Genomic DNA, 144,179 nt, shown 5'->3' with positions numbered 1-144,179 from the left:
TCTATCAAAGCTTCTAGATTAAACTATATCCTTGACTAATTTCTTCGAGGTTCATTCTTTAAAAATCCATCTTGAAAAAATCCTTATGATTTCTCTTGAGTTTTAAAATTTCGTAGTTTCCCAAACAGTTTCTAGCCTATAAGATGTTCTAATGATTTACTAAGTGAATACTCTAAGATCATAGTATTTCTGAAGAGACTTATCTTATTTCTATTGAATTTTGATAGAATTTTTTAGAAGAAAAACCTATGGTATCGAAATTGGTAAAGGGTTGTTATCCGTGCCCGTGACTCCATTAGTGACTCCCATGCTCGCAACTCCAATTGTTGCTTCCACGTTAGTAGGACAATTCATGATTTCTACTTTTGAATTCTTTTTCTTTGGGACCATGACGGAAATATGATTCGTAGAAGAAGAAGAATGCGGCAGTAATATCAGTTGGCAAGGGTGTAAGACTCTCGATGATGTAGGCCTCGCAGATGGTTCTTCTTGCCTCGTGGAGAGCAATACTTCTCTCTCTCTCGTAGATGGAATAGGGACAAGAGTAGAGGTATGACTTCTAACTGGATTGATAGAATAGGATAAAGTTCTTCAGTGTTTTCTCTTCTCAGCTTAGAGTAGAAGAGGATGAGAGACCTTCAGTGTGTCCCCTTCCTTGGGTTGAATGGAATGATGTCTCTTCGCGGCTTAGAGTAGAAGAGGATAAGAGACCTTCAGTGTGTCACCTTCCTTGGGTTGAATGGAATGATATCTCTTTGTCTCATGGAATAGAGTCTCCTCCTTCCCGATCGGTGTCTTGTCCTCGTCAAGATTGCTCTTGTCCTTCCCCCCTGGTTATCCCCAAGCCCTCAATTTATAGTTTTGCAGAGGGGGGGTTAAAGAAAGGACGCTTGCTTTTTAGCATTTTTTTATGACATCATCAATGACAAAGAGAGAACACTTTCTTTTAGTGCTTTTGATGACACCATTGATGTCATCAGAGAGGGAGATGTCTCTTTGTCTCACGGAATAGAGTCTCCTCCTTTCCGATTGGCATTTGGTCCTCATCAAAAATGCTCTTGTCCTTCCCCCTGTGGTCATTCCCAAGCCCTCAATTTATAGTTTTGCAGAGGGGGGAGGGTAAAAGAGATTACGCTTGCTTTTTAGCGTTTTTCAATGACATCATCAATGACAAAGAGAGAACGCTTTCTTTCAGTGCTTCTGATAACATCATTGATAATGTCAGAGAGGGAGCTCCATTTTTGTAGTGTGAATATAAAAATTTACGAATATATGGGCAAGCACCGCGTGGCACATCATTGTGCGGCCCTCACTCCAAGGCTTACAACTAATGCGGCAACCAAGGCATAGACCTTGGCATCTTGGCCTTGGAATACTTGGCATTGTTGGCTATATGTGAGAAGCTCCCACTAGCTTGTAGGAAAATCTTCCTAGGAGGTCACCCATCCCAGCAGTGTCCTCACCCACTTCTAGTCCTCTAGGATAGCGTTAGTGCTTGTATCTCTTAGGGTCTCGTGAGCCCATTGGGGAGGTGGCCAAAACTCCTCCCGCTCCACAATCTTGGGAGGTGAATTTGAAACAACCATTGGGTGGGAGGTCAATAGTGATGGTCCATCCTCCACTGCCAAGTGACTATCCACTAGGCTAGTTCTTTTTGTTGTTATATACTACAAACATAGTTTCAATAAGCTAGTCTTGGGAGGGTCTCCCAAGTCTTTCTTCCATGAACTGGCATATAATATCTCATTAATAATTATTATTATCTTCATAATGAGAGTCAATTTCATAATTAGAGTTTTTTTTTAAATGTGCAACATAAATCAATTTTCTTTGGAATGTATATGCACATTAAAATAAACTAAGTAATGGGGACATTATAGTGTGTATACATTCCAAAGAAATTTGATTTATGTTGCACATTTTAAAAAAACTAAGTAATGGAAACATTACAATCTGGCTTTGAAAAATCTCGTAATGAAAAGATCCTATAGGCTATTAAAGTTGTTGTGGTCAATGTTGTCTAGGCTTGTCTCACAATAGCAAGTCGATGGTTACCAATACATTCATCCAATTATGCTCATTCTCAAGGCAAGGAATATACTTAGTTAAGGATCCATATTCGCGCTTTTCTTGTAAGTCACCCTTTAGTATTTCAGACATAGCATTCAACTAGTGAGATTTTCCAAGTGTCCATCTCTACTCAAACAACTTATGTTCTATTACCAAAGAATATTAGGCCATTACCCCAATCCTCTATCACTCGAGCATTTCTCATCCATGGCCTACCTAACAAAACATCGTGTGTCCCCAAGCTTGCAGAACTGTGTGGCTAAGCACACTAACTCTTGCTCCTATGTCCACAATTCCTTTCTGTGTGGCATCACCTAATGCAACAACAGGTAAGACTACTGACATTTGTGTGCCCTCCCAAAAGGCATTTACTTATAGAGATTTAGACAATGGATTCAAGTCTACGCTTGGTATATGCATCTCTGCATCATGGTCCGGCAAGTCGGTTGCTCCATGTCAGTCGAGTCTTTCTACGCACTGCTTTAACACTTGCCATAGCATGGGGTTTTGCCTAAGCAATTCTTCTAATGGCAAGGTTACAGGAGTTGATATCACTATCGTGAGCAAATTGCTAGCCTTTTCCTTTTTCTCTAATGCAAGGCCTTTCTACCAATGCTCTTGGGAAGTTCGTCTGTCCGTGGCATCTAGATTCTGCTTGTGTGGTGCTACATGGTGTTGATGTGCCTCTTAATCTCAAGTGCATAGGGGAGACTGGTTGACTCGTGCTACAGAGCTCATTAATCTCATCCTCCATGATAGGCTTTGCATCCTGCAGGTGCACTTGAGCTTCTTTCACCTACTCTTTGACTTTGTCCACCACTTCTAATTGGTTTTTTGGGTCGGGATATTCTCCAATCTTAGCACTTTCCTTTTTCACTATCTTAGAAGCAGATGTTTTTGCCTCCACATCCATAACATATTTCCCTTCGGTCAATGTGGTAGCACTCTCAGTTTTGAGTTTTATCTTGGCCTCTATCATCTTCCTTCTCCTCTTCTGGCTATTCTTTCCATCATATGTTGCATCTAAGTTGCTAGGTCTAGGCAATGAGATATTGGCCTTCTTTGTTTGAGCTCAGGTTATGAAGTTTAGTGGAATTGGTATGGCTTCATCATAAGGTGTTCTAACACTAAATATTCTAAGTGGTACTTATGGCACAATTGCCATACTAGTGGAGGGCTTCCGTCTAGGGCAATCAATATACAAATGTGTAACCCCATACTCTAGACATCTCAAGTTGGCCTTGTGCTTGTTTGCTTGCTCCTTTTTAGGACAATGAGATGAAATGGGTCCTAGATGTCCACAAGTGCAACATGCAAGTGGCTCTTGGTTCCGGCCCCCTCCTAGACCTCTACCTCTTCCCCTGCCTAAACCCATAATCGGCACCACTAGAATATAGGATTACCCTCCTCATCATAGAAGACATAAGGGTTCACATATGTTTTATCCTCCAGTGGCTCCCCTACAAACTGTATTGAAGCATTGCTCGATGGATGGGTCACTATGGGTCAAGGTGGCCTAGGCATTCCCATGGGTTTTATGTCAATCCTACGGTTTGCATCATATCCAAATCTAATGTAGTTAGCACAAGGCTCTGATCTAGGGTCGGGATATTCGGCTCGAAGATGGTTCCCATCACAATGCACACACTACACTTGAGGTCACACTAGCCTTCTCAATATCTCTTGTAGCTTGGCTAACTCTATCTTTAAGTCAGCTATCTCTTGGATTTGGTCGATTTTTTTCCCTTATTTTGTGTGCTATGGCTTAATCTCTCACGAAGGATCATGATTCTCTCAATGTTCCTAGAGGTGTTGTTCTCTTGCAGTGTGGCTCTTGAGATTCTCTCTCTCAACAAGTCATCCACATGTATCGCCTCTTCAAAGACCCTAGCTAACACATCCCTTTGCAAGTTTGAGTTACTAGCTAAGGCCTTATAGAGTTTTTCATCTTAGATTGCATTGATAAACACAATGGAGATTGCTCTCTCATTGGGTCACTCCGTCACTACAATCCTCTTGTAGACACTTCTCACGTGAGTGACATAGTCTCCAATTTTCTCATTGTCTTTTTGGCTGACATCCATCAACTTGACAATGAGGTTGTCTAAGTGTGCTTTAAAAATTCTCTTAATAAAAAGATCCTTTAGGCTATTGAAGTTGTTGCACTCAGTTTTGTCTAGGTTAGTAAATGAGGTTGTTTATTTACCTCATACACCTACTCAAACTCTACTCAACGAAGCTATAAGGATCATTACCTACTTGATAGTTCTCAACCTACTTTGCAATTATAGATATCTTAGTCTGGCTTCTAGTGTTTGGGGTGATTCCCGAACCATCTAGTAACCAAGTTGCTAGGGCTCCTCCGCTTTGCTCCATGACAGTGTTATCTAGTAGTCCCTTCCTAAGAAGCTCACTCAATGCAAGATCCACTTCTAACACTCTCTCCCTATCCACATTTCCTCCTATTCTATTTATGCCTATGATGGCTAGGACTCCTTGGACCTCATTGAGCTCTATCTCTTGGCGTAGCCTCTGAGCAGGTTGCTCCTAGTTGTAGTTGGCTATGCATTGCAGGGCAACTCTTCCTAGCCTCCTCTCCTCCTTGAGATCGTTTATGATTTCATCTACTACAGATCTCCTATGGTGTGCAATTTTCATTTGACAATCGTATCTCCTTATATGAGTTATTGTACGTTGGCTGAAAAATCTCCTGGGTCAAGGTCTTGGTTGCATGTGTTCATGCTAGCACCTGCCAAGTCAATGGTCTCTTGAACCACTAAGGTGTCAGTGAGGGTGATTAGGTCAACTAAGGATGCATCTCTAATTGTGGTTTGTTCCTTTCTTCACTATATTAGGTGGTTTGAGGCTATTCACTTCTTAGGGTTGGGTTTCTTGGTTTGTTTCCATGGTCCCAAGGGTTTTGCAAGTCCTACTCATGGGTTTGTTTCTTAGCTTGATTCCCCTTTAGTGTGTTCCTTGTTAATTAAATCACTTTGCAAGTTTATGCTTACTCACACACTTGGATTGTGCAATGCAAGGTGAGCTATACACAATGAGGTTTTCAACTTTTCTCATGCACCTAAGTGCCTCTATAATGCAATGTGCAAGGTCTCTTTTGTGGCCTATCCACTAACCCTAGAGCTTTCTCAACCAACTCCAGGTAAGTACAACTACCACACTCTTGGCTACATCCCCTTGTTTAACCATCATTGTACCATTGTTCTTCTTGACATTAAAGGATCTGAGAGATTCTATGCACTTGCTGTGATCTATTTGCTAATTGACTTTCTCAAGATACTTGGCTAGATTGCATTGCTCGAAAATCTGCATGGTTGCATCCTTTGTTGCTACAAGTTCTTCTAAATGTGTATACTTCTATATCGTAACTAGTTAAAAACATTTCTCTTCATGGTTAAGCGATATTTGTTTTATTCTTCCTCGGAAAACAGGACCCCCGCCATTTGGATTCCTATCATAACACAACAGCTCACAATGAGTTCTCTTTGAAGGGAAATTTTTTCTTAAAAAGTAAAGTGATTAGAAGAAAACATTATCAAATAGTGAAATGTATAAGGCAAGGAATGAAATTTTTTCATATCAATCAATCCATATATTCCATGCAAGAACTTCGTGAAGAATTTTTTACTAAATGAAAATTCAATTTATCCTTCTCTTTGGAGTTAATTCATATTTCGATTCACATTCACCTTTCACCTTACTCCCTCCCCTCTTGGAACAATGAGAATCCTTCCTATAATTGGAGAATGAAGGGGTAAGGGCATTTGGTAAGTTCTTGATATGCTCTAGTGTTTCAAGAGCCAATTGTACAAGTTTAGGTTATACTCCAATGCAGCATAGCGATCCATGTCTTGTAGGAAAATGTCCACATGTGTGATATAGGTGAATACGTTGGTCAAGAGATCACCTAAGTTCATTCTACTACTAGAAACATGAAGTTCTTCTTCTATTAAGTTCCTATCTAAGTATGGATGCAACATGACATTGTCTTCTAATGGTTCGTTTCATGTCATGGCCACTACTCTACATGAAGTTGGGGTTACGTAAGCATGGACATATTCCAAAGTCTTGATGATGCATCTTTGCTCTATATTGCTCGTGATTTGACAACCCTCTCATTTGGATGTGGAGAGTGTACCATTTGCATAGGAATTGGATTTGGATTCATCTAGTTTTGTCAGCTCATCAAGCTCATTAGGTGACATTGAAACTCTACTTTTCTTAAAAGACATGATTAACCATTGGTTTAATGCTTGTTCTCGGGAGATTTTAGTGGCAATCAACTCTTCTACAATCATGGGAGTTTTTATGAATATGAATTCAAATTCCTCCTAAGAATAAGACAAAGAGAATACATCATTTACTATTCGTTCATCAAGCATGCCTAGGTCCACGTGTTCACAACTTCTAGTAAATAGCATGAATTTGAGTCCAATCATCTCATATAGGTCACTACGTCATCTCCCATGTTCATGGCCATATGGGATGCCAATTTGAGAATGGATCAACCTTGATAAGAGGGTTTAAGCCCTATGGGTGGTTGTAGTTTGACTCAACTAGACTGCTTAGCTATGGTTGCCTCTACTATGAGGTGTCATTGGGGTGTTTGTTATCTACCACCTGTGATTGAGCTTGCGGATCAAGGCAGTGTAGTTCTCTATTTGTGTAGTGGGTGGTGCATTCAAGGTATTAGGGCAAGGCCTATCGGTAGTGGGTTTTCCTTTTGGACTATATACCCACTGAGTGTTCATGGATTGAGCATCTTTTTGCTCACATTTGGTGTTTACCTCCTGTTGGCCTACGAATACGTGTATGTTTGTTGGGAGGTTGCGGTGGATGGGCAAGTGTACCATTCGTGGATTTAGGAAACCACACCAAGGTGTTGCTATCATAGTAGCCTTGGGCATGCAATAGGGTTTTCAGCACCCATCATGGTTTGGTCCTTTGCCTATTTGTGTACCATAAGCTTTTTCTTCTACGTCTGGTATATGGGACATGAGAGCTATGAGATCTTACAGATGTGCCCTTGGTAGGCTGTGATTTATGTTTGGAAATCCAGTTGGTTATTTGGATTGCAGCTTTGGTTTGGGCTTCTAAGTGTTGTGAGTACTTCGCACTAGGTGTCTGTGTGGGTTCACTATCCCCTCCTTAGGGTTAACATTGGTTTTAACTACTGGTCACGCTATGGACTCTAAACACATCTCTTTCGTTGGAAATTCTAAACAAATGTGCGTCGAGGAGGTCATCTACAATGCCTTGTCCAATTGCTTCTACTATGGTTATGCGAGACATATGATCTACCATGTAATGCTATTTGCCCTTGTATACTAGCACAGAGAAATCAAATTCTAATAGTAGAAGTAACCATCAAGCAATGCATCTTGTTGCATAGGGTTTGTTCACAAGATAAAGCAATGCTTTGGTAATCAATAAAGAAAGTAAAGGGTGTAGCTAGAAGGTAACATCAAAATTTCTTAAAATAGCAAAGACCATAGTTAGCCCTTCCCTCTCTATTATGGAGTAGTTCATTTCCATATCAATGAGTTATCTACTTGCAAGGCTCATTAGGTAATCCAAGTTATGCTCTCCAGGTTGGCACAAAACTACTCCCACGGCAAACTTTAATGCGTCAATGTGCACATGGAAAGTAATGGACCAATCTGGGGCTCATAGGATAGGTGTAGTCGTTAGAGCCTTTTTCAATTCTTCCTATAAGTGCATTAGCACTCCTCAGTCCACTCAAATACAATCAATAATTTGTAATTGAGTGTGTAATTCAACACAAACCATCAATCCCGTATGGCCGAGGAAGCAGTGAACTCCCTTGTAGTTTATTGGTGGTGGTAAATCAACAGTCCACTAACTTTGGAAAAGTCCATAGCAATGCCATTTTTTGAGACCACATGTCCTAGGATACATCTATGCTTTACCCAAAACTAGCATTTTAAGGGGTTCAATGAGAGATAGTATTGTATACATCGTTCAAAGACTATGTAGAGTTTTTCTAAGTGCTCCTCCCAACTAGAATGAACACACAGATCATCAATGAATACTTGCAATCACTTTCTAAGCATGTCCTTGAAAATAACACACACAAGTCATTGAAAGGTAGCAAGCACATTAGTCTGTCCAAATCGCATGACTATGTAGGCAAACACATCCCATTCTATTGCGAATGCCATTTTATGCATGTCATCTGGGTGCAACTACACTCGATTATAGCCAGAGAAGCCATCTAGGAAAGTGTGGGCTTCCTTTCCTACCACTCTCTCAAGCATGTGCTCGGTGTATGGTAATGGATAATTATCTCTCTTTATCATTGCGTTGCCCTCTTTGTAATTTGCACACACTCGAATCTTCCCATTCTTCTTCAAGACAATTACTATGGGTGATACCCAGTTCGTGTGCTCAATCTCATAAATGAATCCAACATTCAACATCTTATTTATTTCCTCCTTCACAGCATGAGCATGCTTTGTGTACACTCTTTTTTTTATTGGTGTTCTATTGGGGGTCATAGGAATGCTGTGAGTCAAATAATTGAATCGATTCCTTTCAGCTCTTCTAAGGACCAAGCAAATACATCTATATATGCTTGTAAGAGATTAATGAGATTGGCTTCCTCTTGCTCCGTTAAGTCATCGGCTATCTACACAGGTCGAGGCTTGTCCCCTTCCCTTACCAAGGTGATTTTCTTAACTTTAACAGGTCCTTTAATGGGTTCACTAACATGTCTTGCTTATTTGGCTCTTACTAACACCACTATGCAGTCGCCCTTTCTATACTTAGTGAAGCATTTGGATAAGTCATGATTTTTTTTTTCATTCAACTTTTGAGGACTTGGACTATTTCCTTCTCTCTTCCTTAAGCCTCTTGTGCTTCAAATGGACCAGGAGGTCCCCTTTGGTGCATTTGGTCTTAGGTGGTTGTGGGATTTTTGGATTACTCTCAGAGCTGACTTCTAACTCAGAGTTGAACTTGCAAACTTCACTAGTAGGAGTTTCCCCTAATGGATGTATCTCTAAGATTGATTCCACTCAAAGTAGTAGTATGGAGCTTGATGGAGCTAATCCAACTCACTCATGGTCCACTTGTCCAAGCTCTCTAACCAGGTATAATCGCAATTTACCTTGATGACTCCTCTTTCCACTCTAAAAGCACTAGCTTATCAAGGCTTAGAGTCCAATCTTATCTACTTAATCACTCGTCCATCTGTGTTATACTCTTTGGTCTCGGCTTCTTCCTCACTTTCCTCACCATTGGAATAGCTATATTCATACTCATCATCCGAACCCTCATACTCAGACTGTTCATCGCTCCCATGGTTCCCGCTCATAGGATGTTTCTCCTCCACAATGAGGGCCTAGTTGTACAATAGATTTAGGTCATGCACCTTAGTCCATTGCCACTTTTGATTTTCTATGATATCCTTTAGAGGTTTAAAGTTTGCAACTGGGTTACCAGCTAGCCCTCTTGTCATGTACTCAACAAATCTATGAAGTTAAAGTTTATCAATGGATACATGGTAGGTGATTAGGCATTGGTCACAGCTAATGGAACTCCTGGCCATCATGCAGAGAGGTATTGATGATGTAGCACCATTCTTGGATAACACAGAAGTTGTGACTCTATTGGGTATACTGGGTGCTTCACAGCTTGTCTATAGTCATCCTCATCATCTGAGAATGGAAAGTCAATGGTTGCCAATACATGCATCCAATCACACTCATCCTCAAGGCAAGGAATATACTTAGTTAAGGGTCCATATTCATACTTTCCTTGTGAGTCACCCTTTAGTATTGTAGAGATAGCATCAAGGTCGACTACCAAGATTTTCCAACTATCTATCTCTATACAAATAGCTTTTGCTCTGTTACCCAATACATGCATCCAATCATGCTCATCCTCAAGGCAAGGAATATACTTAGTTAAGGATCCATATTCATGCTTTACTTGTGAGTCGCCCTTTAGTTAAGGAACCATATTCATCCTCAAGGCAAGGAATATACTTAGTTAAGGATCCATATTCATCCTCAAGGCAAGGAATATACTTAGTTAAGGATCCATATTCATGCTTTACTATCCATCAAGGTCGACTACCGAGGTTTTCCAACTATCCATCTCTATACAAATAGCTTTTGCTCTATTGCCCAATACATGCATCCAATCATGCTCATCCTCAAGGCAAGGAATATACTTAGTTAAGGATCCATATTCATGCTTTACTTGTGAGTCACCCATTAGTATTGCAGAGATAGTGTCAAGGTCGACTAGTGAGGTTTTCCAAGTGTCCATCTCTACAAAAATAGATTATGTTCTATTGCCCAAGTATATCTAGCCATTATCCTAATCCTCTATTACTCGAGTATTTCTCATCCATGGCCTACCTAATAGAATATTTTAGTCTATTCCCTTCATGATAATGAAGTTAACTAAGAATTGGATTCTTGCTATCTTTAAAGGCCAATCTTCTAGCACTTTGAATGGTCCAACTTTCATTCCATTTACTAGTCTAATATTAAACCGTGTAGTTTTCACTAGTAGATTTTTCTAAGCTTGCAAAACTGCATGGTTAAGCACTCTAACTCCTCCTCCTGTGTCCACAAGTCATTTTCGTGTGGCATCACCTAATGCAACAAGATGTAAGATTGTGGGCATTTCTATGCCCTCTGTTAACCCCAACACAAAGAAAGCAAAAGGAAATAAAAAAGACGCAGGGCAAAGGCGGAAAAAAGGTAGCCCGACTGAAGAAAGAAGAGAAGAAAAGGCTAAAAGCGCAAGGGCAACCTTAAAAAGTCCAAGGCAAATGCAAAAGGGGAAATGTGCATTTTAAAATACAAAGGCGCACCGTGAAATCTTGTAAAAGAGTGCCAGCCAGGCGGTGGAAAATCCGGAAAGCTAAAGCAGAAGACAAAGACAAAGGCCAAGGCAAAGAGAAACGGAAGACAAAGGCGCACACAGAAAAGCGCAAGTCAAAATTTTTGTAAAAGAGCACAAGTGCATCATGGTTTAATTCGAGCATCGGGCTCTCACCCATGCAATTTGTAAAGGTAGATGGGCGGTAGGAAGGAAGCTAGGAAGATAGAAGGGCAATGGGAAAAAGGGCCTATAGGCTACGGCCAACCATGTAAAAAAGGGGAAAAGGGGATGACCGCCCAAAAGGGATTTAGGGTTTTGTATATAAAGTTGAAAAGTGAATGAGAAGCTCATTCTTGTGTGTGGCAAAAAGTAGCTCTCCTCTTCCTCTTTTTCTTCTTGTTCTTACTTGCTTGAGCTTGTGCTTGAAAGAGGGAGTGTGAGAGTGTGAGAGAGTGAGTGTGTGAGGGTGAGGGACCGTGGGGTGGAGAAGCTCTCCATCTTCTTCTCTCTTCTTCTCTTCTCTTTTCTTCTCTTCTCTTCTCTTCTCTTCTCTTCTCTTCTCTTGCTCGCGGTGATAGAGCTTAGAGCGTGGAGATTGAGGATGGAGCTTGCTTGAAGCTTGCACTTGGATCATGGAGCTACCGGAGTGCGCAGGAAAGGAGGTAACTCGAACGACATGGAGGTAAGCTCACTATACCCGTAGATACGGATGGCGTGTTGGCTATGTGAGAGGTAGCCATTAGTGCTCGGCTTGGAACGCTTGAAACAATAAGCGGTCCGTGGGTCTTGGCGGTTGAGCAAAATCTCCCACATTTTGGTTCCGTTTGCCGGGACCAATAGATTCAAGCCTTGAGCGCTTGCACACTTGAAATCGAGCATCGAAGTAAGGGTTTTCCCTGAACCGGTGCTTGAGATAGGTAGGAAGTGAGGGGGTTGAAGATGGTATTCGATCTCCTTGACAAGTAGGTTTTTTGCTTTTTTGAGATTTATGTTGTGAGATGGACTAGGGTAGTTATTTGCTTTGTGATTTGGGTGCATTAGGTAGAAAAAAACAAAGAAAAAGAAGAAAAACAAGCATCAGGGTTTCTGCTGTCATAACAAGGCATGAGGGTTTGATTGGTTTGATGATTTGCATTTTAGAGTTTATTGGCTATTCTAGGTATATACAACTCTTTACCTCTATCCATAGCTTTGATCTAGAGGTGTGTATGACAGGCCGTGACCTGAATCGTGTGATTCGGCGATTTATCATTGTGCCGGCAAAAAACGCACCGCACTCGGCGTGTCTGAGTGATGGCAATTCTGGGCCGAGTCCCAGAATCGGCCCTCGGCCCACTACCACTCGAACCACTTGACTCGGCCCACCTGATTCGGCCCTCCGCTCGGCCGACTCGACCCAAAAACTCATTCGGCCCATCCTAGCGATCTAGTCGGCCCATTTGGCCTTTGGCCCACACCCATTTGGCCCTCAGCCCAGCCCACTCGGCCCTCGGATGGTCCGAATCGGGCATTCAGTCCCTGTAATTTGGACTTGTTGGGACGAATTTAGATTTTCTCAAATTTTAACCTGAAGACAGTGAAATTGAACGAGAGACCATATAGAGCCGAAACCATATCATAGATCGATCATTGGGCTAAAACTTAGAGCAAGTAGTTCAAATTTTGGCTATAAAAGGTCTTTCAAATCACGTATGGCATTTACCGTAACAGCCCTGCGGGCTGAGGGGGGCTACCCCCCCAAACCTCCATAGAGGGGGGCTCTGCCCCCTTCGCACCTCCCCCGAGTAGGTTGGAGAGAAAACGTGTGCTGTGACAGGTCCTCCAAATTGGACCCTAGTGTAGCAATGGCTCTACATGAGCATCGATTCTCACTTGCAAAAGAGCAACCAAAATCCTGTACCCGAATAGAGACAACGGACCCTAGAACCTCAATGGGCCCATCTAGCCAACAGGGGCAAAAAGGCCACACTGCAGAAACACATATGTGTTGCATTCGAACTGCATCCAATCAAAGCAGAAAGCAACAACATCAAGCTACAATAGCGAGAATGACTAGATATGACAGTCCTGATGATAGATGCTCCTTGAATAGCACTACACTGACGATCCAAGGCACCAGTGGAGAATCCACATCTGGTCGTGCAGTTGGGGACTCAAGGGTATTTGTCAGAAGGCTTAAATTTACAAGCCAAGACCCGGAAGATGTAGACATAGTACCACCTGCTTATCTTAGGGTCAAACTCACCGTGAAAAGAGAGCATACTATCGATGCTCTGATTGATGAAGGAGCAGATTTTAATGTCTTGACCTATGAAGCATGGACCCTACTAGGCCAACCAGAGCTCACACTGACTAATGCATCTCTTAGCCCTTGCAGGGGACACCCACAAGCACTCATAAGGAAGTGCAAAATCCTTGCGACAATTGAAACTGAAAGCTTGCCTATCCTATTTCATATTCCTCCAAATAGTGCTAATTGTGGGAAGGAAACCCTCCTAGGAAGATCCTTCAAAAGGGCGACCAAGTGTGAGGCCGACTGTAGCACAGAGTATACACCTAACACTACCGGGTGTGAGGATAGTCGCAACCTTTAGCAAGAGTGACCTCATCAAACCTCAAGGGAAAGGCAAGGAAGGTGCTGACATAACAGTCAAGCCCATAACGAGGGCAAGGACTTGTTTGAAGAGTTGATGCAAACACAGATCGAACAACGAGAACTAGTGAGTGAGGCCATGACTGAAACAAGAAGGTCAGGAGACAACGCCAAGGACGGGCTATGGACTTACAAATATCAAAGAAGACCCCAAAAGAAACCCAAACCTTATAGACGAAGGCATCGATGGAGGGTCAGCACAATGCCGTGATGGATATCCAAAGCATTGATATGTGCTCAAGGGTATTACGCAAGAAACTGATGGATCAAGGGCAAAGAAGCGTAGGAGGAGACCTAAACGAAAGACCAAGTCTCGAGTCAAAAACATTGGAGTGATCGAGCCCCTAACAATCAAAGTCAAGAAACCAAACGAGACTAATCGGAGGATAGATCCTCAACCTAGCGTACTTGACAAGTAGATATCAGATATAAGCATTGAGGATACACGAAAGCCACTAGCGCCTAGGGAGCCTTTGATTCCCCAAGAGGACAAGGAGCACCAAAGGCACCACACTGCTTGTGAGATGGCTAAGTGCTCAACAAAACAAATGGCACAATCATCTAATAACCTTGAGTAAATCATTCAGCCGTGCCAAGTCCACCTAAGAGTCCTAGATCTCCTACACTCTCTTTTGCCAAACGGACACAAGAAGCACAACAGCAGTCGTCAAGGGTGGCTGCTCAATCCCAATCTCCATCTCCATCTAAGCTTCCAAATGTCCAAGAGGTGGGACATGACACCATCTGTAGCTCTCGGCCCAAGGATATGCCTATGCAACCTAAGGTAACTAGATCAACTCATGCTCCGATCTACACAGGTGAATGTTCAAATGGAAACAAAAGACACGACCACTTCCAATTTCCCTAGGGACTTCACACCGCAATCCACCAGGAGTAGCTAGCCCATTGGATTAGCCGCTACTACTTTCAATCAGGGATCACAGCAATCACAACCCTTGGCCGTGACAATGCCCCTTGCGGAGCGTGTCCTTAGCAGTTCACCTAAGGAGGAGGTGCCGCAACCAGTGTCCTTGACAACTCCAGCACTTTCAAAGCACCTAAAGCCTAGGCTTGATGATAAATCTCTCAAAGATGTGGCCAAGGAGATGGTGCATCTGACTAATCAACCTAGCAAGGCTGTCCAACAGGTCGGAGCTACGTCCCATGAGGACACGCCAGAGAAGGGGAAAGCTGAGGCCCAACCAAGTACATCAATGGCTGACCTAGTTCGGGGACTTGAGTCATTAAGTTATGCACCTTCACTGACCAAGAAAAAGAGGAGAAAATAGCGCAAACAATAGCAGCTACAGGTGGTCGCGGACCCCAAGAGCATTAAGACCAAGAGCATTGGAGAGCTAGGGAATAAAGCATCAAGTCCATCCACCAATGAACCCATTGATGTCTCTCCTAATAGCGATGAAACCTCAGACACATCCATGTGCTCTGAAAAATCAAAGTAGCCATTGCCATCAACAGTTGCTTTCAACACTCAATCCACCGACAATAGAACTCACATTGACCAATCAAGAGTGGAGAAAATGATGTCACAATAGGGTGAAAATTTTATACCAGTCACATCCAAGGAGAACCATGACACAATAACAAAGCCTCAGGAGAAACATGGAAACCCCGAGAGCATAAGCAATCCAAGCGTTGACCAATCTTGCTCATCTAGTCCTGAGCCCCCAGCTATGCTAAAGCCTACGCAAACTCCTAGAACATTGCATGAGATAGCAACCGAGCAAGCCCTCATTGAACATAGAACTGTCGCAGAATGCTTAACTGAGTTGGATGCTAAGCTCAAGGTGTTCGCACATGTCCATGTCCTTGCAGACATGGGCGCATTCCCTAAGAAGTAGCTTGGAGAATACTTGCCATTTTCCCTATCCTGGGAAGAGCAAGAACATCTTAACGAGCACTATGATAGGCTCATGTATAAACGCATGCGACTCATCTCTAACGAGGAAGCCGATGAACTACGCTTAATTGTAACATTCAATGATGTGCTCTACCAACAAAATCTCTTAGAGATAGAGCAACTAAAGTGACAATTGAAGGGTCAAAGTCAATTTGAGAAACGTTGGTTTGAAAACCGTGTTGCAATGGCCGAACTAGGAGCCCAAATCATGACAGTTTCGGAAGAGTGATTGGCCAAATGGCGCTCAAAGAGACCCCACCTATGTGGCGCCAACTTCCTTTCGAGTGCTAACTGCCATTCGGGGTACGAACTTAGCTGGAACTAGGCAAGAGCACTCTTTGGCTAATAAGGTTCTCATTGTGAGGAGGAGCTACATGTTGCCAGTAGACTCGAACAAGGTTCCATGCTACTCTATGTTGCAAAATATCTATCAGTATTGAGTAAGCTGCCACAAGTACTAGATGCGTGTGCCACACTTCAGTACAATCCAAAGTTCTTCAATTGGCTTTTATCCTCATGAAGTGACATGGATTTGTAAATATGTATATAAATAAACAATGATTTTTGTGTGACCCTGTATAGACAATATCAACACACACAAGCAATGATAGTCAAGGACAAGGAGAAGAGTTGGGTTTGACAAGCTAAGCTCCTCAGGTCCTCCTCTTATCACACATTTAAAAGTCATGTGACCATCCCCACCTCCAAGTGAAGGGCATGCAACCCTCATTACCGCCATAGGAAGCCTTGACCAACAACTCTGATGGTGTAGACGGGGTACCGTCCCTTTCTATACACCTTTCCCCCTTCCCGGTCTATCCTTCCGAGGTTGACCCTTGCTCCACTCCATGAAAACCAGTCCACACAATTTAGCATAAGCCAATATCTACTAATGGCTGGAGGCAAAACGAACATCATCATGGGAGCCATCCCTCTACAACAAACACTGCATGCCTCACCTCTCCCCTCCTCATCATATGCGCTTGATAACCCATTGTATAATCCCTTCCATGCAAATAGTTTTATCCTGCCTCGAGGCCTAATCCTTGGTCCGTATTTTGTAGGTCCCCCTACAATAGCCGCCATGGATCACCCAATGCAATTGGCTTGCAAGGACGCTATCCGCCGTCAAAGGGAGCATGTAGCAAAAGCGCCTCTACCGGAATGTTATGTACCTACCCTTAAAAGGTATGCAAGAAACGAAGCGACACCGGCCTGGACGTAGGCCAAAAGATCCCCAGGCCAGGGGAATAGAAGCTCAAGGGAGCACACAGGGCGTGGCAACACCAATCGTGCAAGCTCCTACAAGACGCTCGAACACCAGGTGCTCAAAAGAGGAGAGGGTAGCTCGAGACAAGCAAGAATTTGACGGATTGCTTAAAAGCATTCTGGAAACAATTGCGGCCAGGGACTACACCATCCAGGTCCCAGCCGACATTTTCCCCTCCAAGCCTCACAGGAGCCCCTCACCAGCACAGCCTCAGTCGCTCGACCACCCAGACTCGCCCCGCCTTGTACAAATAGAGTAGCCCCATGTTGTATAAAAGACTTAATAAATGCTACCTGGCCATGAATTTTTTTCTTTAAATGGTTAAGTATTGACATGTTTCCCAATTGTACAAACTTTTCATATTTACATTTAATATATTTCACGTCTTTAGTAAAAGAAAAAGCTAATCAAGCGCAGGTGATAAGTATCTAAGTCAACACACTGGAATTTAGATAAGTGATGTCTCCTTGCGTTGCACTGGTTTATTATAGTTGCGGCATATACCATGCATGTACTCTCATGAAGTGACAAGTGGATGCAGGATGATACAGGTCTTTCTGCGAAAGTATTCAATGCCCGATCACCGCAAGACCATCGACCCCACAAAGAGCCACGACAAAGCCACGCTGCCGAAAGCAAAAATCACCCTTGCCGACCGCCCACATCACATGGCCCAAAGCATATTCATGGGCTACACTCTCTTTCTGGGTCAAGCTCTATAGTTGGCTCACGGCAGTTGTTACCTCAATTGTACCAACATCGCGTTTCGCAAAGAGGTTTGCAAAATCTCAAGTGTATCTCTTCATTTCAACAACAGTTCCTCTAGCATCAAGGCTGGTGACACAGTCATCTCTGTAATATCCATTCTTCATAGCCTTTGGATCCCAACATTTCTCAATCCAAATGAAAGGCTAACAGCCTCAATGTATGGCATTGATTGTATTCATGTTTTCCACCCAAAAAAAAAAGAGAAAGAAAGAAAGAAACAAAAAGAAAAGAAAAAAAAAAAGAACAAAAAAAAAACCACACACAATCAACACTGCACCTAGGGGTCCTCAAATTAGGTAAGTCCCGTGACCTTGGTCGGCTGGCTCCGTCCCTAATCCCCTAGCCCTTTGTACATCCCCCACAATTTTTCAGGGCACATCAAGGGAAGGTCATACCTAGGGAGCTCACCTCGCCTATGGTTAGACCTATCACCCTGAACCACTTGCACAATTCTTTTGCACTCCATCTCAATGCCATTACAATCAACACTGGTAAGCAAGGCATGAAAGATAATGGAAAAGTACACCATACTTTTCAAGCAGTACAAGTAGCCACTAGCTACCAAAAGCTAAGACATCAAGGAGCTCAATTATGCTACATTGCCTTGACAAGACCATAATGATGTCTCAAGAAATCTTCAATTGTACTCCCCGTCTTCATCGACAAATTTTTCCATCAACTTAGCCCCTTGCTTCACTGACCCATTGCTATACAAGGAACCAAGGCGACAGTCTTCTAACTAAGTAATACCTAAATATGCACGTGTACTCACTTAATATTCACACTATAATCTATACACGGTTTGGGTCCTCAAGTGCAGGACAATACTCCATGCTTGCTTAGAGTTCGACCTGTCTCCCAAACTAATCAAAATATGTCTTGTACACGATAAGAAGACTAGCACTACCCCTTAGGAAGAGACCACATGAGAGGTCTTCCAATTGCAGGTATTAAAGACTCCAACAAAAGCGTCGTCAGCTCTACATCAACACTCAACTCTGAACTCTTATCCTTTACTTCATCATGCAAGACCACCAGAGAATCATCACGAGTAGAATCCACCATGAGCATCCCAAGAACACCAACACCCGTGCCAAGTATGAGTGACCATTCCCAACAAAGAGTAGTCCTATTGCCACCTACAACAATGTAGGCAAACACCCCCCCATTCAATGGCAAATGCCATCTTGTGCTTGTCATCCAAATGGACTTACACTTGGTTATAGCCTGAGAAGCCATCAAAAAATATGTAAGCTTCCTTTCCTACCACTCTCTAGCATATGCTCTGTGTATGGTAGTGGGTAATTGTCTTTAAGAAAACTCAACCAAGGGCAAATACTACTTCCATTGTGTCTTGTGGTCTAAAGCATTGCCGATATTGTCTAGCAAACTTTTTGTGAATAGCTCTCTTACTGTCAGGTAGATTTCTAGGGCTCTCTCCCTATCAGCATTATCTCTTGTTCTATTCCTACGTGAGATGGCTAGGATCCTGTGAACCTCATTGAGCTCTCTCTCCTCACGTAACCTCTGAGCCCTTTGTTCTTGGCTATAACTCGCAATCCACTGCAATGCTATCATTGCCAATCTCCTCTCGTCCTCAAGGTCGCCTATGATATCGGCCTACTGGTCTCCCACGGTGCACTATCCTTGTTTGTTGGTTGTATTGTGTGACAAGTCGTTGGATGTCATCTAGGTACTCAACCATGTTAAGGTCAAGGTCGAGGTCTAGACTATTCTCATTCGAGCTGGTGCCTATCATAGTAATTGCCTCACCTAACCCACTAGTGTGTCTATGAGGTCAAGTAAACCAATTAAAGATGTATCCCTATTCTTGGTGAGCCTTTCCATCACTTAGTAGTGTGATGGTTCTATCCCCTCTATGTCTTTGTTCTTGGCTTTCTAGATCCCTTCTCTGATTCTTGGGATTGTACTCCTACTGGTGGATTTGTTTTTACCTTAATCCCCCTTAGTGTGTTCCTTATTGATCCAATAGTTTACAAATGTGCAACCCTTATACACCAGGAGTGCATCTCAATATGCACTATGTGAAATCACGCTTTCCAACTTTCACATGTGCTTAAATGCCTACATTGTTGAGTGTGACCTTTGATGGAGTCAACTATGTCAATCTATTTTCTGTTCTTGATGCTTTTGGAGGGGTTTTGACTACTTCTAACTGTTGAAATTGTATTCTCGATGGGTCATGACAGGTGGTCCATTGAGCGTCCACAACCAAGTGAGTCAACTTGGGTCTCTACCCAGATAGTGGCCAATGGTTGATTCTTTCAGTCCCCCCACAAACTGCTAGGTTGAGGTTTTTTAATGTAAGTAGTTATGTTTCATCTACTGATCTGAACTTCAATCTAGTTATTGGTTAGTTGGGAATAGGCCCTAACAAGTCCCTGAAGGATCAAAAATCAGTCAAAACAAGGTTTTGGACAACTAGTCCGAGTCCTAGACTCGATCGTCAAAGTCATGGGTTTGGCCATTTGAGTGGACTTCTTAAAGGATTCAGTCATTCGAGTGCTTAGACTCAGACTCGGACGAGGAGTGCCCCGTCCGAGCATCCCAATGGCCGCAATGCTTGATGATCAACAAAGATAGTAAAGGGTGTAGCTAGAAGCCGTGTATTACTACACTGACAATCACCGCCACTGCACACTATAGGTGGCGGGCACCCATCACTGTCACTTTATTCTTTATTCTTTTAGTAACAATTTGAATAAAGGAAGGCCCGGTCACACATTGTGACTGCTGGAGTTTCCATTTCTTGTCTCTCTCTTTCTTGCTCTTGCTCTCCCACCATAGCTCTCCTGTGCAAGCTACGGTCCTTCTCACCTTTCAACTGGTATCAGAGCTCGGCTTCCCGACCCTTGAGCTTGGCTTGTGGCATTCTCAGCTTCCCATCAACTCCCCATTCGCATTGGGTTTCCTTCTCGGCAGCCATATCCGACTCCTTCGAGCTCCCATCACTCCCCGCCTTCCCGAGCACCTTCCCGGCCCCTTTGGGCACCCTCAAGGCATTCACACAGAGGTATTGCTTTACTCTTTACAGGGTTTACCTCGGTTTTCAGCCGTCTTGAAATAGGGCAGCCATTATACTCCTAGCTCTCATTTCATATGTTGGCTGCTCTCCGCTTGCTGGAGCTTGTTTGAGGCCTTCCTTGGCTTTAACCAGACCCCTCTGAAGCTTGGACACCATTTTTTGGAGCCCTAGGACCAGCATTTACAGTTGGCGGAATCACGCAACCCTCCCATATGTGTCTTCATCATTGACAGTCACAATGGCAACTCTCCCCCTCCATTGGCACTTGGAAAGGCTCCATTTCGAGCATATGAACATGCTTTAATGCTTGGTTTTGATGGTTGATGTGTTGGCATAGAATTTGGATTGATTTAACACTATTTTGAGACTGTCATAAGAGTCCATAGGCAGTTTATGACAGTGTTACACTGACATTTGATGCTACAGCTTGTTTGGCATTGTCATTTGATGCCCGGTTGGTCCCGTTTGATGCTCGGATGTTAGGGGAATGTATGCCTATTGTATGGCGACCATTTGGAGCTGATTTTGGTGCTGAAATTCTCACTTTTGAACAATAAATCACTGCTGTACATAGTTGGGCTGAAGTCATTTTACTCATGTATGCTTATGCCTATGCTTTTCGGGCTATGTTTCAGGCATATATGGTGATGTATTGACACTTGGGGATCGACATAGAGCTTGGTTTTGATTCGGGATCATTGGTTGAGCTTGAGCTCGCTTTGCAAAGCATTTGGATGCTCCATCTTGGATGTACTTATGGCATGTATGTTGCCTATATCTGATCGGTCTTGACATGCTTAACCTATGCCATTACTACATGCTAGTTACATTGTTTGGAGCCTATTGCTACCGGAGCTCAGTCTTGGCTTGACCTTGGATTCCCGAAGCTTACTTGAGCTATTTATTGGCTTTCCAAAGTTGTATCTTGGGATGTACTTGATGTCTTATATGCTTATTGATATGGATGCTCTGCCGCCTACATGTCCGAGATGTACCATTGATGCTTGATCTTGGACACTTGTCACTGGTGCTTGTACATGCTTTGTTCGAAATTTGTTGCTTGATATTTACAGCTTTTGTGCCAGTGGGAGAGTCTTTGGATGCTTGACAACCATTGAGCAGGCGGTCTATGCTCTTTGAGCTTTTGAGACTATTTGGGATCTTTTACCCTTGAGGATGATGCATGGTTCATATGTCTTGGTTCCTCTGATGCTTATGAGCTAACTCTTTGTTTTGGGTCCCTCTCTTTGTGAGCTGACACCTACTTATGTCAAGTCTTGGTAGTGGCAGGAATACTTTGCCCCGTTGGACTGGGGGGTGTGGCTACTCACTGAAGATGTTTGTATGACATGTTTGGGTGTTGGATTCATGCTTATCGACTGTCATATGTCTATGCTATGCCTGCATGATGCCGGCTTTGGTCTTGGCAGTATCTGATTGACTTGGGATCCGATTTTGGCACTGTTAGCTCTCATTTACTGAAATATGTTATTTATTACAGCGAGCATATATGTATGGACTAACATGGATTTTTCATGTTGAAATATTTTGAAATGATGTACTTTCACTAGTACTTGGTGGGCAACAGCTTTGGTTATACTTTTCTCACCATTTTCTCTCGATTTTGGTGATTTTTTGGTCATTTTCTGCAATAAACAACAAGCAGATTTGAACTGTCTATAGTCTTCCAACCTACATTATGGCAAGTTCATCCCCACTGATCATGCTATTTTCAACATCACTAAGCTTGATGGTACGAATTACTCTTATTGGAAGAGCCAGATTTGACAGGTGTTGGTGTAGAAATCACAGATCAAACCTTTGAGGTTGAGCGAGCATCCGCTTGCAACTATATCAAATGAGAAATGGCTTGAGCTTGATGAGTTATGCAAGTCCACTATTGTATTCTCTCTCACAGAACAAGTTCATTACAATGTATTTGAGGAAGAACAGAATGCATGGCAGTTGTGGGATAAAATCAAGAATCTCTATGACAAGAAAAGTCCAGGGAGTCAAATGTATTGGGCTGAAGCAGCTTACAGATCTGCGCATGAAGGAGAATGTGACTATATCTGCTCACTTGAGCCAATTCCATGCTATACTCAAGAACTTGACTTCGCAGGACATCACTTTTGCAGAGGATGTCACTCCTCTTTTCTTGCTTGGTACTCTTAATGAGTCATGGGATGTATTCCGCACTACATTATGTGCCTCTACTGCTACCTTGAAATTATCTGATATTGAGAGTGCTCTTCTGCAGGAAGAGGTTAACCGTAGGAATTTGGATGCCTCTCGTGTGTCACATGCTATGACAGTTAGAGGCAGGAATGATGGATATGGAAAGCATGGCAGTGGCATTGGCAATGGTCATCGACGGGATTCTCAGAAATCTCGGTCCAAGTCTCGTGGGAAGTCACATAGCAAATCCCGTGGCAGGAATGCAGATGTTACTTGTCACCATTGTGGGAAAAAGGGCCATATTAGGCCACAATGCCATGAACTGCGCAATGAAAGGCTCAAAGATAAGGGGAAAGACAAAGTGCAAGATAAGTTTTCTGATCACAGCATAGTGTCTGCAAAGTCTAGTGTTAAAATTGAAGAGATCAATGTTATGCAGCCTGAGGATGTTGATGATGATGATTATATCATTGCAGCTTCTTGTAGTGCTTTGCAGATGACAGAGATACACTCTATGTATGCACAGTGTTGGCTCTTGGACTCAGGTGCGTCCTTTCATGTGACACCTTGCCGAGAGTGGTTTCATTCATACCGTACTTTTTCGGGTTTTGTGTGCTTGGGTGATCACAGCTCTCTTGATATTGTGGGCATTGGTGATGTTAGGCTGCAGTTTCCTTTTGGTAGCAATTTTGTTATGTAGGATGTACGTCATGTACCTGCTTTGACACGCAGTCTCATGTCAGCTGGACAGCTTGATGATGCAGGTTATCATGTATCTTTTGGAGACTTTGCATGGCAGACTTGTGATTGCGAGAGGTGCCAATGCTAGCAACCTCTATCCCTTGATTGTATCAACTTCTTCCCTTGATCATGTTTTGTCTGTGGGATAGACTATTTTGTCTGTGGGCTCTATCCCACATGTATCTCTTTGGCATGCCCATTTAGGCCATATATCTTTGAAGGGAATGAAAATGCTTTTTGGTTTGCAGTACTTACCGCCCCTTGATTATGCATGTTTTGATTCATGTGAGCATTGTCTTTATGGCAGGCAGACTAGGTCTACGGATAAGAAGTCTGGTAGGCTACGCATGAGTGAGCCCTTGGCATTAGTACATTCGGATGTCTATGGGCCCATGCCTTTTCAGTCTATGCGTGGTGCCAAGTATTTTGTTACTTTCATAGATGATTTTTCATGAAAAGTTTGTGCTTATCCCATTAAGTTGAAATCCGATGTCTTGGCTGTGTTTCAGAGATGGCTTGCATTGGTTGAGAACCAGTCTGGGTATAGGCTAAAATTCCTAAGGAAAGATAATGGGGGTGAGTATGTCTCACATGCTTTTGAGCAGTTATGTGATGAGAGGGGTATTAAGCGTCAGTTGACCGCCCCTACACCCCCCCCAGAATGGTTTGGCTAAGCGGATGAATAGAACCATCCAGGATCGTGTACGCAATATACTTAACCATGCAAGCCTACCACAGAGCTTTTGGGCTGAGGTAGTTAGTACAGTTGTGCATGTCATAAACAGATTACCTTCTAGTGGTTTGGATTTCTAGGTTGCAGAGGAGGTATGGACTGGAAAACCTCCCTCTTATGCGCATCTCCGTGTCTTTGGATGTGAGGCATTTTGCCATGTGCCCAGGAACAAGAAAAGTAAGCTGGATCCTAAAAGTGTCAAATGCATTTTCCTTGGTTATGGGGATGCATGCGAGATGGCTTACCGTCTCTGGGATCCGCAGGCATGGAAAGTCATCTGCAGTCATGATGTAGTCTTTCATGAAGACAAGATGCATCGGTAGCCTAAGAAAGTTGTTGAGATCCGCAAGGTCATATTTCAGGAGGAGCCAAGAGCTCTCGCACAGCCAGTTGGATAGCCTACAGCTGTGAGACGGTCTACTAGGGACAGATGTCCACCTGATAGATTTCAGCCCTCGATGCATTATGTCTTGGTTATAGATGCAGGAGAGCCTTTCACTTATGATGAGGCTATGCGCAGGGATGACAGACACTCCTGGGAGAGCGCTATGTAGTCTGAGATAGACTCCTTGCATAAGAATGAGACTTCGGATTTGGTTTCCTTACCTACGAGCAAGAAGGCTTTGCCATGCAAGTGGGTGTACAAGCTAAAAAGTACCCTTGGACACCCCAAGCCGGCATAGAAGGCTAGATTGGTAGCAAAGGGTTTTAAGCAGGAGCATGGTGTGGACTTTGATGAGGTCTTTTCTCTTATGGTTAAGATGACCACCTTGCGCTTAGTCTTGGCTTTGGTTGCTCAGCTTGACTTGGATTTATACCAGATGGATATCAAGACAGCTTTCTTACATGGGGACTTGCATGATGAGATTTATATGGAGCAGCCTAAGGGCTTTGCAGAACCTGGCAGGGAGCACCTAGTGTGGAAATTGAAGAAAAGTCTTTATGGCTTGAAACAGGCACCTAGGGAGTTGTATCATAAGTTTGATGCCTTTAAGAAGTCACAGGGCTATAACAGGAGTGCTATGGATCCGTGTCTTTACACAAAGAAAGTCTGTGATGGTTCTTTATTGATTTTGGTACTCTATGTGCATGATATGCTGATAGCAAGGAAAGCTCATGATGAGCTAAATGCTCTTAAGGATCAGCTCAAGAAGAGCTTTGAGATAAAAGATCTGGGACAGGCCGCTCACATACTTGGTATGCGCATTAGATGTGACAGGCATCAGAGACTCCTCTACTTGTCACAGAGGGAGTACATTCATAAAGTCCTTGAGCGCTTCTACATGCAGGACATAAAGCCTATTGGCTGTCCATTTCCTTCTTATGTGAAGGTATCACAGGTTGATTGTCCGCAAGCAGATGAGCAGATGGCCAAGATTCCCTATGCATCCACAATGGGCAGTCTTATGTATGCCATGATAGCCACTCGTCCAGATATTGCCTTTGGAGTTGGTGTTGTGGCATGCTATATGGCTACACCTGGCAAGAAGCATTGGGATGCCATGAAGGGTATCATGAGGTACGTGAAGGGTATCATGAGGTACCTGAAGGGCACTGCAGATATGTGCATATGCTATGGCAGCCAAGATATAGAAGTCGTGGGGTACACTGACTCTGATTATGCAAGACATGCAAATAGTAGGAAGTCCACTTCCCGCTATGTATTCACATATGTTGGAGGTGCTATTTCTTGGATGTCCAGGGTGCAGAAATGCACAGCCCTTTCTACTACAGAGGCCGAGTATGTTGCAATCACTGAGCAAGGAGGCCATTTGGTTGCGTCGTTTGGTTGCTTACCTTGGTATTGATGTTATCCCTACAGTGCATTCGAATTCTATGAGTGCTATTCAATTAGCCAAGAATCCGGTCTTCCATGCGAAGATGAAATACATTGAGGTGAGGTATCACTTCATACGTGGGGTCGTTGAGGACAAGTCTATTGATCTTGTCAAGATCTCGACTGACCAAAATCCTGAAGATCTGCTCACGAAAAGCCTCTCTACAGAGCGCTTTGCCTTCCTCAGGAGGTTGATGGGCGTGGGATGAGATGACATCTTTCCTCATCCTATTGTACATATGTACATGTTGTACTATCTTTTTCTTTTTCTTTTCACTCCTCACTAGGGCAGATTTGCCTTTAAGTGGGAGGTGTTGGGGGTAAAGGCACCTCCGCCTAGCCGCCCGTGTATTACTACACTGACAGTCACCGCCACTGCACACTGCAGGTGGCGAGTGCCCGTCACTGTCACTTTATTCTTTATTCTTTTAGTGATAGTTTGAATAAAGGAAGGCCCAGTCACACATTGTGACTGTTGGAGTTCCCATTTCTTGTCTCTCTCTTTCTTGCTCTTGCTCTCCCGCCATAGCTCTCGCATGCAAGCTTCGATCCTTCTCACCTTTCAGTGGGTAGTCCAACCACCACGAACATGCCCCCTAGCATCTCTATTTTTACCCTAATTAACATGGGTACTAGCATATTTAGAAGTCCATCTATCTCTAAGCTCCTTACCCACTTAACTCGTGCAATGAATCATGAAATATTCTTTGTGTCTAGCAAATCATTCTACAAAAAAGGATCTTACTTATATACCACCCTCATTGATTATTCCTTTGACTATTGAAGGTACCAAGAGAGGGTTGACCCTCAAACTCAATCAAAGGGTATATGATAGATTTGCCACCCTTGAGATATTGGTGTTTCTTTGGTTATGAACTGAAGCTATCATGCACTTAAGGTATAAGAGGAGGAAGTGGGGAACTAGATGAATTGAAGTATGGAGCTCATGAAAAGACAATCAAGGATCTAACCACAAGTACCCCAAGTATTTCTCTTAAATCTTCTCTATTGTATCATCATTATGCTCCTAAAACTCTTGCACATATAAACACGAATGATAAGCTTAAAGGATATGATTACTCTACTTGGAGTGTTGTTATGAAGGTGTGGTTTGTTTTTAAAGTCATTGTGGTATATCATCTTAAGATTAGATCCATGTCCTCAAAGACCTTCATTCAACAAGTTGAAGAAGAATTCGAGGAATTAATCCTTGATTGAGACTCAAATGATATTGCGGTGTGCATGGCTCTTAATTGATGCATCTCAAAGAAAGACTTATTGATGAGATCACCTCCTGTAGGATATTTTGCGAGGTGTTGGTGGAGCCAACAAATTCTATTCAACCATGTCTTCTCCAATTTCTCCAAATGAAGACCATTTGAGACAAACTTTGTGACAACATGCAAGATTTTCTTTCGAAGGCACACCTATTGGGGATGATGCCTTACAAGCTCCCTCTTGAGTTTGATAGTGTGCCAAATTCCTTGAGGGATCAAACTTCACAAAATCTAGCAAGATTTTAAGCATGTGACATTTATGTTCTTGTACTTTGATTCCACCCTCAACTTACAAGAGAGATTGTCATCTCAAGATAGTAACCGACATGTATAATCTTTTGTGGTTGGAGGGAAGAGTGACAAGAAGAGAGATTGTCATCTCAAGATAGTAACCGACATGTACAAGCTTTTGTGGTTGGAGGGAAGAGTGAAAAGCTTTTGTGGTTGGAGGGAAGAGTGACAAGCTTTTGTGGTTGGAGGGAAGAGTGACAAGAAGAAGAAAGGAAAGTTCTACTTCTGAAGGGACATCCTTGGAACTGCATGGAAAAAATGTCAATATGAGCATTTAAGAAATAAACTGATGAGTTGAAGGCTAAGTGCATGTCCAAGATGCAAACCTTTGCAAATGCTCATGTAGCTTTTTAGAAAAACACAAATTATCATTGGAAAGATTTCAAAGTGGACCATCAAATTCTCCAAAATGTAGAGATAAATGTTGATGTAGCTATGGTTATGAAATTGGAATTGCATGATATGAGGAATGCTTTGGTAGCAATATTCATGAAGCATGGGAACTTATTGCTAATAAGAGGACGAGTAGCTGTAATTACTACACCTTAAAATATACTTGAGGATTCTTTCATGTCACATGCTCAAGAGTCTCTCTTGCAAGAGAAAAATATCCTTGCTAATAGAGTTTGAGAGCTTAAGGATGAATGTCATTCATTGACTATGAAGTTGGCGAGTGCTTTGGAAGAAAAAGGCAGGGTGATGATTATGTTATGCAATTGTTGCAATAGAGAGAGTCATCCAAAGATGTTGATAAAGAAGATGCTGTCAAGGAGGTTCTAATGGCTATTGAGAATGGCATTTGAGATGCCAATTAGCTTGAGGCAAAATAGTTACATTTGGCTTTAGTACCTTGTTTGGCCATTGTGCCCTATGCACCATTTCAACTTATGTAGCTGTTGGATTATTTCTTGTTTTTTTTTTTAATTTAGTTATGCATGTCATTATATTCTTTATGATTTTTTTTGTACTTTAACTTTTAGAATTTGTTATGTAACTACAGAAGAGGTTTATGAGTGTCCTAGAGGGGCTCTAGTCACGATTTCTTAGCATGTCTTGTTCAAGGGTGCAAGGCCTCTAGCAAGGCATAACAATGTTCCTTAAGTTAGTATCAACTCATGATAGTTACTTTCATCTTGTGGGTTTGTTTGAACATTACAACCTACATCTTGTTGAATAAGGAAACAAAAAGAAACATGATTCATCTTGTAGAAAAATAGAATAGAATTTTAGGGTGACAACAATAACAAACCTTAATAGGTGCTCTCTTGCATGATTCCATTACATGAGAGAGAATCTAAAGGATACATGCAAGAGGTTACATTTGGACATTCAACCTTTTGGTGAAAGTTAAGGGTTGTTTCACATGAGACCATATATATGCATATGTTCGTCCTATGTGGAGAAGCATCTATGGGCCCTGGCTTCTAGCTCGAGATATAATTTTCTATATCCTCCCATAGGTATGGTTTGGGATTCGAAAATGTATGATTTGGGATTTGGTAAGCCTAGATTGGCCAAAATTGGGTACTCCCTCCTCACAAAATTTTTAAAAAGATGCCTCTAAATAGGCCCTTAATGTTTAGTACTCTACTCCTAAGAAGTCTCTCTCTTGAAAGCCATCTCACAATATTCTTATATATATGTGTTGAAAGTCCTACTATGATATCTCTAGCATGTATCAAGTACTCCGCTATCAAGACATCATGATTGTACAACTTGCATGTGTGAAGTCTACCAATAGCTTCTCATACTATCCTTTGGAAGAAAGTAGATGTTTCCAGGCAAGGTTCTAGTGGATTAGAGAAATGAGGTTGACTTGCCACTATGTAGAGATCAACTATATATTGCGCCTATCTATCAAGATATGTTATGGGTCTGGCTAGACAATGCTCTCTAGAATCTTGTTAATCCTCTCAAACTTCCATACTTAAGAATTTCTAGTAGAAGTATCTCTCCAATTGGGCTAAAAAATCTCTCTTGTTTTGTTGCATGACGTGTCTAAAGAGTATATGTGCATATCTATAAGTAGTGGATCCTAGTGCCACCTCTTTCTGTGGATGAGCTCTAGTCTTACAACACTCATCATTATTACCAGTTGGTATGAGGCATCAACCTAGAGCAAGATCTTTATGTAGGATGTGAGTGTGAAAAATTTACACATGTCACTACATATGAGGCCTCACCAAAATGTTGTGTGAGCAGAGATAGTGAAATATTGAGATGAGTATCACATAACGCTCTAAAGGTCTCCCATTAGTAACTATCCCCTCTTTGGAAAAGTTGTAACTTGGTTGCCACTAAGCCATCCATATAAAGGGGTCTATCCTTGAGTCAACCAAAAGTTCATTGTGAATGATTAAGCACAACCCACTGCAACACCAATGGGGTGTACAGAGACTATGCGATCCTCATTATGTAGGCTCAGCATGAGGGGGGAAAGTGCATAGCTCACTAAATGGATGCCATATCTATGAGTATAGTATGGGAATGCATCTCACAAATGATACATGGCTAGACCATCAAGTATGGCTATTCCATGTGTCATACCCATGTCCATAATGTATCTTCCAAACTCTATATATTCCCCTACATCATGTCAGTTGAGCTCCATCCCCAACTCACCTAGGTCATGTTGTTGTAATATCTCCAATCCAACAAAAGAAAGATATCTAAGGGCAAGTCCTCTTGGTATTAAAGGTTCCCTCCCTTACTTAAGAACTCCCAAACATGCTCATCGAGAATTGCATCTAGTTATCGCCCCTTACTTAAAAACTCCCAAATATATAAGGGAAAGTCCTTTTGGTATTAAAGATTCCCAATAAAATGATATCTCCCTTACTTAAAAACTCCCAAATATGCTCATTGAGAATTGCATCTAGTTATTGCCCTTTAGGTGGGGTATATTAGGACATTGTAATAGGGAAGTAGCATATATTAATGTAGAAAGTGTGCTTCCCACCTCAAACTCTCACCCACATGTGCCTAGCATGCTTATCTTGATGAAGTACTTAGATCATTGGCTAAAAATCCTCCCTAAATGGAAATACCATAGCACTTGATCCTTGGCTATTGTGCTTAGTATGATTTGTATCTATAAGTTGTCACTCATACAATCATGCTATGTGAATCTTGATGTATCTTTTCTCTTTATCTAAACGTCTTCTCCTATGTACCAATTTCAAGTCTCAATGCTCCATTACAATGGTAAATTCCTACTCTAAGGCTAGTCCCATAAGTCTCACCCCATCATTCAATACATTTTCCCATGATCATTACTCCCTCTCCTATAGAAAGCCTAGTCACCCTCTTCTCTTGTTATCTTGATCCATGGCACACTCCATCATGTGAGCTAGCCGAGTTGGTGCTTCGTATCTTCTATTTCTTCTTTTAAAATAGAAGTGTTAGGGTGTATATAGTAATATCGAAAATAATTTATCAATGTAACAATATATATATGATGGGCTAGCTACATAACTATGTCAATTGTTGTAGCTATATTTGCCTATTGCATCTATAATGAAGATCATAAGTACAACCCTAGCAATCATGTTGATGTATGCCTATGGAGTAGAAAAATCATCTCAGTTGGTCATATAGTGAATGTATCTTTTCAAAAATTCCCCTCAAGCTCAAGCTGATGTCCTATACTTCCAAAGCAACTTTTGGACCTGTGTAGCTTCTTTGCACCCAATGACTTTGTGAATATGTCAACTATCTTCTCATGGGTATGAAGATATACCAAGCAAATCTCACCTACAAGGACTTTAATGATAATGCACCTCAATGTGCTTAGTCAATGAAACACATCACTATTTACCAATTACTTGTTGCTTGTGTTGTCATAAAGTAATGTGATAGCCTTGGGACATCATGCCCCAAATCATGAAGTAGTATATGTAGCCAAGCTACCTCACATGGAAGTATTGTTACTTTCTTGTACTCTGCCTTTGTGCCAGGCAAATCAACTATTGGTTGCTTCTTACTACAACTCACCACCACTTCCAAGGTTGAAAACATAATCTCTTGTAGATCTCCTTTCATATGGACATTCTTCCAACCTACGTCTGGATATCCAAACATTTGAACTTTAGCTCCATGTGCATAAAACAAACCATTATTCAACATACATGTTGTATATTGTAGCACTCTTCTTATAACATCTAAGTGTGGCTTTGGTGTCATTTGCATAAATTGACTTAATATCTCAATATCATGATACATATTTTGGTCTTGTGAAAGTAGCATACATCAAACTTCCAACAAATTTCCTATATAATGTTGAGTTTTCCAACATAACATCTAGATCAAGTCTCAATTTTGCATTTTTCTCATTTGGTATGACTATTGGCTTACATCATATCACCCCATACTTTGGTACCATGTCTAGCACAATTGTCTTTATAGAAACTATATACCATGTGGTGTTATTATGACTTCAGTGCCCAAGAAGTAGCTTAGGTCATCCAAGTCTTCCATGTCAAATTTAGCCTTAATCATTTTTTAAAACTATTGCAACCTCTTTCATGTCACTTCTTGTGATGATAAGATCATCTACATAGATCACAATCAAAACATTACCAACACTTGTGTTCTTCACATACATCGAATGATTAGCCTTGCTAGCTTCAATCCAATACTTTTGAAGAACTTGTCGATTCTATATGTTCAATGCACAAGGCACTGCTTTAGCCCATATAAATTCTTTCTTTAGCTTATATACATAATTTGAAAATCTAGAGATGCATAAGCCTCTGGTAGTTCTTTCTCATTCTAGTGTTCCATGCCGTTTGATATTCTTGTGTTTGGGCACCCCATTGATATAAGTCTTCATCTATCAAAGAACTTCTCATCCTAATCCTCCAAGGTTGAAAGTTGCTCTTATCGAACTTGTCTATGTTTGTGTTATAGCTATTATCAAACTCCTCATCCTAGGCCTCCAAGGTTGGTAGTCGCTCTTATCAAACTTGTCTATGTTGATGTTATAACTATTCTCACCCATTCATATGCAACAATACAATTATAGCTATTCTCACCCATTTGCATGCAACAATATGATTACTCTCTCAATTTGAGTTTTGTAGATGCACAAAAATTCCCAACACACCTTAAATCCCAAATCTTTGTAAATATGCAATGTGGAGGAAAAAATGGATCACACTATCATAAATGTTCTCTCTTGCCTTCTTAATATTCCATAAACTATGCTAATTGTAGGTTTATCCACCTACTACATCCATAATAAAGATTCCTTTTGCCTCCTATAAGTCAAGCTCATGCATGTTGTAGGCAAATCATCTTGGTTGGTCATATGTTGATGAGCTTGCTATCTCAACACCTTTTAGTGTCCTGTGCTATGCTAAATCCTTCTTAGCCACCATGATATGAAAGCTAAAGGTGGGAGCACACACTTTCAAGTCTCTTTGCACTTCACTTTGATGATCACTTTCTTTCCCAACCTCCAAGCTAATGTGTGTAAAGTCCACTTGACACGATTCTTTGCCTACAAGTCCTTAGTATCCTCCTCCACTCTGTCATGTGCTTTCAAACCCTATTACTCTTACATGTAGGCTCCTATCAAGATAATAGCGAAATGTTTCACCACTAAGATTTCACATTAAAAAACATTTCATCCTTGGAATGTTGCACTTTAGCATGAAATCTTGCACCCTTCAGCAAGTCCTAATGAAACACTACATAAAATGGTAGAAGAATGCATATGTTGAATATTTTCTTAATAGAATCACCTTTCTTTTCTTGGATTGAAACACTGAGGCAAAACATTGCACTATAGAACATTTCATTGATGAAACGTCTCATGTTGCATTACCGGTGATATACATTTCATGGTTACCAGGGCTTGTGCATTTCTTATTTACTCCTCTCAAGGTATTATTAATGATATATGTTTCACGGTTACCATGGTTCATACCTTTCTTATCTACTCTCAAGGTATTATTAATGATATATGTTTCATGGTTACCATGGTTCATACCTTTCTTATCTACTCTCAAGGTATTATTAATTATGGTGGTTAGAGGACTAGAGTTTGAGAGTTGATGTTTACTCTCTAGTTCACTCTCATAAACTGCTATGCTCCTCAATTTACTTTGGTCTTCTTCAACATCCCTACCCAAGGAGCAGCCTCCTTGCTAGTGTCCTCTTCTTTCTCCTAGAGTCTTGGATTTTCTCTCCGATCTTGGAGATTTCTTCCACAAAATTGGGCTAGATTTCTCCCTCTACCCAGAGTTAGCCCATACTCCTCTAAATTGCTCTTGAGCATTGCTATCTCATCATCTTGGGCCTCCATCTTTGACCTCAGTAATGCACATTTTATTTCATGTTTCTTGATTTTATTTAAAAACGTGTTAGGAGCATTACTGCTTCTCTTCTTTTGTTGATGGTATTGGTAATCAACAGCTCAATATCAAGGATCTCCATCGACTTGTACTGAAGGGAGTGCTGACCTAGTCAAACAGGCTGGAACTACTAGTGGCTGATCTGGAACTGGCAAGAGGTTGGGGGGTGGTGTTTGGGTGTTGGGTGTTTTGCAATGGCAAGTAAGGTGGCCAGGTCTGGCAGGTGAGAACAAATATGCTGGACAGCAGCAGACCTGGCGAACAGAGTAGCCATCTGGCAGACGAAAATCAGACCTGGCCAGCATGTTAATTCAGGGTATAACAGATAAAAGCAGGCAGAGGAGGATGGGAGCAAAGAGAGAAGCAGGGCAGAGGGCTGAGGGACTGGTGGAAGGACCAGGGCAAAGAGAGAAGAATTGGGCAGAACTGAGGGGCTGGCAGGCTGAGAGACTAGTGGTACAGAGAGAGAGAGAGAGCTGAAAGCTAATAACACTAAACAAAAGCATTCCATAATATTCCAAGGTTTAGATATTCAAATGAAACCATGTTGAATCCATTTTGAGGCATATTTTCTTTACAATCTCATCCTCAACTCCATGTCTCTCTCCATTAAGACTCCCTTTAGTGACAAATTTGTGTTGCTTATGATAATTTCTTTTCATTGAACTGTCATTCTATAAAAGCCTCAAATACATTGATATATTGATGACAGAAACCATCAGGGATAATATCATGTTTTGAAAAAGCCATATTGCACATAATAGGATATGTTCTGGCTCCCTTTTGCCGCATGTTCTAGAGTACACAAAAATAAGTGCTTATAAGCAGCAGCTACATGGATAAACATCATTATATGTGTTTACCTTGGTTGATAACAGAATGAATGTTGGCTTATAACATTTTATTTCAGAGTTTAATGCCATTTAGGCATGTTTTACGACAAACGCCTGACTTTGCAACCAATAATGCCCTTTCATATACGAAGCCCTCTATGCACAACCATCTGCAACTGCAGCTATGAATGAGAACTTAGGGGAATTTATCCAAATTGAAGGAACAACTTCAAACCTTGCTAAGAGACCATACTCCTAATTTTTCTTTGTATAAAAACTTCTGGAATTCACAAGCCAAAAGTGGTACAACAGAAAGACTGCTCTTCAAAGTCAGTGCTTGGGCATTCTAAAGGCTGCCAACAATACTGAAAGGACCATAATGTAGGAACGCTCAGATGTTCACAAGTCTAAACAGGCTGCCAACAATACTGAAAGGACCATAATGTAGGAATGCTCAGATGCTCACATGTCTAAACGAAAGTACAAAGTTAAATAAAAAGATCACACAAGTATTGAAAAAGGCTCAAATGTTCCCATGTCTAGCTTCAAAAGGCTTCATACTGGCCATTATACAAACCATGTTTGAAAAGCATATCTCACCAACTTGGAAAAAAATATGGCCCTTTTGCCAAATCTAAATAAGATACATGAAATCTAGAATTGTTGCACTTCCAGGATGTCATTTACAAGGAGATAAATGTGTTATGTAAGTAATCAATTTCTGGGTAACGTGTTGGTAAACTGTCTACAGTGAGGTGGCTGCAGTTCTTCATGGCAAGCAATATCTACATAATGCTTATGTATCCTGTGATTGAAGTACTGTTGTTCCCAGATGTGTGGTCCCAGAAGTGCATAACCCAAAATTGCACTTATCTTGGGTTCTTTACCTTCATCTATTTAGCACTGTTAGTGTCAAGCCACTCAATGATTGCTGCTAGTTATGAATCATTGTCTTGAATATGCACCCAATAAGAAAAATATCAATCACACAATTACGTGTGAAATCTGCATTCTCAGAATTCACAAAGGGCGTTTACAAGAAACAAAAGTCATGTAGGACGACCATCCCCTGGTTTTAAAACCCATGCACCACCTTTCGTATAACATAGCTCTTTCATAACCTGCAGACATAGACAAAAATAATGCAAGACTTTCAAGACGCTATGAGAGTTTTCAAGAGCATATCTAATGTGGAAAAAAAACAAAAAAAACTTCCAAGATCCAGAACTTTATAGTACACCTCAAAAAAGGAATACATCAATCCAATGTGGGAAAAAAAAAAAAAAAAAAAAAAACTGCCAAGATCCAGAACTCTATAGTAGACCTCAAAAAAGGAAAAGATCAATCCACGGCATGCATTCTCACGATGCACTGTACTCTAGAAAACCATAGAATGAGAAAGTGGAAGAACAAAAGAAACATAAGACATTTCAAGGCACATTATAGGTGGCTGCATTGTGTCACATGTAAAGTATGGCATGTTACAACCCAACCTTCAACGATAATTGAATCTTCAGTAGGTTCAGAGATATTAATTGCCCCTTAGCTTCAACCACACCTTATTGCCCACATAGCATCTTCAAATTCCCACCATCTCGTCATACATATGATATGTTCAAAGTATTTGTGAGGATATCATATAATCCCGAGTGAGAACAAGAGGGAATAAAATGCACAAAATATAAGGGCAATACAATTTCTGAGATAAATGAAATGAAAAATGAATCAATGTATAAGCAAGACTCAAGGAGTGGTGATGAAGGGGAAGGGGAGCCAGTTGCAAAGTAGCCATAGTAGGAGTGAAAGCTCAACATGAAAGAAAGTAGATATGCATCTCGCCCTTTGAGACTTAGATCTAGGCCATTGAGTGCTGAAGGTGATGTGAAGATATGCTAGGGTTTGCACTTAGGAAACACAACATGTATGACCAAGAGTGAAACACAAAGACTAAAATAGTGACAAGCAAAACTCGAACCCTAAATGCAAAACGCAAACACAAAACTCAAAACTCAAACATAGAGACAAACATAGAAAGAAACTTTGAAGTGAATGAATGATGTAAATGAATGTAAGAGTGCATAGAAAGCCTAAGGGTAGAGCAACGGAGTGTTGGAGAGTGAGGTCCACAAGAGATATATCCCAAGTGCTGTGACCACCAGTTGGAGATGAAAGTGTGCTGAATAATGAAGGGCAGCAGGAAACAACAAGAGAGGTGTTTGCTGATGTAGATGGCCTGTTGGACAACAAAAACACAAGTACTACAGTAGTCGCTCGGTGGGAGAGATGGCAATAGCCTGTCACCTGACACCAGATGTTGAAAACATAGGCTGCTTCAGGTGCTATGATGACACAATAAATGGAGACCTCCAAACAGCAAGGTGATGGCTGAAAACAAGCTGCCTAGGGCTAGATAGCGATGGGCTATAGTCGGTAATGGTTAGACAATAGATGGTAGATGGCTGATGGCTGAAATCTACACGATAGAGTGAGGAACCTGCACGTGAATGGTGGACAGCCCATCTATTTATAGATATTGAAGAGTGCCCCAAAATTTAAGGTTTTTAAAGACCACTGAAGCTCTCTCAACACACATACCAAATTTGCATTTTTCATTAATTAAGCATATTTTGGAACTGCTTAAAAATGCTAATCAGCTGTAAAATATATTTTAGCTCAACACCCCCTCTTAGGCCCAAAACTAAGCCTAAAAAGGAAAACCTTCAATGTTTACCCCAACGCATCCCATCCCAAAATAGCCAAAAAATCGGGCAAAGGGTACACATAGGATGCCCAATGGCCTACCAACACTACACAGACGATGGTTATCTTAGCAAGGAGTCCAAGTAGTCAACCTAGAGAGAACAAGGCATCGGACAAAGATTGTTACCAAGCCCTATAAAGGTGGATGGAACAACATTGAACTTTTTTTTTTAAATGAAAATTTAATTTTAGGGGTAGCGGCCAATTAAGTAACAATGACCCAAAAGATGAGAGTAGGGAAGGTACACCCAACACATCACAAAACAATACATGCTTACCCAACCACTTGAGAATGTCGATGATGAGAGATAGGTAATGAAGTATCATGGAAACAAGAATGATAGTGTAATCCACCAATGAAAATAGCTTAGGATCTGTCCAATGGCACTCTGCAAAATGGGATGCATAGTATGCTACATGCTGAAGAATGCTCATGCAATAGGTGCCACTTGGATAATGTCCCTCGTGGAAAAATTATTCACTTGTCCCAGTGTCCTAGTACAAGGATAATAAAATCACGCTATGTATAGGGGAATGTAAAACAAGTAAAAAAAGACCAATGTCGAATACAAGTGCCAAAACTTGTAGAATACCAAGAAAGATAGAAACTCCCTCTCAACCAGGATGTCAATGCCAAAGAAGAAAGAGGAGCCTAAGGATATCAATCTCCGTGTGGTGCTAAGAACCATGTAGATGAAAATAATGAAGCATCCCCACTAGAAAAGCAAGGATAGAAGACACCGCCACGATAGTATTAAGAGAGATGCTGCACGATCCATCGTGAAAAGGGAAGTCTCTATGCTGGTAGAAAAGATTAAACTGTGAAAGGAATAGCATGAATCTCCTCTCTCTAGCTCACGAAGGACTTGTGCAAGCTTGTATGTTGAGTAGTGAGATGCCCCAAAAAACAAAACTGAAAATAAAAGAAAGCAAAGCTAATTGCAATACAATGAGTATGTAAGTATGCAGCGGAAGTCTAAAAAAGAAAGGCTTAGAGTGTGGCCACCATCGCATACGACAAGGTGGGAAAGGGGTCCTAGAAGGTGCAGTGGCTGCCCTAGAAATAGACGTGTAAAGTGCAATAGGCAAGTCACTAGCAAACCAATCAACCAATCCTTCAGGAGTAGTGAAGGAGATAAGTTGTTGAGATTGTCCCGTGCCACATATCTAGTAGCCGCTAGGGTAGATGGAGCAGACGGTGCAACAATAGGAGGCAAAGCCCCATTGGATTAGCCAACTAGAGTGGAGGTAGTCGCATAAGTTTGCGATCATTCTCTAGGAGGAAGACTTTGGACCTTTGTAAGACACTCCTTGTCCATATGGCCCAATCTTTGGCAGTGTGTGCAAAACCTAGTTTTCTTAGAAATTTGTTGCCAAAGGGGTCATGTTTCTTTGGTTCCATTGAAGAAACTGGTGTCACTCTTGATTTGGCTTGCCTTTACGTCTTGTGAGCTCTTGTCACCGGTGGTTTTCTCTCCCAAAAAAGAGGCAACCAACCCTTGCGTCTTTGAATGGATGTGTATAGAGAACTTCTTGTGGTCTTGATTGTGCAGCTTCGTGTAACGCAAGAGCTAACACTCAAACTTATAGAAGGTTAGCAATTTAGGTGGTGAGATAATATGTTAGATAAAATGGAAGTAATTGTCATGCAACTTGTTCAAGAAGAACGTGACTTGATCGTCCTCTAACTTCAGGGAGCATGTAGTGGCAAACTCCGCGAGTAACCATCGATATTCGGCCAACTTGACTTTCAAATCTCCCCCTTCCTTAATGAAAAACTCCTGAAGCCCAAAATCCTGATCAATACATCAAAGTGTAATTTCAAGCCGCATAGCGGTCAATGAGATGACTCCAATGCTTAGAGCAAGGCAAAAATGTTGTAATTGAGATTGGAACTCAAGAAGCAGCCCCTACATTAACTCAAAATTGGATGTGGCATTGCGAGCTCTCCATTGACGGATGTGATCAAGGTGAGCTAATCGAGGATCCAGGTACCAACGACAAGGTCCCAAGGTCCTTGAGATTCAAGCACTTGTTGCATAAAGTTTGATCAAGTGGTAAAATTCAACCCGTTAAAACATGTCTTATCAGTGAAAGCATTCTTAGCCATTGCAATAGAAGTGATAGTGCTAGGAGATGGAGGTGTGTAATGGGGGTAGGGTGGATAAGGGGAATAACATAGGGGAGTGGAGCACACTTGGAAAGAAATCCTAGAGTGCCCACCATACATATGAGAATAGGAGGGAGTTGAGAAGTATGGTATACTTACTCAAATGAAACAAATAGTAGATGTATATCTAATGAAGGGTATCTACTTCGAGAGTCTCCTCTATTGAAGTTAATATATTGAAGATCATCCGGATCTTGTATAACAAAAGAAAAAACGTGAGAGATTATTGGCTCATACGACTCAAAGGGGTTATATGAACTTGACATAAAGCCTGGTTGTGATGAAGGAGATGAATCGCTAGACGTGCTAAATGTTGTGGTCCCTCCAAGATCTCAGAGATGGCCAGTCTTACTAATCATTGGATAAGCGTAAACCAAACTGTACATGATGCATCTCAAACTCTTCATCTGTAAGGTGACCAAAACAATAAGATAATGATGATAAAGGTGAAAATGTGTCTATCTTCTCCCCAAGACCATAATGCCTTCTTATAGCTTCCAATGATGGACAAGCTTGATAGGGAATCATAGAATCCCTAGAAGAAGATGCTTGAGACATTATGAGTCAAAATAGAGTCACGTGTATGTCGTGCAAAAAGACTAGCCCCCACAATCACTGCAGTATACTCTTTAGAAGAGCATTGGCTCTGATACCATGTGAAGATATGCTAGGGTTTACACTAAGGAAACACATCATGTACGACCAAGACTGAAACATAAAGGCTCAAACAATGACAAGTAAAACTCAAACCCTAAACACAAAATGCAAAACACAAACACAAAACTCAAAACTCAAATACAGAGAGACGAATCTCTGACATGAATGCATGTTGTAAATGAATGTAAAAGTACAGAATGACCAAGGGAAAAGCAATGGAGTGTCAAAGAGTGATGTTCACCGGAGACGGATCCCAAGTGTTGTTGTGACCACCAGTTGGAGATGAGAGAGTGCTGAATAATGAAGGATAGCATGCTGGCCACCAGAACCAATCAAAGGCTGAAATCTGGTAAACACAACAGTGTACCACCAAGGAAGGCTGAAAGCTGATCACCTGAGGCAAAGAACTATCAACCGACAACAAGAGAGATATTTGCTGATGTAGACAGCCTCCTAATAGCAAAAACGGAGGTACTACAGCAGTCGCCTGGTGGGAGAGACAACAATAGCTTGTCGCTTGGCACCAGATGCTGAAAACGCAGGCTGATCAAGTGCTATGATGACACAATAGATGGAGACCTCCAAACAATAGGGTGATGGCTGAAAACAGACCATCTAGGGCTGGATAGTGAGAGGCTGCAGTTGGTGATGGTTGAATAACAGATGGTAGGTGGCTGATGGCTGAAATGTGCATGGTAGAGTGAGAAACCTATACAAAAGGATGAGACTGAATGGTGGGCAGCCCATTTATTTATAGATGTTGAAGGGTGTTTGAAAAATTAGGGTTTTGAGAGACCACTGAAACTCTCTTGAACCACGCACCAAATTTACATTTTTCATTAATTAAGAGTGTTTTGGGGCTGTTTAAAAATGCTAATCAACTGTAAAGCGTATTTCAGCTCAACAGGTGACACCACAAATCAACAAGATGGAGTGTGTTGTCACTTGAACGGACCTTGGAGAAGAGTAGCCAGCTGGTACTCAGAGGAAAAGAACACAAACCTTTTGCATCCAGATGCAGAGGATGTAAGAACTCTGTGTTTGGCTGAAGTGAGGAGTCCAGCAGGATGTCTCTCTGATAGAGATGGCTGCAGCCTCCCTAGAGCAGTGATGCACATTACTACAGCAGCAAACAGTGGGTCAAACCAGCAGTATGCGGCAGCAAAAGTAATTGCGCAGGCAATGGCTAATTTAAGGCTGCAACAGCAGCACCAAGACTCCGATGTAGCAAGCCAGCTGGGGCTGCTTTTGTAGCAGGCGGCAGCAGCAGCAAAAGCACTCGGCCTCTAGGCAGGTAGTGGCAGCAGCAAAGTGGTGCTAATGCTGATGATGGCAATGAAGGTCTAGAATGAGTGAGATGTGCAGGGACGAAGTATTCTTGATCCCCTTAGCCCTTTTCCTAGAGTTTTAGGAGACTTTTCCTATCAAAACTCAATATAAGAACAAATTTTGAAATAATTTCAACTTCCTTGCAGGGATGTTTTAGAGCCAATTCATTCAGCTAATAATCTTGTAATCAAGTCTGGCCTGACTTTTCATTGCTTAACACCCCCTCTCGAGTGCAAAAAGGGAGCCCAAGAGGAAATGGTAGCAAAGTGTCTTTAAAGGGAGGGTAATGAGTAATAATCCACCCTCCAACTGTATAAGTGATGAGGGAGTGTTGTCATGTGCTAACTACTCAAGATCCATAGGCAACATTCAGAGTAGAGGTATTAAAAGGGAGGGATAAAAGGGATTCATGAGTAGAGGTATAAAAGGAACAGATAAAGGGATATATAAGTAGAGATATAAAGGGAAAATGCTGGCACATATACAAAGCTTTTCATAAGTAAGGCCACCACATTTGTTTTTCGACCAGCCAAGTGCCCAAAGCATAAAACACCATGGAATGCAAAGGAAAATGGAACTATATTGTGCAGCAGATTTTCACAAGAGTAGCACCCTCAGTTACTCAGGTGTCCTTTTATCTGTGTGCTTGGATAATCTAGCTACAAGCAAAAAAAGATGTTGATGCTGGAGACAAAGAAGACAAGCTAAAACCTGTATGTACAAAGAGCGGAAAAAAAGCACCCATACTCACAATCAAGCTGATGCTGCAGGTGGAGGAGGACCAAGGCCAAAGTTAATATGGTTGCACAAGCATTGATTGGAGTTGGCAGGGGCGCTGAATACCATTGGCATTAGCATCTATGCTAGAAACTGGCAAAGATAGGCAACCTTTGGCATAAAGATTATGTGGCCACAAGGTAAGTGCCGAAAATCCAGGTCTCCAGCCCAGTCAGAACTGATGTATCCCTACAACATTAGTCCAAAACTGAAATACAAGCCTAGCTCAAATGAACATAAAGAGTCTCCAATGGGAAAAATGATGTCCTATTGGAAACGTAGTCGAGGATCCTACCTCCAAAAAATCTAGCTAAGAGTTCTCTCTACAAGAATCCCAGCTGAAAATAAAGTCACCATCAAATGTTAACACCTGCAGGCTGTTGGGTATTTGACTCACGCCTCACTTACGCCTACGCTCATATGGGAGTGTCGGTGATCAGTAGGACACTGGGGCACTTTTTACTCTCGGTAGGAGAGGTTTTTTCCCCCAAACTTATAGTCTTATTTTCGTATGTGTTTATATGCTTATGTTACACACTTATGGGCACTTACCGTGTTCGGGTGTGAACATCCCCTACAACCCTAAGGTTTAAGGGTTGTACTTTGTACTTTCATTCTACACTCTTTCAGTCTATTGGATTGGGTGCCGTGCTTCACTCTGTCTCTCTCACTCTCACACTGTCTACTGCACTCTCAGTTGCACCTCAATCCTCCCACCTCACGTTTGGTATCAAAGCAGTGATTCAGCTCAGGTTCAGCTCAGCCTCTCGCCCTGTTCACTCCTGTCTGCAGTCTGCAGCCCCCGCCAGTTCTGCCCCAGTCACCAGTTCAGCCCAGGTCGCCAGCTCCAGTCGTCAAGTCTGCAGCGCGCAGCTCCAGTCCCCAGCGCCACCTGTCAGCTGAAGGCGCCGCCTGTACCTTCCCAGTCCTGCATGCGCTGGAGGCGCCGGCTGTACCCGCCAGCACGCAGCTCCAGCCGCCGCCTCTGCCCAGCGGACCATCTGCACACGTTGCCTCCTCTGCCCAGAGTGCCACCCGCCAGTTGCAGCTGCCGCCTCTGCAGGCCCCGCCAGTCCCTGAGCGCACGCCAGTCCTGCCCAGGGTGCCACTGACCTGCACGAGACATCTGTCTGCAGGCGCCGCCTCCTGAACGTGCAGCAGCCCGCCACCGGGTTCGCCAACCTGTTCCTGTGTGCAGACGTTGCCTCGGGATCCATGCACGTCGTCAGTCAGCTGCAATCATTCTGCAGAGGTAACATTTTGCATTTATTAATTCAAACACAGGAGTTCGTGCAGAAGCAGGGTCAATTTTCTGCATTGGGACACGTGCCTGTGTCTGTAACAGAGCAGCAGCAGGATCAGTTTTCTGCATTGGGACACGTGCTTGTGTATGTGACAGAGACACATTGAATGCACATTCTGGGGTATTTGTAACAAAAATTTTGGCAGAAATTTTGGGGATTTTGACATTACAGTGTTGCTGAGCACTGTTTGCACCATGGGAAGCGTGCATTAAAGACAGTTTTTGACAGAGTACACCCTTGCACATTAATTGCAGAAGTGTGCTTGCTGCAATTTCTGGAAATTTGCAGATTTCCAGTCCTTACTGCTTTGACATTGCTCATTTGTCTTTGGAAATTTGTCACCATGGCAAATCAGGGAGGTGATGTATTTACGTATGTATCCAAAGAAGACAGATTGGATGGAAACAATTATTCGCTATGGTCATTCATGATGAAGAATGTATTAGTGGCTAAGAATTTATGGGATTATGTCACTGGAGAGGAAACTCGACCGGGAGTTGTAGCTCCCCTTACTCCTCCTCAAGGGGCACGTGGACAACGGGGACCTCAGCCCGCACCACCTCAGCCACTTCCTCCAAGAACTGCAGCTCAAAAAGCTTGGGATACACGAGACGCACAGGCTTTGTCGCTGATTGCTTTGGCAGTTCAGCAGTCCATCATCCCTCATATTCGTTCAGCATCTTCTTCACGAGATGCATGGCTGACTTTGGAGCATATGTTTGCAAGAAAGAATAAGACTCGGATCTCTTTCTTGAAGAAAGAATTAGAGACTTTGAAGATGAATGAGGGTGATTCTATGCAGGATCACTTGAATAAGATTCAGGACTTGCGGGAGCAGCTCATGAATGTAGATGAGTACTTTTCAGATGCACAGTTGATATCCACTACCTTGAATTCCTTACCTCCCTCGTACTTGTCTTTTCATACTGCATTGAACCTCACCATGAGGATTGCCGAGCACCCACTCACTTTTATTCAGCTGGTTAGTTTGCTTCTAGAGGAGGAGCAAACAAGGAAAAATAGTGGTGTGGATGCTATAGTCTCTGAGCAGGCTTTTGTGGCAAGACAGAAAGGCAAAAACAACAAGGTGAAAAATGCTCCACAGAGTTCTGGTACTTCTGACACATCACAGAATCAGACACAAGGGGGCACGCAAGCTAAAAAGGAAAAATGTCATTATTGTAAGAAGCCAGGCCACTATATCACTGAGTGCAGAAAGCGCATCGCCAAAGAGGAGGAGTCGGGAATGTCTGTTTCTACTACTCCTTCCACTGCTAGTGAGTCCGCATCCTTTGTTGTAGACAGGCACTATTGTTTTTACACTTGCAGTTATGACATCTCTTGGGCTGATAGAGCACTTAGCTCTACAGAAGATACTGACACTTGGTTCTTTGACAGTAGTGCTTCTAGGCATATTACATCTCGCAGAGATTTGTTTGCTTCAGTTAGTGCACCTCCCGTTGGGAAATCTGTACAGTGTGCCAATAATGCATCATACCCTGTTCGTGGTATTGGGGAGATTCAGCTCACAGCCATTGATGGCTCTATTCTCCGCCTGCAAGATGCTTTGTTTGTGCCTGGGATCAAGAAGAATTTACTATCTATTTCTTCTTTGGCACGTTGTGGTTTGCAAGTCACATTTGATGATGACCGTTGCATGGTTAGGGATAAAGAACGCATGACTTTGGTCTTGACAGAATCTTTGTGTCATGGTTTATATGAGTTGGATGCTCTTTCAGTAGATCAATCGGCATACTTGACATCCACTCTTACTCCTGCTATGATACAGGCGGAGTCATGGCATGCTCATTTAGGGCATGTAAACTTTGGCAGCTTGATGCTTTTGCAGCGTACTCAGATGTTGGATGGCTTACCTCTCTTGAAGAGACCTCCCGAGCACTTATGCGAGGGATGCATTTGGGAAAAATGCATCCTTTCTCATTTCCCCGTGATGTTGCTTTCAGAGCAACAACCAAATTGCAGTTGGTGCATTCAGATGTTTGTGGGCCTATGCGAACAATGTCATTGGGCGGTTGTTACTATTTTGTGACATTCATTGATGACTTTACATGTTTTTGTTGGGTCTACTGTTTGAAAAAGAAGTCAGAAGTGTATGATGCATTTTTGGCTTTCAGTGCACTTGTTGAAAATCAATCTGGATGCAAAATTAAGACTCTTCGTTCGGACCGAGGGGGGGAATACATGTCCTCTATGCTGAATTCTTTTTTGAAGTAGAAAGGCATAGTCCATCAGTACACTACTGCCTATACTCCCTAGCAGAATGGGGTAGCAGAGAAGAAGAATTGGTCACTCATGGAGATGGCCAGATGTATGCTGAAGGCAAAGAGCTTGCCTCATAGTTTTTGGATGGAAGCAGTCATGTGTGCTTGCCATATTTTGAACAGATGCCCTACCAAAGCCTTGAAGACCATCACACCTTTTGAGGCTTGGAACAGCCGTAACCTTCTGTTGGCCACTTCCGTACCTTTGGGTGTCTTGCCTATGCCCATATTCCACAGGTACTTAGAAAAAAGTTGGACAACAAGGCTGTTAAGTGCATTTTTATGGGATATAGCAGTGAGAGCAAAGGCTACAGACTCTATTTTTGCTGAAAAATCAGAATTATCCTTGGCTGGTTTGGACACATATCAGGCTACCCGTGATGTTTTTGAAGGGCTGCTGCCCATTACTTTTGGTGATTCAGCTAGAGTTTCAAAAAATGAACCTAACGTTCAGCCAGCTGCTCCTATGGAAAGAGCAGAAATTCAGCCATTGGCTGATCAGAATATTCAGCATAATGCTGAAACTGAAATTCAGCAAGAGCTTGCACACAGTCAGGAAGCTAGACAGTTACCTAGATGGTATTTGCAGACTATGCAAGATAGTCCTTTGGATGCACCCATGGCTGGTCGTACTAGAAGGCAAACTCGTTTGCATGATTCAGCACATACCATGGAGTTTGTTATGGCACACTAAGAATCAAACTTGGGATTTGGTGTCTTTGCCATTTGGGAAGAAAGCCATTGGAATGAAATGGGTCTACAAACTGAAAAGGAAAGCAGATGGATCCATTGATAAATACAAGGCACGGCTTGTAGCTAAAGGCTACGCACAAAAAAAGGGCATTGACTATGAGGAGACATTTGCTCCTACTTCCCGTATGACGACCATCAAGTCTATGATTGCTATGGCTACACATTATGGTTGGACGGTGCATCAGCTGGATATCAAGACTGCATTTTTACATGGGGAACTTCAGGAGGAAGTTTATGTACAGCAGCCCATTGGTTTTGCAGTTGAAGGCTCAGAACATTTGGTATGCAAGCTCAAAAAGGCACTATATGGTTTGAAACAAGCTCCTAGAGCTTGGTATGCAAAAATAGATGCTTTCTTGCTTGGTCAAGGGTTTCTAAACAGCTCATTTGAGTCTATCCGTTACGTATGTAAAGAAGGGGGATCTATGCTAATTATATGTCTTTATGTTGATGACCTTTTGCTCACTGGAACACATGCTGATCAGATTTCAGCATTCAAACAAAATTTGCAGCAAACTTTTGACATGTCTGACTTGGGAATTTTGCATTACTACTTGGGCATCCAGTTCATACATGATGCTCGAGGTATTGGGCTATCACAGTCAAGGTATATTGGGCAGCTTCTTGAGAAGTTTGGCTTACAGGATTGCAAGCCAATTTGTACCCCCATGGAACCTGGACTAAAACTGTCATTACATGATGACAGTGATTTGTTTGATATACATACATATGCTCCTGCAGTTGGATGTCTTATCTACCTATGCAACACTAGGCCGGACATACAGTTTGCAATTTCAGCTTTGAGCAGGTATATGCATCAGCCACGTATGTCACATTGGCAAGCTGTCAAGCGTGTTTTTCGTTACTTGCAGGGTACTCGATCTCTTGGGTTGCTTTATGCCAAGGGGGGACCACTGTAGTTACATGCTTACAGTGATTCTGATTGGGCTGGTGATTATGATACACGTCACTCCACTAGTGGCAATTGTTTCTTTCTTGGCTCTTCTTGCATTTCTTGGCTTAGCAAGAAACAATCCACTGTTGCCACATCGTCATGTGAAGCTGAATACAAGGCAGCTTTCACTATCATAGTTGAATGCATATGGCTTAGACACTTGCTAGCTGATTTGGATATATCTGTTACGGAGCCTACTCCTTTGTTCACTGACAGTCAGAGTGCCATTGCAGTGCCACAGAACCCAGTGTTTCATGCCCGCACGGAACACATTGAGATCCATTATCACTTTGTCAGAGAGAGGCTACATGCAGGTGATATCAGCCTTGTCTATTGTCCTACCACCAGTAATGTGGCAGACATCTTCACCAAAGCTCTTCCTCGTGACAAATTTGAAGCATTTCGCGATGCTTTAAATTTGATATCCTTTGGTGGCGGATGATCCTTGTACTCTTGATCACTCTTCACTCCAAGGGGGTTTGTTGGGTATTTGACTCACGCCTCACTTACGCCTACGCTCATATGGGAGTGTCGGTGATCAGTAGGACACTAGGGCACGTTTTACTCTCGATAGGAGAGGTTTTTTCCCCCAGACTTATAGTCTTATTTTTGTATGTGTTTATGTGCTTATGTTACACACTTATGGGCACTTACCGTGTTCGGGTGTAAAGATCCCCTACAACCCTAAGGTTTAAGGGTTGTACTTTGTACTTTCATTCTACACTCTTTCAGTCTATTGGATTGGGTGTCGTGCTTCACTCTATCTCTCTCACTCTCACACTGTCTACTGCACTCTCAGCTGCACCTTGATCCTCCCACCTCACACATGCCTCTCAGAAATGAAGTTGCCTTGGTTTGATGTTACTTTGGGGACCTGGGACACATTGTGAATTTCCATGCGAGAAACTAAGTGAGCCCCTGTGGCATGCTGCACATTACTAGCAGGTCTATACTAATATGTTCGAGCACCAAGGGGTGGAGGTATCATAGGATGAGGTGGGGATCATAAGCCTCTCTCAGATGTCATGAAGAGGGAGAATTGCCCACTTGTAGTGGGCTCGCGATCTTATTAATGTTTTTATGTTGGGATAGAATGCCCAATGTTTGCTTAGCATTCATACAACATTCATTATCCACATGGTTGAGCTGTTGGCAATGTGTAAATTATCTATTCATTTTAGAAATCTAACACCATATGCAGGTCTCCAGGTATTGGTTTCATCTGTGGAAGAAAGCTTTCCCTGTGGAAGACTTGCCTTCTGTACCTTGGGATTATTGCCATTCCCTGATGCGCCCTTTGCAGAAGTGGAAACTAGGGCCCCTGTCCACTAGAAGTAGGAGAAGAAGTAATCTCTTTATGGACTTGGTCATGTACCATACCTAACACAGCATCTGACATTCAAACTCATAAAAGGTTGATAAGGTGGCAGAACAAATGAGTCTCTACATAACATGGGGAGCTGAGTCATGGCAGACGAGGTGATGACATAGTGGCAGTTGGTGTTAAGAAGACTGCTAGGGTTTGCACTAAGGACACACAAAGTGTACGACCACGATAGAAACACAAAGACACGGACACAAACGCAGAGGGCAAAACTCAAACCCTAACCGCAAAACTCAAAACTCAAACACAAACAGAAGAAGGGAGAGAGAGAACACAACTCTGAAGTGAATGGATGCTGTAAATGAATGTAAGAGTACAGTGTGCTCAAGGGCAGAGCCATGTCGGAGTGTGACGTCCACCGAAGACGAATCCCAACTCTGTGACCACCAGTCTGAGTGTAGGAGTGCTGAATAGTGAATGGCAACAGGCTGGTCACCAACACGCAGCAGTCTGGAGGCTGGAAACTAGTAAACGCAGCAGTGTACCACCGATCGGGGGCTGGAAACTGTGCACAATCTGTTGTAAACAGCAGGCTTAAACAGTGTCTGAGAGTGTCAGGGCCTGAAAACGCAGGCTGGCTGACCCTGGAGATGATGGACAGCAGGCTGAACAGCAGTCTGGGACAGTTTGGAGTAGTCGCCAGCAGCTGAGAGCTGTCGCCTACAGCAATGGACAGGCTGAAGATGATGTAGCTGCAGTCGATGATGGCTGGATAGCAGATGGAGGCGAGTTGCAGGCTGGAAACTGCGCGCCAACAGCAATAGAGGGTGTGTGGGCTGGTGTAACCTGCAAACAAGGCTGATGGTTGAATGGGGGCAGCCTATCTATTTATAGATGTGGAAGGGCGCCCCAAAAATTAGGGTTTCCACTAAACTTTCTCGAACCGCTCCCCGTTTTAGGGTTTCCACTGAACTCTCTCGAACCGCTCCCCGTTTTAGGGTGTTACTCTAAAAGAGCATTTTTAATGTGTTTTGGGACTGTTTAAGATGCTAATCAGCAAGTAATGCATATTTTAGCTCAACACCCCCTCTGAGGCTCCAAAATTGAGCCGAAAGGTTAGGCCAACCATGGTGATGTTTATGTACCCCAAGGTGTCCCACCCCAAAGCAGCCAAGGCTTCGGACAAAGGGTGCACATCGGCTACCCAGTGGCCTACCAAGACTACAAAGGCGATGGTTGTCTTACCAAGGGAATCCAAGTAGTCACCCCAGAGGGGACAGGGCATCGCACAAAGGGTGCATGTTGGCTGCCCAGTGGCCTACCAAGTCCTACAAAGGCGGATGGAACTGCATTGAACTTTGTGTGTTTTTTTCTTTTTTTTTTGAATAAGTGTAGTAAATTTTATGGGATGCGTCCAATTGAGTAATAGTGACCCAAAAGACGAGAGTAGGGAGGGTACACCCCATAGTACGAGGGAATTTCGGAAACGGGGGAAACGGAAACAGGAAAAACCGGAGTTTCGGAGTTTCGGCCAAATTTTGAAAATGGGGAAACGGCGTTTCGGATTGTACACTAAAAAAAATACAATAATATGTGGATATGTAAATATATCAATGTCTACAATAATATGTATTCAATTTTCATACAAAACTTTGAGTCTTCATGTCATATAATTAAAATCACATTTGAGTCTTCATGTCACATTTCACGAGTCACGACTCACGAGTGAAGATTAAGGACTTAGGAGTCAAGAGTCAAGACTAAGGACTCAATGGTTGAAACTTAAGAGAGCTTAATACAATTAAGACTCAATTTTCAAAATATAAGGTAACAAAATGAATTAGAATTTATGATCATGAACAATCTATGATCTAAATTTTAAAGAGCAGTGAAGACTGACATCAAGAACAATGAAAGTTGGAACAAGAATCAAGATGCATAATAAGTGGGATCAGGATACGATGATAGTAACTATGTCATGTGAATAATCTATTATCTGCCAAAACTCCAAAGTCCAGTGAGGCTATAAGTATCAACATCAATGAACAATCGACAACTCTAGTCTGGACTCTGCACTGCTAAACTGACTCCTGTATATCACGAGTCGTCTAGACTCTGAGAATCTGTGCATCATCTCCTCGTCCAATTCTGAGGTCCTTGATCAATAAGTTGAAGAAGCAGCCTCAGCCTCATCCTCAGACTCTGGCTCTGACTCTGCCTGTGATGCACGACTACATGTGGCCCTTACTCTAACCCTCCTCTGTGCATGAGTATCATGCACTGGTGCCAATAGCTCCTCATAGAGCATGGAGTAGATATCACGCTCCTCCTGTGGTATCTACGGAATGTCACACACCTTCTCTATATCAATCTTGTCAACATTCACATGTAAAGGTGAACGAAACAAAGATATATCATATGAGAGGAGATTCAATATATTCAATGTACAAACCTCATACATATCACAATTTACAATCCAACTTCCAAGCAAATTAGCAATGTCAAGTGTCAAAAACTCAAGGTTAAAAGTTAATTATACATAATACTAATCATTACCAATTTACCTGTGAAGGCTCAAGGGACAGAGCGGTCCTCTCAAGAAACTGGAGATTACAATGGCAAAACACTAAACGCTCCAACTGGGCAATTGTGAGCTTGTTTCTTTTTTTTGTGTGGAAGAGAATCCATGTGCTCCAATTCTTCTCAGCAGGCCCTGAACTACAATCTTGCGAGAGGACTCGAATGGCAATGCGTTTCTATTCAAATTTAAAAGATTGAGGTTAAGTAATTGGCAATTGCTAATATGCATATCACAAAATCAACATTTGAGTGGGCAATAGATTACAGAACTTGTTACCTAGGTTGCATAATGCATTAGATAATCAAGATTCAAAATATAAAAGTCACCAGTCACATACCAAAGTAGGAGCACAATTGCCGTATTTCTCCTACCAAGAGACATGCTGAAGCTGTATCTCTCGAAGCCTAGCTGTGGGTCGGCCAAAATGAAGATCATATCTATATCATCCCTTGTGAGACGCCTCATGTACTCCATGAAGCCCTCCTCTAACTCCTCGCTAGTGTACTGCTCCTCACTACGCCAAAGAGGATGCAAGATATGTACGACAGCATGGATTGATTTATGAAACCAATTCCATCGTGCATTCCACACTACGCGAATCTCATCAACCCTATAGATAAAATATGTTAAAAACTTATATATTAGAATAATGATCAATCATCAAGGAGTCGTTAATACCAAATAATTACACATGTAAAAGTTAAACAAAAACTTACTTGTCTTGGGGCAAAAAGCTATTGCGAAGCAAGGCCTCGCCAATTTTATCAATATACTTATATAGAAGCCCCAAAGTACACCCCTCCATATCAGTGATACGTAATACAGTGTAAATAGGAGTAAGACTTTTCACCAATTCCTCTACCTCAATCCACCAACTCTCATTTAAAATATTCCATCTAAAAGCAAGAGCCTTTGAAGACTTTCTCTCACTCCATGTGAGCCATTCTTGGCATGCAACGGTCCGTATCAAATTTGGACGGGACTCGTATCAACCTCTCCAATACAATAAACATATAAGTAAATCGATTGGTATAGGGCTTCAATAGATCAAGTGTGCTATTGGCTCGAAACATGCTTGTGATGGACGGCCTCTTCTTCGCAAATCTTACCATGCTTGTTGCCGTCTTGAAAATGCCATCCACCCAAGATATTTGCCCAACATCTTCAATAAGCAAGTCAAGGCAATGGGATGCACATGGAGTCCATACTATACTAGGAAACTCCTCCTCAAGCATACGTCCCATAGAAACACAATTGCTTCCATTATATGTCACCACCTGCACCACATTTTAGACTCCTATGTCCATAATGACTTGTCGCATGTGCTCCCAAATGAAAGCTCCTGTGATGGTAAGACTTGAGGCAGAAGAAGAAGAAGAAAAAAAGGAGGAGAAGGAAAGGAGAAGCACGAGAAGGAGGAGGAGGAGAAGAAGAAGAAAAAGAGAGAGCAGGCGGGAGGTTGCTGTTGCAGGTGACACGTCCGAGCTAGGGAAGGAAAATCGTTGCGAGTTGCGACCGAGGTGGAAAAACGTTGTTGCAGGTGACAGGTCCGAGATGGGAAAGGAGAATCGTTGCGAGTTGCGACAGAGGTGGGAAAAAATAAGAGTTGTGCAAGCGAGAGTCGAGACGAAGTGGGGAAGGAGAAGCGTTGCACAACCACGCGAAACGGAGCCGACAGGCCACAGAATCCCGAAACGGCGTGCAGCCGTTTCCATCCTGGTCCGAAAGGGCGATCCATTCCGGACTCTCCAAAACGCCATTTCGGAGTACACTGATACACCCAACACATCATAAAACAGCACAAGCTAACCTATCCACTTAGGGTGTTGATGACGCAGAAAAATAGGTAATGAGGTATCCATGTGATGAAGAAGGATAGTGGTGTGGTAACAACAACCGCCAGTGGAAACAGCTTAGGATCCGCTCAAGTGGTGCTTTGCACAATGAGATGCAAAGTATGCTACATACTGAATAATGCTCATACAACAAGTGTCACTTGGACAATGTCCCTCATGGAAAAGTTGTTCACTTGCCTAAGCGTCCTAGTATAAAGATGATGAAATCATGTAATGCAAAGAGTAAGGTACAACATGGGGGAAAGGCCGATGTTGAAGACCAAGTGCTGAAGCTTGTAGAATACCAAGAAGGGTAGAAACTCCCTCTCAACCTGGATGTAGATGCCGAAGAAGAAAGAGGAGCCTGATGTCGGTCTTCGTGTGGTGCCGAGAACCATAAGGAATGAAGAGAAGGAGGAAGCATCCCAGCTGAAAAAGCTAGGTAAAAGTCACTGCCATGATAGCATCAAGAGAGATGCTCCACAATCCGCCTCGGGCGGGGAAGCCTCCATGCTGGTAGAAAAGCAAAACTCCAAGGATGATGAAACCATGAAGGAACGACGCACATCCCAAGTCTCTAGCCCGGGTAGAACTGGGCAAACCTGCATGTTAGCCCTACACTGAAAAAAACAAAACCTGCAAAGGAGATCGAAGTTTGCAATCACAGAGGTCAGTAGTGAGATGCTCCAAAAACAAAACTAAACTAAAATGAAAAGCTAACTAAAGGAACAAGTGCAAAGATGTAAATATGTATGTATATGTAAGTAAATGCAACGGAAGACTTAAAATATAGAGACAAAAATCCTATGGGGCCAACTCTAAGAGTGCGAAAAATAAATGCTAGACTGACCTAGGGTATCCGAAAGGACCTAGAGACATGCTAGTCTAAGAAGGTGGCCACTATTGCCTACGTCCAATAGCGGGGCTCTGCCAAGGGAACGCCTAACGAGAAGGGGAGAAATGTGAAATAGATGCATGAAGTGCAATGGGATCAGAACCTGTAGACCAATCAACCAGTCCCTCAAGGGTAGTGAAAGAGATGGGCTGCTGAGGTTGTAATCGAGCCACATGTCCAAGAGCAACAACAGGTGCGCAAGGAGCAGATGAAGCAGGAGCGGAAGGCGTAGCCCCACTAGATTTTGGAGTTGTATGGTCTGCTACGACTTTTTAGGTGGAAGACCTTGGGCCTTAGAGCGACACTCCTTGTCCACATGGCCTGCTCTCTACCAATGTGTGCAAAACCGGTTTTTCTTAGAAAGTTGTTGCCAGAGAGGTCTTGATTATTTGGTTCCATCTAAGAAAGAGAAGTCACCCTTTGATTGACTTGCCTTCGCATGTAGCGAGTTCTTGCCACTGGTGGTTTTTCCTCCCGAAGAAGAGGCAACCAACCCCCTCTGCTCTGAATAAGGCTGTGATGAGAATTTCTTCTGGACTTGATCATGCAGCCTTGCGTAACGCAAGAACTGGCACTCAAACTCGTAGAAGGTTGACAATCGAGATTGGGAGATTATGTGATAAATGGAATCGAAGTATTTTACAAGCAACTTATTCAAGAAGAATGCAACCTGATCATCATCTGACTTTGGAGAGCCACTAGTGGCGAACTCGGCAAGTAACCGCCTATAGTCAGCTAGCTTGACTTTCAGATCATCCCCTTCGTTAAGAGAGAACTCTTGAAGCTCAAAGTCGAGATTGGTGCGCCAAGTACGATCACGATCTGCATAGCGGTCGAGAAGGTGACTCCAACGGTCTAACGCGAGCGGGAAGTGCTGCAACTGAGAGTGAAACTCGGGAAGCAATCCCTGCATCAGCTCAACATTGGCTGTAGCATTGCGGAGTCTCCATTGACGGATGTAGTCAGGGTGAGCTAGTCGAGGGTCCGGCATAGGCTCTAGACCAATGACAAGGTCCCAAAGACCCTGAGACTCAAGCACTTGTTGCATGAAATCCGACCAAGTAGTGAAATTTGACCCGTTAAAACGTGTCTTATCCGTGAAGGCATTCTTGGCCGTTGCAACAAGAGTGGTAGTGCTCGGAGATAAATAGTGTGAAAAAGTGTAGTGGGGGTAGGATGGGGGAGTGGAGTACACTTGGGAATGGGCCCCAGAGTGCCCACCAGGCATGCGGGTAGTCTGCAAGGTGGATCCATAGGTAGGGATGGGCTGACTAGGCATGGGCATGGTAGCCACACGAGAAACCCAAGGAGGTGGGCTAGGAACATTGGGAGCAGAAGATGGGAATCCCTACGTAAGTGTAACCGAAGGAAAGTGTGAAGATGCACCATAAGCTGAGGATGGAAACCCCTGCGTATGAGTGGTCATTGGAGATGTGAAACTGGGGGGGATAGTGAGGGGGATGCCCATCACAGTCGACCCAGGAGTTATAGGTGTGCTCATTTCCTGAAAGGTGAGAGGCACTGTGTTAAAAGGTAGCATTCCCCCTAACGAAGTACCATGGTGCAAAGAGATAGAGAATGGGGTGGAGAAGGAAAAGGTACTAGGAGCGGAGATGGAAGATCCAACCCCCAGGATGTGTAAAGCAAATGTGGAGTGTAATCCAAGATTTTGGAAAGATGATGAGAGATAATCAAAGTGTGATATAGAAGAGGGTGGGATGGGAGGGAAGTGAGAAGTGTGTGTGATATACTCAAATGAAATAGAAGTTGTAGATGTACTTGAATTTCGTCTGCTTTGTGAGCCCCTTCTATTGAAGTTCGCATATGCAAAGCCATCCGGATTGTATCTCAAAAGAAGAAACATGCAAGGGTTTTGATTCATGCAACACAAAAGAATTGTACAAACGTAACATTGAACCTGGTTGAGATGATGAAGATGGATAGCCATACGTTCGGAATGCCGTATGTCCTCCATGATCGAACAGGTGGCTAGCCTCACCAGCCGATCTAGATGTGGTAGCAAAACTGATAGGAGGGGTGTAAACATCACAGTACTTGTTGTGATAGTACTCCTCAAAGTCCTTCTCTGTCATGTTAGTGAAATCTAGTGAAGGTGGAGTGTCTTCCTCCTCACTGAGTCCATAATGCCGTCTCAGGGCCTCCAATGATGGAGAAGCCTGATAAGATATCATAAGAACTGGAGAAGAAGGTGTCTGGGACATTGTGATTTGGTTACGAGTCGTATTGTGTGCCTCGCGCAAAGACTAGCTCTCAACAATATTGCAGGATACTCTTTACAAGAGCACCGGCTCTGATACCATGTTAAGAAGACTGCTAGGGTTTGTACTGAGGACACACAGAGTGTACGACTGTAACGTGTCCGCTTCTCCAATCACGGGACACGTCTTAGCAATCCATCGAGAGATATATCTAGAAGACGCCACCCGACACTCCCAAGGAATGAGACGAGGTTTACCAACTAAGGTCTCTCGAGTCTGCCCCACAACGGAACTTATCCGGCTGTTCCCACTAGGATCGACCCGAAGTCTAACTTTTCCTAACATTTCTCGTTAACATTTCCTTTGAGGAAAACTCTCGGCTAACCGAGACCACCCTTCCGTAGGATAGACCTATCGGTCCATCCACCACGCTTTGCTCGGGGGTTGTTTTAGTTATCTAATTACCTACCACATTATGTTTGACATATAAAGGCAACTTCCTTAATTAACCCGTTAATCACAGGTTCCTTTACGTAATTTAGGCCGCAGACACAAAGACAAGATAAAACAAGATAAAACACTTCCTTAACTTATCTTCGGATTAATATGTATCTCCTGCCCATATAGGAGAATTAAGTGTTCCTTTCTGCCTCCACAAAAAAATCATTCCGTCTTCCGGCAATAAAACCCGAAGATTTATCCTTCCAAGATTCCGCCTTGTAACTAGTGGAGGCATTGGCATTTACGGCCAGAGCCCCCCCATTAGCACCCAAGCATCCTCCTACGCCAAGTAATTTCCACAGAGAGACCTCTCGTGGCGAGTTCAGTCTACATTATCGGCGCGGATTCACAACCCCCTTGGTTAGGGTTTGGCGGTTCGCAGGTGGTAGCTAGCGCCATCCTTCCTTAATTATCCCTTTAGGAAATCAACCACCACAGCTGAAGCAACCAGCTTAAAAACAATTACTAGGGAAAACATCCCTTTTGTTTCCATGGCAATCAGTCATCTCAGACCTGGCCATGCAATTATCAATCACACCCCACTTGGGTTAACATCCAAAACCACATTAACAAACAGTTGAATGCACAACCTCTTGCTTCAAGGTATCGCAATCCCATTGCATGCACAATCAGAATTTAACTTGGATGTATCAAAACATTTGCTCAAGGGATTTACAACATTTTCAAACAACCAAGTATAACTTGGGTCAACAATCCATTTAGGGTTAGGTCAATTAAGCTAGGAGCGTATCCATCTATGATAGTCCACAGCAAGATCGATAAAACAATTCACAGGCAATTATACTTATTCCTAATGCAATGGATCTCATGAAGGTCTAGGTTTCTATCCATCGGAACTATCATTTCATGTGTTTCTTTTAGTCATGATCGCGAAGCATGAATTCTAAATGACTATTCATGCACTGAACTGGTTTAAAAGCTATTATTTTATGTGAAATAATGCGAAAACCTTATCATATTATGTGTGTAAAAGCTATCATTTTATGCATATAAACTTATGTGAACTCCATACTCTATCATTTCGCGCATGCAACCTAGCGCCTAAGACTCATCCATGTTCCATGCACGTAGCTAACCCCTTCATTTCTTTCGCGAGAAATAAGACGTAATTAATTACAAAGCTTAAAAAACCTGGGTTTGATTTGTGATCGTAGGAACATTCGTCACGTTGGTCCCTCCGCTTACCTGTCCCGCATTGCCAGTACCAACGGTACCTTTGGCACCTACGCTTCTCGCGACTTTCTTCTTAAGAGCCATTTGCCCCACGGAGATTGAACAGTTCAGACCTCGACAGATTTCAGGACGATAGGCTCGGGTAGGAAGGGTCGTTAGATTTTCGGGGGGGGGGGGGGGGTGTCCCTTCGCCAAAAGGCTGGCTTCATGAACGCGACTCCTCGAGGCTACACAACTCCCATTCCCTCTCTTTCTTTCTCTCTCTCTCTATCACTACTCTTCTTCTTCTTTTCTCTTCTTCTCTTCCTCTACTCCCTCTCTCTTCTTCCTCTCCTTCTCTTGTTTTCTCCCTCTCCTCTTCTTCTTCTACTACTTCTCTTCTTCTTCTTCTCTTCCTCCTCTCCTTCTCTCTCACTACCTCTCTTCTTCTTCTTTTCTCTTCTTCTCTTCCTCTACTCCCTCTCTCTTCTTCCTCTCCTTCTCTCCCTTTTCTCCTTCTCTCCTTCTCTTCTCCTTCTCTCCCTCTTCTTCTTTTCTCTCTCCCACTCCTTCTCTCCCTCTCCTTCTTATTCTCTCTCCCACTCCTTTTTCTTCTCTTCTTTCCCTCTTCTTCCCTTCTCCCTCCCACTCCTTCTTCTCTCCTTCTCCTTCTCTCCCTCTCCCTCTTCTTCTCCTTCTTTCTCTCCTTCTTCTTCTCCTTCTTCCTCTCCTCTCTTTCCCTCTTCTTCTCTCCCACTCCTTCCTCTTCTCCCCCTCTTATTTTCTCTCTCCCACTCCTCTTCTTTCCCTCTTCTTCCCTTCTCTCTCCCACTCCTTCTTCTTCTCCTTCTTCCTCTCCTTCTTCTTCTCCTCTCTTTCCCTCTTCTTCTCTTTCTTCTTCTCCTCTCTCTCCCTCTTCCTTCTTCCCCTTCTTCTCCTTCTTCTTCTCCCTTCTCTCTCTCTCCTTCTCTTTGCCTCCTTCTCTTCTTCTCTCCCTCTCCTCCTCCTACCTCTTCTTCTTCTCCTTCCCACTCTCTCTCTTCTTCTCCTTCTTTCTCTCCTCTCTCTCCCTCTTCTTCTCCTTGTTCTTCTCCTCTCTCTGCCTCTTTCTTCTTCCCCTTCTCCTCTTCTTCTCCTTCTTCTTCTCCCTTCTCTCCCTCCTTCTCTTCACCTCCTTCTCTTCTCACGGAGCCCCAGCGGACTGACGATCAAGGGGGGGGGGGGGGGGGGGGGGGGGGGGGGGGGGGGGACTGTGTGTACCAAGGGGAGGGGAAAGCTTTATAGGGGGGGCGCAGCTGTCCGCCGCCAGCTGGGGGACTGCATGCCCCCCATCTCCAGCTCACTCCCTCTCTCTCTCTCTCTCCCCGCCATGCTCACGGCAGGGGGAGAGAGAGGGAGGAAAAAAAAATTCAGAAATAGCAATTACCCTCTTCAAGCTCAAACATACTTTCTGTCATCTTCCATTCAATGTGCTTGGAGTATAAATTATGACAGTAGCTCTGAGGCTTGACCTTGAGTAATCCAAATACTCCATTCCTTCAGTATATGGACGCATATAAATCAGTTTCAGGTCACATGTAAAGTTTAAGGTTCTTACTTCCTTCAATAAGTGTTACTTGCACTTTTGAAATCACCATTTTTAGCACTGGTTGTGCACCTAGAACTAAGGCACTGGTTTTTCTTGGAAAGCTTCCCATAAGAATTTCAAACTTATCAAAGTGAAATTTGTATACCTGGATTACTGTAAGCAGTCTAGTTCAGTTTATACTTGGAGTAAATAAACAATAGAAGGTAATGCAAGGCCCAAGTCCTGAACAGATTGGGGTATTGAATAACACATACAATATATTCAAATAGACTACACAGAATGCATGTCCAAAAAAAACCAACTAGCATACGAGGCTTCTCAAGAACATTTGTAATCCATTCTTTTAAAATGCAGGAGAACTAGGGCAATTGTCAGTAAAGCAACCTTCTGGTATATATTGGGCTGAGCCTCTGCCTTTAGAGCAATTTTGGATGCCTCAATTATGTCTTGTCTTCTGAGTCCTCCATTAGCTCCTCTCGCACGTAGCAAAGCAATAACAACATCCCTGCCCTCATAAAAAATTGGAAAATAGATCAAGAATGATGTCAGAGGTGTTAGTGTCTACCTCACTATGTTTATTCATTTATATAGTAAAGCTAACTCATGTACGTCAGATCTCCATCATGAGAATACTCCTGATAGAGACTTGATTCTGCTGTCAATCCATAATCAGGAGGAAAATAATGAAAGGGAGAAATACCTGAAAGGATCAAGAGTAGGGTTGCCTAATTTACTCAGAAAATATATCCCTTCTATATTCGATGCAACTTGACTTATTGCAGCTGTCAACTCTGCTATGGGTGCCTTGGCAGCAGCCACTGCAGCAGCAACTACCTTTGGGTTTGCGTTAGGAGCAGATGCTTTTGTAATTGCCATTTCTCGCAAACTTTGCTGTAAAAAGTTCAGACTGAGCAGGTCGCAATAACCCAAATCAGTTAGAATGCTGACAGAGTTGATTTGGAATGCCAGTTAACTCTATGAACACACCCCAAAAACATCTCTCTGCCAAATGATTAATTTTTTAAAACAATTATCCTTCTGGATTGGAAAGCTTTGGAAGATAAAATCATTGGATGACTTGATTACCTGCACACACTGTGCCTGGAAAATATTTCGCGAAGAGCACCAGGCAAAGCAGCCCTTGTCTCTTCAGACATTGTCCATGCTCCAGAAAATGCAGCACTTGCAGAAGCATTGCCACGACCTAGGACGCCCCCAGTCACATTAGTTGCCCCAGACTGATTATGTGCCATGGCATTACTGCCTGTTGCTCCAAAATTTATGCTGAATGCAGCCTCCTTGATTGATGCTTCATTATCAGCCCACCTTTCCATATGCTCCTTTGCAACATCTTGATGACGTTTCAAGAATGACTTGTCTGTGCTTTCAAGAAATTCCCATCCACCCTCAGCCGGCCTTTGCACTGCTAAAGGCACTAACACCTCTCGAATCATTTCCCGCGGCACTTGAAGTTCCTTCAATTGCTCATGACTGATAACTCGGTTCTTTGAAAACAAAGAAAGGATGTAGTCCCTCAGTAGACAAATGGGGCCAGAGTGACGGAGAGGTGATGCGGCAACCCAGCATCCTTGCACAAAAAGTGCCCAATTTTGAAGAACTGCAAGCACTTCTTCTTCAGTACAACCAGCTGGAGCTAGTTTCATAAGCCTGTCAAACTGTAAGATGTGAACTCTACCCTGATTGAACAAAACAACCAGTCAAGATTACAGTAACTGAATATTATCACAACATTTACATACCTTTTTGCTATTAAATACGTTTTGAAAACAACACAGACCATCAATGCTGTGTTAAAGCTTTTATCTTTAACATACCTTTGACAACAGTTTCTTAAAACGTTCCTCCAAGGGTAGTGTATCCAGAAAGCTGTTACACAAGTTTGAACTTATTCAGTATCACATGTTTTCAGGGTATAAATTCTGTTAGATGTCACGTCACTCCATAGAACTATTCATGTCACATCATTCCATAGGATCTATTTGTCACATGTTCCCATATAACGTATTTATGTTGTATTGCACAATTTGCCCAACAAGGCGAAAGATAGAAGACAACTAAGATATGCTGAAAGCAGTTCTAATTACTGGATGAGGAGAGAGATGTAGAGGACTATTCATTGAACATAATCTGAATTGAAGTGGTTGTCAAAGGTTAACGATTCTAAATTAAAAACCCAACTGTAACCAGTACTAAACTTTGTTTGGATTGTATAGTAGTGATGGTTTCTCATAGATGAAGGATGGATAATTGGCACTTTGTCTAAGCCAGAAAGGAGAAATAATTTGTAAACTGTTCAAAGTTAAGATTTTAAAGTTATTGTTTCTATACTTAGGAACATGTTGCACAATAAGGTCAATCTTGTTTATAACAAAAAGCTTGAAAAGAAGGGGCAGTTGGGCGTCAGGATGTTTGAAGTTGCACATCCCAATCAACAGAAAGCAATGGCTAAGGCTATTCCCATCAAGGTGAGAAGGCATATGGTTGAGTCCCTTACTTAGCATATTTCTAGCTGTTAAATTGGAAACAAGTGAACAGACATTTAAAGTCTTGAGAGAAGATAAAGCAAGAAACAGAGAGATGGCAAAAGCACCAATAATCATTTGTTGTGGTTGGAACTTGGTACCAAAAATGCAATGGAAGGAAGGACTGTCCAACCAAAAGAAATGAAAAGCCAAATATAGCTGGGAATAGAGAAAAGAAACTCAAACTGTAATCCATCCATAAAGGAGTTTGACATATAAGATTCAGATAAAGGACTTTGGGCTCCTTACATTCGGCAAGATTTTTTTTCCGTATGGCAAAGGAGAAAAAAATACCGGCATTGATTTAGAGCGATCTTTCAATAGTACTGACAAATTTCTCAAAAGAAACATGCATTGTCAATTTAAATTGCAGATGGATCATGAAGAATCTCCGATCTATTACCAAAGTTTCTTGGCCTGGCACAATAGTGTCCTTTCATACTTGTGAAGTGAAAGGAAATTAGGAATAGCTACTGCAATTGCTAGGTTGTGGGGAGTTTTCATTGTTGGAGGATTATTGGGGGCAAAAACATTTGCTACTTAGCTTTAGCTGGCCAATAAAACTGCCACTGCAGTGAGGGAGATTAAGCATGAAATCCCAATAATAGCAAGGCTGATGAAGCTTTAATAACATCATGTGCGTCAATGATCCCCTCGAAGATGAGTATGGACTACCCTAGAGTGTGGCCACTGAACATCATCTCCACGTATAAACCACAAGGCATGATCGAACCATGGGACAAAGCCATTTTTGCTTTCCGCTTTCTGACTTAAATCATCACGAATACATTTAAGAAAGGGTAGAAAATGATTCATATAATTTAGAACCTTTCTTGCCTTCATGTTCCTTATTGTTTCTTTCTTAGAATACATAGGCATGTCGAAAAATCACTTCTTCAGTTTACACACTTCATTTAGAGTTTCACACTGACAGCCCCAAACGGGGCTGATGCCCACATTTTGGCCACTTTTTTAGTGGGCCCCAATATAGTGGTGTGCCACCCTAGACGGCTTATGCCTATAAAAAGGGAGTCACTTCATTCATTCTTGACCACCCCTACCACTCTTTAGTCATTCTTCACCCCTCTTCCTCTGCCATCAGACACCCTTCCCTTCTCTCACGAGCGCCTTCCACTGCCCTCACGCCCCTTCAAGAGGACATTGTGGTTTGTGGCTACCTTCACCCTTCCTCTTTTGCTTTAGGTGCCTTGTTCCATCATCAGGGCTTGCATTTGGAGCATCTTCCACTTGGCATTACCATCCTTTGCTTGGCACTAGCACCCTTCTCCTTCAAGCTTTGCCTTTACCTGCATTTTTCAATTTGGAGGTCTTCTCCTTACTTGGAGTCATCATCCCCAACTTGGCATCAACATCCAAGACTTTGACGACAGTCTACATCACCAAACGTCAGTGATTTCATCACTCATCTATCACAGGGGCTCCTAAGACCTACGTTTTTGCAGCCTCGCTTCTCCTCCATGACTTGGCATCACTCATCTATCACAAAGGCTGCTAGGACCTATGTTTTTTCAGCCGAGCTCATCCTCGATCATCTAGCGTTATCGTTATCCACCTTGTGTCAGCATCTGGGCTGCTCTCCCTGCATTTGACAGCTCCAACACTCTGGGGTTTGCATTTTGCTACACAAGTCACTCCCGGCATCAAAGAATTGTGGTTCGCTCACTCAACAATTGGTAATCATCTTCCACATCTCTAACGGCATCAGTAGCTAACGCTCTGCTCCCTCAACAACTATCTTTCACATTCCAGTGATTACTTTGAAAGCCCACTGCTTGGAGGATTGCATTTCGCTCCCTTAATTGTGCAAATTTCCCACAGGTGCTGCCACCTAATTCAAACAAGACAGTGCAATTGTCTTTTTAGCTTCGGCTCCGCTATATTAGCTTTTCTTCTCATAGCATGATTTAATGCATCATCACCATGTTCTTCTTGTGTTTTTGAGTTTCTCTTCTCTCTTAGCGTTTGCCATACACACTCCGTGTTTCTCCCCGCAAACCATATTGTCTCTTTGTTTAGCTAAAAAATGCATTAGCTTCACCTAAACAACCCCAAAACATAATTAAGGAAGAAACCTTGTTTATTTAAAAAGAAATGCATTCCTAGAGAATGTTTGAATCCCATAAGCACAAACCCACTTGAAAGAGCCCAAACTTTCTATAAATAAGTATGCTGCCCTCCATTCAGTCTTAATCCCGTTTTTGCAGATTTCAAGTATTTCAGCTTGCTGCCCATATCCCAAACGTGGAGGACATCGTAGTCCAAGTTGGCCATTGTTGTCTACAACAGTCTGGCACCTATTTCCCACCTACCACACACTGTTCAGAGCTGATTTCAGCATGCTAACAACTACTGCTCGTTTTTTCTGCGTTTTTAGTCTTTCTCTCTCTTGCATTGCCGTCGACATCAAATCTAGCCTTCCTTGGTTGTGTTTGCTGGTGTTCAACATGAAAAGGCTGCCTTGCTATGATTCAGGGTCCGTTCAGAGTAGTACAACACACTCTAGTTCATTACCCTTGCCCTGATCCTTGAAATACAAGAGTTCAAGATACAGTACTCATTCACTACATGGTGTATTTGCTACATGAGCATTGTATATTCAAGAGTCATATCGCTTCATTCATTCTTTGTGTTCATTGTCTCTGAGTTACCCTAACCCTAACTGTGTTCTTCTACACATAGAGCTAAGGCGCCTCTTAGATTGATTCACCTTGATCTTTGTGGGCTCACGTCCACTGCTACCCTGAACGGTGCATTGTCCTTATTTTTTATAGTGGATGATCATTCAAGATACAAGTGTGTGTACTTCCTCAAGCATAAGTCCCATGCTTTCACATATTTCTCTGCTTGGATACTGCTAGTTCATAACCAGACAGATCATCGTGTTGGTTGCATGAGAAGTGATAGCGGTGGTGTGTTCATCTCCCACCAGTTTTCCAAGTTTCTACAACAACATGGCATCTCTCACCAACTCGCCTCTACCAGCTCTCCCTCTCAAAATGGAGTCGTAGATCATTGAAACTAGACAGTCGTGGAAATGACACGCTCTATGTTGTTCGCAGCAAAGCTCCTTGAGCACCTTTGGGTTGAGGCTACCTACACTGCAATTTGCATCCTCAATCAGTACCCAACTGTGGCTCTTCCTCAGAAGACCCCGTACGAGGCATTCTTGGCTCTTGGCCTGTCATACCCCACTTCAGAGTCTTTGGGTGTTATACATACACACACACGCTTAATATATAGGAAAACTTCCTTGGTTAATTCATACTAGGCTAGACTTAGCTTACTCAATCAGCATTCTCAATCAGTATTTCACAGCACCTAGGATGTCACATTGGATTGCATATCTTAGTGTATTACATTATTTACATTGTACTTCTTCTTATGGCCTCACTTATGGTTCTGGTTTATGTTTGCAAGGATACACTAATTTTGATTGGACACAAAAACCTCACAATCGGTGTTCCCATAGCGGCTACCTCTTCACCTTGGACATAGCTCCCATTTCTTGGTCTAGCCGTCGTAAGCAAGGCACAGTAACCGCTTCCAAAGCCAAAGTTGAGTGCTCTCTTCGATGGCACTACGGAGGCCATCTACTTGAGGAGCTTAGTGGCGGTGCTTCACTTCCCTTGTGACTCTCCCACCATTATCTACTATGACAACCACAATATCATTGCCCTGCAAGCAATCCGATAATCACATCACGAACGCAGCATGTAGTGTTGGGAATAAAGGGTCATCGTGCCTTTTATATGTGCACAAGTGTGAACACACCCTTAGCACATATGTACTTTCATATATATATATATATATATATATATATATATATCTAAAAAACCTAAAGAGGTACACTCGTCATTATACCCAAAAACATCATGCTTACTCTACTCTCTACTCTGCACTCTCTCTCTCTCTCTGTCTCTCTACTGTGAGAAAGCATTGCATGTCTCGATCATCACACTCTTTGTCTTAACAAATTGATATCATAGCTGGCAAGGATTGCATACTTCTTGAGACAGCTTACAAGAGGCAGTTGGACTAGCGGGCAGAGTTGCAAGTGTCACAAGCAAGCAGGAGTCGTAGGCGAGCAGGAGTTGCAGGCGGGTAGCAGTCGTAGGTCACAGGCTACAGACGTCACGCGAGCAGGCGACGGCAACAGCTATGTGTGACGCGGTAGCAGTTGTGACAGGCAGGACGTGACGACTAGTTGCTTCAGGCAACCAAACCTGTGACCAGTGTCCAACAGGAGCAACAAAGTAGGCAGACGGAAGATGCGATTGACGGGTCGCACGACTGGCATGCGACGGGCTGGTGAAGGGCAAGCGACTTCGCGACGACCTGTAGGCGCCGAAAGGCGGGTAAACGAACCCCAAGTCAGATGTTTTTTTTCAAAATCAAAAAATTTTTCCCTTTCCTTTGCGAGCATTCATGCATGTAAGCACAATTCACAATTTTGGGCAAATTTGTACCAAAAATTTGATGATTTGTCCAGAATTAATGCGAGCAAGACACAACATTGATATTTGTCTCAAAAATTGCACGAATTAGTGATATTTTGCCTCCGACATTTGGGGCTTTTCATGTACATGCAAGAATTGGGCTGAAAGTTACCCAATTTCTCAATATTGATGCACATTGGACCCCGTGCAATTTGGGGCTTTTGCTGTTTGGGCAAAATTTATGTGCCATTTGGTCATTTTATGTACATGCAGGTTTAATTCCATGCAATTTGGACATCTAGCACTTGGAAAATTTTGGGGGCTTTGCCAAAATTGCTCTATTTTGGCAAAATTGGCATGTTCTATGCATGGTTAGAGACAGTGCAGACGTATGGTTAATGCTTTGAGTACAAAATTTTGGGGCTTTTGATCGTGCATGTCAAATTTTGTGCCTGTGGGTGCATGTACAACAAAAATTGCAGCTAAAATTTGGGACTTCTCTTTAAATGTGATGTATTTGTCCTTGGAACAACTATAATCAGTTGTGGAGTGCTATAGCACAAGGTTTAGTGCTTCTGAAAATTGATTTGCAGGTCTGAAATTTCTGCTTTTACGTGGTCATGTATCGCTGGTTGGTGCTTGCTTGTACATTGGTCACTTGTGTGACAGTTTGGGCCTGCATTTGCTGAATTTCCTGGTCACATTTGGACTGAAAATAATGGCTCGCAACAGTGACAGCAGTCATCTCATGCACATTAAGAAGCTTGAAGGAGCACAGAACTTTGCAGTCTGGCAAAAACAATGCTATAATATTCTCTTGCAGAAGAAGCAAGCGAAGCCGATTAAGTCCAAAGGGGCAAAGCCCACAAAAATGGAACAGAAAGACTGGAATGAGTTAAATGAGCTTGCACACTCAACCATCGAGCTATCGATTTTTGATGCCTTGTTGTTTAACATTGAAGATTTGGATTTTGCCTATACTATTTGACTCGACTAGAAGAACTGTATGCATAGAAGAGTGCCGCAAGTAAAGTTTATTGGCTGAAAAAGCTTATGGATTTGCATATGAAAGAGGGTACAGCAATGTCTACTCACTCGAGAGAGTTTAACTCCATTTTCAGCCAGTTGGTTACCTTGAAGTTCTTGATTGATGAAGAATTTAAGGCTATGTTTTTGCTTTGCACTCTGCCAAAGAGTTGGGATACATTCAAGACTGCTATGAGCAATTCTAATGCGATCCTTTTGTATGCTGATATAGAGAGTGATCTACTCATGAAAGAAATGAATCAGCAGAACAATGCATCCAATAAGTCTTCCAGTGCTTTGTATACTAGAGGCAGATCACAACAGAAAGGCAACTTTGATAGCAAGGGACGCAGTAAATCACATGGTAAGGATGTTGAATGCCATCATTGTGCCAAGAAGGGTCACTTTAAATGTGACTGCTACAAATGGAAGAAAAGAGAAAGGAAAGGGCAAGAAGACAAATGATAGCAAGGAAGAGAAGAAAGAGAGTCAACCTAAGAAGAGCAATGTCAAAATTGAAGAGGTGAATGTAGTCACTCATAACAGTGACAGTGGGAATGGCGTACTCTTTGTATCTTCACACTTTAGTGCACGTGCTTTACTTGCAGATACGGATGATGGCATGCATAGTTGGATTCTAGATTCAGATGCTTTGTTTCATGTTACCCCTCATGGTGAGTGATTCTCTGACTATACAGAGGGTCGACATAGTGTTGTCCATCTTGGGGATAACTATACATGTGACATTGCAGGTATTGGTAGTGTGCAGTTGCAGTTTCAGCATGGTTCTATCTTCACACTTCAGCATGCACAGCATGTACCTTAGCTCAAGAAGAGTTTGATTAGCATAGGGCAGCTAGATGACGATAGATTTCATACCACCTTTGGTGATGGAAAATGGAATATCTGTAAGGAATCTAGAGTGATTGCCAGAGGTTGTAAAAGTGATACCTTGTATCCTCTCCATGTATCTAGTGTGCGTGACCATGTTGTTGTTGTGACCGAGCAGCCAAGTATTTCTTTGTGCTATGGCCGGTTGGGACACATGAGTCACACTGGAATGAAAGTGCTTTCTTGTTTGGGTTATTTGCCTTGTCTTCATTATGCTAAATTTAGCCATTGTGATCATTGTGTTTATGGTAAGCATGCACAGACGTCTCATAAGAAGTCTCTTTCGCTGAAATCTTCTCCTCTAGAGTTAGTACATTACGATATATGTCAAATGTCAACGTTATCTTTAGGGGGAAATAAATATTTTGTCACCTTTGTCGATGATGCTACACAGAAGGTATGGGTTTACCCTATTCATAGCAAGGATGAAGTGCTTGACAAGTTTAAAAATTTCTTGACATTGGTTGAGAATAAGACTGATAAGACACTTAAGTTTCTTCGCTCTGACAATGGTGAGGAATATGTATCCAAGGCCTTTCATGCATTTTGTGATAGCAAAGGCATAAAAAGAAAGCCTGCCCCTCATAAGCCGCCCCAAAATGGCGTTGTAGAGCATATGAATCGGACCATACAAGATAAGGTCCATACAATGTTGTCTCATGTAGTTTTACCTCATGGTTTTTGGACAAAGGCTGCTATGGCAGCCGTACAATTGATTAATCGATCACCAAACATGTCTTTTGGGGGGGAGGGGAGTTCCCCAAGAAGTGTGGTCGGGCAACCCACCTTCGTATGCACACTTGAAAGTGTTTGGCTGCAAAGTATTTGTGCACATACGTAAGGAAGAACGCAGCAAACTTGAGCCAAAGTCCTGTAAATGTATTTTCCTACGATATGGTGACGAGGGTAAAATGGGGTACAGATTATGGGATCCTGAGAAAAGGAAAGTAATACGCAACAATGATGTTATCTTCTGGGAAGACCACATGCATAAACAGCCCAAAAAGATAGAGGAGATCCATAGGGTTGTATTTCGGGAAGAAATACCTTTTGGACAAACCAATGTGCTCGCTATACAACAGCAAATACCTGCTGTAAATGAACATGCAAATGCAAAAAATAATGCTGAAAATGATCAGTCAGCTATTGCCCATAATGATGAGCCACTGGATGTGTAGAAATAGCCAAGACAACAAGCTGTTAATGCTGATTTGCAGGCTGAAATGCTAGGACAACAAGCTGAAAATGGAAATTTGCAAAAACAGCCAACAAACAATGATCATTGGGTTAGGAGATCGTCTAGGGCTACTAGACATCTGATAGATTCATTCCTGGTGTAAACAATGGGGCTGATTATGTCATGTTGACACACGGTGGTGAACCGTCTTGCTTCAAGGAAGCAATGGACAGACAAGACAGCAAGAAATGGTATAAAGCCATGTTGTCAAAGATGGAATCTCTTGAGAAAAATGGCACTTGGAACTTGGTGTAATTGCCTAAAGGGCAAAAAACCCTTCCATGCAAATGGGTTTACAAGATAAATGTCACTTCTGGTTCCTCGCCAAAGTACAAAGCAAGATTGGTTACGAAGGGATACAAGCAAGAACATGGAGTTGACTTTGCTGAGATCTTTTCTCCTGCAGTCAAGATGACTACATTGAGAACCATTTAAGGCTTGGTTGTAGTTGAAGATATGGAGCTCATACAAATGGATGTAAAGACTGCATTCTTACATGGTGATATGCATGAAGACATATATATGCAACAGCCTGAAGGGTTTGTGGCAAAAGGGAAAGAGAAGATGGTATGTAAACTCAAAAGGAGTTTGTATGGGATGAAACAAGCACCAAGAGAATGGTATCATAAGTTTGATACATTTATGCAATCTCAAGGTTTTCATAGAAGTCAAGTGGATCACTGCATACACACCAAGAAGGCCGTAGATGACAGCCTGATTATCTTGGTTCTGTATGTTGATGACAGACTCACTGAAGCAAAGTCTTCATGGCAGCTTTGACGTGAAGGATCTTGGTGATGCAAATCACATTCTTGGCATGCGAATACTCAGAGATAGGTCAAAAGGATTACTCTATCTATCTCAGCATGAGTATATCTCCAAGGTTTTACAGCATTTCAATATGGAGGGGGGGGGAAACAATTAGGATTCCATTGCCTCCATATGTGAAACTTAGTGCAGAGGACAGCCCTACATCCGATGATGAGAAGGATGAAATGGCCAAGATACCATATGCTTCAGCTGTTCGCAGTTTGATGTATGCTATGGTTGCTACATGTCCTAACATTGCCTTTGCAGTGGGAGTGGTTAGCAAATACATGGCAAACCTTGGTAAAAAGCATTGAAAAGCAGTGAAAGGTATTATGAGATACCTCGAAGGCACAAAGAATCTGTGCATTTGCTTTGGAAAGCAGAAGATATCTATTGTTGGCTTTACGGATGCAAACTATGCTGGTCATGCGGATTGCAGAAAGTCCACTTCTGGGTATGTGTTTACCTTCACATGAGCAGCAGTCTCTTGGATCTCCATGCTATAAAAGTGTGTTGCATTGTCTACTATAGAGGCTGAGTATGTGGCTACCACTGAGGCATGCAAGGAGGCTTTATGGCTTTCACGTTTGGTGGGAGAGCTTGGCATTACAAAGTTACATGTTCTCTATTGTGATAGTCAAAGTACTATCATGCTAGCACGGAGTCTCGTCTTTCATGCAAAGACAAAGCATATACAAGTGAAGTACCACTTCATTAGAGATGTACTTGACAACAAGAGCATTAAGCTTGTCAAAGTGCATACATATGATAATTCTGCAGATCTTCTCACGAGGTATCTTTCAGTAGAGCGGTTGGCTCATTGCCGACAAACGATGGGAGTTGGATAGATATATGTATTTCAGCTTTGTACATACCTAGAGTTAGCTGATTCTTTTCTCCCCTTAAGGCACATTACCTTTAGGTGGGAGGTTGTTAGGAATAAAGGGCCATCGTGTCTTTTATATGTGCACGGGTGTGAACATACCCTTAGCACATTTGTACTTTCATATATATATATATCTATCTAAAAAACCTAAAGAGATACACTCGTCATTGTACCCAAAAACGTCGTGCTCACTCTACTCTCTACTCTGGACTCTCTCTCTATCTCTTTGTTGTGAGAAAGCATTGCGTGTCTCGATCCTCGTGCTCTCTCTATTAACATCTAGGAATCCACTTTCACTTTTCCAAAGACCATGTTGAGCTAGACACTATCTGCCTAGAGTTTGTGCCTTCATTAGACAAATTTTCAGATATTTTAACCAAAGCGGTCAACCAGCCGATTCTTTAGGATCAGCTTAGCTATACCCTCCCCTACTTCTTTCGATTGACGAGGAGAGGGTACTTCCCTCTTGCTTTCCCTTCCAGTTTGAGAGGGGGCAACTACTTCTCTTGATAATGACAATGACGATGCTTACAGGTTTCTCATTCATTTCTTCTTTTGTATTGTACTTGGACATTTGTGACTTCATCCATACTGTCAAGATGACATGATTGTAAAAGGGCACTTGGGCATTCATTCACTATATAGTTCCAGGTATAGTATTCATTCATTACATAGTGTGTGTGAACAAAACTGCTAGGGTTTGCGCTGAGGACACAAAGTGTACGAACATGACAAAAACACAAAGACACAAACAATGACACAGAGGACAAAACTCAAATCCTAAACGCAAAACTCAGAACTCAAACCCTAAACGCAAAACTCAAAACTCAAGCTCAAAAACTCAAACACAAACAGAAGAAGCGAGAGAGAGAACACAACTCTGAAGTGAATGAATGTTGTAAATGAATGTAAGCGTGTACAATGTGCTCAAGGGCAGAGCAATGTCGGAGTGTGGCGTCCACCGAAGACGGATCCCAAGTCTATGACCACCAGTCGAAGCGTAGGAGTGCTGAATAGTGAATGGCAACAGGTTGGTCACCAAAACGCAGTAGTCTAGGGACTCGAAACTGGTAAACGCAGCAATGTACCACCGCTTGGGGACTGGAAACTCTGCACAGACTGTTGTAAATAGCAGGCTGAAACAGTGTCTCAGAGTGTCAGGGCCTACAATGCTGAAAACGCAGGCTGGCTGACCCTGGAGATGATGGACAGCATGCTGAACAGTAGTCTGGGACAGTTTGGAGCACTCGCCAGCAGCTGAGAGCTGTCGCCTACAGCAATGGGCAAGCTGAAGATGATGTGGCTGCAATCGCTGATGGTGGCTGGACAACAGATGGAGGCGGATTGCAGGCTGGAAACTGAGTGCCAACAACAGCAGAGGTTGTGTGGGCTGGTGTAACCTACAAACAAGGCTGATGGTTGAACGGGGGCAGCCTCTCTATTTATAGATGTGAAAGGGCGCATCAAAAATTAGGGTTTTCACTAAACTTTCTCGAAACGCTCCCCGTTTTAGGGTTTCCACTGAACTTTCTCGAACCGCTCCCCGTTTTAGGGTTTTACTCTAAAAGAGCATTTTTAGTGTGTTTTGGAGTTGTTTAAGAGACTAATCAACAAGTAATGCATATTTTAGCTCAACACCTGTCACAACTCTATAGAAATAGAATTTGTATCTTTTTTCATTAATTTGTCTATATAATGATTTATTAAATTTGTTTCTTTTGAACTAATTAGATATAAAGAAAAGTGCATTGGAGCTGGACACTGATGAGTGGTCACAGGTTATGGTGGACCAACGCGGTGGATTAGAGAAAAGATAGTTCACACTTCCATCTATATGGCCCGATTAGGCGCCTGTGACTTGAACTCACGCATATCAGGGTTAGACTCACACACAGAAAGAATTGATGCCTTGAAGTGTCGGCTAGATCCGCCAGAACAGACAATTACAATCAACAAGATGGCATGATCATGAAATGCTTCTACAATGTGTATGTGTGGGCTGAAAGCTTGAAATGCACATTTCTTTGCATAGGAAAGTCACATGAAGATTCTGATACCGATTTTGCGATGTACACGGAAAAAGCTTTCATATGACACCCATATTGGGGGTCCCTAAATTTTAGGAGCCTCGAATTAGCCTAAAAATGCTAGTCCTAAAAAATAGGGATGTCATTCTAAAAATAGTAAATTCTGTACGTTGACTGTGCTTACTAAACTTGGTTATTTCTATTCTTGACAATATTCAGCCCAAAAAGGAAGGCCATAGAGAACAGACAAGTGTCAAGACACTTGTCACACAAGTTTCCAAGTGTCCCACCACTTGTCACTTCTCATGACATGCCACTCCACTTTCCCCTTTTGTACTAGCTCTTCCCTCTCCTATCAATAAGAGCTCGTTTTTCTTCATTCAGCATCATTTTTCTTTGCTGTAAACTCATGTACAGTACCCACAGATAGCCAGAAACTGGCCCCATCCATCCCCATCATCATCCCCCACTTCTCCATTATCAAATTCCTCCATATTCCCTCTTCTATCATTGGTGTTTTACAAGACAGCAAGCCTGTAAATTCATTACAGCACCTCCTTCTCGAGCTCTTTCTTTTATTGTAGCAACAAGAAGCAAGCCCTATCCATGTACTGCTGATCAACGATGAAGAAAGGCTGATTTCCCCTCTTTCTTCTCTCATACTGTAAAGAAATCAGTTCTTATCATTGCATAATAGATAATGCATGTGTGTTTGTACATCTTTGCATGATCCTGTGAGAGTGAGAATTACTTCTCCTCACTCTCGGGTTGATTGTAACTAGGCTCTTCCCTAAGGGACTTTGTGCAAAAATACATTCCTTCGGGGGGGGGGGGGGGGGGGGGGAGGTTTTGCCTATCTTCAACCCTCAATCTTGTCTCCGTTACTTCTATATTTTCATGGCTGTAATTTTGAGAGTAATTTTCATTTTCAGCTTTAAGTGTTCATTCTCTTTTATATTAAATCTCGAAAACAAGCGAATATCATAATTGTTAAGCATACTACGTTGTTCGGGGCGTTTACAGTTGTATCAGAGCTTTGGCTCGGTCCTCACCCCAACAATGGTAGTGCTTACAATTATAAGTTTGTTTGTTTTCAGCCCTTGCATTGAGTGCTTGAGCATATATTTTTTTAGAGTCTCAATGGATCAGTCGAGTGCTATCCTTCAAGCCATTCAAAGTCTAAGAGAGGAGAATGAGCAAATTCGTGAGCAACTTCTCAAACTAGAAAAAGTTGAGAATCCCAAAGAATTCAAGGAAAGAAGCCCATTTGCTTCAAGGAGACAAAGCCATAGCAATGAAAGGAGCCGATCAAGAAGTCCAACTACTTCTAAGAGGCAATCCCATTCTACTTCAAGACAAAGAAAGAGATCGTGTCGAAGCTCATCCTCTTCTTCAAAGTCATCTGGCGCCTACTCTGATGGACCCTCTTCTAGTAACGAAGAGTCACACCCTTCTCGTGGAAGACCTCATCATCGTCAAAGGCGTCGACATTCTTCACCCTCGTCTCCATCTTCATCCCCATCAAGCACTTCATCATTTTCAACCTCAAGATCCGGGCATGGACGAAGGCATAAGAAGAAGAAGAAGACTAAGTCACTATCTCAACTTAAAAAGAAGATCAAGTACAGTATGTATGATGGTTCCCGAAATCCTGATCTTCTTCTAAAGTTTATTCGTCAATTTCAAATTTTGTATAGTCGTGACAAGTATAAAGAAAAAGAAAAGATTAAGTTTGCAGCTTTACATTTGACCGACTTAGCCCATACTTCGTGGACGGGGTTGGAATATGATCATGCTGCCCCAAAATCATGGCGGTCCTTTGTTCGCATGATACAAAGCCAATTTTTTCCTGTTCATTTCAAAAGAGAGATAAAAATGGAATGGGATCGGCTTTGGCAAAGGAAAAATGAGTCACTTGGTGACTATACCAAGAGATTTTGGGAGCTACTTTTGAAGGTTCAAGAAGATCAACAGTTCGGAAAAGCTTAAGAAGTTTCAAGGAGGTCTGCATTTTAAACTTCGTATTGCTCTTAATCATTATCATTGTTCTAGTCTCAGGGAACTCATTGACCATGCTGAGACATGGGAAATGGAGCACAATGGCAACAAATCATTCCAAAAGAATGATAAGAAGAGAGTAACTGATGATGAGGGACAAAAACAGCGGCAAAAGTAGCCATCAAATCAAAAGAAGATGAAGCGCTATGCACTTCCTAATGCTCCTCAATTTCGCTCCAATCTATACCCACAAGCAAAGCAACTTTTCGAAGAATAAAAGCAGCGCTTCATGAAAGAAGGGAAGTGCTTTAAATGTGGACAAACAGGCAACATAGCGAAGCAATGTCCAAACAAAGGACAAAGCAAGGTTTCTGACAACAACCCTAAGTCGCCAGTGAAAATCAATGCTATCAGTGATGTAGTTGCAAACACAACTCACACTCCAGAGATGCGCAAATTATTAAAAGCTTGGGGATAGTTGCAAGGTAAGCAAGCACTATTCTTGATAGATCTTGGGGCGAATGAAAATGTCATTTCCTTGCAATTAGCTAAAGAGCTTGGATTAAAGAATGAAGAGATGGACACTCCGGCAGAAGTTCGCCAAGCTTTAAATGCCGATGAAAGTGACATAGTGAAAACTGTGACACCCTACATTGACAAGCTCAAGTTTCAAATTCAAGGCTACAGTAACAAAGATACCTTCTGTGTCGGAGACCTTGATGGTTGCGATGTGATTCTTAGCATGCCCTGGAATCATAGACTAGATTCAACCATCTTCTCTCAGAAAAAGAAGGTAGAACTCACCAACAAAGGCAAGAAGTACGAGATCCAAGCTGGAGTTTCTAGAGACACCATACCTATGGTAAGCCATATGCAAGTCTCTAGAGCAATTAAGGATTGTGTTCAATGTTGTTTACCTTATGTCACTGATGTAAAAGATAATATGAATGCTGAAAACCAAGAGCGACTTCAACTCTTGGAAAAGTATAAAGGTTGTTTTTCGGAAGATCTTTCTTATCAGCTTCCCCCAGAAAGGCCAGAAGACCATCATATTGATATTATTCCGGGCAATTCTCCTCCTAATATAGCACCATACCGTGTGAGCCGTCCTCAACAAGAAGAAATCAGAAAGCAAGTCGAAGACCTACTCAACCGTGGGCTAATTAGGCCAAGTAGCTCAACATTTGTTCACCCATTCTTCTTGTTCAAAAGAAAGATGGCACATTCAGAATATGCATTGATCATCGAGCCCTCAACAAAATCACTGTGAAGAATTGGTTTCCTATTCCCAGAATTGACGACATTTTGGATCGTCTAGGAGACTCAAAGGTTTTCAGCTGCATTGATCTAAAGAGTGGTTATCATCAAATTAGGGTAATACCACAAGATGTACACAAAACTGCTTTCCGCACTTCATAAGGTCTTTATGAATTGTTGGTGGTTCCTTCCGGATTAACCAATGCACCAGCCACCTTTAATCGAATGATGGAGCGCATCTTTAGAGAGCATCGACAATATGTCGGTACTTTCTTTGATGATATTCTTGTCTTTAGCAAGAATGAAGAGGAGCATCATTAGCACTTGGAGATTGTTCTACAATTACTTCAACAAAATCAACTCTTGGTAAATGGTAAAAAGAGTGAATTTTTCATGCATAAAATAAATTACCTTGGGCATGTCATCTCTTCTGAAGGGATTCAAATGGATCCTGAAAATATCAGTATAATCCAAGAATGGCCTCATCTTCATGATGTACATGAGGTGCGATCGTTTCTTGGCTTATGCTCTTAGTACCGCTGCTTCATCAAGCATTTTGCACATATGGCTTCTCCACTTCATGACCTTACAAAGAAGAAGATCTCTTTCCAATGGAAGAAAAAAGAGAAGGCAGTCTTCACAAGGCTGAAAACAGCTCTTACTTCTGGACCTATTCATATTATTCCAGATTTGGTAAAACCATTTGTGGTGGAAGCAGATGCTTGCGGTGATTGTATTGGTGCAGTGCTAACTCAAGAAGGCCATGCTGTAGCCTTTGAAAGCCGCCGTCTAAATGATGTGGAGAAAAGGTATGACATGTATGAAAAGGAGCTCTTAGCAGTGGTTCATGCTTTGAAGATATGGAAACATTATCTTTAAGGCAACGAATTCCTTATTAAAACTGATCATCAGAGCTTGAAGTATTTCAAGACTCAAAATCGATTCTTGGTAAATGGTAAAAAGAGTGAATTTTTCATGCATAGAATAAATTACCTTGGGCATGTCATCTCTTCTGAAGAGATTCAGATGGATCCTGAAAAGATCAGGATAATTCAAGAATGGCCTCATCTTCATGATGTACATGAGGTGCGATCGTTTCTTGGCTTATGCTCTTATTACCGCCGCTTCATCAAGCATTTTGCACATATGGCTTCTCCACTTCATGACCTTACAAAGAAGAAGACCTCTTTCCAATGGAAGGAAAAAGAGAAGGCAGCCTTCACAAGGTTGAAAACAGCTCTTACTTCTGGACCTGTTCATATCGTTCCAGATTTGGTAAAACCATTTGTGGTGGAAGCAGATGCTTGCGGTGATTGTATTGGTGCAGTGCTAACTCAAGAAGGCCATGCTGTAGCCTTTGAAAGCCGCCGTCTAAATGATGTGGAGAAAAGGTATGACATGTATGAAAAGGAGCTCTTAGCAGTGGTTCATGCTTTGAAGATATGGAAACATTATCTTTTAGGCAATGAATTCCTTATTAAAACTGATCATCAGAGCTTGAAGTATTTCAAGACTCAAAAGCATTTTCTCTTCTTCTTTGTTTATTAAATATAGCAAGGCTTGATGGTCCGCAAAGAAAGTGAAAGGCGTGGCTAATAAATAATGCCGAAACTTCTTCAGGGCAAATACCATGGCCAGACCTTCTCTTTCTATCATTGAGTAGTTCATCTCGGTCTCAGTAATTAATGGATTAACACTTGTCCAAGGGTCAATTAATTGGCTAGGCCATTTGCAACCCAAAGTGGTCCCATGCATTAATTAACCCTTGGACAAGTGTTAATCCATTAATTAACGCCTAGTCCCTAGTGTCACCCACTGACACTTAATGGCCAATTAATGGTACTAGGAGCAAACTAACACCAAAATTCACCTAGAATCTAACAAGTGTAACTTGTTACAACTTTTGCCTTTGACACCCATCTTTTTCAGAGGGTCCTTCAACTTTCAACTATAAAAAAGTAGCTTGCACCTCACATTTGCAACACATGTGCATCTTTTAATTGCACATTTGATTAATCCTTTAATCAAATGCCAATTAAACATAAGCAAAGCATCAAATTTTCACGTCCTCGTGCCAGACCACCCCCTTGAAATCCTTGCAATCGTCCTCGATTGCACTGTAATGTGTCAAAGTAAACAATACTACATTGGAATTTCCACAAGGCATCAGAGTCAACACAACATTGGCCACTACTGGCTAAATATCTCATATGCCCACCATTTTCTGAAAATTTCCAGCCGGCACAAACATAGCATAAAGCTCAACAATAGTCCAAAACTAATGCGAGAAACTCATCAGATGCATCCCAAATTCTTGTTTCTCAACAGTGCTGACTACACAACCATAGTAAAGTATAAACCGAGCCGAAACCATGGCTGAATTGTCAATGGCATTCAATACACATGCTGCTGTCCATAGAACCAGCTGAATACCACTGAAACTAATGATCATACACTGAAAACTAGCACTCGGTAATCAGTCTCTTATGATCATAACCTGATGCAAATGTACAGTTTCAAAGCTGCAGTGAAAACCATACCCATCTGCATACATACCACAGTGACTAGTACACTGAATAGTGACCTCATGGCAGACATACTGTCAGCACAGTACCTTGGATGCATGCTGAATACATCTGAGATCCACTATACACGAGAACAGTCCATTCCTAGAGGAGTGGAAGTGCTACATCCCCCTTGAGTATCAGGTGGTACTCTGGACCCTTCCCCTACTAAACCTGATAGAGCCCAATCCAAAGTTGGCTCTAACTGAAAGGCATCAAGGTAAAGCTACAACAACTGAGGATGGTCTGCCCAGTCATCCTGCAAATGCTTTTGAGTCTTGAAATACTTCAAGCTCTGATGATCAGTTTTAATAACAAATTCATTGCCTAAAAGATAATGTTTCCATATCTTCAAAGCATGAACCACTGCTAAGAGCTCCTTTTCATACATGTCATACCTTTTCTCCACATCATTTAGATGGCGACTTTCAAAGGCTACGACATGGCCTTCTTGATTTAGCACTGTACCCATACAATCACCGCCAGCATCTGCTTCCACCACAAATAGTTTTACCAAATCTGGAATAATAGGAACAAGTCCAAAAGTAAGAGCTGTTTTCAGCCTTGTGAAGGCTGCCTTCTCTTTTTCCTTCCATTGGAAAGAGATCTTCTTCTTTGTAAGGTCATGAAGTGGAGAAGCCATATGTGCAAAATCCTTGATGAAGTGGCAGTAATAAGAGCATAAGCCAAGAAACGATCGCACCTCATGTACATCGTGAAGATGAGGCCATTCTTGGATTATCCTGATCTTTTCAGGATCCATCTGAATCCCTTCAGAATAGATGACATGCCCAAGGTAATTTATTTTATGCATGAAAAATTCACTCTTTTTACCATTTACCAAGAGTTGATTTTGTTGAAGTAATTGTAGAACAATCTCCAAGTGCTAATGATGCTCCTCTTCATTCTTCCTAAAGATAAGAATATCATCAAAGAAAGTACCGACATATTGTCAATGCTCTCTAAAGATGCGCTCCATCATTCGATTAAAGGTGGCTGGTGCATTGGTTAATCCGAAAGGAACCACCAAGAATTCATAAAGACCGTATGAAGTGCGGAAAGCAGTTTTGTGTACATCTTGTGGTATTACCCTAATTTGATGATAACCACTCTTTAGATCAATGCGGCTGAAAACCTTTGAGTCTCCTAGACGATCCAAAATGTCGTCAATTCTGGGATTTGTTGAGGACTCGATAATCAAGGCACATCCTGAATGTGCCATCTTTCTTTTGAACAAGAATCACACTGGTGAACAAAATGGTAAGCTAATTGGCCTAATTAGCCCACGGTTGAGTAGGTCTTCGACTTGCTTTCTGATTTCTTCTTGTTGAGGACAGCTCACACGGTATGGTGCTATATAAGGAGGAGAACTGCCCGGAATAATATCAATATGATGGTCTTCTGGCCTTTCTGGGGGAAGCTGATAAGAAAGATCTTCCGAAAAACAATCTTTATACTTTTCCAAGAGTTGAAGTCGCTCTTAGTTTTCAGCATTCATATTATCTTTTACATCAGTGACATAAAGTAAACAACATTGAACACAATCCTTAATTGCTCTAGAGACTTGCATATGGCTTACCATAGGTATGGTGTCTCTAGAAACTCCAGCTTGGATCTCGTACTTCTTGCCTTTGTTGGTGAGTTCTACCTTCTTTTTCTGAGAGAAGATGGTTGAATCTACTCTATGATTCCACGGCATGCCAAGAATCACATCGCAACCATCAAGGTCTCCGATACAAAAGGTATCTTTGTCCCTGTAGCCTTGAATTTGAAACTTGAGCTTGCCAATGTAGGGTGTCACACTCTTCACTGTGTCACCTTCATCGGCATTTAAAGCTTGGCGAACTTCTGCCGGAGTGTCCATCTCTTCACTCTTTAATCCAAGCTCTTTAGCTAATTCCAAGGAAATGACATTTTCATTCGCCCCAAGATCTATCAAGAATAGTGCTTGCTTACATTGCAACTGTCTCCAAGCTTTTAATAATCTGCGCATCTCTGGAGTGTGAGTTGTGTTTGCAACTACATCACTGATAGCATTGATTTTCATTGATTTTCACTGGCGACTTAGGCTTGTTGTCAGAAACCTTGCTTTGTTCTTTGTTTGGACATTGCTTGGCTATATGGCATGTTTGTCCACATTTAAAGCACTTCCCTTCTTTCATGAAGCACTGCTTTTCTTCTTCCGAAAGTTGCTTTACTTGTGGGTATAGATTGGAGCGAAATTGAGGAGCATTAGGAGGTGCACAGGGCTTCGTCTTCTTTTGATTTGATGGCTGCTTTTGCCACTGTTTTTGTCCTTCATTTGGGGCTGAATACTCCTCATCATCAGTTACTCTCTTCTTATCATTCTTTTGGAATGATTTGTTGCCATTGTGCTCCATTTTCCATGTCTCAGCATGGTCAATGAGTTCCCTGAGACTAGAACAATGATAATGATTAAGAGCAATACGAAGTTTAAAATGCAAGCCTCCTTGAAACTTCCTAAGCTTTTCCGAACTGCTGATCTTCTTGAAATGGTGGACCTTCAAAAGGAGCTCCCAAAATCTCTTGGTATAGTCACCAAGTGACTCATTTTTCCTTTGCCAAAGCCGATCCCATTCCATTTTTACGTCTCTTTTGAGATGAACAGGAAGAAATTGGTTTGGATCATGCGAATAAAGGACCGCCATGATTTTAGGGCAGCATGATCATATTCCAACCCCGTCCACCAAGTATGGGCTAAGTCGGTCAAATGTAAAGCTGCAAGCTTAATCTTTTCTTTTTCTTTATACTTGTCACGACCATACAAAATTTAAAATTGACGAATAAACTTCAGAAGAAGATCAGGATTGGAACCATTATACATACCGAACTTGATCTTCTTTTCAAGTGAGATAGTGACTTAGTCTTCTTCTTCTTCTTATGCCTTCGTCCATGCCCGGATCTTGAGGTTGAAAATGATGAAGTGCTTGATGGAGATGAAGATGGAGACGAGAGTGAAGAATGTCGACGCCTTTGACGATGATGAGGTCTTCCACGAGAAGGGTGTGACTCTTCGTTACTAGAAGAGGGTCCATCAGAGTAGGCGCCAGATGACTTTGAAGAAGAGGATGAGCTTCGATACGATCTCTTTCTTTGTCTTGAAGTAGAATGGGACTGCCTCTTAGAAGTAGTTGGACTTCTTGATCGGCTCCTTTCATTGCTATGGCTTTGTCTCCTTGAAGCAAATGGGCTTCTTTCCTTGAATTCTTTGGGATTCTCAACTTTTTCTAGTTTGAGAAGTTGCTCACGAATTTGCTCATTCTCCTCTCTTAGACTTTGAATGGCTTGAAGGATAGCACTCGACTGATCCATTGAGACTCTAAAAAAATATATGCTCAAGCACTCAATGCAAGGGCTGAAAACAAACAAACTTATAATTGTAAGCACTACCACTGTTGGGGTGAGGACCGAGCCAAAGCTCTGATACAACTGTAAATGCCCCGAACAACGTAGTATGCTTAACAATTATGATATTCGCTTGTTTTCGAGATTTAATATAAAAGAGAATGAACACTTAAAGCTGAAAATGAAAATTACTCTCAAAATTACAGCCATGAAAATATAAAAGTAACGGAGACAAGATTGAGGGTTGAAGATAGGCAAAACCTCCCCCCCCCCCCGAAGGAATGTATTTCTGCACAAAGTCCCTTAGGGAAGAGCCTAGTTACAATCAACCCGAGAGTGAGGAGAAGTAATTCTCACTCTCACAGGATCATGCAAAGATGTACAAACACACATGCATTATCTATTATGCAATGATAAGAACTGATTTCTTTACAGTATGAGAGAAGAAAGAGGGGAAATCAGCCTTTCTTCATCGTTGATCAGCAGTACATGGATAGGGCTTGCTTCTTGTTGCTACAATGAAAGAAAGAGCTCGAGAAGGAGGTGCTGTAATGAATTTACAGGCTTGCTGTCTTGTAAAACACCAATGATAGAAGAGGAAATATAGAGGAATTTGATAATGGAGAAGTGGGGGATGATGATGGGGATGGATGGGGCCAGTTTCTGGCTATCTGTGGGTACTGTACATGAGTTTACAGCAAAGAAAAATGATGCTGAATGAAGAAAAACGAGCTCTTATTGATAGGAGAGGGAAGAGCTAGTACAAAAGGGAAAAGTGGAGTGCCATGTCATGAGAAGTGACAAGTGGTGGAACACTTGGAAACTTGTGTGACAAGTGTCTTGACACTTGTCTGTTCTCTATGGCCTTCCTTTTTGGGCTGAATACTGTCAAGAATAGAAATAACCAAGTTTAGTAAGCACAGTCAACGTACAGAATTTACTATTTTTAGAATGACATCCCTATTTTTTAGGACTAGCATTTTTAGGCTAATTCGAGGCTCCTAAAATTTAGGGACCCCCAATATGGGTGTCATATGAAAGTTTTTTCCGTATACATCGCAAAAACGATATCAGAATCTTCATGTGACTTTCCTATGCAAAGAAATGTGCATTTCAAGCTTTCAGCCCACACATGCACATTGTACAAGCATTTCATGATCATGCCATCTTGTTGACTGTAACTGTCTGTTCTAGCGGATCTAGCCCACACTTCAAGACGTAAATCCTTTCTATGTGCGAGTCTAACCCTGATATGCGTGAGTTCTAGTCACAGGTGCCCAATCGAGCCATATAGATGGAAATGTGAACTATCTTTTCTCTAACCCACCGCGTGGGTCCACCATAACCTGTGACCACTCATCAGTGGCCAGCTCCAATGCACTTTTCTTTATATCTAATTAGTGCAAAGGAAACAAATTTAATAAATCATTATATATACAAATTAATGAAAAAAGATACAAATTCTGTTTCTATAGAGTTGTGACATGGAGCGACACTCCTTGTCCACATGGCCTGCTCTCTACCAATGTGTGCAAAACCGGTTTTTCTTAGAAAGTTGCTGCCAGAGAGGTCTTGATTATTTGGTTCCCTCTAAGAAAGAGAAGTCACCCTTTGATTCGCTTGCCTTCGCATGTAGTGAGTTCTTGCCACTGGTGGTTTTTCCTCCCGAAGAAGAGGCAACCAACGCCCTCTACTCTAAATAAGGCTGTGATGAGGATTTCTTGTGGACTTAATCATACAGCCTTGCGTAACGCAAGAACTGGCACTCAAACTCGTAGAAGGTTGGCAATCGAGATTGAGAGATGATGTGATGAATGAAATCGAAGTATTTTGCGGGCAACTTATTCAAGAAGAATGTAACCTAATCATCATTTGACTTTGGAGAGCCTGTAGTGGCGAAGTCAGCAAGTAACCACCTATAGTCAGCCAGCTTGACTTTTAAATCATCCACTTCGTTAAGAGAGAACTCTTGAAGCTCAAAGTCGAGATTGATGCGCCGAGTACGATCACGATCCGCATAGCGATCCAGAAGGTGACTCCAACGGTCTGACACGAGCGGGAAGTGCTGCAACTGAGAGTGAAACTCAGGAAGCAATCCCTGCATCGGCTCAACATTGGTTGTAGCATTGCGGAGTCTCCATTGACGGATGTAGTCAGGGTGAGCTAGTCGAGGGTCCGGCATAGACTCTAGACCAATGACAAGGTCCCAAAGACCCTGAGACTCAAGCACTTGTTGCATGAAATTCGACCAAGTAGTGAAATTTGACCCGTTAAAATGTGTGTTATCCATGAAGGCATTCTTGGCCGTTGCAACAGGAGTGGTAGTGCTCGAAGATGGATAGTGTGAAAAAGTGTAGTAGGGGAAGGATGAGGGAGTGGAGTACACTTGGAAATGGGCCCTAGAGTACCCACCAGGCATGCAGATAGTGTGCAAGGTGGATCCATAGGTAGGGATGGGCTGACTAGGCATGGGCATGGTAGCCACATGAGGAACCCAAGGAGGTGGGATGGGAACACTGGGAGCAGACGATGGGAATCCCTGCATAGGTGTAACCCAAGGAGAGTGAAGACGCACCATAAGCTGAGGATGGAAACCCCTGCGTATGAGTAGTCATGGGAGATGTGAAGCTGGGCATAGTGAGGGGGATGCCCATCACAATCGACTCAAGAGTTATAGGTGTGCTCATTTGCTGAAAGGTGAGAGGATTCCCATCACAATCGACCGAGGAGTTATAGATGCGCTCATTTCCTTAAAGGTGAGAGGCACTGTATTAAAGGATGGCATTCCCCCCTAACAAAGTACCATGGTGCAAAGAGGTGGAGAATGGGGTGAAGGAAAATGTGCTAGGAGCGGGGATGAAAGATCCAACCCCTAGGGTGTGTGAAGCAGATATGGAGTGTAATCCAAGATTTTGGAAAGATGATGAGAGATTATCAAGGTGTGATATAGAAGAGGGCGGAATGGGAGAAAAGTGACAAGTGTGTGATATGCTCAAATGAAACAGAAGTTGTAGATGTACTTGAATTTCGTCTGCTTCGTGGGCCCTCTCTATTAAAGTTCACATACGCAAAGCCATCTAAAACCTGTATCTCAAAAGAAAAAACAGGCGAGGGTCTTGATTCATGTAACACAAAAGAATTGTACAAACCTGATCTTGGACCTGGCTAAGATGATGAAGATAGATCGCCAAACATTCCGAATGCCGTAGTATGTCCTCCATGATCGGAGAGGTGGCCAGCTTTACCAACCGGTCCGGATGTGGTAGCAAAACTGGTAGGTGGGGTGTAAACATCACCGTACTTATTGCGATAGTACTCCTCAAAGTCCTCTCATAGAAACAAGGAACGCCCGTTCCGAGCCTTAGGAACGGATTAACGTGTTCCAGCATGTGTCTAGCAGCGAAACGCCTATGGAACGTTCCTGCTTCTTCCCAGCCCCGTTCCTTCCCATTCCGCGCCGTTTCAAGCCGTTCCCTAGAACACGCCTGCTCCCGTCTCTGTCGCCTGCTCCGCTTGCCTCGCCCGCCTACTCCCGACTACCTCGCCTTGGCCCTACCTGCTCCCGCCTCTCCTGCCCGCCTGGCCTACGACCCACCGCCTCTCCGACCCGCCTGAGTGAGTGAGCGGGTGAGACACACACGAGATAGATGCACATACACACACATATATACAAACATGTGTGCTTGTGTGGGTGTGTGTGACATATGATTACTAATCATGTTGCTACTAATTGTGTTGTTGGTCCCCCCTTGAAAAGCGTGATCCATTAGGTCACTAAATTGGCACGTCGAACATGACCTTTTCAATGCCTACCATACTACTACCCATAATCTAGTTGTCCCATATTGTACCTAGCATATCATGCCACCCTTCTCACTTCCACCATACTACTAGATAAACCAATTTGCAATCTTCCAACTAACTTAATCTATGAGAGCTCTCTCTCTCTCTCTCTCTCTCTCTCTCTCTCTCTCTCTCTCTCTCTCTCTCTCTCTCTCTCTCTCTCTCTCTCTCTCTCTCTCTCTCTATATATATATATATATATATATATATATATATATATATATATATATATATATGCCGTTTCCTCCATCCCGTTCTCTAACTTTAGGCGTTCCCCCGTTCCAGGGGGTCTCGTTCCCCGATTCTGGTAACTATGCCTCCTTTGTCATGTTAGTGAAATCTCGTGAAGGTGGAGTGTCATTCTCCTCACCGAGTCCATAATGCTATCTCAGGGCCTCCAACGATGGAGAAGCCTGATAAGACATCATAAGAACTGGAGAATAAGGTGTCTGGGACATTGTGATTTGGTTACGAGTCGTATTGTGTGCCTCGCGCAAAGACTAGCTCTCAACAATTTTGCAGGATACTCTTTACAAGAGCACCGGCTTTGATACCATGTTAAGAAGACTGCTAGGGTTTGCACTGAGGACACATAGAGTGTACGACCACGGCCGAAACACAAAGACACAGACACAGACACAGAGGGCAAAACTCAAACCCTAAACGCAAAACTCAAAACTCAAACACAAACAGAAGAAGGGAGAGAGAGAACACAACTCTGAAGTGAACGAATGTTGTAAATGAATGTAAGAGTGTACAGTGTGCTCAAGGGCAAAGCAATGTCGGAGTATGACGTCCACCGAAGACAGATCCCAAGTCTGTGACCACCAATCGGAGTGTAGGAGTGCTGAATAGTTAATGGCAACAGACTGGTCACCAAAATGCAGCAGTCTGGAGGCTGGAAACTGGTAAACGCAGCAGTGTACCACCGATCGGGGGCTGAAAACTGTGCACAGTCTGCTGTAAACAGCGGGCTGAAACAGTGTCTGAGAGTGTCAAGGCCTGCAATGCTGAAAACGCAGGCTGGCTGACCCTGCAGATGATGGACAGCAGGCTGAACAGCAGTCTGGGACAGTTTAGAGCAATCGCCAATAGCTGAAAGCTATCGCCTACAGCAATGGACAGGCTGAAGATGATGTGGCTGCAGTCGATGATGCCGGACAACAGATGGAGACAGGCTGCAGGCTAGAAACTGGGCATCAACAGCAGCAAAGGGTGTGTGGGCTGGTGTAACCAGCAAACAAGGATGATGGCTGAATGGGGGCAGCCTGTCTATTTATAGATGTGGAAGGGCGCCCCAAAAATTAGGGTTTCCACTAAACTTTCTTGAACCGCTCCCCGTTTTAGGATTTCCACCAAACTCTCTCAAACCGCTCCCCGTTATAGGGTTTTACTCTAAAAGAGCATTTTTAGTGCGTTTTGGGGCTTTTTAAGAGGCTAATCAGCAAGTAATGCATATTTTAGCTCGACACTGTGTTTGTTGCATGAGCATTGTATATTCGAAAGTCATATCACTTCATTCATCCTTTGTGTTCCTTGTCTCTGAGTTACCCTAACCCTAATTGTATTTTTCTATCAGTTTGTGCTTTGTCGTACAGTGTTATTTGTGTTTCTGTGTTAGGGTATTTCTAAACACTCTCTGCACTATCGCTTGTTTTGACATGGTATCAGAGCATACCTATTATTTTGAGAGGTCATAGGGAGGGAGGCAATGTCCAATTTCAAAGGTCTGCATGATGCAGCCCAAGGAGCTGAGTTATCCTGGAAAGAGAGAAATACCATATTGTACCAGCATTCATTATTCTTGTGAATTGTAATCCTTTTCCCTAAGAAGAATAAGAAGCCATACTTTGAAGGGGCTGGGAAGGAATCTCCATAGCCAAGAGACATACTTTCAGAATGCCAAATATTCTGGAGATCAAGCTAGGAAAAGAAGCTTGATCTAGTGCCTGTATATGCAAAATGAAAAGTATGAAAAGATAAGAGAATAAAACGATGAAGACCATAACTGCTACGTAAGCACCATTGCCACTATTTTATTAACAAACATATATATAACTTCATGGCTCCAAACTTTGAAAAGGTTGCAGGAATATGCTCCCTATTGCTCTTTTGGAGAAGGAAAGCCTACATTGATAGATGTTTACCGACAACAAATGTCCAAATTAGAGAAGCATGTGCATTGTGAAGACAAGTGGGCTAGCAAAGCACACCCCAACAAACAAACAAACCACCACCCCCGGAAAAGAAAAACAAAAAAAGTCAAATAAATGGAATGAGAAATGGGCAATAGATATGGGAACCTCTATACAAGTGAGATAAGAGATGCACAATGCAGACGGAGCAGCACAACCAGTGCCAACTCCTGAAGAAGCCGAAACAAGGGTGCAGCATTTCCGTCCACGCTGCCTTTCTCAGCCTTAGTAAATCCTCTGCTCCATATACCGCTGCATTGACTGTGTTTCACTGTCATGCTGCTCCCCGGACCATTTCCTTCAGTTCTCAGCATTGAGTTTGGTGGTTTGCTGTTTTCACCATCTGTCGAATTAGCATATACTTGTTCAGAATTCCTAAGCCTGCTCCATCGAGAGAGAATTGCTGTTGGACAGCCTGCCACTCCTTGAGCATCCTGTATCATACCTAATGTACTCAGTTTGTTAATTGAGTTCATTCGTTGATTAGATCATTCTCATTTCCATCTCTGAGCCTTCTTTTGTTAGTTGTGTTGATTTGTACACTCTGTTAGCTCTAGGGTTCTCACTGCAGCACACTGTACGTGACACACTCTCAACACATATTTCATAACGAGTCATGTAGGATATGGTGCAAGGCCCAAGTTTGGCTTAGCTTCAACGAAGCTCGAGGTCAGTTGGGCTAATGATTCATGGATATGACCTATACTTGACAAGTATACACAGCAGCTGACCTGCACTGTACATGAACCTATGGTATGGCTTTGTCAAGAATATCTATGTTTGTTATTGTCAGCAGGGATGACTTAACTGACTAGCTTGTTCCTTTAAATATAACAAATTAAAGATGCAAAACTCTAATGAAGTTAATGAAAACCTTGTTTGAAATGGAAAGCACGTGCAAGGAAAATATTCAAAATTAGTAGATTCAACAAAGCAACTTGCAATAAACAGAGTGCAAAAATGACTGCCTTTCACACTGTTGGCAGAATGGCTAAGCTAGCCATAAAATGGACCCTCAGGCCTCACTATCCTGTCTTTCATCAGCCAAAACTTTGCACTAAGAGTTCATAAATGCTCAACTATTTTCGCACAGGCTGCAAAATTCACAATGCTCCACATTAAACTGAAACAAAGTAAGTTAAACGATTGCATGCAAAAAATTCTACAGCCATCTGCAGGTGTTCTGTGCTGATATCAGGTCAACGTACCTCCTCGATAGACCAGCATCTCCACTGGCATCTTGTATAGCAACATCTGATGAAGTAGAACTTGCACGCCCAGGTACAAGATGATTGACATAATCCGACCTGTCAGTGTCAATACAGACTCAGCACATCTAGAAACTACCATAAATGTTTCAATAAGTTTGATAAAATCTTACATTGACATGCCAAAAGAAATGTCATTTCCAGCTGCTGATGTCATCACATAGCGAATGTTATCAGTTACCGGACTGTCCACCCCATGTGGTTCTAGTGGGATCCAAGCCTGCAGAAACATTCAAAGACAGTCAGTAAAAGACAACACAATATCTAAAATGTGATTTCTAGTGAAAGAGCAGTTGCACAAATAAAATGTAACTTACAACTGAAATGTAATTGCCTATGAAAGAATATTGCATATTAATGAAATCATTTATCTACACGAAAATGAGAATTTAATTGATAAATAACGTAAACAGCTTTAAAATCAACAGCAGAGGCACACAAAGATTTTCATAAGCCAGCCTTATTGGACGCCACACTCATAAAAAATAGTAGTATGAACTTCATTTTCAGACTTCAAGAATTGAAGAAAACATGTACACAATTAAGTCTAAATACACATATCCACTTGCTTCAAACATCCTTGTCATCAAAAAACAACAATCAAGTTGACTAGGTCATCTACCTCTGCTTCATCAAGCTGCCTCAGGTATGCATGAGATTGGAGCCTCATCTGTTCTTGGCGCTCAGTCTCTTGTTTTTTCACCTCGACCTGCACACAAAGAAGAACCACTAGCAATGCTTCAATAAAAGCTTAGTAAAGATTCTCCTATTCTTATGCAATACAGAAGCTGATTTGCTAAGATAATTAAATGCAGCAGCACACCAAAAATGAAATAGGGAGACTGTACCAAGTACATATAAGCATGCACAGCCCTTTGGAGCACTAGAGATGAGATTGAAGAGGCTGGGGAGATTAATGGCAACCAATAAACCATTGGTACAAATGCATGCACAGAGGCCCAAATAATGAGTTATTTTTTATGATTAAAAGTGAACTGTGTAACACACTGCTGCCTCCTTTTGGGAGGATTAAAACATAACTGTGTACCAAACTGCTGCCCATTTTTATTTGAGGCATGGACCGGCAGGGGCTGCCATATCATTAAATGCTTCATGGACACGCATCAGTCATGGCCCCATTGCTCACAAGACAAGTCTGATGAATCATTTCCCTGGGCTATGCATGAGCATGCATGATCATAATGTGTTCATTAGCTTCAATCCCGTGCTGATAGCAAGTCTCAAGAAAAGAACAGTACTTCAATATGTAGAGTCCAACTCTTTAGTCCAACTCTAAAGAGTTGGATCAAAGAGTTGAAACTGACATTAGAGGTGCACACCCCCCGCCCCGGGGTTCCAACCCTCCAACCAACGAAAGATGTGGGAAACAAATCAAAACTGATGGAAAATTTGGACCATGAGAAGATAGAGGTAGCTTTTTGGATACAGCACAGCAATGATTGTCCAGATATGTTCGCCTTTAAAGCTAAAAACAAGTGTGTATCTTTAAAGGTACAAACAGTGATCTATCATGTGTGTACCTTTAACGCCACAAGTTGTGGTTTCTCATCCTGCTCTTCTTCACTTTCATCACCAGCATCAGCCATCTCTTCATCTTTATCATCTATCATTTTCTTGGATTGTTTTTTTCTGATGTCAGCTTCATCTAAATACTTCAAAGATGGCCTCAATTGAACAACTGCATGCAATGGTGTAAGATGCAACTGCACCAAAACAAAAGATGAAAATTCAAACGGTGACCATGCATAGAAGTTACCTTGCAAAGAACCTAAAGCTTAGTAAACTAGTTATAACACAACCAGCTAGGATAACCTGAAAAATGACAATCAAGGAAGAAACAGTAATAATGAAGAAGAAGAAAACCCTTAGTTGGATGCCAAAAATTTTTAGATAAGCGAACTTGGGCTTTCTTAGGAGCGCTATCAAGTTGTTCAATAGCCACCCTCCACTTGACCGTTTGAGTAAAGTCATGTGAAGTGTACCAAATACTGTATGCTAAACTCCATCATGAAATTAGCTTTTGCACATTAGAGAGGTCTTTGATGAACTGCAAAAATTTCCTGAAACTCTGAGGAGGCATTTAGGAACCACTTGCACTATCTGAGACTTTAACCACATGGGCTCTTACCAACCCCTCTTTGAAGCAAATTTTGAGTGTCTTAAAAAGGTCCCACGCATATCAACACCAGCTAGACTGTGACCCACTGTCTGTAGTGCCTACCAACCCTTCCTTGAAGCAAATTTGGAACATCTTAAAAGCTTTAGGTCCCACAGTTATCAACACTGGCTAGATTGTGACCCACCCCACTTAACGTACAGCAGTTTACAGCACAGCCCATGTAAGTAACCAGAAATAATGTACATGTTTTGGTATAAACACGGGGTCCTCAAAGACATCTGCAAGCTTCACATACCAGGTAAAAGCCTTAAATCCATCCTCATGTTTTGACTTCCAGATGCAGCTGGATCGACAACAGCCTTCTACCTTCCCACCACCACGTCAAATTCATGGCTATGAGTAGATGCATGTTCCTTGTGTTAAGAGTTCTAGACTCAACTGGATCCAACCATAGCCTCCTTCCTCCCCACCACCATCTCAAACTTGCATAGCAGTACTGAAAAGGCTAATAGCTCCTTGACAAGGAGGGAGCCTTAAAAATCTAGCAAATTGATCGAGCTCCATCCTTAATCAAAAAGGAGGTGACAATTATGTATAAAGCATTAGCCAATAGACAATGGCAACTCAATATTTTTTTTCCAGACCCCTCACCTTAAAAGAAAACTAAATGCAAGAACAAACGGTCATATTCAACCCACAAAGACAAAGGAGAAATGAACATGTAAAATGAATTAATTGACCAACTGATACAACTTACTGGCCAAATAACTGATCTGTAGTATACAACTGACTCTATAAATAGACAATAGTGGGACATCACTTGATGGTGCAAATGTGCACAATACATGAAAGATAATGGGGCACTGGGAAAAAAGATGGGACATGTTCCAGACCCCTCACCTTAAAGAAAACTAAATGCAAGAACAAACAGTCATATTCAACCCACAAAGATAAAGGAGAAATGAACATCTACAATAAATTAACTGACCAACTGATACAACTTACTGGCTAAATAACCGATCTGTAATATACAACCGAATCTATAAACAGACAATAGCGGGACATCACTTGATGGTGCAAATGCACACAATACATGTAAGATAATGGGGCACTGGGACAAAAGACAGGACATGCTCAAACTCCAGCTGGATGCTATCTCAAAAACCCCTCTCAGCAACATTTTGCAGATGACGAAGGTGAGGAAACCCAAGTGAAGCTGAAGATATGTCTAGAAATAGAAAAGTGAATCGGGGATAAGAAAAATAAATCCCCTTTCAATGCCATGGAGAAAGGTAAGCACCCCGCTCTCCAACAAGTGTGGTATTATGTATAAGTGAGCAACCATTAACTCCGTATAAACGAAACTCAATACTAAGGATGACCAGATGGCCTTGAGGACAAAAGTTCATTTGAGAAGATCTGTAAGACCAGTCGACCATGCCTTCAAGTGTCATGAAATCATACTGACATGGGACAAATTTTGGGGACAATGACAGAAACAGGGTTGAGAAAGAAATTGCTGTTTCAACAGTAGAGTCAAGACATCACAACTTGGTGCAACCCATTCTTTCTCCTCCTACCTTTGCCCTCCCTGTCAGCACCTGTCTCTTTAGCACCTATCGCCTGCCTATCGCATCTCACTTGCCTCTAGTCTGCCCATCACCTATCACATCCCACTTGCCTCTAGTCTGCCCATCACCTATCACATCCCACTTGCCTCTAGTCTGCTTGCTTCACACTGCTACTGCCACTTGTTCCACCACCTGACACCTGCTGCTGCCACCTGAGCCGTACAACCACTCAGCATTACAATCTGCTTGCCTGTCCCAGTTTGCCCCCAGCAATTTGTGCTCACTACCCATCCTGCTGTAGTCTCTCTCCAGCCTCATCTCCCTTCTCAATCTCTCAATGATTGCTCAACTTTCTGCTCACCTACAGTAGCCAGCTACCAAGCCTCTCCTGTGTACTCTACACATTGTGTCCATACTCCACATGGCTTCTTTGAAAGCACCCTGTTGTGCCAAAGGGGGAGGTAGACACTCTGACACATGGTCATAGTGGGACAAGGTAAAAGCCAAACACCCATTAAGCGGAGGTGGATTGCATGCTTATTTATGCAAGCTATGTCCTTATCAGCATACAAGTAGCACAAACAAACTAAGAAGAGCTCATTTATTGCCTGAGCCAAAATTGGAGGTGCAATTTTATTTTGCCCCAATGTCATGCTAGAGAAGAGGAGGGAGCTTCTAGAACATGTTGTTGAGTAACCACTTCTTCAGTTTACACACTTCATTTAGGGTTTCACACTAACAGCCCCAAAAAGGGCTGGTGCCCACATCTTGGTCACTTTTTCAGTGGGCACCCACACAGTGGTGCGCCATACTAGATAGTTTATGCCTATAAATAGGCAATCGCTTCATTCATTCTCACCACTCTTTAGTCATTCTTCACCCCTCTTCCTTCATCATTAAACACCCTTCCCTTCTCTCACCAACCCCTTCCACTGCCCTCACACCCCTTCACGAGGACATTGTGGTTCCTGGCTCATGGCTGCCTTCATCTTACCTCTTCTCTGCCTCAGGCGCCCTATTTTATCATCAGGTCTTGCATTTTGGAGCTCCCCTCTATTTGGTGTCAACATTCACACATGGGCGTCAGCTTTCTCTCTCTCAAGGCACTATCACCACCTGCATTTGGCTGTTTGGACTCTCCCTTTGCCCCACATTAGTTCCTAGGGTCTAGCAATAGCATTCCTCCACCTAGCGTCGGTCTCCATCTCTTGGAGACTGCATCTGCCTTATGTTTTGCACAGAGGAGGTCCCTACATTTTGCGTTTGCCATCATAAAGCAGCGTCTACCATCTAGCAACCTTTCCTGCAAAGGCATCAACTTTCTACAATTTGCATTTTCAATATTCTAGGCACATGTACTTGCGTTTGCATCCCGGCTCACTAACAAACATTTGAGGACTGCAATTTGCTCTCTCCACAACTGGTGATCACCTTCTTCATCGCCAATGACATCAGAGGAATGTGGTTCGCTCCCTCAACGACTATCCTTTGCCTTCCAATGATTATTTCAATAGCTCATTGCCCATAGAATTGTGTTTCACTCCCTTCACTATGCAGATTCACACAGATGCTACAGCATGATTCAAATAGGACAGTGCAATTATATTTTGAGCTTCCACTCCACTATATCAACTTTTCTTCTCATAGCATGATTCAAGCCCTACTGTCTCTCTAGTCTCTTTGTCATTTTTTCTACCATGGTATCAGAGCCAGAGGTGCTCAATTAGCCACAAAGATCCTCTATATCGAAGAAGGCAAAGATAGGTTGCAGATTCAGCATCATCTACTAACTTTCCTCTTCATTTCCATTGCATCACCATGAGATAGAGATACCCTTCTCTTTCTCTTCCACCCACCCTCCCTTGTAGAGGTTGACATTCTAGTGCTATGACTTCTCCACAAGCAAATGGACAAACCATCGGATGCTTCTCTTCCGCCCACCGATGCTTCCCAACATGGACCTTTGCTCCCTATAGCACCAGAGTATATGTGTCTACCCCTAAGCACTCATGCCACCTCTCCCTTTTGGGCTACCAAGTTTCTTATGCACCGACTCTGAAGGTTTTATGCTCAAGTCAACAAGACGCATCCAATGTGCACTAAGCCCTTTTGAGCCACATGAGGATCAATTGGTACCCCGACCTCCTTGAGACCACCACAATGGGCTATAGAGGTTGCTTCGACTTCTTTTAGGGTTTCAGGAATGCCACCTCAACAACCCACGGTTCTGCAATCCACTCCACCAAAAGAGAGTGATTGTTGGATACCTCCCGAGTCCCCCCGGTTGAGACCACCGCAATGCGCTATAGAGGCTGCTTCAACTTCTTTTAGGGTTTCAGGAATGCCACCTCGACAACCCACGGTTCTGCAATCCACTCCACCAAAAGAGAGTGATTGTTGGATACCTCCCAAGTCCCCCCGGTAGTTTCCTCTGTCGCAAGACAATGGTTGTTTAACACCTTCCATTACTTTAGCTCTGCAATCCGCTCCACTAAGAGACAACGACTATTGCCCACCCTTGGCTCAGCATAAACGTCGCCTTTCCCCACCCTCAACTACTCAAGTTCGAGAGGCCACCTTTGGGAGTTCTTCAACATCTTCAATACTCCAAATACCTTCTTCGACATGACTGGCGGGTCACAACACTCCCTTCGTCATCAAATGATTCGAAGTCCATGATCCACAAGTTATTTGATTCCCTCTCTCTCATAGAGGGGAATATACTCTCTTTGCCCTCAATGAAGGCTTCTAATTGTTCGACTTCTAAGGGGGGCCCTATACCTCCACCCTTGGGGGGCACCTACTCATCATGAAGTTTGTCACCCACCATTTACTCTTTGGGGATGCTTGTCCTCGAGCAATCATTTCTCCTACTGATATCCATGATCTTCAGGGACCGCCTAGATCACAGCCTTCGAGGTTCAACCACAGCTTGGTAGCGAGGCCTTCGGGTTCCTTCAAACATGGAGTTGCGGCACTAGTGGCTTCTCTTCCTAGGTGGAGCCAAGTTCTACAATTCATCCAATCTATTGCTCCTTACAAGTTATCTTTCAAGTGGCAACCTTGGATCTCCAAGATCCTCTCCATCTTCATCGTCTCTCTCTTCGCTCCTCTTTCTTCATCCTTTTTGGGCCTAAGAGAGGGTGTTGAGAAACCACTTCTTCAGTTTACACACTTCATTTAGGGTTGTGCACTGACAGCCCCAAAAAGGGTTAGTGTTCACATTTTGGTCACTTTTTCAATGGGCGCCCATACAGTGGTGTGCCACCCTAGACAGCTTATGCCTATAAATAGGCAATCACTTCATTCACTCTCACCAGTCTTCAATCATTCTTCACCCCTCTTCCATCATTATCAGACACCCTTGATTTCTCTCAACAAACCCTTCCACTACCCTCACACATCTTCGGGAGGAAATCGCGATTCCTGGCTCATGGTTGCCTTCATCATTCCTCTTCTCTACCTCACGTGCCCTATTTCATCATTAGCTTTTGTGTTTTGGAGCTCCCCTCTATCTAGCACCAACATTAACACATGGGCGTCAGCTTTCTCTCTCTCAAGGCACTGTCAACACCTGCATTTGGCTTTTTGGGCACTTTCCCTTTCCCTCATGTTAGTTCCTAGATGTTGGCGCCAGCATTCCTCCATCTGGCATCAATCTCCATCTACCTTGTGTTTTGTGTTGGATTTTACTCATGCCTATGCTCACACAAGAGTGACAGTGATTCACACACAAGACACTAGGGCACTTTTTACTCTCCGTAAGAGAGGGTTTTTCCCCCAATCACATTATTCTTCATCTATGTATTTATGTTACACACTTTGGTCACTTATAACATATTACACACATCTATATGTGAACACACTTTAAGTCATTTACACAATCCTAAAGTCTAAGGGCTGTGCTTTGTACTTTGTACCTTACTTTTCAATCAATCTGGTGTAGAGATGTGACCACACACATACACACACTCTCTCTCTACTATCGGGCATACTTATTCTGAAGCTGAGCTACTGCTCTCCATCACCAATAAGTGGTATCAGAGCCACCTCAGCCAGCCTGCATCTTCCTTGACCGCCACACTACAGATGTCTGCAGTTGGCACCCAGCCTCACCTGCCAACTCAACCAGGTTGCTGCCTTGTAGCTACGCCACCCTATCTACACCAACTACCACCCTATGCCTGGCGCCACCAGCAGATCCACCAGCTCAGTGTCCGTCCGCCCGCCTACAGCAACTACGCCCGCTAGTAGCAGCTCCGCCTACCAATTCTGGACAGCTCTGCCAGTGTTTCCGACAACTCCACCCTGCCACGTCAGCATCCGTACGGCTTGTCGTCTTCAATTTCCACAGACATATTTATTATTTTATTCAGAGTATTAGAGCCAAAGAAAAGGGCTTTTGCAAGGAAAGGTTAATTTCTGCTTGAGCAAGTGCTTCAGTGCACCAACTGCAAAAATTCACAAGCATTTGGATCAGCAAATTTAAGGCTCTTGTGCTCTTGACAGGCATTGGCATATGTATTGAGGTTTCAGTCTAAATTGACTAAAATCTTGCACATTGAATGGTCAAATTTTAGGTCTTTTGTGTTTTTAGTGCTAATAAGCACTCTTATTGCTTTGAGCAGTGTGTTGCTTGCTGAAATCTGAAAAATTTCAGCACATTGAGGCAGTAGTGGCCAAGTGTGACACGATTTAGTTGATTACAGCTTGGCATTTGCTGTAATTTTTGGAGATTTGTAGATTTCCAAGTCAAGCCAGCTTTTGTTATCGCTCTTGTGCATTTAGAAGAGTGACATTTATCATGGCAAATGAAGGATAGAGTGATGTCTTTATTTATGTATCAAAAGAGGATAGATTGGATACCAACAACTATTCTTTGTGGTCCTTCATGATGAAGAATGTGCTTGTTGCAAAAAAAATTTGGGATTATGTTAGTGGGAAAGAAATACATCCTAGTGATTTCACTTAATATGTGATTATTTCCATTCAAAAGTAGTGTATTCTCTTGTGTTTCTTGTTCTATTGATGGATTCTATGAAGATGTTGAAGATTATGGTTGATTCTATCAAATCCGTGGGAGATATCTACTATGATATTGTGTGAAGATTTGTTCTTTTCCTTGTTGTGGTTCTCAAAAGAATGAAACAAAAGCTTGTTGATGTTACAAGATAGATTTTCTTGCGGTAGAAACCCCTTTCCCTTAGTGTTCCTCTTGGGGCTCCAAAGGACCAAATGTCTCTGCATTGTAGTAGGCATTTAGGGTTTTATTGAATATTTAAAGGGGTGGAAGTACGAGTTAGCCCGGTTCCACCTCTTCAACGCCGCACTACATTAGAATAAATGGAATTGGTGATCCCTAGGAAAGTATGTGCTCCAGAAGGATTGCGTCCATGGGGTTTCCCTCAAATGGGAGTGGGCATATAAAGGTATTGGGTGGGTTCATTTGCATCTTTGCCATGCTATCATCCACAAATAGTGTTGTTGTTGGGCTAAAGTGCAGCCAATCAATGTCATCAAAACATTTCATGAAAAGGGGATTTGTGTAGCTCCTTTCGACAGAAGTTCTTGTGGGAGTTGCTTTGACCTTGTCTATATTGGAATACAAAGGTTGGTGCTTGCTTTGACAACTTCACACATTCACTTCTAACCAATTGGAGCAGCTTACTTAAGTTTTCTTCCTTCATGGAGCTCTAGATGGCAATGTCAAAAAATGTGGATATTTCCTTCAAAAACTCTGAGTCCTTACTTTAGCCCAGTTCTTATGCTCTAAGACTCCATTTTGGAAAGGGAGTTGATAGAGGTCCAATTTGGTTATAAACCAGGAGCACCCAAGCACAAAAATAGGTGAAAGCATTAGACTCGTACTTGAGAAAGTACACCCACATGTATCTAGAGAAATCATCCACTATCGAAAAGAAGTAAAATGTGCCATTTAAGGCAGTAGGGGGTGACGAGCCACAAAGATCAACGTGAATTTGTATCCAAGATTTCCTAAGTGATAATGCCAGAGACACTTAGTGCTCGAAGGTTCATGTGTAGTGGCTAAAGCTCGGAAGCGATGGAACTCCAAGTTCTCGATTGTTGGCATGGTAAGAAAGTGCAACTATTGCCCACTCCTGAACTTCCTATAGATTCTTCTATTGAGCTAAAAATGAATTAGCTTTACTAAAACAGCCCCAAAACATGCTTAATTAATAAAGCAACCTTGTTTGTTTAAAAGAAATGCGTTCCTAGAGAGTGTCTGTGTCCCATAAGCACAAAACCACTTGGGAGGGCCCAAACTTTCTATAAACAAGTATGCTGCCCTCCATTCAGCCCTTAATCTCGTTTTTGCAGGTTTCAGGTGTTTTCGACTTGCTGCCCACACCCCTTTCGCAGAGGACATCACAGTCTCAGCTGTCCCTTACTGTCATCTACAATCTGGCGCCTGTTTCCAGCCTTCCACCTGTAGTTTGCAATTGTTTACAATAGAGTAATTGTTGCTGATCACTCTCCATTCAAAAACTAATCTTGTTTTTGAAGGTTTCAGGTGTTTTCAGCTTGATGTCCACACCCCTCTCGCGGAGGACATCATAGTCTCAGTTGTTCCTTCTATAATCTACAGTCTGGCGCCTGTTTCCAGCCCTCCACCTACCATTTTCTGCTTTTTCCAACCAAGCAACTACTGCTGACCACCTGCACAGCTGTCATACAGCCTGCCACATCAGCATACTGCTGCGTTTGCAGGCCCCAGCTGCCGCCAACACAATTTTCTCTCTCCTGTCTGCTGTCACCATCATTTTCTCTCTCCTCACCGCTGCATTTGACAGTTTTCTCTCCTTAACCTGTCGCAGCACATTTTCTCTCCACTCCTTGTGTTTGCTGTTTTCTCTCTTCTGCAGCCTACGTTTTTAGTCTTTCTCTCTCCTGCACTGTCTTTTGCATCAGATCCAGCCTTCCTTGGCTGCCTTTGCTGGTGTTCGACATCCGGAGGCTGCCTTGTTGCGATTCGGGATCTATTCGAAGTATAACACTCTCTCCAGCTCATTACCCCTACCCTGATCCTTGAGATACAAGAGTTCGAGGCTCAATATTCATTCAATGCGTAGTGTGTTTACTGCATGAGCATTGTATATTTAGTAGTCATATAATTTCATTTGTTCACTGTGTTCATTGTCTCTGAGTCACCCTAACCCTAACTGTGTTCTTTTATCAGTCTGTGCTTTGTCGTACGATTGTTATTTATGTTTCTATGTTAGGGTATGTCTTTACATGGTATCAGAACCTCGTAGTCTTTGAGAAACCGCCTTTGATCTGAAAGCTCTTTACAAAAGCAAGAACAACAATAGGTTCAAATGACTTCGAACACAACAACATCAATTCGGTCTTCAAAACCAACTATGCCGAGAACCGAGCGAGAGTGGGCAGATCAGCTTGCTCCACAAAGTTCCGACATGATAGAAGACACTTCTAACCACACAGAAGAAAAGCTATACAAGTTGTCCACTGAAGAATATCATGTGATCATGGCTTTTAGACAAAAGAAGATTGAGGAGCTCGATCAAAGGATTGCCCTTCAAGAGAAGCTACTCAATGAAGGTATGCATGAATTTCTCTCTTCAAATGTTGCGCATAAATCTAATGATATTGTAGGGTTGTCAAGACTTCCATCAAGGATGGGTCCCCCCTGTTGGAGAAAGAGATCCGGAGTATGTTCCATTCTTTCATTCTCTTCCGTCCACTCTAATGTAAGGTACTTTAGATTTGTCTTTTATTCCTTCTTCTTTTACTTCTTCTACTTTGCAGTATACTGGTAGAAATCATGAGGAAGAAAGAGTACAGTCCGTTGACTATCCAAAAGGTCCTCTTGAGAACCAATTCTTGTGTATTAACACATGTCGTGGGGATTATAAGAAATAGCCAAGTGTCTCTTCTTCTACCCTTCTTTCTTTTCAGTTTACTTCTCAAAATCTGAATGAATTTGGTGTTCCTATTTCTACATTACATGGTGCATCATCTTTATCATCATTTCATTTTCAATCATTAAATGATAAAAATGAACAAAATGCATATGCACCTTTCACACCACAAATTCAAAACCCACCCATCCCACCACATTCTTCCGCTCCTTCTACACTTTCATTTACACCATTTACATTCCCTTTTCACACACCTTATGTTGCACATCACATCGCACCGGGGGGCTATGGAAACATAGGCACCACCTTTAAAGACCTCATCCTTTCCTCAGCCGGGTGGTGTTTCGTCTTCTTCTCACACGCTTTCAGGATCGTTGCACCCTGGGTATTCCCCCCAATCTCTCCCAAGTGTGGATCAATTTGGTACCACAGCTTGCCTCCATGGCATTACCTAGTGGACCTTCTGGTCATTCTGTTGTGCCCCAGCCAAACTTTGGACACGGCTTTCATGTCCCAATGCCTCCACCTCTATCGGCGCCTTATGGAAACATTTATGTTCCAGTGCCTCCGCCTCAATCGGCACTCATTAGACACTCACAGCCTAATTCTGCCTACCCACCTCTTCTTCTTCCTCCTTTCTATCAGCCACCTCCACTACCACCCTCTTACCCTCCCCATACATCTTACCCCACTTTTTCGACACCTCATGGTTCTACCTTATCTTCAGCCAAGCATGCATCCAATGACAAGACTCGTTTCAATAGGTCAAACTTTACCACTTGGTCGAATCTTCTAAGACATGTCCTTGACTCACATAACCTATGGGATCTTGTGCAGGGGTTAGAACCCCAACCCAACCCCACACTTGTTTCATATGAGGTCGTCCGCTCATGGAAGGCTAGGAATGCCTCCGTTATTATCGAGCTGATGCAGGGCTTATTGCCTGAGTTTCATTCTTAGCTTTAGCATTTTGACCTAGCGTTAGAGCAATGGGCACACTTGACAATCAGATCACATTGGTTCTAAACAAACTCCCCAAGAAATTCTCCAATTTTGTGGAAAGTATAGTTTCCAAGCCCACCATACCTACTTTCTATGAATTTGAATGTTAGTTGTTGCGTTATGCACAGTTGTTTGATCAATTTCATATGAATACTACCTCAAAGAAGGCTCTTATTACTCATTCTCATAAGGGGCAACAAGGAAAGGGTAAACAAAATCAAACTTCCACTCAAAAACAAAATCAATCCGAGGATTCACAAGGAAACTCCCAATCACAACTCAAAACCGAGTAACAGAATGTATCTAAAAAGAATAGATATTGTCAACATTGTCAAAAGGCTGGCCATTTTGACGACGAGCATCAATCAAAGGCAAGAGGCACAACACAAAAACCTAAGTCTCAAACCCCCGCCCCTCAGTCGAGCAATCCCCAGCAAGGGAAGCAAGGTGATGGCAAGGGGCAATTTAAAGATCAGACTCATACTGCCACCGCTCAACCATCTCACTCAACAACGTTCTCAACTCCAAAGGGCTTGTCTGACTCGTCTGCAAAGGCCCACATCGTCTCCGTAGAGACATCAGATGCGAATCTCGTTCATATCTGTGGGTTGTCTCCCGACAAAATTACCGCAAAGGCCCACTTATCACAGTCGAGCACTTCAACTCCTATTTGGACTGTGGACAGTGGACCTACCCATCATGACTCCTATAGAGGACATCTTTCGTACCTAATTCCCTGAAGCCAAGCAGGTCCGCGTAGGAAACAACTCCTCGGTCAAGATTCAAGCTCAAGGTTGCATCAATTTTTCCCCTGACCAGGGTCTGAATCTGGCTTCACTGGACAATATATATTATGTCCCTCAGCTTGGGATAAACTTGTTATCTATTCAGTAGCTTTGCCACTTGGGGCAAGCAGTTTTCTTTACAGCGACCACAATCAAGGTCCTTGACTCTCAAACTGGTTTAGTGATTGCTCACGGTGAGGCACAGCCTAATGGCCTATACCATATGACACTTTCTGACCAAGCCGACAACCGAGGGCTCCGTGTTCCATAGCTTCCAAGAATTTGCCACATCTCGTGAACCTACAAACAATGAGAATCTTTGGTATTTTCGCTTAGGGCATCTTGGTTATAACTCTCTTTATGAGTTGTCACACCATGCGCTGGTTGAGGGCCTTCCATGCCTAAAGCTAGCTTGAGATGTCTGTAAAGCATGTCAACTCGAAACGCAACACCGTACCCCATTCCTTCAGCAGTCTACACATCTTGCTGAGGTGCCTCTTAGATTGATTCATGTTGATCTTTATGGGCCGACATCCACTTCTGCCTTGAACGGTGTGTTGTACTTCTTTTGATATAGTGGATAATCATTCTACATACATGTGGGTGTACTTCCTCAAGCATAAGTCAAATGCTTTCACATATTTTCCTGCTTGGGTGCGACCGGTTCATAACCACACTTGACGTCGTGTTGGTTGCATAAGGAGTGATACAAATGGTGAGTTTATCTCCCACGAGTTTTTTGAGTTTCTATAGCAGCATGGCATCTCTCGTCAACTCACCTCTGCCAACTCCCCCTCTCAAAATGGAGTCGTAGAGCGTAGGAAACGGATAGTCATGGAAATAACACGCTCTATGCCATTCGGAGCAAAGCTCCCTGAGCGCCTTTGGGTCGAGGCTGTTAACACTTCAATGTACATCCTCAACCGGTGCCCGATTGCGACTCTTCCTCAGAAGACCCCGTAGGAGGCATTCTTTGGCTCTCGGTCTGTCATTTCCCACTTCAAAGTCTTCAGATGTCGTGCCTACACACACACACTTGATAATAAGATAGAAAAGCTCACTCTCCAAGCTAATCTCCTTATCTTTGTTGGATATTTCTCTGAAGTGAAAGCCTATCGTTTGTTCAATCCTCAAACAAACAAGGTGATCATTAGGAGGTACGTCGTTTTTTTACGAGAGGGATATCGTGTAGTCCTCTGCACCGGATTCCGATTCGATTCCTCCATCCACATCTTCGGAGATAGTGCCTACTAAGCTTGGTCTACTTCCCACTCCTAAAATTCTTGCAAATTCTTCAACTCCCAGGTCCCCCTCTGCGAGACCCATTACCTCATTGGTACCAACAGACCATGCAGGATTCGTGAATCCTACCACCGAATTACACTTCGAAGCGACCTAGAAGATATGCCCGACTTGCTCCTCCTGCATCATTTGCATCACTATTTACAGCCGATTACACAGCACATTCTGAGCCAGATACATGGCAGGAGGCTTTTCAATATCCTCAATGGCGAGATGCCATGGAAAATGAGCTTGAGAATATTGATCGAAATGAGACTTGGACATTGGTGGATCGTCCGAGCCACAAGAAAGTCATCAAGACAAAGTGGATTTTTAGGAACAAGCTAAAAGCTAATAGGACTTTACGCAAGTACAAGGCTCGCCTTGTAGTGCAAGGGTTTCGACAGAAGTATGGTGTTAATTATGAAGAGACCTTTGAATCTAGTGCGTGGTTGACATCTTTCTGGTTACTTCTTGCACTAGCTGCTCACTACAGTTGGTCGATACATCAGATGGACATCAAGAGTGCCTTTTTGAATGGTTTTCTAGAGGAGGAAGTCTATGTGGAGCAGCCACCAAGCTTTCCTTCAAGGAACCCGAGGGATAAGGTATTCCGCTTATAGAAAGCTCTTTATGGGCTGAAGCAAGCACTACGGTCTTGGTTCCACAGGATGGATGAGTTCTTACAAACTCATGGATACCATTCTACCCCTTATGACTTGAACTTATATGTTTGATCTACTACAGAGGGGGTCAGCTATATCCTGCTGTACGTTGATGACATACTCATCACAAGCTCTGATTCTACTGCTATAGCAGAAATTAAGACCAAGCTTAGTGCTACCTTCAAGATGACAGACCTTGGTTTGTTATCTTACTTCTTGGGGATGAAGGTAGTTCCATCTGGGGGCTGTATTTCCGTGTCACAACAAAAGCACGCACTTCAACTCGTGGAACAGCACACTTCGGACTAGACACGGCCAGTGGCCACACCTCTTGATCCTATTGTCCACTTGTCGAAGGATACCCTAGGTCAGCCCTTTAATGCACATACCTATCGATCTGTTGTAGGGAAACTTCTTTGGTTGATACATACCAGGCCAGATTTAGCTTACTCAAGTAGCATACTCAATCAGTATTTCACAGCACCTAGGCTGCCACATTGGGTTCCATGTCTTCGTGTGTAGCGTTATTTACTTGACATATGGTTCTGGTTTATGTTTGCAAGGGTACATTGATTCTGATTAGGCAGGAGATCCTAACACCCGGTGTTCCCGTAGCGGCTACCTCTTTACCTTGGGCACGGCTCCCATTTCCAAGTCTAGCCATAAACAGGAGACGATGGCGGCTTCCACAACCGAGGATAAGCATAGGGCCCTTTTTTATGGCACTACTGAGGCCATCTACTTGAGGAACTTACTAGCAACACTTTAATTTCCTTGTGACTCTCCCATCGTTATCTACTGCAACAACCAGAGTGCTATTGCCCTTGCGGGCAATCCAATCATCACACCGCAGACACGGCATGTGGGAGTCCACTTCAACTTTTTCAGAGAGCAGATTGAGCTAGGCACTATCCGTCTAGAGTTTGTGCCTTCACCAAATAATTTTGCACATATCTTGACCAAAGTGGTCAACCGGCCAGTTCTTCAATACCTGCTACCCAGGATCGGCTTGGATAGACCCTCCCCTGTTAGCAGAGTATTTGTCAGCTCATGTGTGAGTCTAAGCTTGATCTGGGCTGAGCATTTTTATTAGGTATTTTAGGTATTTTTTTGGTGTGGCATTTTATGCCAGTGGAGCATTTTATGCACCAGTCGGCCAACATTAATGCTGTCCGACCAGCATTATTGCTCCCCACTTTTTCAACCTATTTATACTCAGTGGCTCCTCCTCAGTCAGTCACTTCATTTCACCATCTACAGACTCTGTGGAGAGAGGAGCCAGTGCCAGTGCCCACGCAGCCAGTGACTCACTGTTGTATGCGACTGTCTCGTGTTCAGATATATGGATTCCATTTCCCGTGCATACATCTGAGTTCTCATCTGTATCGTGTTCTTTTCTTTTCTCTTTTTGTCTTGTGTTTCAGCAGTTTATTTCAGCACATGTTTATGCTTCCACCGCTGCTCCACTTCTGACATGGTATCAGTTTTCAGGATTTGTGTTTCTGCTGTGTTTTCTTGCTGATTTCAGGACTGTTTTGTACCCCTGCTGATCATACGACTGCTGTCGCAGCCAGGCGACCTGTTTTGGGGCTGTTTTCAGCCTGCGTTTTTTGCAGTTTTGCCATCGCCTGCTGCCTGCGTTTTTCATCAGCAACTGCTGGCGACAATTTTCTACCTGCTTTTCTCCAGTTTACAGCCTGCGTTTTGCTGATTCAGCGTCTCTCGTGGCTGGGTGACTGTTAATTCAGGCCGTTTTTGCTGTTTTTGGCAGTTTTTGACTAATTTTTTAACTTTCTGCAGCAGATTTTGTCTTCTATTGATCAGATTTTGGGTTATATTGCATGTGAACTCTCATTTTCTGTAGTTTGTGCTTGTGTTTTGGCTGTGTTTCCTCTCTACATTCCATCTCTTCTCTCCTTCTCTTCTTATCCTCTCCATATGGCTCCTCCGTGCACTTCCACTGATGATAAGTTACATGGACCTGATTATCTCACATGGAGTGCTTGTTAGAGATCATAGCCAGGGCTGCACAGTCGGACTGTGCAGTCGGACTGCCACGTGGCAGTCCGACTGCCTGCAGCCCAGTCGGCACTGCATTTAATGCAGCCGACCTGTTCTATTTTTTTGGGCAGATTTCGGCTATTTATACCTGACGTCTCCAGCAGTCTCGAATACCTCTCGCACTCTTCTCTATCGCAGATTACAGACCGGTGCCGTGCAGATTTCTGTCTCTGTTCACAGATTTCAGACAGCAGACAGTGCAGACTGCAGCAGACTTCGAGGTGGACAGCAAGTCGCATCGTCAAGGTGGAGACACGCAGTCCAGCGCACTGCGCCCGTGTATATCTTTGTATTCAGCATTCTTTATACAGCAGATCTTCATTGTCCACTGTCTCTTTCTCTCCCTTCTCTCTCTGAGTTCTCTCTCTCTCAGTCCTACGCTTCCGCACCGCTGCACTCTGACATGGTATCAGAGCAGTGTTTGAGGGCTGACTGAGCGCAGAATCAACCTGAAGTGGAGTTTCCATCGCGACACAAATTTGCGTTTTTTGCGTTTAAGGGCAGACAGGAGGGCTGCGCCTTGGAACAAGGCTGAAACGAGTGTGGGCGCACAGGAAAGGAGTACAGGTGGTGGATTTGCTGCTGTTTACTGCTGTTTGGCACAGAGGAAGTTTGAGTTTTCAACCTAAAAGTGCAGGTTTTGCTTTTTCATCGCCTTCGGTGGGTGAAGAAGCTTTGGGACGCGGAAGAGCCTTAGCAGGCTGAGTTTACCCAGTTAGAGGGGGCTGCTTTTGCGTTTGAGAAGGCATTGCAGGTGAAGATGTCTACAGAGATGGATCTGGAGTTCCAGGCGATTATGGACCGGAAGGTGCCTGTCTTACCGGCTCTTCCTACAGATCAGAAGCTCGACGGCGACAACTACCGCATTTGGCGCGTTATGATGTTGGCCATCCTTGAGTCCTATGATTTGGCGGAGTTGGTACAGGAGGATATTGACCGGCCTTCGGTAAGAGATGAGTCCAAACTCTCTTCCGATGCTCGTACGGAGTTGGCCAGGGCCCAGTCTCATTGGGACAAACTGAATGCCAAGATTCGATCCTTTCTCTTTCTATCATGCACTACAGCCGTGATCGCTCACATCGAGCACTTGACGGTGGCTCGTGAGATATGGCTGGAGCTTGATCAAATGTACAATCAGATGACCCTGATGAAGAGGGTTTCTCTGGAGGTACAAATGCAGACCTTGTCCGTCAATAAGTCTTCTTCGCTAAGGGAACACATTAACAAGCTAAGGCAGCTACAGATGCAGGTTCAGAATGCGGGGAAGCCGATTTCCTCCGAAGACATGGCGATCACACTATTGTCCCAGTTGCCGCCACGATTCAGTACATTTTACTCTGCCCTTATTGCTTCGGGGCGAGCGTCTACTCTTCGCTGGGAAGAGTTGGTTCCTATGGTCTTGGACGAAGAGGAACAGTTAAAGGGACAGAATGCTTCCAAGACGGAGGCGTTGACAGGTCAAGCCTCTCAGAAGAAGGGGAAGGACCAAAAGAAGAAGAAGGGGGATAACAAGTCCAAGAAGGACAAGGAGAAGGACAAGGACAAAGACTCCACATGTCACATTTGTGGAAAGACTAGCCATTGGAAGAAGGATTGCCCTGACAAAGACACGAAGGACACCAAGAAGAAGGATACCAAGGATTCTGGAGCGGTGGCTGCACCCTCATCAGCTGCATTTCTACATTTAGTTGTCATTGAGGACGCTTCACCGAATGCTTCTGATGCTGCGATGACGGCTCCCCAAGCTCGAGAGTGGATTGTTGATAGTGGTGCCTCACGGCACATGACTCCTTCATCAGATGGTGTTGCCCAGCTGCGACCTTCGCGTGGGCAGGTTCTCATTGGGGACAGCTCTTCAGTTTCTATTGCAGGTCGGGGTAAGATGCAGCTTATTCCGGATGGATGAGGTGGCACCCATACCTCAGAGGTTTTGCATGTACCAAGATTAGGGTACCATCTCCTTTCAGTCCATAAGATTTGCTCCCTTGGTCTTTTGGTGGAGTTTGACAGTTCTACTGTGCGAGTCCTTGATCGTGGATCGAGGAAGGTTCTCTTATCCGGATATGAGGAGAACGGCATTTACAAACTGAAGTCTTCCACTGCCCTCTCTACTCTTCTTCTTACCTCACAGTCACAGTCTGAGTTATGGCATGCTTGGTTTGGTCACCTGAACTATGACTATCTTCGGAGGGCGTCACGTGGACAGCTTGTTCGAGGGTTGCCGGATATAGTGGTGAGCCAGCAGCCATGTGTCTCCTACATACGGGGGAAGCAGCATAGGGATGCCATTCCCCACACCGCTTCGCGGCGGTCTACTTCACCGATGGAGCTAGTATCTACGGATCTATGTGGCCCTATGAGGAATGAGTCCCTGCGTGGGAGCTCGTACTTCATGTTGATCGTGGATGACTACAGCAGGATGACATGGGCCTATTTTTTGGCACTAAAGTCAGAAGCTTTCTCGCACTTCAAGGATTGGCTTCTCTTTGAGGAGAACCGATCAGGCCGGAAGTTGAAGACCTTGCGATCCGACAAGGGAGGTGAATTTGTGTCTAATGAATTTGCTCGGTTTTGTGTAGATAGAGGAATTCACCAGGAGTTTGCCAATATCAATACTCCTCAAGAAAATGGTATTCTAGAACGGAAGAACCGCAGTGTGATCGAGATGGCGCGCACCATGATGGAGCACCGACAGACCCCTCAGGTTCTGTGGGCCGAGGCTGTGGCTACTGCAGTCCACATTCTTAATCGATCCCCTACTTCGACCGTGGAAGGGATGACTCCATTTGAGGCTTATTTTGGGACAAAGCCAGATGTTTCTTACTTTCGAGTCTTTGGGTGTGATGCCTATGTTCACATTCCCAAGGCTCACCGTGATAAATTTGAAGCGGCTTCCCGCAAACAAGTATTTGTTGGCTACAGCTCCCAGTCCCAAGGCTACCGACTGTATGATCCCGTCAAGCGGGATGTGTACACTAGCCGTGATGTGCGGTTTGTGGAGGTTCCGGCTTCTTCAACGGGTGAGGAGCATCCCGTTCTTGGAGATCCAAGGGAGAGTTGGGCTCCTTCTACAGTTCCACTGGAGCCCGTGCCTTTTGATTATGATTCTGTTTCTGACACAGAGTCTACTGTTCCACCGGACACCTCTGAGGAGTTACCATCGGTGGACATTGCAGAGTCTTCTGCTGATGGAGAACGACGAGGGGAGGTTCGGCCTCCTCCTCGCTGGGCCCGTGACACACTCCGTGATTCAGGGATCGAGGGGGTTCCTGAGGAGTGGGGACCGCAGGATGGTCCGCGGCGGTCACGGAGGCACCAGGCGCATTCTTCGGAGCTTGTTTGCTCCAATTATTGTTTGATGTCCCGTGTTATGCAGGACCGAGAGCCCACCTCCGTGAAGGAGGCTTTACAGTCCGCCCCATGGAAGAAAGCTATGGAAGCTGAGTTGGAGGCTATTGAGAGGAATGGCACTTGGTCACTTGTGCCACGCCTCCCGAAGAAGAAGGTGATTGGAGTCAAGTGGGTCTTCAAGACCAAATATCTCAGTGATGGTACTTTGGATAAGCACAAGGCTTGCCTTGCTGCTAAGGGTTTTGCCCAGCGCCCAAGGATTGACTGTCATGACACCTTTGCCCCCACAGCTCGTATGGCAACCATTAGAGCTGTTCTTGCTTTGGCTGGCCATAGGAGATGGCCTGTTTATCAGTTGGATGTGAAGTCGGCCTTCCTGAATGGTGATTTGAAGGAGGAGATCTACGTTGAGCAGCCTCCTGGCTTTGGTTCTTCAGATGGGCAAGTCTACAGGTTGAAGAAGGCCCTGTATGGCCTCAAGCAGGCCCCGCGAGCTTGGAACGAGAAGATTGATTCGTTCCTCCAGTCTCAGTTGGGATATCGGCGGTCCAAGACCGATCCACAGCTGTATGTTCACACTTCCGAGGATGGTTGTGTGCTGTTTGTATTATATGTTGATGATTTGATTGTCACAGGCGATGATGCACAGCAGGTCCAGGAGACAAAGTCAGCGTTCGAGATGACGGATTTGGGGCTACTCCATTTTTTTTTAGGCCATGAGATTTATCAGTCTCAGAGGGGGATCTTTCTCTCCCAACAGAGATATGTACAGGAGCTCTTGGTGTCTTTTGAGATGGAAGATTGTCGGGCCCTCTCTACTCCTATGGATCCGAACTGGAAGGCCACTTCCCATTCAGCTTCTCCTTTGGCGGATGCGTCCCGCTATCGACAGTTGATAGGGTCCTTGATTTGGCTTCTCAACACCAGGGTTGATCTATGTTTTGCTGTTAGGCTCTTGGCCGGGTTCATGAGTGAACCTAAGACGGTGCATTGGCAGGCTGCTCAGAGGATACTTCGATATCTGAGGGGGACGTCTGATTTGGGGATTCATTAACCCGCAGGGACAAATGGGTCAGATCTTGTACTTGCAGGTTGGAGCGACTCGGATTGGGCCGGTGACGTGGACCACAGGCGGTCTACAACAAGTTACTGCTTTACTTTGGGTGTAGGTGTTATTTCATGGAGTAGCAAGAAGCAGCCCACGGTAGCCCTTTCGTCTACTGAGGCGGAGTATCGGGCTGCGTCTTCCACCACATGCGAGGTTGTGTGGCTTCGGAGATTGTTGGAGGAGCTTGGGTGCCCCCAGACTCGTCCTACATTGCTGCGATGTGACAATGAGAGTTGCATTGCCTTGGCGAGGAACCCTGTTTTTCATGCCCGGACGAAGCACATTGAGATCCAGTACCACTTCATCCGAGAAAAGCTTCTGGATGAGACCATCACTGTGGAGTATTGCAAGACGGAGGACAATCTTGCGGATTTGTTTACGAAGGCGCTTCCTCAGGCTCTACTTCGGAGACATTCCAGATCCCTCAGACTTCTGCCCTGCCCAGGCTCTGAGAGGGGGTGTTAGAGATCATAGCCAGGGCTGCACAGTCGGACTGCCACGTGGCAGTCCGACTGCCTGCAGCCCAGTCGGCTGCATTTAATGCAGCCGACCTGTCCTATTTTTTTGGGCAGATTTCGGCTATTTATACCTGACGTCTCCAGCAGTCTCGGATACCTCTCGCACTCTTCTCTGTCGCAGATTACAGACCGGTGCCGTGCAGATTTCTGTCTCTGTTCACAGATTTCAGACAGCAGACAGTGCAGACTGCAGCAGACTTTGAGGTGGACAGCAGGTCGCATCGTCGAGGTGGAGACACGCAGTCCAACGCACTGCGCCCGTGTATATCTTTGTATTCAGCATTCTTTATACAGCAGATCTTCATTGTCCACTGTCTCTTTCTCTCCCTTCTCTCTCTGCGTTCTCTCTCTCTCAGTCCTACGCTTCCGCACCGCTGCACTCTGACAGTGCTGTCATGAAAGCTTGGTTTGTGCAGAAGCGGTTATGGTACATCGTCTGTGGAGCTATTGCTCGACCTCTCCGTCCTTTTCCTCTTCCTGAAGATTTTGATGAGGACAACCATGCGACATCCTTGAGATTACAGGGGCGGCTTCCGGCACATTATGGAGGTGAGGCTTATGTAGCTTCAGAGAGGGGTAACAGGCAGAAGAAGTTGAAGGCCCAGTGTTACCACTGTGGCAAGAAGGGACATTTGCGGAAGGACTGCAAGAAGTTAGCCCCTTCCAAGAAGAAGGAGCAGAAGACGAAGCGGGATGCTGACTCTACCGATGAGTCCTCTCCTTCATCAGACTCTGACTCCGATCCTCCGACCAAGGTGAAGTCCAAGGCGCGGAAGGGATCCTCTTCTTCGGATCGCGGGAAGGGCTTGGTGGCCCCTTCCTCGGCTGCTTTCTAGTGGTGGTGATGAGGTCATCCCTCACGACTCTCTTGTGCCAGAGAGGGAGTGTGAGCGGGTGTTCAGATGGGGCAGCCGCGCCTCATCTATATTTTTATACAGGTGCACAGGTTCCAAAGAGGGACGTCCCTGACGCATCGACTTCAGTCTGGTGGAATCAAATCCTGGAGCTGGGATTGACATCCAAGTTCACGATGAGCTGGTTATCTGACAGAGAGCGGGAGGCTTTTGTCTGGAGCTCACATGAGGGGACACTTTGGCGGTCTGGCCAAAGGCAGGGACTCCATGGTCACCTATGTTCAGAGGCATTTTTGACAAGATGGTCTTGTATGCTACTGCGAGACATTGGTGATGGACACAGAGATATGCTATGATCTTCTCTATTTTCAGGTGTTTGGTACGATCGACATCGACATCAGGTTCTCTCCGAGGCACCTTGGTGGTGGCTTGATCACCCACTGCTTGGGTATCCATGGTTCTCCTTGGTGGTTCTATGTTGTATAGTTTCTGATCCCTTTTCATTGTACTATTGTATTGTATCAGATCACTCATGATCTGAGAGAGGGTGTTAGCAGAGTATTTGTCAGCTCATGTGTGAGTCTGAGCTTGATCTGGGCTGAGCATTTTTATTAGGTATTTTAGGTATTTTTTTGGTGTGGCATTTTATGCCAGTGGAGCATTTTATGCACCAGTCGGCCAGCATTAATGCTGTCCGACCAGCATTATTGTTCCCCACTTTTTCAGCCTATTTATACTCGGTGGCTCCTCCTCAGTCAGTCACTTCATTTCACCATCTGCAGACTCTGTGGAGAGAGGAGCCAGTGCCAGTGCCCACGCAGCCAGTGACTCACTGTTGTATGCGACTGTCTCTTGTTCAGATATATGGATTCCATTTCCCGTGCATACATCTGAGTTCTCATCTGTATCGTGTTCTTTTCTTTTCTCTTTTTGTCTTGTGTTTCAGCAGTTTATTTCAGCACATGTTTATGCTTCCACTGCTGCTCCACTTCTGACACCTACTTCTTCCAATTGACGGGGAGAGCTCAAAGGGTGCTTCTCTCTTGCTTTCCCTTCCAGTTTGAGAGGGGGCGGCTTCTTTCTCTTGATAGTGACAATGATTATGCTTACAGTTTTTTATTCATTCATTTATTCTTTTGTATTGGGGTTTGTAATTTCATCCGGACTGTCAGAATGATATGATTGTAAAAGGGCGCTTGGGCAAGTAAACAATTCCCCTGCAAGGGCACTATCCAAGTGGCACCGTTGCATAGCATTTTGCATAAGCATAACATCTTGTATCTTCCTTTACATTACCCCATGCATTGGCATTTTGTTCATGTAAACATGTATCTGTGTGCATTTATCTCTTTTCAGTCTTTTGAAGTCGTCTACTCTGGATCCACCATATTCGTAGCATTGCACATGGTAGTCTCCAAGGCAATTTTTCCCTCGCTTGTCTTGCTTGCTTCACATATTTGCTATACCCACACCTTTGCCATTTTCCTTCTTCACCGACACCCAGTAATGGTAGGGATAATATGCTTGTTTTGTGAAGGTCTTGCATTTGACCATCCCTTATCACTCTCCCGTATTGGAGCACGGATACTCAATACGACGAAAACTGATTTACAACCCTCACTTAATGTTAAATCTATCAAATCTAAAAAACCCTCAACAAAAAAAAAGTCCATAGCTGATTCCATCTGCCTTTGTAGGGCTTGGTAGGCCACTAGGCAACCAACAAGCACCCTTTGTCCCATGCCCTATCCTCTCTGGGGTGATCACTCGGGCTCCCTTGTTAAGATAACCATCGCCTCTGTAGTCTTAGTAGGCCACTGGGCAGCCAATGCGCACCCTTTGTCCGATGCTCTGGTTGCTTTGGGGTGGGACGCCTTGGGGTAAAATATAACAAAAAAGGGCTTAGCTAGCCTTCCTTCTCGTAGCACTGTTGTTGAGCTTAAGAGGGGATGTTGAGCTAAGAATGCATTAGCTTTACTAAAACAGCCCCAAAACATGCTTAATTAATGAAGAAACCTTGTTTATTTAAAAGAAATGTGTTCCTAGAGAGTGTCTATGTCCCATAAGCACAAACCCACTTGGGAGGGCCCAAACTTTCTATAAATAAGTATGTTGCCCTCCATTCAGCCCTTAATCTCGTTTTTGCAAGTTTCAGGTGTTTTTAGCTTGCTGCCCACACCCCTTTCACGAAGGACATCACAGTCTCAATTGTCCCTTACTGTCATCTACAGTCTGGTTCCTGTTTCCAGCCTTCCACCCACAATTTGCAGCTACTTACAGTAGAGTGACTGTTACTGATCACTCTCCATTCAGAAAATTATCTCATTTTTTAAGGTTTCAAGAGTTTTCAGCTTGCTGCCCACACCCCTCTCGCGGAGGGCATCGCAGTCTCAGCTATCCCTTCTATCATCTACAATTTGGCACCTATTTTCAGCCCTCCACCTCCCGTTTGCTGTTGTTTCCAGCCAAGCGACTGCTATTGACCACCTGCACAGCTGTAATACAGCCTGCAACGTCAACATACTGCTGCGTTTGCAGGCCCAGCTGCCGCCATCAATGTTTTCTCTCTCCTGACTGCTGTCACCATCATTCTCTCTCCTCACAGCTGCGTTTGACAGTTTTCTCCCTCGGCTTGTCGCAACAAATTCTCTCTCCATTGCCTGCATTTGCTGTTTTCTCTCCCTTGCACTCTCTTTTGCATCAAATCCAGCCTTCCTAGGTTGCCTTTGCTGGAGTTCGACATCCAGAGGCTACCTTGCTGCAATTCAGGATCCATTCGGAGTACAACACACTCTCTAGCTCATTACCCCTGCCCTGATCCTTGAGATATAGGAGTTCGAGGTTCAGTATTCATTCATTGCGTAGTGTCTTTACTACATGAGCATTGTATATTCAGTAGTCATATCATTTCATTTGTTCACTATATTCATTGTCTCTGAGTCACCCTAGCCCTAACTGTGTTATTTTATTAGTTTGTGCTTTGTCGTACGATTGTTATTTGTGTTTCTACGTTAGGGTATTTCTTTACATCATCCGCTCCCAGGTCCCCTCCGGGAGACACGTTACCTCGCTAATAACTATAGACCATGCAAGATTAGGGGATCCCTCCACCGGAATGCACTTTGGAGGGCCCTAGAAGATCTACTCAGCTTTCCCCTCAAGCTTCATATGCTTCAATCTTTACAGTTGATTACATTGCATATTCTAACCCGGAGGCCAAGCTTTGTGCTACCTTTGAGATGGCCGATCTCGGTCTATTGTCTTATTTCTTGGAAATGAAGGTAGTTCGATCTGGGTGAAGTATTTTTGTCTCGCAACAGAAGTATGCCCTTCAATTGGTGGAGCAGTATTCCACAGATTAGACACGGCATGTGGCCATCCCTCTTGATCCCGCTGTCCATCTGTCGAAGGATACCCTAGGTCAGCCCTTCGATGCATACACCTATCGATCTATTGTAGGAAAGCTTCTTTTGGTTGATTTATACTAGACCTGATTTAGCATACTCAGTTAGTGTACTTAGTCAATATTTTTCAGCACCTAGGATGTCACATTGGATTGCTTGTCTTCATGTATTGAGATACTTACCGTGTACTTTTAATTATGGCCTGACTTATGGACATGATTTATGCTTGCAGGGTTACACCGATTCTGACTAATCAAGAGATCCTGACACCCGACATTCCCATGGCGGTTACCTCTTTTCCTAGGACATGGCTCCCATTTCTTGATCAAGCTGTAAACAAGAGATAGTGGCGGCTTCCACGACCAAGCTTGAATATAGGGCTCTCTTTGGTGATACCACTGAGGCCATCTATCTAAGATGCTTGTTGGTTGCACTTCAGTTTCCTTGTTTTCTTCTACAATTGTCTACTACAACAACCAAAGTGCCATTGCCCTTGCAAGCAACCCAATCATCACATCTTAGACACGGCATGTGAGAGTCCACTTCCACTTCACCAAAGAGCGGGCTGAGCTAGGCACTATTCACCTAGAGTTTCTACCTTCAAGCAACAATTTTGCAAACATTTTGACCAAAGCGGTCAATTGGCCAATCCTACAATATATCCTACCTCAAATTGGCTTGGATGCACCTTCCTCTTCTTCTTTAGATTGACAGAGAGGAGGTACTTCCCTCTTGCTTCTCCCTCTAGTTTGAGAGCGAACGGTTTCTTCTCTTGATCAATGATAATGATGATGTTTGTAGTTTAGCTTTAGACATTTCAGACATTTAATATTCTTTATAATTGTACTTAAAGACATTTGTAACTTCACCTACACTGTCACAATGACATGATTGTAAAAGGGCACTAGGACAAGTGAACAATTCTTCTACGAGGACACTGTCAAATGGCTCCATTGCATCACATTTTGCTTGAGCATGACATCTTGCATGCCCCTTTGTATGACCCCATGAATTGGCATTTTGTTCATCTAAACATCCATCTATGCGCATTACCCCTTTTCAGTCTTTCATGAGTGGTCGACTCTGGATCCACCATATTCGTAGCATTGCACATGACAGTTCTCCAAGGCAGTTTCCCCATGCTTGTTTGCTTGCCTTGCTAAGCTCACCATCATCTTTTTTGCCTCTCCCCATATTCTCCGTATGATTGGCACACACACACATACACTTCCATTATCCTTAGATAATTATCCTAGTAGTGTGTGGGATAGGTTTGCTTATTTTATGAAGGACTTGGATTTATTTCTTCTCTGATACTTAATCAGCCGCCGCCCCTCCATGACTTATGTATTCTCCCAAAAAAAAGGTCCATTGTTGATTCCGTCCACCTTTACAAGACTTGGTGGGCCCTTGGGCAACCGACGAGCATCCTTAGTTCGATGCCCTGGCCTCTCTGGGGTAATCGCTTCCGCTCCCTTGGTAAGATAATCATCGCCTCTATAGTCTTGGTAGGCCACTAGGTAGCCACCATGCACCCTTTGTCCAATCATCAATGCCCTGGCTGCTTTGGGGTGGGATGCCTTGGGGTAAATAAAAACTTTCAATTGGCCACTTTTCTAGCTCAGTTGTGGGCTTGAGAGGGAGTGTTAAGCTAAGAAATGCACTTAGCCACTTAAACAACCCCAAAACAACTTATTTTATGCCTATTTTAGGCTTCTTTTAGTTAAAACCCTAAAATGGGGCTCGGATCAAGAGAATTAAGTGGGGGCTCCCAAACTTTCTATAAATAGGTAGCCTGCCCTCCACTCTTCCTATCTCGTTTTTGCAGATTTCAAGTCTTACAGCTTATTGCCCACACCTAGATGACACAGAGGACATTGTAGTCCAAGCTGGCCATTGCTGTCTACATCAATCTTGGCACTTATTTCCAGCCATTTCCACGTTGATCGGAGCTGATTACAACTAGGTGATTGTTGCTAAGTGCTGCTTCTACTGACATCAGCCTGCCATGCCATCATCCTTGCTCGTGACTGCTGATTTGCTGCTATTTTCTCTCTTCTCAGCTAGCGTTTGTTGCTGCACACGGCCATCTGTATCAGATCCAGCACACCTGCTGCTGCTGCGTTTGCCAGTGTTGAACATCCGAAGGTTGCCTTCCTGCATTTCGGGATCCGTTTAGAGTATGACACTCTCTACAACTCATTACCCTGCCCTAATCCTCGAGATACACGAGTTTGTGGGACAGTATTCACTCTTTGCATAGTGTGTTTGTTGCATGAGCATTTAATATTTAGCAGTCATTCACTTCATTATTCTTTGTGTTCATTGTCTCTGAGTTACCCTAGCCCTAACTGTATTTTGTATTGTCAGTTTGTGCTTTGTCGTATGATTGGTATTGTGTTTTCTCTGTTTAGAGCCTTTCTTCACAAACTTCACCTTCTTCTCTCTCCTGTAGATTCAATTCTCCCCTTAACTTTCACTATCTTCTCTATCTTTGATCTCTTGAAGCATCTGTGACATCTTCCTTGTCAAATTCTCCCACCCCAACACCAGGTGAGATAATATTAATCCATACTAGCATTGACACCAACACGAATACTAATGTTAAAATAACATCAAGGTTGACACTAACATTATTTTTTACATTAATCTTGACATTAACATTAACATGTAATGAACCTTTTTAAAAATATTACCAATGCATCAAGGTCTTTTGGATGGCAAATAGTATGCCATGGCCTATAACACAACTTTAACACAAGTATTACTTGCACTTATCATGAACATCAGCATTGAACAAGAATCATAGCTTGTCATACCCACCAACTATAGCACATGCCCCCATGTATGCCTCTCTCGCTAGTAGTGCCCCATACCACCCTATTTTGAGACAAAAGCATATCTTGCAGGCATGGACCATCAGAAATCCATGAGCTAACAGTGATTTTGTGCATGTCACCGTATCTTGCGCCAAATAGTAAGCTAACACTTTGATACCAAGGAAATCTCCCCCTAGGATCCAATTTCCACATAAGACACAGCACAAGCAATACCAACAATATAAAACATAAAGGGAATGGACATCAAACTCACCTCCCAACCATAGAGCCAAACAAGCTCACCCTTGAGCCTAGGGCTAGTAGCACATTAGTGTGACCAAGTCCCAAGAGCTAGCATCCCATACAACCAACCCACACCATCCCAATGTGCAGATGCATTGGCCAATGTGCCGAAAGTCAAAGATGGTGATCACAAGAAGATGTGCACAATCAAGCCTTGAGTCCTATAAGTAAGACTTGGCTGCCCTAACCCTAAAGTTTCCCTAGTGCATTCACACTAACTCACTTTAATGATTACTATGACCAATGCTGCTAGCATCTATCCAGATGTCCATGGATGCAAAGTCACAGCATGTTACGCATCTTGTAACCCTTTGCACCTGATTGTGATCATTGGCATGCAGCTATGGCAAAAGCAGTGGCTGTGCAAATAGAAAGGTCCTCCAAAAGATCTTCGTAATGGGAAGCAATGCCTAAGTGATGGCCAGACACATTTCCTTATTGTACAAAACCAACACACTCAATGGTTCTCTTCAGAAATCTTGTCCAGTTTCTATTTGTAAAATCCAGAAAGTACATCACATGCTTTTTTTTGTTAAGAGTTTCCATGCAAAACTTAAATACAGCTTCTAGGTGAGATGTATAGCATATTATGATGATTGAATGAATGGTTACTATTGACCACAAATTTGGCACAAAATTGATCGAATGCAGTTTGACTATTGACTGTTGGGTGACTTGATCAACTGGAGTAATCAATGTTCTATGTTATACTTCATGTGTGACATTAATAGAAGGATCTATACTTCAAGATGGGAATAAATGTTTGCTTGGACCACATGGAAGAAGGAAAGTAATCGGTGATGACATAGCAAGTATCCCTAGGGTTTACACTTCTCCCTATTTTTAGACATGTCATACAGATAAAATTCCACACCTTGCACATCACCACATCCCTGAGGATTCGTGAACAAAAAAAGAGCAGTTATCCAAAAGAGCCAAGACGAAACAAACACTTCTATTGAAACCACATTTGGAAATGATAGGATACTACCTTGTTGCCTCGCAAAAGTCCCACTGCATAGTTTGTTGTCAGCGACGTCTTGGATGAACTTAAAGTCTTCCTTGCATGCAAAGTAATTGTCAATGATTAAGCAAGTGCTCTACAATCACAATAGCATTATACCATACCAACTTCAAATTGAAGAAAACTACCAATGTCAAAGAGCTTTTGAGACACAAATTACAAGAGCAGTCCAAATTCTAAACAACAAAAATATACAAGCAATGGTTAAATGCTAACCACAGGCCTCCATACAGATTTTTTATGTGTAACTCCATCAAGCTACAGGTAACAGAACATCATCTGAAATGGCAAGAAATCAAATAATCCATTGAACCACAAAGATCTCCAAAATGTCGCTCCTAGATTAGCAGAGCTAGTAGTCATTCGACAACACAAACAAGCAACATGTCAGCAGAAAATTGCAAGACACTCACTTGTTTTTTGATCAGTAAATGCTCTGCAGCATCTTGATCATAGTTTTCTCCATCTGTATCTATAACCAGATCAAGTTCGAGCTTTGATTGCTTGGGCTTGACCCTCACCTACAAAACCATAAGACCTGAGCTTAGCCAAAGGAAGGATGGCATTATCTTCTCAAGTGCCCACAGGTTTCCTCTTTCTTCTTCTTCCTTTTTGTGGTGGGAAGGGGACCAAATGGTCTCCTCAAAAAAGTGAAGGCATAAGTTGGCTTATCAGCTTACTGAATCACATCTGTCATCCAAGCCATAAGGCCGCCAGTATGGACGAAGTGGATACTGCAACAGGTAAAGCTGGCCAGAAAATACAATTGTAAGCAACTAATGTTTGACATTGTATAGCCTTTGTTACAATTCTTAAAGAATTCGATCAGAGCCTGAGCATTTACATTAACAGGAAGTAGATGACGCAAACATGTGATGTACCTTCAGACTACATTCAGGTACAAGCACTTACTAAAGTTGCAAACATGGTCCTTAAATATAGCTATTGAGAAGAGTATTGCTTTTACCAATGCAGGTGCCAAACCATTCGCATTCAATTTGTTTTTCCTCCAGAGAACAACCATTAACATCCAATTAAGGGGAGGTTCAATCAGGTAATAGCATAGCAAACTGATAAGGCACTGAGCTTGATAACTCAAGTACACAAACCTCTTATGATTTGTTTACAAAGGTCCAATTGTACAACTTATTCCACTAAAAAATTTACGCTAGAAATGAGAGCTGAGCAGACGGTCTGCTAGTGGGTATCAGAGGAGGTAAATGAAGCAAGGTGAATAAAAGAGAAAACCTGAGTGTCTGGATTGATACTCGGACAAAGGTAAACATCAATCTCGCGCACAACCCTGTCCTCGGTGGATAGGAATGATGGACTGCCAGGTGGAGACTCCGGTTCTTCCTTTTTCACAGGCAGGGGCTTTATGTCCACAACCTCCTCTTCCGACTTTAGGGCAGAGACACAGGAAACAGATGGCATCTGAATGTCGACTGGTTCAACCTTGGGCTTAGTGTCCTGCAATGAGAAAGCATCTGCTGGGGGCCCGCTGTCGAGCATGCCATCGATTCTGGTTTCGATTTCGATCGGCTCGTCCTTGACCTGAGCCTGATGCTGCTTGTCTTTCTGCTTCTCCTGGGGCTGCTGTTGCGACTTGGATGGCCTCGCCTTTGCTTGGGGCCTAGGTTTGGCTTTGGGTTGGAACTTGGGTTTGGCTGAGGAGGCCGCTGCAGAAGGGTCCTCAGGTGGCAGGTCGTCAAGCTCGGACTTGGGATGCAGGAAGGCGAACGGGTCAGCCATTGCTCCTCCCCGATCGATCCTCCCTCAAGACACAGTGCTTAACGCCAGCAGCTAACTGTTACATTGTCACCTCTCCATGAACATGATGTGCATCTTGAGCATGTGCTAAAACCAGCCTGTAAGAAGTCTTTGTTTTCGTGATCAGGTGCTAAACCCTTTCTAAATCCTTCCACGTCCAGCTTAATACCACTTGTTTCCTTGGGAATTTTGAGATTTCTTTCATTTGAAACTTGATGTTTCGTACCCAAATTGAAAGAATCATAAACTGCATTAGCAATTTTGTTCCTTCATAACCTAAAATTTGTCGATATCCCAATTGAAATTTTTGGATATGAACCAGTTAGGAAATGATCCCATTGGGAATGTCAATGCATCTACCAATGTGGAGTTCCACTTGATTTACAAATGAAAATGACTTTTCTCAATTTTATAGAATGTGAAAATTGTACTAATATTTGAGCATTATAAAATGTTGCTAATCCAAAACACCAAAGGTTACAAAGTAAAGAAGAAGTTAGTCAAAGGCAAGATCAAAGCAAATGTCAAAGGAGTCAACTGAGGCGCTAACTAGTCAAAGCAAAGAGCGGTCCTAAATATACAAGAGGTAAGAAAGATGATGAGTTAGGCATTGAAAAATGATAGAGTAAGTTTTTGGAATCTTTGGAAATAACCTTAGGTATCTTAATATTTTAGGTAGGACACCACACTCAAAAATTTATATCCTCTTGCAATATTTTCGTAAAAGCTGAGAGTCAATCTCACTCTCGTGCACATTGTATTATCTCTTGGATCTAAACTTAACCTCATGTATGTACAGAAAGTCCCATAGAGAATGTTGAATTACAAGTAAGTTAATTAGTTTTTGTCCAATCATTTACCATTGGCAACCTTAAAGAGTCCAATGGCATTGTACTCTGTCTTCTTATTTCTTCCTTTTTTTCTCTCTTTCACACGTCCATCACTGTGTGGAGAGTTTGAGATGAGCATAGCCATATCGTGAGAGAAAGAAATAGTGTAAAGGGGAGTGGCAGTGAGAGAGAGGAGTGAGAAACCAAAAACTTACCTTCTCCCTTCTTTCTTCTTCTCCTCCTTCTTCTTCTTCTCTTTCTTCCCAACATGGCATATTGGAGGTGAATAGCAAATCAAATGAAAGAGGTGGCTTTGGGACTACCAACAAAGCATAACTTGGATTGTGGGACCATTGAATCTCCTCTTCATAGATTAGACTACAACAAGAGAGATAAGTCTTGATGAATCTACTACACCTTTTGAGTTTTCCATTATTGGATGCAAATAGATTTGATAATATGCCTCCAAGGATGCGGGATGCAAGGTTCAAACTCACACATGCCCCAAACTCAACCCACACATGAACCACTTTGCCACAACCTCATCGGCTTGAGCTTTCTATTATTATTTTATATTCATAGGAAGAGCAAAGGGATCATAGTTAGTTCTAAGCAAGAGTACAAACTGGTTGTGTGAGACGTAGTTGTGTCATAGAGAGAAAGGAAGCTCTTAAAAGAATAAGGGTTCGTTCCATAATGTATAGTCCATCTTAAGTGTCCACAAAACTACCTCTACCATGACTAACAACGATGCTTTACCCTGAGAGCATGCCACCCCCATTCAATGATCATTAGTGTTTTACCTTGCATGCATCATCATATAGTGTGTCTACCCAGAGTCTAGTTTATATCCACCTTGAGTGTGCATCACTTCTTTCCCAAAGTGTCAAAAAGCATTACCAATGTTATGCACCTATCCAACACCTTGAATGTCCTGTGCATTCTTACCTTGAGTGATATTATCACCACCCCCAATGCCATATCATCACCACAATTAGTGCAAAAAACACACCAAGACTAGAAGTTCTATAAACAACCATGATTGGCATTTAAAAAAAGCACCACAATTGCGTCCAAAAGCTATACCGTGACTATCCATAGCCTAAAAAGTGCCTCTTTCCATAAGAAGCAATATTAGCCTTGCTTTATTTCCTTTAATATTTGTTTTTCCTATAAAAAACGGCTTGCATCCTATCCAAAGATCATCAACACAAACTCTTCTTCTTCTCTCCTAAAGCTTGCAAACCCACCATGACCTACTACCTTCAAATGAGACACAGGAAAATTTGGAGCTTGTTAGCAACGAGGGAACCATCCTACATTTGCAACATCAAAGGCCATCATAATTGATTCCTACTTTCCATGATTATCACCATTGTATGGTCTATATCATATCAATCTACTTCACCATGACTAGTGGTTGCACCACAATGACACCTTGTCTCCGTAGCATCTAAGCCTTTCACCATTGCAACTATGCATGTTTGGACCACCACATAACATACGTGCATTCACATCATATCTACCATGACCACATGGCTTTGTATATGCATCACCACAACTTGATGCTCAACCTAATCTCACATTTTGCTTGATCTCATTCGCCTCCATTGCATAGACTAGACTCTACCTTGAGTGCTTTTCAACCTCTATAATCTATACTACATTATTATTTGAGATACAAGCTCGGGAGGTGTCAAAGCACCAATGAGCTCTCGAGCCTAGCCCCGAAACCAAACCACTCGCATGATTGGATTAATTGCTCACATGATTCGGGGTAGAGAGAGGTTAATCACTCACATGATTGGATTAATCACTCCCACGATTGGGGGCTGAAAGAGATCTCTTTTCACCACCTCCTCCTCTCACTCTTGCTTCAGGCATTAGGCAACAGTCACCACCTCCTCCTCTCACTCTCACTTCGGGCATCATGCAGCAAGAAAGCAGAGTAGGCACGCTGCAGGAGAGCAGAGCATGTCAGTCATCTCTCTCTCTCTCTCTCTCTCTCTCTCTCTCTCTCTCTCTCTCTCTCTCTCTCTCTCTCTCTCTCTCTCTCTCTCTCTCTCTCTCCCCCGGGTGCTGGCACTTCAATCCGAACAAGGTGCCACGTAGTGCGGTGAGGGGACCGCCGGTCAACGGTCAGGGGTCCACGTTTGGGGGCCTGTCAATCAGGGGACGATCAGCGTTCAGGGGACAAGGGCCCGCGGTTAGGGGCTGGCAGACAGGGGATGGGATCGGCGGTTAGGGGACAGGGCCAAGCAGCACAAGGGTGAGTGTGTGTGTGTCCCTGTTCTTGCGAGGAGAGAGAGAGAGAGAGAGAGAGAGTGTGTGTGTGTGTGTGTGTGTGTGTGTGTGTGTGTGAGTGGTTAGAGAGAGAGAGAGTAGGTTAGTTTAATTAGTTTTTTTAATTGTTAGTTAGTAGCTTAGTAGGTTAGTGGTTAGGTTAGTTAATTTTTAATTGTTGGTTAGTTAACTTAGTAGATTAGTGGTTAGGTGGGTTAGGTTAGTTAATTTTTAATTGTTGATTGTTGATTAGTTCATTTTTAATTGTTGGTTAGTTAGTCTTTAATTGTAGAAGGTTGATTAGTAGGCTTTTAATTAGTTGGATTGATTAGTTAGTTTTTAATTGTTGATTAGTGGTTAGGTAGGTTAGGTTAGGTTAGTTAGCTTAATTAGTTAGTGGTTAATTGTAGAAGGTTGATTTTTAATCGTTAGAGAGAGAGAGAGAGAGAGAGAGAGAGAAGGTTAGTTTAATTGATTTTTTTAAATTGTTGGTTAGTTAATTGTTTAATTGGTTAATTATTAGTAGCTTAGTAGCTTAGGTTAATTAATTTTTAATTGTTGATTAGTTATTTTTTAATTGTAGAAGGTTGATTAATTAGTTTTTAATTGTTGATTAGTGGTTAGGTAGGTTAGGTTAGTTTAGTTAGCTTAGTTAGTTAGTGGTTAATTGTAGAAGGTTGATTTGTTAGTTTTTAATTTTTGATTAGGTTAGTTAATTTTTAATTGTTGATTAGTTAGTTTTTAATTGTAGAAGGTTGATTAGTTAGGTTGACTAGTTAGTTTTTAATTGTTGATTGGTGGTTAGGTAGGTTAGGTTAGTTTAGTTAGCTTAGTTAGTTAGTGGTTAATTGTAGAAGGTTGATTTGTTAGTTTTTAATTGTTGATAAGGTTAGTTAATTTTTAATTGTTGATTAGATAGTTTTTAATTGTAGAAGGTTGATTAGTTAGTTTTTAATTATTGATTAGTGGTTAGGTAGGTTAGGTTAGTTTAGTTAGTTGTAAGTGGTTAGAGAGAGAGAGAGAGAGAGAGAGAGAGAGAGAGAAGGTTAGTTTAATTGTTTTTATAAATTGTTGGTTAGTTAATTGTTTAATTAGTTAGTATTTTAGTAGGTTAGTGGTTAGGTAGGTTAGGTTAGTTAATATTTAATTATTGGTTAGTTAATTAGTTAATTGTTAGTAGCTTAGTAGGATAGGTTAGTTAATTTTTAATTGTTGATTAGTTAGTTTTTAATTGTAGAAGGTTGATTATTTAGTTTTTAAATTAGTTGGGTTGATTAGTTAGTTTTTAATTGTTGATTAGTGGTTAGGTAGGTTAGGTTAGTTTAGTTAGCTTAGTTAGTTAGTGGTTAATTGTAGAAGGTTGATTTTTAATTGTTAGAGAGAGAGAGAGAGAGAGAGAGAGAGAGAGAGAGAGTAGGTTAGTTTAATTGGTTTTTTTAAATTGTTGGCTAGTTAATTGTTTAATTATTAATTATTTAATTGATTAAATATTAGTACCTTAGTAGGTTAGGTTAGTTAATTTTTAATTGTTGATTAGTTAGCTTTTAATTGTAAAGGTTGATTAGTTAGTTTTTAATTAGTTAGGTTGATTTTTAAATATTGTTGATTGTTGATTAGTTAAATTTTAATTGTTGGTTAGTTAATTGTTTAATTTTTAATTATTTAATTAGTTGGTAGTTTAGTAGGTTAGTGGTTAGGTAGGTTAGGTTAGTTAATTTTTAATTGTTAAAGAGAGAGAGAGAGAGAGAGAGAGAGAGAGAGAGAGAGAGAGAGAGAGAGAGAGAGAGAGAGAGAGAGAGAGAGAGAGAGAGAGAGAGAGAGTAGGTTAGTTTAATTGGTTTTTTAAAATTGTTGGTTAGTTAATTGTTTAAATTATTACTTGTTAGTAGCTTAATAGGTTATGTTAGTTAATTTTTACTTGTTGATTAGTTAATTTATTGGTGTTTTGGTTTGCTTGGTATAGTTTTGTTTGTGGGATTGGTCATTGTTTAGTTAAGTTTACGGTTGGTTTAATTTTGTTGTTTTGGTTTAGTAAGTTAGTAGGTTTTAATTGTTTGTGGTTAGTTTATTAGATTAGTAAGTTAGTAAGTTGTTTAGGGTTACTTTATTTTTTTGTTTTCATTTACTTTAAATTATAAGTTAGTTTAGTTAGTTTAGTTTAGTTGGTTAGTAGATAAAGTTTAGGGTTAGTTTAATCTTTTGTTTTAGTTTAGTTCACTTTAAAGTTTAGGGTTAGAGAGTGATAAGCTAGTTTAGTTTAGTTAGTTTATTTAGTTATTCCAATTTTTTGTTTGATTTGATTTACTTTATGTTTTGGTTTATTGATTGTTTAGTTTAGTGAGATAGTTAATTGGGAGTTATGTTTAAATAGTAAGTTAGTTAGTTAAATAGTAAGTTAGTTTAGTTGGTTTACTTTAGTTATTAGATTAGCTAGTTAGTTAGCTTTTTATGTTGGTTTAATTTTGTTGCTTGCATTAGATTAGTTCATTTTTGTTTATTATCCATTGGATAGTTTAGTTAGATTGATTGGTTAGTTTAGTTTAGTTAGTTAGTTTAGTGAAAAACTTATTTAGAAAGTTTTAATTATTTTTTTATTTAGTAAGTTTAGTGAGATGCTTAATTAGTAAGTTTGTTAGTTGTTTTCTTTGTGGATATAGTATAGATTAGTTTAGTTAGATAGTTAATTGGGAGTTAACTTTAAATAGTAAGTTAGTTTAGTAAGTTTTTTACTGTTAGTTAGTTTAGTTAGAGAAGTTAGCTTAAGTTTTTTAATATTGGTTAGTTTAGTTAGATATGTTAGCTTATTAGATTAGTTAGTTAGTTAGTTAGCTTTTTATGTTGGTTTAATTTCTTGCCTTAGATTAGTTTATTTTTGTTTATTATCTATTGGATAGTTTAGTTAGATTGATTGGTTACTTTAGTTTGGTTAGTTAGTTAACTTTAGTTTAGTTAGTTAGTTAATCATAGTAAGTTTAGTGAGATACTTATTTATATTAATTGATTGGATTAGTAAGTTAGTTAGTTGTTTTCTTATGTTATTTTGATTTTTTATTTGTGGATATAATATAGATTAGTTTAGTTAGTTAAATAGTAAGTTAGTTAGTTAAATAGTGTTGCTGCCCTTTCTATGCAGAATACATAAAAGAACAGAGAATACTTCATGAAGCGAATACCTAAGCTCACACCCAGAAATCATAGAAACTCAGAACTAACCATATGAAAGCATAGATACACTATATTCAGCACTACTAATCAGAAAACAGAGAATCAATCACACAAGACATGCCGCAAACGAGATCAAGACTCTAGCCATGATGGCGCCAACTGTCAGATCCTCTTCATAATTAGGTAGAAACATCATACATCAGGCGTAATCATCATAAGTGATCAAATAGACAAGAAGAACACACAAAATGCCTCATCAGGTCACGTTTCTGCAACTGCCCCAAAACTGCACTTCATGAGGCAGTGAACTTCATAAGACATATAAAGGCTGCTTCACATAGGAAATAGTAATAACTAAGGTAATACACCATTCTAAGGGTAAATGTAGTGTCAAGCCAACGGCTAACAAATAGTAAATTAGTTTAGCTAGTTTAGTTTAGTAAGCTAGTAGATAAATTGATGATTGATTAGTAAGTTAGTAGGTTTTACCTTAGATTAGTTGCTTACCTTACTTTAGTTTATTAATTAGTAAGTTAGTAGGTTTCACCTTGCAGTAGTTACTTATCTTAGATTACTTTAGTGAGATATAGCAAGTTAGTAGGTTAATTAGTTAGTTTAGATTGTGTGTTATGTTAATTTTTTATTTATGGATATAGTTTAGGGTTATTTGTTTTTTTGTTTTAGTTTATATATGTGTTATGGGTTAGTTATGGAAGAGAGAGAGAGAGAGAGAGAGAGAGAGAGAGAGAGAGAGAGAGAGAGAGAGAGAGAGAGAGAGAGAGAGAGAGAGAGAGAGAGAGAGAGAGAGAGAGAGAGAGAGAGAGAGGTTGGTTTGCTTGGTATGGTTTAATTTATTGGTATTTTGGTTTATTTGGTGCAGTTTGTTTGTGAGGATTGGTTGTCTAGCCAATATTTGCAACTATTATTCAGGTTGGTGATCTCTCTCTCTCTCTCTCTCTCTCTCTCTCTCTCTCTCTCTCTCTCTCTCTCTCTCTCTCTCTCTCTCTCTCTCTCTCTCTCTCTCTCTCTGTGGTTGTAAATTTGTTTTGATGTATTTATTGGTTTAAATAGTAAGTTAGTTAGTTAAATAGTAAGTTAGTTTTGTTGGTTTACTTTAGTACGTTTTTTACTATTAGTTAGTTTAGTTGCTTTACTTTAGTTATTAGATTAGTTAGTTTAAATTAGTTAGATAGTTTAATTTAGATTAGTTAGCTAGTTAGCTTTTTATGTTTGTTTAATTTTGTTGCTTGCATTAGATTAGTTTATTTTTGTTTATTATCTATTGTATGGTTTAGTTAGATTGATTAGTTAGTTTAGTTTAGTTAGTTAGTTAACTTTAGTTTAGTTTAGTTTAGTTAGTTAGTTAATTTTAGTTTAGTTTAGTTTAGTTAGTTAGTTAATTTTCTTTTTCTTTTTCTTCTCTCTCTCTCTCTCTCTCTCACTCTCTCTCTCTCTCACTCTCTCTCTCTCACTTATGCACACACACACACACACACACACACACACACACTCTCTCTCTCTCTCTCTCTCTCACACACACACACACTTACGCACACACACACACTCTCTCTCTCTCTCTCTCTCCTCCTCTCTCTATCTCTTTCTCTCTTCTTCTTCTTCTCTTTGTCTCTGTCTCTCTCTCATCTCCTTCTCCCTCTTCTCTCACCTCTCCTTCTTCTTTGTCTTCTACTTCTTCATCTCCCTGCTCTCTCTCTCTCTCTCTCTCTACATCTCTTCCTTAGTTGGTTAGTTAGTTAGTAGGTTACTTCTTCTCACTTCTTTTTGTTCTTCTTTTTTTCTCTCTCTCCTCTCCTTCCTCTTCTTCCTCCTCTGTCTCTCCTTCTTCTTCTTCTTCTTTGTCATTTTTCACTTCATCCCCCTATTCTCTCTCAATGTCTCTCTTTCTTGGTTTAGTTAGTTTAGTTGGTAGGTTACTTTAGTTTAGAGGCTGGTTAGTTATGCATTGGTTGGTTGGTTAGGTGTAGAGAGAGGGAGAGGGAGAAGCAGAGAGAGATGGTTAGTTGAACTTTTTTAGACATGGAAGTTTTTGCTGTTTCTAAAATTTGAGAATATTTTATATATCCCTCAAGGCTAACGCATGCTTTTTGCCCAGTATGGAGGCTATACAGTGCACTCCTAACGTGCAAATGAATGCATGCAAAATAAAGGAGGTCACATGGAAGAAGGCAGTTCGTCGTGCACTTAAGCATGTTGCAAGGCATGATAGTTCCATTGGTTCCTTGAGGTTTATTCATCGCTTGGATGGGATTGAAAAACAAGTAAAGACATTGTTTCGACGTAAAAAAACTTTGATTTCTATTTCTGAGAACATCCGTGACCATCTACAGAGGATTGAGAGAATGTTGGAAGAGAAATATGAAGGACACCTTGCTGATGGAGTAATGATACAGGGCGAGTTAGAAGAGATCAGGGGCTATATAGGTGACATTTATGAGCATATCCAAAAAAATTAGTGGCCGCGTGCTTGATCTTCGGATGATCAAGAAGTGAAGTTGAAAGATCTTCTTAATAGTGCAAGTCATATAGAGGATGGAGTATGTGAGTTGATTGCTTACAAGAATGAGAGCTTGGTCGCATCGGAGAACGTTGCTCTTGATGTGCAACTTACTTCTTTGAAAGTTTATCCTAATAGATTTTCAACAATGTTAACGCAGACGGATCACCGTGCAGGCTCATCTTCTGGCACTGGAGATCATTGCCCTTGATATGCACTAGAGAACGTTGCATCTTTGAACAGTGGTTCACGATAGGTTTTTGGTAATGTTAAGTAATGCTTCTTTGCCGTGATTTGCTTGGTATATGTAATCCTTGCAAAACTTCTTAAATGAATTGTTTGATGAAAAACTCCATTTTGAAACATCGTCTGTGTCTTGCAAATTATAAAACTACTTTTAAACCATTTTAATAGTCCCTCTTTCTCTCTATTTCTCTATTTTTCTCTCTCGATTTCTAAACACTTTTTCCAATGTACTTTTGTAACTTAGAATGGATTACATACATAGAATGATTGAAGCTTTGATATGTTGGGACGTATTGTATAGTTTGGTTTTGCAATCAGGGTACATATGCCTCTCTCTCTCTCTCTCTCTCTCTCTCTCTCACATATTTAGGTGGCTTATGTGTGGCTCCCTCACTGTGTCTCACGCTTTGTATAGTTTGGTTTTAGCAATCAGGGTACGTATGCCTCTCTCTCTTAGTGGATTGGTACATATGCATCTCTCTCTTCATTATTGTGAGTTGGTAAGTTGTTGTGAGTCCTATGGGATTGGCACTAACAAGTATTTTGAGACTAGGAACACCTTCCTGTATAGGACATGTTCTTTTCTCTCAAGATTGTGCAGATGTACGTGAATGAAGATCCATTGGCAAGGCCTTTAGGCAATGCGTGGCTGGTACTTGGTGAGTGCCATGTGTGCATGATAGCACTCATGCGTAGCGTACACATATTCTTTCATGCATTTAGGATTTGTGGTTGCGAATGTGAGTTGGTAAGTTATTGTGTGTCCTATGGGATTAGCACTAATAAGTATTTCAAGACTAGGGACACCTTCCCGTATAGGACATGTTCTTTTCTCTCAAGATTGTGCAGATGTACGTGAATGAAGATCCATTGGTAGGGTCTTTAGGCAATGCATGGCTGGTACTTGGTGAGTGCCATGTGTGCATGATAGCACTTATGCACAGCATACATATATTATTTCATGCATTTAGGGTTTGTGGTTGCGAACGTGTCTATCGCTTATGTCTTGAAGTTTGGTGTGCCAATAGCTTTGAGATTTATTTGTTGTGCGACTCTTATGTTCTTTTTAAAGTTTGGTGTAGCCATGGAACAAAGCGAAGCCATAGGAGATATTCCCGACGTAGTGCTTTTGACTCCATTGAATGTAGTGGATTCAGTTGAATTAAACAAAATGGCAACGACATCATCTCTTCGACGCTTCCTAGCTTGGGGCCATTCGCATGGGTATGGAAGATAGTTTCTTTAATTATGATTGGTGCTACTATATATATTTTTGGAGATGATTGTTTATATGTTTCATTGTAGCCAACGCATGGGCTCTAATAGAATGAATGTGCAAAAAATGAAAGAGGTGGCAGGGAGACAAGAGATGCATGTTGCTAAATGTACAAAAGCTACAAAGATTCAAAGAAACACGAGGGTTACTTCACGTTCTTTGGACTTTAAAAAACTTGAGGCCAAGATGAATGAGTTGATGGAAATACAAACAAGTTTATGTGCGTGTGTTGATCGTGCACTTGACATGTACTCAATGGAGTTGCATGAACATGCTAAAGGTCTGTATGGTGTTGTGTGTGAGACAAAGCACACACAGGGTGTTCTCCAGTAAGTGTCGATTGATCTGGGTGGTGAAGTAAGGGCACTTTCAGCAATTATTTCTGAGACAACTAGATTAATGAATCTACTGGTGAATAATATGTGGGCTTCGATTTGGGGGCTTGGAGATGACCACGAACCTGTGATTTGCCAGAGGGGTTGTCGGTTGCCGTTCTTGCAGTTTCAAATGAATGTTAGTAGGTTTAATGCTTTGCTGCAACAATTGAGCCATCAGATGAACGGTCGCATCTAAGGAGAAAGAATTGCTTAGGCTGGAACTTATGGGTTCGGATTGACTTGCGTATTTTAAAGTGCGTGGGCTAGCAGTTTTTATGACAATATATGCTTCCTTTTTGTAAAGCCTACATGGAATGTGCTAAGATGTGTAACACTTTGATATAACAAAGCGTATTTGAGTAAAATGTATTGAGTGTGTATAACATGATGTCTCTTTTTTGAGATTTACATGGACCAGATTTGATAGTCCAATGATGGTTAGTATATTTACATTCGATATATTGCGTACATCGAATGTACGCAATACATTTAGTTTTGAAATCAAACCATGCCTTTGTTAAAGTGTGTTGATAACCATTTCTGTAGTTGCATGTTTAGTTTCTTTTGTTAGTTAATTGAAATGGATTAATTATGCATGTGTTTATTACAAAGGTTACTTCTATCTCAACAACCATGCTCTCTCTCTCTCTCTCTCTCTCTCTCTCTCTCTCTCTCTCTCTCTCTCTCTCTCTCTCTCTCTCTCTCTCTCTCTCTCTCTCTCTCTCTCTCTCTCTCTCTCTCTCTCTCTCTCTCTCATGGGCGGGCGCAGCGTCTTTATAGGCAAATACATTGATTGGGTTGTAAGCATTAACTCAAATATGGTGGCAGTGGTTTTGTGTCTTGATATTTAATCTTAATATTTAATTATTTAAATATTAAATGTGTCTATACATTGATAAGAGGTTTTGTGGCCATCCGATCAATATGGAGCGTTCGCATCGAGCAAATGGCAAAGACTATGTGTCGCGTGTTTGTAGGGACATGCTTACATCCACAAGTTATGAGCGACGGTAGGTTGCTAGGCTCAAGGCTGGGAAAGGGATTTAGATCGTGGTAGACCCATTCGTAGAGATATTGAAAACCTAACGTTCCATCAGGAGATTCTAAGTGGTCATCATGAACTAGGCCTACCACAGTTTGGTATAGACGTGGCTAATGTTTTGCCATCAACGGATAGAACCATTAGGGGATTTCAAGCCCTGCGACAGTTTGGTGTGGATTTGACGAATGCTTTGCCATCAATGGGTGGTTGCAATGGTCTTAATCATGTGATTACGAGTCACACGTTAATAATGTTTCAATGTCTAAGTGCCAGAATGGAGGAAATCTTAATGGAGTGGTTTGTGGGAGTGTGTCTCGTCGTGTTGAATTTGTAAATGGGGATAACGAGCCAGTTGAACAGCATGTTGGTTTAGATTTTGGGAATCACCACAATGTGGAAAATTCCGTGGTTAGTGAGTCACGTGTTCATAATATTGTTGTTTTTTATCCCCAGAGTGGTGGATTGTGCTCCATTTTAAATGCTTTTCCTACAATAGATGTTCACCCAGCAACATCAATACTGCTATTTCAAGAGCCGGATGTGCATTCCATGGGAAGTCTTTGTGTAATGTGTGAAAGGTGTTTAGTTAAGTTGTGGAGTTGCGAGATCGGGTGCAAGGGTCGATTTTGTTTGGAAGGTACTATTGTCGAAATGAAAAAGTAATGTTGCCACCATTGCAACGTCCACCACAGCCATTGCATGATTTGTTGCATGGTATGCACCCTCAGAGTAGGATATTTAAAAACAACATATGAGCATACAATAGTGTTCTTGCATTTGTATCACTCGGAGCTAATGTTAACGAGCTGCCTATTATTCGGAATGGTTACACCTTTAGAGTGCATGGCTTTGTTTATCACCGTATAGGTACTTTGCTTCTTGATTTGCAACGTCAAGAAATGCCAAGATTTGCACAACTCTATGTTTATGATACCGAGCATGAGTTGCTTAATAGGATGGGGGTTATGCATGATTTATTACCAAATTTGCTAGGGGAGCTTCAATGTATGATGAATCAACACAACATATATGCACGTGCTTCTAGGTCAGTGGGTTTGAAATTGCAAAATAATCATGTGCAAGAACTAAGAATGAGTATTTTTGGTGTTCAAAGAACCAATAAACAATACTCTACTCCTGCAGCAATTGAGGTTGCAACTATCATGCTAAGGCAGGGTGATAAGGATACTCTTGATCGTCGGGATATTCATGTTTACACTTGGGGTGGTCGATGTGTTGCTATTATAAACTTGCATAGAGCATATATGTCAATGCTATATGTCCTCCTTTTTTCTATGGGAGATGATGGTTGGCCTGTAAAGGTTCCCTACAATAATGTTAGTGTTCCTGTTAACATATATGAATTGTCTAATAAAATTTGTGTTACCCAAATGCAATTTTATGCATTTCGTCTTCAAGTGCGCGAAGATACTGAGGTGTGCATATTGCATGCTGGTCGACTATTGCAACAATTTACTGTGATGCTTATTGTAGTATAGAGCAGTGTAGGTTAACTTGGTGTTGCCAAAATCAATCAGTGTTGAGATCGGAGGCCTACAAAGGCCTGGCAGACATGGTGGGGGCAAACGACAATGGACCAATGTAGATTGTTGGTGCCTCTATTGGCAAGAGGATAGTTTTATTGTCATCATTCATAGGTGGGCCAAGGCACATGTATCAATTATATCAGGATGCCATGGGTATAATGCGATGCAAGGGAAAACCTGACCTTTTTATAACAATGACATGCAACCCAAAGTGGTTGAAGATAACTAATGCTTTATTGCTTGGGCAAAGTGCTTATGACTGTCCAGATTTGATTGCTCGCGTGTTTCATAAAAGCATATTGATTTAATGTACACGTTGTTGTGGAAGGATCTCTTTGGAAAGGTTGCAGGCTATGTTATTGTGATTGAATTCCAAAAGAGGGGGCTACCACATTCTCATACTTTACTAATTTTAGAGACGTCTTTCAAACCTTTTGAAGCATGTCACTACGATAGACTGGTTTGTGCTGAGTTGCCCAATAGAATTAAGTTTCCAGCCTTATTTGAGACAATTTCAAAGTGCAACATTCATGGCCCTTGCAGAGGATTGAGCCCCAAGAGTCCTTGTATGGACAAGGGTAGATGCACTAAAGATTACCTGCGAAAATTAGTGGGCATGACAACGGTTGATAGTTCTGGCTATCCCATTTATCGAAGACGAGATGATGGAAACTCTATGATCATAAATGGTAATGTTAATGATAATCAATGGATTGTTCCACATAATCCATTATTGAATAAGAAATACAATGCACACATAAATGTGGAGGTGTGCTCGACAATTACAGTTGTCAAGTCTTTGTATAAGTATGTGTACAAGGGGCATGACTGTGCAACCGTCAAATTTTCTATTGGGGTTGATTCAGTCCGGAATGGTGGCGATGTTCACGAGGTGGATGAGATACAAAGTTATTTGGATGCATGATATGTTTCTACCTCTGAGGCATGTTGGCAGATCTATGATTATGCATTGCACGATGAAAGGCGTGATATAAAACCTTTGCAAATACACTTACCTAGTGAGAACTATGTGGTGTTTCAAGATACAGATAGTATACCAGATGTTGTGTGGAATAAAGACATCTAGAAAACTACTCTTACTAAATGGTTTGTGTGCAACCGCGTTCATCCAGAGGCTAGGACTATTCGCTATCAGGACTTTCCAGTGTGTTGGGTGTGGAATGCACAACATAAGATGTGGACTAGGAGGAAGCGTGGAAATACATGTGGTTGGATGTATTTTGTGGCGCCTACCTGTGGTGAGCTCTACTATTTGCGGATGCTCTTAACAGAGTGTCGGGAATGTACTTCTTTTGAAGATTTGTGTACTATTGATAATATGATCTTTGATACTTTTAGGGATGCTTGCATTGCAAAGGGCATGTTGGAGAGTGATTGTGAATATGTTGTGTGCTTAGAAGGAGCTGCCTCTATGCAAACTGGTGCTCAACTCCGTACATTGTTTGTTGCAATTTCGGTCTTTTGTGAGCTAGCTCAGCTTGGCCATCTATGGGAAAGATTTTTTGTGCCAATGATAGAGGATATCATGTATAGATTGCAGCTACAACATGTGCACGCCTCTTGGTGTTTTGCAGCATGAGGCGTCTAACATGGCTTTGTTACATCTGCAAGACCTTTTGTGTCATGTAGGACAAAGACTCTCTGATTTTGATGGGTTGCATGAACCTCATCAACCAGACTCACAACTGCATGCTAACCCTCTTTTGCAAGATGAATATGCATATAACATATCGGAACAACATAGGATTTCTAAATCCATGGAGGGAATGTTGAATGAGGGACAAAGAATTGCCTTTAGATGTATTCTTTTGGATGGTCCTGGTGGGTCTGGAAAGACTTTCCTATATAAATGTTTACTTGTCAAGGTGCGCAGTGGCGGTCATATAGCGCTGGCGACAACATCATGTGGCATTGCTGCCTTGCTTTTACCAGGTGGTCGTATGGCTCACTTGCGGTTTAAAATCCCAGTAGAATTAAATAATCGATCCACTTACAATATTCCTGTTCAAAGTGACCTTGCTCGGTTATTGAGACAAATGAGCTTTATTTTGTGGGATGAGGCTCCTATGACCCATCGATATGCCTTTGAAGCAGTTGATAGAACTATAAGAGATGTTATGAGTTGTGATAAGCCATTTGGTGGAAAAGTTGTTTTGTTTGGAGGGGATTTTAGGCAGGTCTTGCCAATTGTGGTATAGGGAACACATGAGGATATTGTTAATGATGCATTGTGTTACTCTGATTTGTGGTGTTACATAAGGGTGCTAAGGCTATCTGGCAATATGCGAGTGTCAACAGTTGGTAGTGTGGTGGACAATGGGTTCATCTATTGGATTCAGGGAATAGGAAATGGAGTGGGTATTACCGAAAGTTGTGATAAGTTGTGTGTTCCACCTAGCATGGTATTAAAAGGGCAGTCTATTGAAACCTTGATTGATAGTGTCTACAGTGACGTGCTCAATGTGGGTGACTACACATCGTATTTTAGTGAGTGGGCTATACTTGCCTCCCAGAATATAGAGGTGGCTACTTTGAATGATCGTGCATTGCAACTAATGCCAGGGGAGGTCATGTAGTATTATAGTGTAGATTCAATTGCAGAGACTGACGTGTCATTTTTGTACTCTATTGAGTATTTAAATACGTTGGACCTTGGAGGTGGATTTCCTCCTTATTTATTGCTATTGAAGATAAATGCACCTATTATTTTTATTAGAAACCTAAATCCATAAAGGGGTATGTGTAACGGTATGCGATTGATATGTAGAGCTTTCAATAGGAAAGTGGTAGATGCTCAGATAATAATAGGGGCAAATGTGGCCAAACGAGTTTTTATTCCCCAGATTACTTTTGTTTCGAATGCTACACAATTGCAATTTACTATGAAAGCGGAGATAGTTTCCCATCCGGTTGGCATTCGCTATGACAATCAACAAGTCATAGAGGCACACTTTGTTTATCGTTGGGCTTTATCTAAAGGCACCAGTATTTACACATGGTTAGCTGTATGTTGCATTGTCAAGGGTAAAATCTTCGCATCATGTGAAAGTGCTATTGGGTGAAGAGGATGGGGATATGACCACAAACATTATATACAAGGATGTTCTTTGAAAGGTGCGGTAATGTGCATTGCTTTCTTTGCGGAGATGTAGTTATTGACAACCATATAGGGACATTGGTTTTGCATATATATGAATTGCTCTCTATTGCTTTCTTTGTGGAGATGTAGTTATTGACGACCATGTAGGGACACTGGTTTTGCATCTATGTGAATTGCTTTATGTGCCCTATTTGGTTGGCGTATACTCTCTTGGAAGTATCTTTTTTTCATATTTTGCTATTTATTTAACTTTTGCAACTGCCTACCCTAGAGTGGCACTATTACCCAGCTTTTGACTATCAAAAGGAGCTATAGTGCACGTTGCTCACTGTAGCTCTTGATGATATGATAAGAAGGACACTTGCAAGGGTCATCGAGCGTTTATATGATGATGTTAATATTGACATCAACCTCCCTATTTTTATTGAAGTTGTACATTGTGGATACATGCAATGTTTTCAGGTGTATATGTATGGGGTTGACCATAAGAAGAGATTTCAATGCTTTCATACTAATAAGATATCGAGGCATTGGTTCAAGTATGGGTTCAATGATTTGAGTTGTTTTGTGATGTTGTATCAACGTTTGTTAGTACCTACGAAATGGTTCACAAATGTTCAACTAGGTATTAATATTGTTGGGATGAAATGATCTTTGTTAGTTGTTCCACGTACTTATATTATAATTTTTGTTCCAATGCAGGTGGTAAAGAGAGAGGTAGGACCATTGCATCACCCATGTGATTACCAATGGAAACTGTGGGATCGTTCCCTACTTTGCCTTCACATATTTTGCTAAAGCAGGAAGATTTTGTTAATGATTCCTCGAAGAAGAGAAATCTTTCTTTCCATTAGGCGTCTTGGAGACATTGTCTTTTTTTTGTTGGCATCGGCTATTTGCCTATGGTACTTGGAAACACTCTAGTGCCTTATACTTGGCCTTTGTGGCTTCATTTTGACTAGGTCTCTTACAGAAATTCTTTTTGTGGTGCTTGATCTTTGTCTTGATTATGACCCGCTTCAGTGTAATGTTGTTGTTCCATGTACTTATATTGTGATTTTTGTTCCAATGCAGGTGGTAACGAGAGAGGTAGGACTATTGCATCGCCCATGCGATTACCAATGGAAACTATGGGATCATTCCCTGCTTCGCCTTTGCATGTTTTGCTCAACGAGGAAGATTTTGTTAATGATTACTCAAAGAAGAGGAAGCTTTCTTTCTATTAGACATCTTGGAGACATTGTCTTTTTTTGTTGGCATCGGCCATTTGCCTATGGTGCTTGGAAACACTCACATGCCTTATACTTGGCTTCATTTTGACTAGGTCTCTTATAGAAATTCTTTTCATGGTACTTGGTCTTTGTCTCGATTATGACCCATTTCAGTATAACGTTGTTGTTTCTAAATATCACGTGTGCAAGCATATGATTGCTTACATTGATGTTAAGAGGAAAGTTTGTAAGTATGATGCATGGAAGAGATTGTTTCTATGTTTGGCATTATGTGTTACAAATTTTATAAACTACTTTTAGTTTTAAGTTTGGTGTGTGTATGCGTGAGAGAGACAGAGAGAGAGGGTGCTGAGATTGAGAGAGAGAGAGAGAGAGAGAGAGAGAGAGAGAGTGTGTGTGTGTGTGTGAGAAAGAGAGAGAAATAAATCATCTTGGAAATGGGGAGGGGAAATAGGAGAAATGCGCCTAGCGTTCTGTGCGCACGAAGCACGAGCGGAACACTAGTTGTCATTACCTCGAGACTTGCACAAAAAGTTTGATCTTCACCTTTACCACCTCCAACATGAGCATTAGGCCATGATCATGACATCTTCTTAAACACCACAATCAAAACAAAGGTTTGGCATCACCATAATTATGTTAAAGACACCACCCGAAGTGTTATATACACCACCCTAACTACATACAAGGCTTTTTATGACATAGCCAACTCAAGGGTGCACCTCAAAAGATGTAAATGTACCATGCACAATCAACAAAAGGGCTATTTTAATTGATACACATTTTAGGACTATGTTTACAAAAGGAGCTTTTCTATTACAATTTGAAAAAAAACCATAAATTTCTATAAAGGCATCATTCTATAATCTTATTGAATGTAAGTAAATGGTATTTTTTAGTATCCTTTCAATACACATGATATTAAGGATTTCTAATAGCTACACTCCCCAAGCATAGCCATCACACCTTGATCATGAATCACATGAAAGGTGGTTTGCACCACCATTATTGTCTCCGCCTCCACCATGAGAGTATGTCACCACCACCTTGATTGCTAGACATCCAAACCTTAGAAAGTATCAATTTGAGTCACTCTATTGCCTTTTATGTCCACCTTGAGTGCCTATTATTAGAGAGACTTGACCTAATCAACTCCATGGACCATCCTGAGTGCATCAAATTAACTAAATCTTCAAGAGGAAGGGGATATCAAAACCCAAAGAGCCATAGAACATCACCATGACTACATCATAAATGACCATGATTGGTGCAATTTGCCTCCACTAGACCCAGGATCACCTTGATTGGTGTGCATGAGACCTTGAGTTGCTATCTTGATTGTTAATTGCCTTGACAACCTCGAATGGTGAAACTATAGTGATTCAAATGGTTTGTGTAAGGTAGAGAGTCTAATAGTCTTAAGTCCAAGTTATTGAAGTCTAAACTCGACCCTATAGTTACGTAAGATCTAATCCCCATACTTTGAATAACTATATCAATGTTAGAGTCCAAGGGAGAGATTCTAATAGTCTTGAGTCCAGGTTATTGAAGTTAACCATATAATTATATAAGATCTAATCTCCATACTTTGAAAAACTATATCAATGTTAGAGTCTGAGGGAGATTATAATTGACTATCAAAAGTAGTTACACATCTTAAGTGTTTGAGTCATATTTCTTATGAAAATACCATGCCTTAAGACCAAAATCTAAAAAACATAGGCCGTCACTTTTGGATCCCTAAGACAACTCTCTTGGACAGTAGAAAATTTTGGACAAAGCTACAATGAGACCTAAGAACGAGAAGGACCATTGGTATTCTCCTTACAAACTCCTTGACCTTGCCAAGGAAATCAATAGACCAAGACAAATAAGCCCACATGACCCTACACAAGCATATGTTATAGGTTTTAGCCATAATGTAATAAGGTCGGATTGGGCATTCCATCTTGTAGTCTTAACTCGATGTATAAACATGGTAGTAATGAACCATGAGCAAGAAAGACTCTAAGCACAAGAATGGAAGTTAGCTTGACCATCAAAATTTCTTAATAGTAAACACCATAGCTAGCCCTTCCTACATGAGTGCATAATTCAACGCAAACCATTAATAGTACCCCATGTGGCCGAGAAAGCATTGAACTCCCTTGTAGTTGGTTGGTGATGGTAAATCAACAATCACTCTAACTTTGGAAAAGTCAATAGCAATGCCATTTTTTGAGATCATGTGTCTTAGGATACATCCATGATTTACCCAAAACTGGCACTTTAAGGGGATCAGTGAGAGAATATATTGTCTACATCCTTCAAAGACTATGTAGAATTTGTCTAGGTGCTCCTCCAAACTGCAATGAACACACATATCATCAACAAATACTTCTAGTCATTTCTAAGCATGTCCTTGAAAATACCACATATAAGACGATGAAAGGTAGTTGGAGTATTAATCAGTGCAAATGGCATGCCTACTAGTTTTGTTGCAAATGTTATGCATGGCATCTTCCATGACATGCTCTACATCTTGCAGGTGCGCTTGAGCTTCTTTCAGCCACTCTTTTACTTTGTCCACAACTTCTAATTGGTGTTTTGGGTCGGGGTATTCTCTAACCTCGGCACTTTCTTTTTCCACTCTCTTAGAAGTAGATTGGTTGGCCTTTGTGGAAAGATTATATTGCTCCTCTTCTCATCTTCTCCTTCTTCACTTCTCTTTTCTTATGCACACGACTACGGAGATTGGAGCTTGGAGCATGGAGATTGGAGCTTGGAGGTTGCTTGAGTTGGCACCTTAAATCATGGAGCCATCGAAGGATTTGAGGAAGAGGACTACAATGATCGGATTCATTGGTACACTCACTACATCCTTGTGTGAGAGGTGTGGGAGCTTTCGCTCAACCACCAAGACCCTCGGACCGCTTATTGTTTCAAGTGTTCCAAGTCGAGCACTAATGGCTACCTCTCACATAGCCGACATGCCATCCATATCTACGGGTGTAATGAGCTTACCTCCATGCTGATCGAGTTACCTCCTCTCTCGTGCACTTCGGTAGCTCCACGATCCAAGTGCAAGCTTCAAGCAAGCTCCATTCTCAAGCTCCATGCTCTAAGGTCCATCGCCGCGAGCAAGACAAGAGAAGAGAAGAAGAGAGGAGAAGATGGAGAGCTTCTCCTCCTCGGTCCCTCACTCTTACACACTCACTCCCTCATACTCTCACACTCCCTCTCTCAAGCACAAGCTCAAGCAAGCAACCAAGAAGAAGAAGAAGAAGAAGAAGAAGAAGAAGAAGAGGAGGAGGAGGAGGAGGAGGAGAGCCACTTTTGGCCACACACAAGAATGAGCTTCTCATTCACTTTTCAAATTTATATACAAAACCCTAAATCCCTTTTGGGTAGTCATTCCCTTATCCCCTTTTTCACATGGCGGACCGTGGCCTAGGCCCTTTTTTCCATTGTCCTTCTATCTTCCTAGCTTCCTTTCCACCGCCCATCTACATTTACAAATCGCACGGGTGAGAGCCTGTGCTCCTTGAATTAAACCATGATGCGCTTGCGCTCTTTTACAAAAGTATTGACTTGCTCTTTTTATTGCGTGCCTTTCTCCCTTATTTAGGACTTTTCTCCTTGTGTGTTTTTGTCTTCTGTTTCAGTTTGCCTTGGCCTTTCTCTTTTGCT

General features: G+C 42.3%; 1 protein-coding gene and 1 pseudogene across 1 annotated transcript; both read right to left on the bottom strand.

The window, feature by feature from the left end:
* Window positions 1–35,323: 35,323 nt before the first annotated feature.
* Window positions 35,324–123,015, bottom strand: LOC148033661 (SIN-like family protein). The gene is made up of 13 exons (XM_087681577.1): window positions 122,355–123,015; window positions 121,787–121,855; window positions 121,520–121,627; window positions 121,074–121,139; window positions 91,861–92,043; window positions 90,942–91,028; window positions 90,433–90,539; window positions 90,260–90,358; window positions 61,787–61,838; window positions 61,038–61,648; window positions 60,652–60,858; window positions 60,336–60,456; window positions 35,324–35,969 (listed from the first exon to the last, which is right to left on the bottom strand). Exons 1-13 carry the CDS (start codon window positions 122,856–122,858, stop codon window positions 35,898–35,900), a joined length of 2,286 nt encoding a protein of 761 aa, XP_087537703.1. The 5' UTR covers window positions 122,859–123,015; the 3' UTR covers window positions 35,324–35,897.
* LOC148033662 (uncharacterized) lies at window positions 51,321–53,005 on the bottom strand (annotated as a pseudogene).
* Window positions 123,016–144,179: the final 21,164 nt, after the last annotated feature.

Source organism: Lygodium microphyllum, chromosome 7 (genome assembly GCF_053477565.2).
Source record: "Lygodium microphyllum isolate KBCC chromosome 7, Lygodium_microphyllum_v1.1.10, whole genome shotgun sequence".
NCBI lineage: Eukaryota > Viridiplantae > Streptophyta > Polypodiopsida > Schizaeales > Lygodiaceae > Lygodium > Lygodium microphyllum.
The sequence above is the reverse complement of the archived record's forward strand: the minus strand, read 5'-3'. Positions and strand labels throughout refer to the sequence as shown.

Excerpts from the sequence above, each read along its gene's own strand:
- LOC148033661 (XM_087681577.1), bottom strand. The coding sequence starts at position 122,858 with ATGGCTGACCCGTTCGCCTTCCTGCATCCCAAGTCCGAGCTTGACGAC. Across the intron at positions 121,856-122,354 it reads GTATCAATCCAGACACTCAG|CTTTACCTGTTGCAGTATCC; the intron begins GTTTTCTCTTTT and ends TTTTCTGGCCAG. Across the intron at positions 35,970-60,335 it reads AGCCCAATATATACCAGAAG|GTTATGAAAGAGCTATGTTA; the intron begins GTTGCTTTACTG and ends CTATGTCTGCAG.